Source organism: Aedes aegypti, chromosome 2, assembly GCF_002204515.2.
Source record: "Aedes aegypti strain LVP_AGWG chromosome 2, AaegL5.0 Primary Assembly, whole genome shotgun sequence".
NCBI classification, from domain to species: domain Eukaryota; kingdom Metazoa; phylum Arthropoda; class Insecta; order Diptera; family Culicidae; genus Aedes; species Aedes aegypti.
In genome coordinates this window covers 354,803,514-354,947,692 of record NC_035108.1, presented here as the reverse complement: position 1 = coordinate 354,947,692, position 144,179 = coordinate 354,803,514, and the positions used below count along the sequence as shown (strand labels likewise).

At 38.2% G+C, this 144,179-nt stretch overlaps 2 protein-coding genes and 1 long non-coding RNA gene across 10 annotated transcripts; 2 read left to right on the top strand and 1 right to left on the bottom strand.

Annotated features, from left to right (window-relative positions):
• The first annotated feature begins 24,407 nt into the window (after positions 1-24,407).
• Positions 24,408-117,789, top strand: LOC5563772 (nucleoporin nup124). 8 transcript variants are annotated; one of them, XR_002500788.1, is made up of 12 exons: positions 24,408-24,993; positions 77,579-77,626; positions 77,693-77,915; positions 91,405-91,707; positions 100,766-100,864; positions 100,930-101,232; positions 101,331-103,199; positions 103,292-103,390; positions 107,669-107,767; positions 107,993-108,701; positions 115,890-116,146; positions 117,418-117,789. XR_002500788.1 is itself a non-coding variant. In XM_021846344.1 (11 exons), exons 2-11 carry the CDS (start codon positions 77,624-77,626, stop codon positions 117,520-117,522), a joined length of 3,360 nt encoding a protein of 1,119 aa, XP_021702036.1. In that variant the 5' UTR covers positions 24,408-24,993; positions 77,579-77,623; the 3' UTR covers positions 117,523-117,789. The 8 variants fall into 8 exon arrangements, 2 of the variants coding, with proteins under 2 accessions (XP_021702036.1, XP_021702035.1); XR_002500787.1 differs by having other exon boundaries at positions 107,984-108,701; XR_002500789.1 differs by lacking the exon at positions 77,579-77,626 and having other exon boundaries at positions 107,984-108,701.
• Positions 117,790-134,739: 16,950 nt separating this feature from the next.
• On the bottom strand, positions 134,740-143,769 carry LOC5563773. The gene is made up of 4 exons (XM_001648003.2): positions 143,442-143,769; positions 135,807-136,109; positions 135,631-135,741; positions 134,740-134,948 (listed from the first exon to the last, which is right to left on the bottom strand). Exons 1-4 carry the CDS (start codon positions 143,535-143,537, stop codon positions 134,907-134,909), a joined length of 552 nt encoding a protein of 183 aa, XP_001648053.1. The 5' UTR covers positions 143,538-143,769; the 3' UTR covers positions 134,740-134,906.
• LOC110676869 lies at positions 137,945-138,449 on the top strand. Its single transcript, XR_002500786.1, has 2 exons — positions 137,945-138,176; positions 138,236-138,449. It is a non-coding gene; the product is annotated as an uncharacterized LOC110676869 (long non-coding RNA).
• Positions 143,770-144,179: the final 410 nt, after the last annotated feature.

The window sequence follows — 144,179 nt, the reverse complement described above, 5'->3', positions numbered from 1 at the left end:
AAATACCATATTGAAAAACTATGATGTCATCCCTCTGGCTTTACCAGTCGATCCATCGAGTACTTCTTTTCTGAAGGTATGGGAATGAAGAATTGCCCACCGGCTGGTTGGATGGCCTCATCCACCCTATCTACAAGAAATGGCACAGACTGGAGTGTGGCAATTACAGAGGAACAGTGGTGGAAAGAATCATGGCGTTTACGCAAAATGAACCAATATTGAGCAGGATCCACGCTCACACGCTCAATAATTGGGTGGATTTTTATTATAATAGATATATTACAAACTAATATACGACAGTATTGAGAAAATTGACAAATATATGGTGTAATTCAGTGGTCCTCAGCTTATATGCTTATGCGGGCCACTTAGGAGGCATCCATGTATTACGTAACGCTAAAATTTGAAATTTTCGAGCCCCTCCCCCCCCCTCCGTAACGCTTTTTGTATGGATTTTTTTTTAATTTTGTATGAGTCGTAACGCTCGAGCTTACCCCCTCCCCCCCCTTTGAGCGTTACGTAATTTGTGGATGCCGCCTTAGGTGTTTTCAAAACATAGCGCGGGCCACAACGTATTTGAGATTTTTTTTTAATTTTTAATGAGAATGTTAAAAATATGAATCTTGTTCTATTAACACGGAGATAATTTTTGTGGTCCTTCGGTTATCTTTTGTTGAAGAAGGTCTTGACCGAAACAATACCGAAAATATTGTCCCATAAAATCAAAATCAGACTCCTAATTAATACGGGTTAGAGCTGAGCTCCCTGAAATCCTTCCTTAAATTTGGATGCTTATGAATCTTGAACACTGCTTCAAAGGAATTATAATTTTATCAATAAACCGATGCGAAGATTTTTCGCGAAGCGAAGAAGTTTATAGGCACTCGAAGCTAATTTTAAACCATTGGCTTATTTAGGATTTTTTGACGGTCTCAGATAGATTTCCAGTTATCCCCAGGCTTGATAATACTCCGCAGCATCACCAGAGTTCGAAAGCTTGCTGTCTTTGCCTCTTTGTAAGGTAGCGAAAATATACTGAGTAGAGAGGCAATAAAAAATGAGCGAGGAAGACGCGACACAAAATACAACGGAGGCAAATTTCATAAAAAAGAGTGCAATCACAATTCCGCGAGGTTTTGTTTGGACGATTCACTAAAGAGTTATTTTAAAGTGTCAGTAAGAATGAGCATAGAAGCAAAAGAGAAAGAGTATCAATAAAAATCCTTGCATTTTGATACACTCTCATCGTTTGAGGATTCGTGTTGTGAATTTTGAGTTCAATTTTTACTTCTCAGAAAAACCTCGAAACCATCTCATTTTTGTATCGAATAGGAGCTTCTGTCACTGGTTATTCCTGAGCTGATAAATACGGCCGATATTCCATAAATTCCCACAGAAAAATTTTTCATATAATAATGATCAATTTTCGAAAACATAGTTGCAAAGACAAAAGAATTTAAGCCTCGTCATTTCTTTTATGTAACACGCGGGCCACTTCACATTAACATTCAAAATGTGGCCGCACAAAACCTTTACGAGGGCCACATGCGGCCCGCGGGCCGCAGTTTGGTGACCACTGGTGTAATTGTAGAAATATCACAGGGAATCGGATGCGTGAGTGCATGTCAAAATAAAATGATGCGATTCTCTCTACAGTATATGTGTTCGGGCGATCGTGAGCAAAGAAAGCAAGAACGCAATCGCACAAAAGGAATCACCGTTTTACAGCACTGCAGAGGAATTACCCTGCTAAATTCGGCGTACAAAATTCTGTCGCGCATCCTGTTTAACAGACTGAAACCGCTCGAGGAGTCCTTCGTCGGTGAATACCAAGCTGGTTTTCGTGAGGGCCGTTCGACAATGGACCAGATGTTTAGCTTGCGAACCTTGCGAATGATCCTAGATAAATTCCGGGAGTAGAACTTGCAGACTCACCATCTGTTTATTGATTTCAAGGCGGCGTACGACTCAGTGAAAATAAATGAGCTTTGACAGGTAATGTCTGAAAATGGTTTTCCGGCGAAACTAATTAAGCTGATACGTGCAATGCTGGATGGTTCGAAATCAAGTGTTCGGATCGCAGACGAGGTGTCAACCTCGTTCGTGACGTTAGACGGATTGAAGCAGGGAGACACATTTTCGAATTTACTGTTCAATATTGCACTCGAGAGTGCTATTAGGAGATCTGGCGTGCAGAGAAATGGCACTATTATCATAAGGTCGTACATGCTCCTTGACTTTGCGGACGATGTAGACCTAATTGGAATCGATCGCTGGTCAGTGGAAGAGGCCTTCGTGCCTCTGAAGAGGGAGACAGTGAGGATAGGCCTGACCATTAATTCTAGAGCGGGAAACTCAGGGAATAATATGCTATATGCGTTCTGAATAACTCATAATTCTCTACATGATTATCCCTATTGACATAATGATATTGATAACCACACGCAGACTGCATTCCTATAACATGCATCAGACAGTTGAGATTTAAGAAGGCTTTAACATGACGTAGTGCAGTCTTGAAAGTTATATCTATGTCTTTGTAAGACAATCAAGATGAGGTTTTAGTAGTCACTACACAACTCCTACAAAATGTATCAACAAAGCATTTTAAAATGGGTTTTACCGAGTGTTATATACTGGTTTGAAGTTAAAGGGTTGTAGATCTTTCTCGGTACTGGCAAAATAATAACTGTTTACAGGTCGGTAGCCGAAATAAGAATGACGGCTCAAAGCTTATTTTATTATTTCGAAACCTTCCAATGAGAAGACAATATAAGAGGAGACTATCGATGTCTCTTTCATGCAATGCCATTTGACATATATCTCAACTCTTCCCTCTCTATAAATTTTGCTTGATTGATAACATTTCAGACATTTTAATATAAAAACTTTAAAAACTTTTGAACTACAGGGTGTTTGGTTCCATGTTTTTAATAATTTGAGGGTTGATAGGTCTCCATGAGATATGAAAAAGTGCCCATGGAACATAGGGTCGCAAATCACTGCTAAGTGAGTTATTCACGATTTTACGATTTTCAACTTGGTCATCTTTGAAACCTCATATCTAATTAACTATGCGTCATACATTTAATCTCAGCGCAGGAATCGAAAGCTTATGATCTAATCTATCTTAGTTTCTTGGACGTGAATTTTGTAGAAAATGATTCAAAGGCTCAAATTACGAGAAGTTTGCAAAATGTGACGGAAAAATCAGCATTTTTTGACGTATTTTCATGAATTTTATAAAAATTATCGTAATTAATGTTAAAAAAATTCTTCTACAAAATATGCATTAACTTGTTTGCTACCAAAGTGTCTTTGAGAGCAAAAGTGTATCTCTTGTAGATTCGTCACAATATCATGTTGAAAGTTGTGCTTCAAATAGCAAAAAAAATCAAAAAAATATCGGCTGATAACTCTATTCGTTCGTCCGTTCGTGTGTTGATGCCTCCGCTCCGCGTGTGAATGAAGTGCTCGGAAACGACAGATGTCGGTCGTACCGAAGCGAAGGGAAAATGAAATCGCTTCGCAACTTGCGCCATTTTCTTTTCGCTGTGGCGTTTGGTTTGCAAACAGTCTCATAAATAGATTTAGTGCGGTCGCCGCACGACCATCGCAGCAGCGAAAGTGGGTTCATAAAGACTGATCCTTTTAAATGGATCATTGAAGGTAGTTTTTGCAAGTGCTCACCGCATCAAAACAAAGGCGCCACTGTATATGGGATTTAACATTGTGACAGCATTGCTGTTCTGTCAAACACACAAGGCTACGGTGGCGCTATCTATGCTTTCCATAGCGGCCGTTTTGGCTATTTTAATGATCCATTCTTCGCACTAGTAGCTGAGCTACGGTGCAGAGCAGATGGGGGGTGCACTTGCGCGTGTAGCGAGAACTCAATTTATGCATTTCTCGCCTATGACGTTGAACTTTTGATGCATTTTGAAGGGTTTTAGGTCATCTATTAATTACATAGAGGTGGACAAGGGAGAGTAAAATTTATGACGTGCCATGCACGCCGTTGTAAAAGTACAACACTACCAAGTAAACCTCGCCCGTGATACACAGCACGAGCGGGGTGAATTCTTAGGTTCAATAAAGTAATTTAGGTATCGCACTAATGCTCAGCGTGAACTGTTGGAGCAGCAGGATGAAATATCTCACAAAATTAGTGACCGTTTATCCTACTACAGCTTGGTTTTCTGTAATTCTGTATAAGGTTGCTTACAAATTATGTTCAATAGATCAATAATTTCTCAGTTAACTATTTTTATAAAATCAAATAATAGACATACATGTAATATTTCATATAATTTACAGTGGCGTATGCAAACTAGCTCAGGGGAGACGAACGACGCAAAAAAGAAGATGTTTTTACAAAAATTGGGATGGCTTGAGACGGTTCAACCAAATCATTTTGTTTTTGTTTTATCCAGCAAAAAATAGAATAACTGCATAAAATTAAATTGAGACTTTGGCAGTTTAATAGGTACTTTGTGCAGTCACAACAATTAAAAGTTACAATTTGTAAATCAGTACTTTTCTTAAAAAAAGCCTTGCAATGTTTGTAATACGAAATCAAATATTTTGAAAAAAAAAAATCAAATAATTTATCAAATTCCAACATTTTCACTTCATTTTTAAAAAAATTTATGATAGATTGAACGAAAGCGACACAATTTTATCAAACAAGTTGATGCTGTTCTTGTACAATAATAAAATATTAATAAACCTTTTGTTATGTTCTAAATCAAATAGTAATCAAATCAGTAACCATCCAAATATTTGTAGTTCAAAATTTATTTATTTTTTCTCTCTCTTTTGAGTTACTGAGCCTTATTTATTTAGATTTGAATTAAAAACTAAGAGAAGTGTTAATTTTGAACGATAACATTTGAAATATTTGCAGTTTACTTTAATAGATGGAAAATTAGAAATCAAATTGAATATAATTCAACAATTGAATGTATTTCAATGGTAAAAAATCTGAAATTCACTCTACAGTAACCAAACAAAGCCAATCACAGTCAGCGAAGCCAGTGAATCTCACGCCCATCGCTGCTGTAGGCAAAATGCCTTGAAAATTGCAAAACACCCGTTGCTAAGGCAACCCAAAATTATTGTAGAAAAATGTTCTATTTCCCGCTGCATTTACCGCATTAAGAGCCTTCAATGAAACTCATGATTTAGAAAATTCGTGTACCCAACAGAGGCTACTTGATGAGATTCACGTTTTTGAACTACTGTACTGGGAGAGCCACGTGATTTTCGCGAAAATTCAAGCCTACTACTATTACCATTCCCAGCACTGCTTAAGGTGAAACATCTCGGAATCCAAAGATGGTCGTCACAATGGCCGACTTGTGCCCCTACACACGTTTTCAAACGCACTAAACTGAAGAAATAGATGGCAAACGTTTCTGATCTTCTTATTTTAAGCTTTCTGCTAGTGCACAAAGCCAAAATAAAAAGTTCACTGTTGTTGGATGCGTTTTTTCGTAAGATTTGTGCCTCTGAAGTTTCAGTGCAATCTTTAAAGATGATTCCAAACTGTTTCACCTTAAAACAGTCACAGTCACAATTAGAAATTGAAGCTCTTTCCAAACTTTAGTCAAGTTTTAATCATAAAGTTAACTGTTACTCTAGCAATGGCAAAATCATTTGAAATTTGAACAATTCAAACAAAACTATTTTCATGTTATTTAATGCTCCCGCAGCAATTTACGGATGCCAATGGTCGTCACTGTGACAAGCTTGTAAAATTTCGTTTGGGATGGACAATATTTTATTAATAGTATGTCTCACTATCAAGAACTTTGGTGATCACCAAAGCCTCTCACTAATTTGAATTTCAAATCCAAATGTTTAATTTGAAAAATAAAATTCAATTCACATTTTCAAAACTGATTAAGCCAAACATGCTGTTAAGAAGTTTCAAGTAGTTTCATACCAAAAACTTACTCCAAAATCCACTAAGGTGCAGAGGGAGGGATGGTTGACCCTCAAACACACCCCCTCCCACTGATCACTTGTTTCAGTTTTGTATGATCTTAATTTTTTTCTGGCGTTATGTTCCAACTGAGACAGAGCTCTGCTCCTCAGCTTAGTGTACTTATGAGCACTTACATAGATATTAACTGAAAAGTTTTCTCAGCCAAAGTTTCTATTTTGTATGCGTATATGGGCAAAGGCATATACATTTCAAATGTTTTATATGGAACAAAGTCCACGCTCTGAAATTCTTTAGAAATGAGCATGTAGCAAAAGCCATAAAAGCACTGCAATATTAAATAAATGAAAAACCGAATAAAGTATCTGTCAAATAACACAAACTCTAGTGGAATTAAATGGTATAGTACTAGATTGGAGTTTTCATTTATTTATAGGTATTCCGCTAAACAGCTCGTAAATTTATTACTCAATATTCTTAATTTTTTTCATGATGTTCATCATGTTTCAGTTAATGTTCTCAGGAATTTCCCAGGGATACCTTCAGACTGAGACCACTTGAGGAATCCTTTATCGGCCAATACCAGGCTGGTTTTCGGGAGGGCCGCTCCAGATACATCCTGCAAATGATCTTAGATAAACTCCTGGAGTATAACTAGCAGACTCACCATCTCTTTATTCAATTGTTTGGATTGGAGACGAGGTGTCAATGTCGTTTGTGAATTTAGATGGAAGCAAAGAGACGCACTTTGGAATTCACTGTTCAACATTACACTCCAGGGTGATATTAGGAGATCAGACGTGCAAAAAAATGACACTATCATGAAACGGTCACATCTTCTTCTTCTTCTTCTTTTTGACATTACGTCCTCACTGGGACAGAGCTTGATTCTCAGCTTAGTGTTCTTATGAGCACTTCCACAGTAGTTAACTGAGAGCTTTCTTTGCCAAAGTTGCCATTTTCGCATTCGTATATCGTGTAGCAGGTACGATGATACTTTATGCGCAGAAAAGTAAAGGAAATTTCCATTACGAAAAGATGCTGGACCGACCGGGAATCGAACCGAGACACCTTCAGCATGGCTTTACTTTGTAGCCGCGGACTCTAACCACTCGGCTATGGAAGGCCTACGGTGACATATGGTCCTTGGTCTTGCGGACGATATCGGCCTTATTTAAATCGATCGCAGGTCAGTAGAAGAGGTTTTCGAGGCTCTGAAGAATCTGAATATCCCCAAGAATTCGTTGAGGAATTTCTGCAAAACTTCCTTCAGCAATATTTTAGGGATCACCCCTGATCTTCAAGAATTATTTGATGAATTTCTCCAGGATTTTCTCCAGAAATTGTTTGATAAATTTTGACAAATTTTTTTCAGGGATTTCCCATGAGATACATCAAAGGATTCCTCTAGGAACTTCTCTAAAAAATTTTCAGGGATTTCGCGGATTTCTTCTAGCACTCCTTCTCTAAGGAATGCCACTAGAGATTTGTTCAGAATTTCCTCGAAAGATTTTAACAGGAATTTTTCCAAAGATTCTATCAGGAATACCTACACGCTCAAAAAATAATTCTGGAAAACGTGAACTGTCAAAAATACACCATGAACTACCACAAATGGTCACATAAACATGATCTAGTTCACGGTGTATTTTTGTTGTTGACGAGTTCACGTCTGCTGTTCACGGATACGAGAACGGATTTTTTTCTGTGTATTTGAATGCCTCCAGAAATATTTACAAGGATTTCTCGTGAGATACTTCCAGAGCTTCCTCCAGGAGTTCCTTAAATTACATTCCTTCAGCATTTTATCCAGAAATACCACCAAGAATACCTCCAAGAATTTCTCTAAGGATTCTTCTAAAAATACGTCCAAGGTTTCCTCCACGAACTACACAAGAAATAACTTTAAAAATTCTACTAAGAATAGCTTCAGGGATTATTTAGGGTTAACTTCATGGTTTCTTCCAGGAATACCTTCAGGTAGAGGAATATCTTTCAGGATTTGTCCATAAATTACTGCTTAGATTCCGCTAGCATTAGCTTCTAAGATTCCTCCTGAAATTTCACCATGGGTTCCTCCTGGATAAACTTCAGGATACTTTTATCAATTTCTCCGAGAATTTGTATAGGAGCTGTCTAGTAACTTCCTGTAACTCCTCCAGTGATTCTTTCGGAGATTCCTGCATAAATTCCACCAGAAATACTTTCATTTTTTCCTCCAGGAATATCTCCAATGAATTGTTAGGAAAACCTTCAGGGTTTTCTCTAGCAATCAATAACATATTCATTGATTTTTTTTTCAAGATTACCACTAGGGTTTTCTCTAGGAATACTTCCAAGGATTCCGTCAGTTATAAACCCATGAATCCCTACTGGAAAACGTTCACATTTTTTCAGAAATATTCTACTTCCGTGAATATTTCTAAAGATTGCTCCAAGTAAACTATGAAGATTTCCTTCAGGGAGTCTTTCTGGAATTCTGTTTAATTTTTTCTTCGGTGACTCCTGCAGGCAGTCCTCTAAGGAGTTCCTCCAAGAATTCCTTTAGGGTTTCATCCAACGATTTCCTTCCTTAGGAATCTCTCCGATGATTCCATCCGGAACTTCTCCATTGGTTTCTTCATGAATTCTTGGAGAGTTTCTCCCTGTTTTTAAGAATAACTTCTTAGATTTTCTCTTGGAACTTCAAAGATGCCTTCAGGAGTCCTTCTTAGAATAATTTCAGGACATTTTTCATGATCTTTGATATTCCTCTACCTGAAGGTATTCCTGGAAGAAACCATGAAGTTAACCCTAAATAAGACAATCAATAAAACCTCCATGAATAACATCTAAGATCAAAAAGCACTGATATCGTTACTTGGGTGATGTGGCTGGCCCATTCTAAGTTGCTCTGGAAAATTACGCTCAAGTTGGATATTTTGTCAATACTTCATAGGAACATTCACAGATGCAAATATTTCAATTTCAATGTAGTGTAAACAGAAGAATATAGTAAAAGTAAACCAAATTCATCTATTGTTACAGCATTACGTTTAAATGTCAACTAAAGATGCTTGAATGTTACATGATCGTGTAAATTTAAAGTGCATTCGATTGAAAAATAAGCGATGTGTCGTTGACATTTCAGTTTATTTTGATGCCCCAAATATGTGCATGAAAATAAACTGAAATTAACAACCTATTTTTAGCTGTGTTGTTCAAGAATATGGAGGGTGGTGAAACCGTATTGTTGCAAGATCGAGTCATAATCAGAACTTGTGATTTTTCTGGATTTAAGGGTAAAAGGATACACTCAGACCACTGGTAAATATTTTTCAAATCTAGATTTAACAAGCAATTTCAGATATAGACAATCTGTTGGAGTATAAGTAAGTTTGCACGTCATCCGCAAAAATATACATTTTTCAGAATTTTATTACATCATTTATAAAAAGGAATAAAAATATTCGACTTAAACCGGACCCCTACGGATCTCCTGAGACAATATTAATAAACTCAGAATACTTATCGCCAATAGCAACCGCTTGTTTACGATTTTGGAGATTGGAATGAAACTGCTGGTCGAGAAAAACAAAATTGGTTTGATAATTTCTGCAGCAACTTAGAATGGGATACTCTATCATACGCCTTCGAGAAGTCTAGTAACAACAAACACCCAATTCCATTTATGTCGATTTTTTTATGTATGTTATCATGAACACACTACATAACTTCCAACACTTGCTTTTCCTCTTCGACAAGCTTTTCTACGATTAATTTAAAAAATGGGTCAGAAGATATGAGCAAAACAGTGCAACCAAATCGTCCACGCATTTTAAGGATCAACATTTACATAAAAAACGCAAATTTTACAGATTTTGGATAATTGGTTCAGATATTGAGATAACAATAAAATTTAATCATAAGATGAAAGCAAAGTTTATTTCAAGAACTGTTTCAAGTATCTATCAGAATTTCAATTTTCAAAAGGTTGTTAAATATTAAATAAATCGAACCTTTATTCCTTTAATACATGTGTCAATATTTATTCCTTGATTTTGATATCTTAATCATCAATTTATTCTGCTATGGTTCCAGCTTGAATTGCGTTCATTGTCACCCACGCTTTGTCTATAGCGTTTTTCGAATCATTTTGCGCCAAGAAGCATTTCGTCGATGCATGAAGCGGTGTCACGGCGTTCGACGAAACTCGATTTGCGCCAGCAGAAACCACGGCAACCTCGACGAAACGAACGAACGACGCTAGCAAAATAAACTCTCATCAAAACAGTGCGCTACTGTTTGGGTTTTTATCAACATTCCACCGTTCACGTCCACGCGAGAATAAGCGGAGAGCCATGAATAGAGAACCGGAGCACGAACGCGAAGCGCTGCTTTATTAGACTGAATTAATTTGAGAGTGTAATACGCTTGGATTCGCTGTGATGGAATTTTGAACCCTAATAAAACATGCAGAATCGGAAACAGGGTTTTTCGTTGAGGCTCAAGAATCCGTCATTCAATATCATCAGCAATCATCAAAAATTGAAAACCAGTTTTTTCGTTCAAACTTTAAGAAATCCTCATGGAAATCTATCACTGCGTTACAGATAGCAAGTACAATGCAGTGATAGACGTTCATAAACATTACTTCGAATTTTACCAAAAATACTGGTTTCGAAAATTTGGAAAACGTTGATGATTATTTTTCTCTTAAATTTACATAGATTTTTCATAAGGGCTCAATATTGCAATAATCAATTTCCCTTCATCATTGTTCTATTCTTATCTTATCTAAGCGTTTGCATAGCCAATATTGAAAAACATTCTGGAAATACTTATTTTTTTCATTTTTTTCCTTGTCAGCATTGTTATTTGCAGAATATTAGAGATATGAAACAAATAATGGCCAGACCCACTGTGCAGACTTTGGGGTTGAAGACAATTAAAAAAAATCATGACGAATAACCCAATCGTATGAATAAACTGATAGACACAAAAGCTTCAATTCAACGAAAGAAGAAACGGGGACAACTGTACCAACCGTTTCAATTTAGGGTTTAGGTAAAATCTTTGGGAGTGGCAATGCTAAGAAAGTTATTGCGCACTTCATTGTTGTTTTCCTGAGATGGGACAGAGACGTTTCTTTCCAATGCCCTGGCTCTACAACCTTGGTTAAAGCGCCATTGCTAGCTCTCTGAAACGAGATGAAAACTTATTTTGCCCCTTTACCGCAGAGACCCCATACTGTTTCCCATAATTTTAAACGCATTTGAGCAAAATAATATATATGATATTAAAATCAATAGTATATAAGGTTGAAACAGAAAATAAATTAAGAATGACAGCAATATCAATACATTAAGATTAACAATTTAAATATTGAGTATTAAAACTTTTAGCAGTGTATCAACGTTTAATGTTTTTGTACCTCTGGAATTCCGCTGTTACCGCCAATTATTGCATGTTGTTCTTGAAGCAATCAACGAGACCTTTTCGGTGGTCAGTAAAGACAACATTTTTCGTTTCTTGGAACCTTGGGCTATTGGTGCATTGTTTCGTACTCTATGAATCTCCCAGAATGCCAAAACTGACACTTAATTGAACTCCTTGTTGGTCTTTCCTCAAGCCAAAGCAACTTCCTCTGACTTAACTCGGGCTCACAAATAAACCGAAGTTCACCATTTTTTTAAACAGCAGCAATACTGCGTTTGAAACATCTTCCCAGTAACAACAATTAGAAGGAACCTAGTGGTTTCATAACAGGTCACAGGATCCCCGGATAATTACCAAAATCAAACATTGGACGCTCACCAAATTACGCATTTTTCAAAGCTCTAAAAGTGTTCCATATCCAACTTTGATGAGATATTTGAATTGGAAACGCTAGAGCCAGAAAATCAGTTTTGGTTGGATCACCCAATGTCACCATAGGAAAGATGCTCAAAATCGATCAATTTCAGAGATGCAAAAAACTTTTTTGACAAAGTTGCTTGAAATTCAATAGTCTACAACTTTTCTGAAGCATGTATTCTATAATTTGAACAAATGAGAAAGTTAGTTACACCATTTCTATGAAAATGTGGACCACTCTAGCAGCATAGCATAGCATAGACTGACTGTACATGTCAATGGTTGCTACTCCGTGATTGATCGGAACTGGTAAGAATTGCACTACGATCCAAATGAATAAGGGTAGGGAGTTTCCGCTTACTCTCGAAGTGCAATTTTAGCAGATCTAATATTATTGATCAATAACGGTGCCGGCCAAGTCCTTACAGTCAGTTGGGATGGGGAAGGAATGTTAGGGTGTAATGATTGTTGCTTCTAGAGACCGAGAATACCTCTGCATCTCCACAATCACCACTTGAAGGGTGTTTATTAGTGAGGGAGGAAAAGATCTGGGAGTCACCTCTGGTCGATGATGCGATCCATGGACAAGGGGGAAATATACGACTTGTATTTAAAGCTAGTTTTGTATTTTTGTCTCGAGAAGTTTTTGGTAGAAGCTTTAAAAATACGTCAACATATATAATGTCGAACAATTCAAAAGATGCTTTTATTAATGACGAAAACTGAAAATTACATGTGTATATTTTAAATTATATGAAACAGGAATAATGCCGACACTTGTAGTGACGAACTATACATAGTTTGTTTGAAAATTACATATGAGTATTACTGTGCATTTTGTCTCGATATGGTAGAAGTTTTAAAAAATATATGTCAACATTCACAATGTCGAACAATTCAAAAGATAATGTTTAATAATGTCAAAAAGAGAAAAATATATGTATATTGAAATTGTATAAGAAAAAAGCATAATGCCGACACTTATAGTGACGAACCATACAAAGTTTGTTTTAATATTACTTAAAAGTTACGCTGTCAAGAAAATATGTGTTATCACAAGCATGAAACGAACTCACCAGTTGGTAATCCATCCTCGACTGAACACAAAACTGACACTGACAGCAAAACTTCTTGGCGTCCCGACAACAAACCGTCTTGCTTGTGCCTTCCCAAATACCTACCCAGCAAGACGCTCCAAAACAGAAAAAAAAAACTTCGGAGACGAAAACACGCGTGAAATTGTGAGCAAACTCTATCGGACGACGCAAAACCGAACAGTCCTGCTTGGGCTTCACGATGCACTACCCAGCAAGACGCTCCAAAACAGGAAAAAAATTTCCAGCGACGAAAACACGCGCGAAACCGTGAGCCATATCTATCGGACGACTCAAAACCGAACTGTCCTGCTTGGGCTTCACGTAGCACTCTCTATGAAAATGTGGATCACCCTAGTTTCCAATAACTCCAAACAAAGGGCCTAACTAATACAAACAACTTTGTAGAAGACCATTTTCGTCTAATGTTTCTAAAAATATTAATTTTTCTAAAGCTCAAAATTCATTTTTCCACAAACTGCTTTCTGGACCATAGTGCATTGGCCATCTTACGATTCTGGAATAGGCTCCATGATTTCCGAATAAGTAACACATTCATTGATTTGATAGAACTGCAGAAATTTGCAGAGTTCCATAGAGAACTCATCAAAGAAATCTTCAGTTATGTAAAGGAACATTGGCCATCTAGCGGCTCCCTAACAGGTTCCCAAACTCCCAGATAAGTGCCAAATACAAATATAAGATAGAATCAAACCGTAAGACACATAAGAATGTGCTGAATTCAAAAGAGAAGTCATCAGGCATATTTTTATGTTGCCTTAAGTCACATTGGCCATCTAGTGGTTTCGTTAACAGGTTCCGGGAGTTCCGAAAAAAGTGATCATTCCAAATATTTCATAGAACTGATCCGTACGGATTATCAAAATTTTTAGAATCCCGTTTAGAAATAATAAAATATAGCTACAGTTATCTTGGGTATTACTGACCCAAGTGGCCAATACAAATAGTCGATGAGTTTGAGGTGCTATCATAAATACCTGCCGTTGTCTCATACAACATTTGGTGTATGTGCTAAGGTCAATATCAAAATGTACATGACTGATTAAAAATTAACCATCTAACATGTCTGAAAGAATATTGGTCACCTGGTGCTCCATGAACTGTTTGCAAAAGATCGGAAAAATAGCAATACTTGACAGCTCCCATTAAATGCGATCGCCAGTTTTGATGAAAGATGTTGTTTCCAAAGCAGTTACGTCTTTTTAAAAAGTTGTTATCGATTTGGAAACACGTGAAACGAACAAAAAAATAAATGTGATCAATGTTGAGATTGTGAGCTCCCATAAGTCAAGGGAATCTGCTGTCACCAACTGTCACTGGAAAACCAACACATTCAGAGAGCAGAACGTGAAAAAGCGTCAAAATTCAAGTAAATGTATTTAAAATTTCTAGGTGTTTTTCGATGATTTCACATTTTAAAAAGTAGAATACCTAAATATAGTTGTGTGTTGGCCATTGCTTTAAATTTTTTGAACAACATGAAGTAAATATGATTTTGACCAAAATAAGTTCATCTGATCGTCGTGCACGACTCAATAATTGAAAAAGGAAGTCAAAAAAGGCTAGAAAACATGCCAGCTGTCAGTGAGCTGTCTCCTCTCTCTCAGGTTCACACTAGTGAAGAGCCTGCCTTGTTGATTTTTATGCCAAGGATTCTATCATTGAATAAAACATTATGATCATAATATGCTGGTAGTACATGAAAAACAGCTGTGGTAGATTTCTTTTAAACCATACAATGGAGAGTTATCTTCTGAATAGCAACATATCGAAGAATTTCACAGCAAAATAGATATTGTTCTGTGGTTCTCTGAGCAGGTTGGTACACCATCAATTTATAGTTTTCATTTCGAAATGTCTGCGAAAATTTTTTATTGAAATTCTATAAACCACTAGGTACATCTCTCTTTGAAGACCAACCAAAATTCTAAAAAGTCAGGTTCCATCAAATTTTTGAATTGGTCATTTAACCAATCCTCTCGAAGCAACTAAGCGACCTTAGATAACTGTGGACGTCTCTGATGAATTCTCTATAAAATATTGATTTTATACACCACTGAGTGATTAATAGTAGTTTACGGCACAAGTTGCAGAATGATGATTTTTACAGCACGAGCCGTAAATTTATCCTACGAGGCTTGCCGAGTAGGATAATTACGACGAATGCTGTAAAAATCGAGTTCTGCAACGAGTTACGTACAACATTTTTTGCAATTTCGCATAAGACCACTTGAAGGTATCAGAAAATATATCGGAATACATTCACCATAATTTTACAAATTCTGAGGAATAGTTGTGTTATGATTCATTACGCAACTAAAAACAGTTGCGTAATAAGAAAGCGTTGCGTAATGAATCATTACAGCACTGGTTTCAGTTAGGTAATGACTATTCCCGCACTGCGTATTTCAGTGCAGAAAAGTAGGCCGTTTCATGCCAGATTGGCGTGATGGTTGTGACAGACCAAGCTGTAAGGTTGCGTTCAGCATGTTGCGTCTGATGAGGGCTGAAGTGAAGTAAGCCGAAACGCGTAACGCAAAATATGCTGTTTTTGTCTGTTGTCACCGAGAAAAGCCAATATATATTATCAAATAGAAGTTCACGGTGATCAATTCAACCAATAGTGATGGAAAACAGCCTATTACGATGAGAAATTGCAAAAAGTTATTTAAAACAACTGGAGACATCCTTGATAATTAATCTATGAAATATTGATGGGCAGCACATAGTCTTATATTTGAATTGATTATTTATTCGCGACTCCTGGAAATTGTTACGAAGCCACTTGGTTTACAATTTTATTTGAGATAACTGCCAAGAATATGGCCATTCGTAGCACCTATTTCCAGCACTGCCTCCCGTATCGGTACACCTGGAGATCACCTCAGCAGACAGAATCGCAAATCGACCACGTTTTGATCGATGGACCGACGTCAGAACCTGTCGTGGCGCTAACATTGACTCCGACCACTACCTGGTGATGGTGAAACTGCGCCCAAAACTATCCGTCATCAATGATGTACGGTGCCGACGCCCGCCCCGGTACAATCTCGAACGGCTGAAACAACCGGACGCCGCCAATGCGTACGCGCAGCATCTTGAGGCAGCGTTGCCGGATGAGGGCGAGCTCGATAGGGCCCCTCTTGAGGACTGCTGGAGGACAGTCAAAGCAGCCATTAACGACGCTGCCGAAAGCATTGTCGGATATGTGGAACGGAGCTCAAGAAACGATTGGTTCGACGAGGAGTGCCAGGAGGTTTCAGAGGAGAAGAATGCAGCGTGGGCTGCAATGCTGCAGCATGGTACGCGGCAAAACGTGGAACGATACAGACTGAAGCGGAAACAGCAAACCCGCCTATTCCGGGACAAAAAGCGCCGCCTGGAAGAGGTAGAATGGCAAGAGATGGAGTTGCTGTACCGTTCTCAAGAAACGCGGAAGTTCTATCAGAAGCTCAACACATCCCGCAAAGGCTTCGTGCCGCGAGCTGAGATGTGCCGGGATAAGGATGGGAGCATCTTGACGGACGGACGCGAGGTGATTGAAAGGTGGAAGCAGCACTACGATGAACACCTGAATGGCGCAGAGACACAGGCACAGAAGGTCAGGACAACGAAGGCGATGGCTACGTCAGCACAGCGGACAGCGGAAACCAACCAGCTCCCACGATGGGGGAAGTTAAGGATGCCATTCAACAGCTCAAGAACAACAAGGCCGCTGGCAAGGATGGTTTCGGAGCCGAACTCATCAAGATGGGCCCGGACAGGTTGACCGCTTGTCTGCAACGGCTGATAGTCAGAATCTGGGAAACGGAACAACTACCGAAGGAGTGGAAGCAAGGCGTTATATGCCCTATCTACAAAAAGGGCGACAAACTGGAGTGTGAAAATTATCGTGCAATCACCATTCTAAACGCCGCCTACAAAGTGCTATCCCAGATTCTCTTCCGTCGTCTATCAGGTACCAGGTACCAGGTACCAGGTCCCTACGCACCATCTGTTCATCGATTTCAAGGCGGCATACGATAGTATCGACCGCGTAGAGCTACACACTTAAAATAAATCGCAGTATCCTGTGAAATGAATCACCGAATTTGAACTGTAAACAACTAAAACACAGATTTTCCTGTGAAATCTACTATTTTACCGACAAAATCCGTAAAATCAACGAATTGACCGGAGAAAATCCGTGAAATATCTTATTTTACCGGAAAAAATCCGTGAAACAAACAATTTTACTGTAACCCTGTGAAATACTAACGAATAGTTCGGTAACAGCATTATTTTCACCAAACTGCTGTGAAATCGTGTGACAGCCGCTCTAGCACATCACTAACAAGCAGTGAAAGTTGGCTTAGTGGTAGCAAGCCTGCTTCCTGATCGATAGGTCGGGAGTTCGAATCCCGGTCAAACCATTTTCTTGTTTTTCTTCATGATTTCGTTCAAAGATTTTACGGATTGTTCGGTGATTTTTCACCGAACCTTCAGCTGTTGAGATTACGGTGAAATTTCACCGTAATCCGTATTTTTTTTTAAGTTTGTATGGAAAATCATGGTCGAGAGCAGCTTTTCCGGGAAGCTCACAAGATTGATCAGTGCAACGATGAACGGTGTGCAAAACTGCGTGAAGATCTCGGGCGAACACTCCAGTTCGTTCGAGTCTCGGCGGGGACTACAACAGGGCGATGGATTTTCGTGCCTGTTGTTCAATATTGCGCTTGAAGGTGTTATGCGGAGAGCCGGACTTAACAGTCGAGGCACGATTTTCACGAGATCCGGACGACATGGATATTATTGGGAGAAAATTTGAAACGGTGGCAGATTTGTTCACCCGCTTAAAACGCGAAGCAACAAGAGTCGGGCTAATGGTGAATGCGTCGAAAACAAAGTACCGTAAAACGGGGTAACTTTGATAATGCGGGTAACTTTGATAGTGCGAGACTCCCAACATACTAAATGAAATAACGAAGTTTCTGTCACTTAGTTAAGAAAAACGAATGCTATAGTAAAGAGTATTAATATGACACTTCATGTCAAAGCTATTTTCGTTGGAATCGAGTACATTTGAGGATTTTTATGCAAATATTAAAAATTTACAAGATTTTAGCATTTTTGCAACGCTTACAAACAATCTGTTCTACGACCACTATTTGATAAAGTCATAATGAGTTCGTCACTTACCCATGATAGCCTAGTTATAGTAGAACAAGAATTTGGTCTCAAATCTCTTTGCGAAAACCATTTGTACAAACTGGGATCATTTTTGTAATCTAAGTCAGAAATTTCCATATAGCGTTAAACGCCTAGAGGTATGCAACGCCCTATAAATGTTCCGTAATTCATTTAATCTTGTTCGATTTATACTCCATTATCAAAGTTACCCCAACACAGAAAACCGACTTTCGATTATATGAAAAATTATATATCCATTCAAAATAAATCTTTTGGCAATCTATCAACTACAATCGATAGCTAGGATGTCAGTACTTGTTTTAAAAATATAAATTGTAATTCTTTGAAACAGCATGCATAGATATTGAAGTTTTCTTCGAAAAAACTATCAAAGTTACCCCGTTTTACGGTACATGCTGGTTGGCGGAACTGAGCGCGACAGGACCCGCCTAGGAAGCAGTGTTACGATAGACGGAGATACCTTCGAGGTGGTGGACGAGCTCGTCTACCTCGGATCCTTGTTGACGGCTGACAACAATGTTAGTCGGGAAATACGAAGGCGCATCATCAGCGAAAGTCGTGCCTACTATGGGCTCCAGAAGAAACTGCGGTCAAGAAAGATTCACCCCCGCACCAAATGTACGATGTACAAAACGCTCATAAGACCGGTAGTCCTCTACGGGCATGAGGCGTGGACTATGCTCGAGGAGGACTTGCAAGCTCTTGGGGTTTTCAAACGCCGAGTGCTAAGGACGATCTTCGGCGGCGTACAGGAGAACGGCGTGTGGCGGCGAAGGATGAACCACGAGCTCGCTCAACTCTACGGCGAACCCAGTAGAGTAAGGTGGGGCAAAAGTTCGACCTTAGTGGTATAATCATAGTTTCCAAGAAAACAATAGCAGTTAAAACAAAACAAATACCATACAGTGAACCTTCAACATATTGGCTATAATTTTGCTGAACAAACATGTGTCCAAATATTTACCCATTTTTAGTTATAATAGTTTCAAAATTTATTGTCCTATTCGAACTTTTGCCCCACCGGTGGGGCAAGAGTTCGAATCTAGTGTGGGGCAAAAGTTCGCTGGCTAAAACACTAAATATCGATCCCTTTATGACAGGCATATTTTACACCAGCCGTAAACTTAAGTTTGCCGAAAAATACACACTAAATTTTCATCAAAAAATTGCCCAAAACCGGGTTAATTGTAATATACTCAAAAATAGCAGTTTTTCGCAAAACTAAGTGGAAATGTAAAATTTTGGTGACAGTTTTCACACGATCAGACAAATTTACCTAAATTTAAAGATAATATGTGGATTTTAGGCAATTCGAAAATTTTTCCGTGATTTTATACATGGGTCGAACTTTTGCCCCGCTGATTCGAACTTTTGCCCCACTATGAGCCAAAAATTGTTTTCAAGTATTTATGCAAAAACAAATACACGTCAAAGCAACCTTATGATAGGCCTAGAAATGCCCTTACATAAAATATTGAAAAAGATTTTATCTTCAATTGTTTCCATGCAACGAAAGTTTGACCAAAAATTACAATATTCACGTCGAAAAACAACAAATAGCCGTAACTTTTCCAAATCTCAATCGATTTTTATGATAATTGGAGTAAAAGCCTCTTACTTAAATAGCATTCGAACCACAATGACATTTATAAGATTTGTTTTGAATTGAGCTAAAAATCTTAAAAAGAAACTCTTACCCCACTCGAACTTTTGCCCCACTTTACTCTATCGTGAAGGTAGCTAAAGCTGGAAGGATACGCTGGGCAGGGCATGTTGCAAGAATGCCGGACAACAACCCTGTAAAGATGGTGTTCGCTACGAATCCGGTCGAAACAAGAAGGCGTGGGGCGCAGCGAGCTAGGTGGATTGAACAGGTGCACCAGGACCTGGAGAGCGTGGGTCACAGTCGAGGATGGAGAGAAGCGGCCATGAACCGAGTAATTATTGTTGGCGAGGCTTTATCAAGATAATTGATGCAAAGCCAAATAAGTAAGTAAGTAAGTAACTGCAGACATTTAGGTGCTCATGAGAATTAATGAGATAGGTTGTGCCACGAGGCTCAGTTCCATCAACTATTGAAATTGGCCTTTTTTACGGAACTCCCGGAACCTGTTACGGAACCAATTAGTAGGCGACCAATTTTATTTTACGTGACTGAAGATTTTTTTCATCAATTCTGTATGAAATGCTGATAATTTCTACAGTTCTATTATATGTTTCAATTGGCCACATTTTCGGGAATCTCGGAACCTGTTATGGAACCGCTAGGTGGCCAATGTTACTGAAGATATCTCCGATGAATTTTCTGTGGAATTCTGTGATTTTTTATGCACCACATGGCTCAGTTCTATCAATCTGATGAATTGGCCACTAGATAAACATGGAACTTGATACGAAATCACTTGGTGGCCAATATTACCTTAAATTACTTACTTACTTGATACTTGATGGGTTACAATTCGCTAAGATGAATCTGCGCCGAATGGATGAGTCTTCTCCACTGGGCTCGGTCCTGGGCCAATCGCTTCCAGTCGCCCTGAACGTTAAGTGCCCTTAAGTCCTCCTCAACCGCAAAAAGCCATCGTGTGCGCGGCCTGCCACGAAGTTTGCGGCCTCGTCCGGGTTCTCTGTTGAATATTATCTTTGCTTGTCGTTCTTCCGGCATACGGGCAACGTGACCAGCCCAACGCAGCCTGCCGTGTTTTATGCGCTTGACAATATCCACCTCTTTATACACTTGGTACAACTCGTGATTCATGCGACGCCGCCAGATGCCGTTTTCTAGTTTACCGCCGAGTATTGTTCGCAGCACTTTACGTTCAAACACCCCGAAAGCTCTCCGGTCGACTTCCTTCAATGTCCATGATTCATGGCCATATAGGACAACCGGAATGATCAGTGTTTTGTATAACGCGAGTTTTGTTTTCGTTTGCAGGCTACGGGACTTCAGCTGGTTACGGAGCCCGTAGAAAGCCCGACTCGCAGCTGCAATACGTCTTTTCACCTCGCGGGTAATATCATTATCGCATGTCACTAGTGTTCCAAGATACACGAATTCTTCCACCACTTCAAACTTTTCACCACCTAGCACCATTTCGTTACCACTAACACGTCCGGACCCACGTTGACCACCAGCTATCATGTACTTCGTTTTTGTGGTGTTGATCGTGAGCCCAATCCTCGCTGTCTCCCTTTTGAAAGGCACGAACGCCTCTTCCACTGCCCGACGGTCAATCCCGATGATGTCGATATCGTCCGCAAAGCCAAGGAGCATATGAAAACGTGTGATAATGGTACCGCTTCTCTGCACACCGGCACTCCTGATAGCACCTTCGAGCGCTATGTTAAACAGCAAGTTAGAAAGAGCGTCACCCTGTTTCAATCCATCTAAGGTTACGAACGATGACGAAATCTCGTCCACCACCCGCACACTTGATTTCGATCCATCAAGCGTTGCACGAATCAGTCTAATCAGCTTCGCCGGAAAGCCATGTTCGGACATAATTTGCCACAACTCGTTTCTCTTCACTGAATCGTACGCTGCTTTGAAATCTACAAACAGATGATGAGTCTGCAAGTTGTACTCCCGGAATTTATCTAGAATTTGACGCAGGGTGAACATTTGATCCGTCGTTGATCGGCCCTCTCGAAAACCAGCTTGGTATTCGCCGACAAAGGACTCCTCATACGGTCTCAATCTGTTGAACAGAATTCCAGACATGATTTTGTACGCCGAATTAAGGAGTGTTATTCCTCGGTAATTGGCGCACTCCAGTCGATGCCCTTTCTAGTACAGAGGGGAAATGAGACCTTCCAACCAACTAGTAGGCATTTGTTCTTCCTCCCATATCCTCAATATGATAGGGTGAAGGAGTTCGTGCAGCTGCTCACTTCCGTGTTTGAGAAGTTCTGCCGGGAGCTCGTCCTTCCCAGCAGCCTTGTTGTTCTTCAGCCCATTGATAGCTTTTTTCACCTCATCTAGCGTGGGAGGTTCCACAGCCTGTCCATCGTCATCGATTTGAATTCCACTTCCATTATCTCCGTTTAACAATGACTCGAAGTAATCTTTCCACCTGGCGGCCACCATTGTTTTGAATTACTGAAAACATTTTTGATGGGTTCTGTATTTATAAAAGAATATTTATAAAAAAATATTTTGATACCCATCAATATCAAAATATTTTTTTTTGTTTTTTATAAGGGGAAAATCTGCAAACAGACTTCCTGAGAAGGTAACACAGGGAGTGCGGGGAAGACGCACCATCGTCGATCCGCTAAAGCCAGGCCATGCACTGTACTTGAGCAATTCTTTTTGAACTGCTCAAGTTGTGTACAGTGCATCGACATTACCCTTGGACACTTATCTCCCCGGAACCACCTTACAGTATTTCTTCTGGGAGGGGCCAGTGCATACAGCACAACACGTATAGCAGAAGAAGCCTAGGCAAACTGTTTCTCCTAGCCGACTTATACAATGTTATAAGGGACCAGCCACAGCAGGGCTAATCCTCTGTCCGCAGTCTCAAAATATGGTTAAAATAACGAATCGACTCCTTATCCTGGAATCCCGGAACCACTAGGATGCCAATGTTGCTTTTGATACTTGAATGTATCTTAGATGAATTCTTTATGAAATTCAACAAGTTTTGATGTACTGCACAGCTCACCTCTGCCAAATATTTCACTAATATATATTATTTCTGAACCTTATAAGGAAACAATATTACTTTGGGTAACTGAAAATGTGTGATGAGTTTTCTATTCAGTTTTGCATATTTCACGGCTCAATTCTATAAAATGTTTAAATTGGCCGCTTATCCGCGAATCCCGGAACCTGTTACTGAACCAATAGGTGGGCGATGTTGCTTTGGGTAACTGAAATTATCTCTGATGATTTTCCTATGGAATCCTCCAAATTTTGATGTGTTACACGGCTCAGTTCTATCAAATGTTTGAATTCACCACTTCTCCGGAAATCCCAGAACCTGTTACATAGTGGTTCCTATGTTGACCAATATTGACTTAGATAGCTATGTGAATATCTCATGAATTATGTATGAAATTCTGAAAAGTTTGATTTGTCGCATGATATGGTTGCATCAAATGAATTATTTGACCACAGTTCCCCGAATATCCCGTTTCCCCGAATAACCTACTTCCCCGAAAAGCTATTAAAACTCATGATTGTCGTATATACATTTTAGGGTGGTGAAAGTACTGGTCATCTGATATGCACCCTTTTTTATTTTATTAGCGATTCTTACGAGTTTTACCGCCCTCAGTATTTTTGGCAACATGTGTATAGCCAAAAATGGCCAAATACCTCCTTCTTTTGATTGTTTATCGTTCTTTCTAATTCACTATCCTGCCACTGAAAACTATTATTGCGCCTATTTGAACTGTTTCACTTTTCGGGGAAACGGATCGTTCGGGGAACTGGCATACGGGGAAACGACATTCGGGGAAACGACATTCGGGGAAAAGTTGCACAATCATAAATTTTAATGCATTTTATTCCAAATAATATGTTTCACAATTCACAAATAATGCATTTTGCTCTTACAAATGCTCTTGCAAAAATGACCAAACCTTGGTCCCTTAGGCACCGGTTCTGAGCGGCCATTTCCAACCAAGCCAAAATTGTTAGCTATATTCACAAAATATAAGCCTTTGCCTTTGCAGGGCAAATCCATGTCAATTTGACCCGAACACCTTAAACGTAACTTATTTAAGGTTAAGGTTTAAGGTTATATTTAAGTTAGAATGATTTTAATTTAATAATAATTCTTTCTTCCAAAGATTATAGAAAACTCATTTTTCGAAAAAGAGAGAACAGTTTGTCCACAATCTATGAAGAAGGTTATGATAGTTCAATTGAATTCTAATTCAGTGAATTTTGCAACACTTCAAAAAAAATTTGTAGTTGCGCTTCAAAGCTAGTGAGAATGGTAATATTTGTAATAGTTGTCATGTCATCAGAACTTTATATTATTACTTATCCCTCTTGATTACTGGTTATCAGATAGGTATGCTCATTTATAACTTCAACTTATTCCACATGCATGACACCCCTACTAGAATCGTCACCTGCCAGTGAGGAGGCGGCAAACAAACACTACCGTTGATGTCGCTGAACACCAAACCGATCGGTGGTTGATGACGCCAACTACAGTGCCAATGGAGGCAACTCCGCACAATTCGCAAAAAACAACTCACTGCTCCCATACAGCAGAACAACCCCAAAGCGGCAATCCAGAGCACACGAGACTGTGTGTTTGCTGTGGTGGAGCCAGAGCGAATTAAATAACAGCGAATTGGTTGGGCAACGTTTCATTAGTACACGAACCGTCAATCCGAAAACAAGTGCCATTCTTCTACTCCTTTGAAACGCGCGGCGCGATTTCCTCCGTATCCTTTCTCGGTTGTTGAAGCTCTTCTGGGTTTAAACCCCCCTCTCTCCCCGTTTTCGGTTTTTGATTTTAAACTGTGCAGTTAAAGTTAGTGCGTTTCACGAACCTACTTGGGCACTAGTTATTAGTCCTTGTGCGTGCGAGTGTTGTGCGAATCAAGTGTGGAACTTGCTTTTGCACCAGTTTGAGTTTTGTGTTTCAGTGCACAGGTTTTTGAGAGAGGAATATCACTGCGAACTGTGAATATCGAACCGAATTATTTGTTAGTGAAAATCGACCTCATTGAAGGATTTATTTATTTGAAGTGCATTACACGTTGTTATAGACGATTCTGTAGTTGTAGCTGAAAAAGTTTTCTTGATAATCAGTGTTTCTCATCAGTAAATTTACTGGTTCTTCAGGTTATCAACCAACGACGATTATTGGAATTTGCAGAATTATAACTTTCTGAAAGTTTTGGACGAGTTAAATTTGATATCCCGTTTACAACTGGACGGTAAGTGGCCTAATGGAGACGCCTCATTCATTGTTAACAGATTTAACCGTTTCTGCATTTTACCACTCGCTACCATTACTAAGGATTCTAACGAGAACAAACCACATTATTAAAACATAGAATCCATCTGCGAATCATCAAAAACCCATTTAAAATCCCATTTTCGTCCATCATAGGAATGCGAAAAAAACAGACGAGTCGTTGCTATTGATTTATTTAGCAACCGAATGTCTAGGATACCCACCTGAATGGGAAAAATAATAAAAGAATGAAACAATGTTTGGGGGCTCGACTGGAATGCGAATTCCCCAACGTGTTTATTGAGTTCTGCTGCACGGTGTGCTGGAACGTACTTATTATCAAACTTGCATGAGCTTCAGAAATTTTCTCCCTCAAGGTTGGCCTTGGTCGCCAAGAAAAGCATGCTGCATATCAAAAACTGTTCTATTGTTGAAAATAAAAAATAATCAGATTTACTATTGTATGGACTCAAACAGAAATGATGGAGTCATACTTCTTTCATTATTTCTCACCCGATCAACGATCAATTTGATAAAACTAAATCAATAAATATGTTTCAAAATATGGACAATTTCTTTCTACACTTCTTCTAAATTATCAACTCAGAGTAGTAAAACACATTTTATTAGCTTTACATTTTACATGAAAGGAAAGGTGTACTAGTATTCGCCACCTGAAGTATTTTTTTTTATAAATCAATCAAAATACTTTTGAATCTTGTCCACAAGTTAAAAAAAGGTTGCAATCCATGTTAGCAGGGGAAATATAAGAACTGAACAGAAACTTTATTTTTGTATTGAAAATTAGGGTGACGAATACTGTATTACCTGCACCTGTATTCTCTCATTTTTTAATTAAGGTTCCTGAATTTGCCACCTATGTTTATTTCTTATGGGTGGCAAACTCAGGAACACCATGGTGAAATGGGGTGCAAAGGAGCCAAAATTTTAAGAAAATTGATTTTTTCTCTTATTTTCCCAGAAAAGGTTTAGACTTTTAAAAATATAGTTGAATCGTATAATAATAATTTAATAAACGCTAAATTATTACATCGCAAAACGACATATATAGTGGTTTCACTATTACGGATTACCCGCTATTATGGATCATTTCCATTTGAATTGCATGCAGAACAGAGTGAGTAATAATCGTGACTAAGTGAAATAGTGTGATCAGTGTACTCTGGGCTGGTGAATACTGGTACTATGGCGAATATCAATACACCTACCCTAGAATATTTTTTCAGACTTTCGGGCTTTAAGTGATAGTTTTCAGCATTTTACCAATTTATAGCATACAAACTGCAAGCACCGACAAACAGACGTAGCACTAAGATTGTGCTCACCATCTAGCAAAATAGCGCTAATTATAACATTTGCTAGAGTGCTAGTATCTCACTTGTGGCGCTCATATTGTTATTGTTCGAGCTTATGCACTACTGCCACAAGGCTGCCGGATGGACACAGTACTTCAAGATTAGCAAATATTTCTGATATTTTCCTAGTCAGAGATATTCACAATCAAAGTAAGCGTGTACCGTGTGGGACCGAAATCCATGCATCTAAGCACTAAGGCAAATAAAATCATCTGTTAAAAATATCTGGACATAAACCAGGTGACCAATTAGCATAAGCATAGATGACCATACAATTCGTAGTTGACCAGAACAATCGAAGTTGCACAGAGTTAATGAATGGGGCTTGGAATTAGCTTAAAGCTTAGGCCACGTCCTTACGGTCATCGGGGAAGGGAAGGAATGTTAGTGTGACTACCCAGTAAACACATCATCGTAAATGATGAGATATAAGAGTACAAATGTGGAGGCGATATACGCACATCTTGCATGCAGCCTTATGGCGCATGTACGTATATCGCCTCCACATTTGTACTCTTATGCGCTATCTTATACGATTTTGTGTTTACTGGGTACCGGTGTTATTAGAGACCGAGATCACCTCTGCATCTCCACGGTTGTCATGGAAAGGATATTGGGTTAGTGGGATAAGATAGAAATCTGGGAGACACCAATTTTTGGTGATGCGATCCATGATATAATCACGCCTAACCGCATTCGCGAAATAATTCGATAGCCGCATTGTACGCCGGACAAGTGTTCATTGCTCGTCCACGCAAGAGCAAGCGTCGCGATCAATAGATCAAACACTACTAAGGGATCGCGGCACATTTTCGCTAGGACTCGAACACGACACGTGACATGTTTGATCCTGCACTCATCGCCCGCCCCGCAGGAGCAAGCGTCAAGGTCGAAGGATCAAACACTACTCGATATAAAACAAGCGATCAATTAGTTATTTTCCTAGAGCTTTCACATCTTTTGATATATAATCGATCACAACATGACTCAAAAGTTGAGTATAAAGCTTAAATAATGAGTTTGAAAATCACTTGCCTTGAATCGAAATCCGTACACCCTGATGAGGTCGAATCAAAATCCGTACAGCCTCCCGATATTCCAATTGCCCGATATTGCCAAAGAAGATATTTTTATCTTTTTATTGTTCTTCTTGACATTACTTATGTAGAATTCTGCGAAAAACTAAATGTAGGCACAATTGAAGCGGAAAACCTTCTTTTATCAATATTGTTATTTTTATTATTATCATTTTGGGCATTTCAATATGTACTCGTTTATTATCGGATTAACAATCTGTTACTGCTGCTATGTCTTTATCATCACGCGGGCTGACATTGGGCCATAGAGATTAGTTTGACCCACTATTTTTAAACAGCAAACGAAAACCAAAATCAGATAGATTAGCTTTTTGATGTTCATACTAGCCGTGAGATACATTGCAAAGGGCGTTCAAAATCACTCCTAGGCCTAATGTCATCCCGAACGGCAGTACTTATAACCATACTTATATAAGATATATTCAATAGATAAGGGAAACAAACTTAAATATCTTATATAGTGAAGATGGTATTTTTTATGGAATGTAATATTGACAAACTGTTCAAATTAGTTGTGATTGGATCTTTGTTAAATGTATCATCATGAGCTTCTATTTGGGTTAAATTTTATGAACACAGTTGTGATTTTGCTTGCACAGAGAGATAAATAGAGTTTGTAAAGCCAATGACAGATAAAAATCAAACTTCTTGAGACATTAATAGAAAAATGATCAAATAAACACGTTGTATAAATTTGGAGACTTTTTTCCCACATTGTCAGAGTAATAAATAAACAAGGGGGTGGTCACTCCGCACAAAGCTGGCGCATCAATTTGCGCCAACGTTTTTTTTACTGTGCCTTTAGGCGTGCCGATGTGCCCAGATGAAAAATTTCACCATAAACTTAGGAGCTATAAAAAACACTGAACTGAAGTTTATAGTAGCAGTCATAGCATTCCATGTATTTGCTGTCAACAAAAATATTAATATGGAAAAAAGCCAAACATTTTTTTCTGGATGTGTCCTTTTAAATTCAGAACATTTGGTGCACGGAGAACACGGCAATCATATCATATTCAAAAATTACGTCAATCATTTGGGAAAAAAGTGGGGGTTCATAAAAGCATGGTAGTGCTAGGCATTGGAAAAAGCGAGACAGCTGGGGGAGGGCCTAGAAATCCTAAAAAACAATAGGCGTCAGTTTTAAATCATCCCTAGATTGAAATTTTGTTATTTTCACCATTTTGCCCTTAACCCTCGTAGGCTGGCAAATATTTGAATGCCGTTGTTTCCCGGAATTGGCTATAATATGGCTACAAAGAACTGTCAGAAAAATGCCTTCAATATGAACTAAGGCAACGGTCATAAACGACGTAGCATTTTTTGGCCATTTTTCGACTCCCCCACAAAATCAAATCGTCACAAAATCTTAGACTCACCCTCCCCCTAAAATGGTACGTCGCATGAACCGTCCCTAATATGATTTTTCTGGTTCCCCAGGGCACCTAAAATTTCAAAAAATGTGTATAATTTGTTTTCAGACGAGTTCGAGTGTGCTTAGTTAGTGTCCTTCAAGGCTGTAGCTGATTCTTCCGGGGATCAAGTCCGGGAAGCCACATCCTTGCTATGTGTGGGGCACTTAACACCCAAACCTTCTCTCTCTCTCATAAAAGAGAACGTGTCTACGTTTAACCACCTGAGTTGAGAACTGCATCGATCTGAACTATCATTTTCAAACTCCTTCATTGTTTCAGCCATTTTTCCGCTTAAGAAATTTCGTATGAGTTCCAGAGCTTCGATATAAAATAAAAATAAATTGTTGAATGGGAAAATATCATAAAACCAGTGCGTGTTTTTGCTGTAGCCCATATCAGTTTTTCCATCAGATGACAGAACGCAAACAACTTAAAATTATCAATGGTTGCTGAGCATGAAATTTCAGTTCATTGTGATTTTTATAGCAACCCATAATGAGCCTATGCATGCCATAAAACGTTTGACTTTTACTGTGCGCCCTGTTTTCAAGTTACCCGTAAGAGAGAGCGAGACAGCACCAAAACATGGCGCACAGTAAAAGTCAAAAGAACAAAAAAATTTATGGCACGTACAAAGGCTCATGGAAAATAGAGCCAGTCAGTGTGCCGAGATGTGCCCAAGCTGTGCAAGGCACACTGTGTAGAGTGACCACCCCCTTGTAAATAAATAAATAATAATAATCCATCACTATATATTCTACTACCCAGCTGCACTGTTCATAAAATATACCAGTCCATAACAACATAACAGCTACATTCATCTTTTGATATACACTTTAAGGGCGCATATAAAAATGCACACACTTCGTATGAAAATGTTGTAGAAAAATATGAAGTAAGTGTAGTCCCATATTGAAAAATAAAAGAATAACAGACTATATATTTACAGAAGCAAAATGGATAATCTGTGCGATATATGACATGCAGAAATGTACTAAAAAGTCTACATATTTGTATAAAAGACAAATAACAAACTTTAAAGTCTATTTTTCTAATGTCTACTTTTTATTGTGTAACAGTTAAGCTTTTATAGAAAGTACCGTTTTGATTCATATTACGGACACTTAAGGCCTCAGTGAAGTATAACCCAGCTTGGACCATACAAAATAAATCATTCTGTATGAATTTTTAGCGTTATCGAGCGTCGGAAGCCCTTAACTTTCGGATGGTGGGTAAAGAATACACGTTCGCAACTTAAATAATTTTAAATAAATCAAAACGTGTGGCCTTTTCATGATTCTTATTCCGGACGCTCCCTCACTTCTGCCTCATATTCCGGACGCTTTGATTCGAATTACGGACAACTCATGATAATCATTAATGGAACAGTCAAATCATCAATTGAAATCGTTTAACCACTTCAGAGACGTCTAAGGTAGTTGGGCATTATAAATTTGCAATGATATTTATGGAAAAAACTTAATGAAACGAGCCTCGAAAATGAGAACTTTTGGACGGCGAAAATTGAAACATTTCGTGTGAAATTTTTCCCATACAAACGAGAGTGTCCGGAATATGAAGCTGTCCGTAATATGAATCAAAACGGTACATTGCAGTGAACAAAATTTCCATTGTAAATTACTCAAATAGAAACTAAACAACTGGTTTCTAATATCCGATAGTAGCTCAAAGATCGGTGCTTTTATGAATACCAAAAGTATCCGCAGCTTTCTGGAAAGATTGGCTATTGTACACTAGCATCTGCAGCATACATTTAATCGGTTTTGTCTGAAACATGATGGAACATGTCAAAGTTTTGTCATGTTCGGATTAAGATTCGAATTCAAATTTTGAATCAAAATCCGTATAGCACAACAATCTTCCCAAGCTGTAATTGTGGTGTTTAGAAGCAGCATTTTCTCCCTCTGAAATTCAAATACCGTAATCCGGGGGCAAATTGATCACTGGGGTTAATTTGATCAGGTCGGTACCAAATAGCATTTCCTTTCAAGGATGCTTGATACTTCGTTGCCATCACAGACATTCCATGTTTTCTAGTTTATAGATGTCTAATGATGATTTTAAACTATTTCATTTTTATTAAGGTCAGTTTTGCATAGAAATATTCACAGTTTTTGAAGGTGTTAGCAATACTGTTGCAGATGTCGGTACTAAACAATCCGCTGGTTCTAAGCCTGAATGTAAACTTTGAGTGTTAAAAATGCTGTGTTAGCTTCAGTGGGAACTGCTGAACTCATTTTTGAAATCGTACAGCATTACAAGAATAGTTGTTTGCTCGTAAAACCGTTTATTGTTGAATAACGTGCTTATTTCAAGGGAAATTGCATACATTTAGGCGTATTATTCAGATTTACAATATTTTATTTTGCAATAAAATGATGATATACACGAGTTGTAAGAATTTTGACATCATTTTCAGATTCAGGAGACCCAAATTTAGTTGATAGGGAAATTTTACATTCTAAAATATGCTTTATTATATAGTGATCAATTTCGCCTCAATGTGCCATTTTCAATTTTTGATATTAAAACTAATTTTATGAAATGTTAAATTTTATTTCATAAAAAATTGATTACATAAACTGATAAAGATCAATGAAGTACTGATTTTACCGAAATAAATTTGACAATTTTTGAATTCCAAAGGAAATCATGACAAAAAGTTGTAAAAAAGTGATCAATTTGCCCCCGGATTACGGTACTTACTATCCGAGGAAATCTGGGTAACAGCTGGTTTGAATATATGTGCAAATGTCACTATTAATATGTTAAAAACTATATCCTGTCTTGTTAGCAAATTACTAAGATGGCACACAAACCAAACCTCACAAAGACAGGCAATCACATTTTGATGTTTTCAATTTTCAAATCATGGCCAACCTATATTTTGTTAGCATTAAGGCGAAGTAGGCCGTCATTGATATTTGTACTGGCCATCGATAATTGTGAATAGTTCGTCTCACGATGGCGAATCACTTGGTTTTGCACTGACATTACTCAAAAAGTATCAGCATACTTGCTACATGTAAGCGCAAACGGTGATACGTTTTGGAATCAATATTACTTATTTTGACTGAGTTCTATCACTTTGAAATTGTGAGCTGTAAAATCAACATGACTGCCAAAACGAATGACGGGCTACTTAACCTTAACAACTATTTACAACTTATTGTAATTAGATGTGAAGTTTTAAGACTGCATATTTATTCATTTTAATATTGAAATAATCAAAAAATAACCAAGTGTATAGATTTCGGCCCACACGGTACTTGCAAGAAAAAAAGAAACCATAACTTCCAAACGGAAAGATAAAGAGAGTTATTTCGCTCACAAATAATTTATTTGTATGGTTCTTAGACTACTTTGATGAGATATTAGAATAGAAAACGCTGGAGTCAAACACCAATTTTCTGTGAACCACCCTATGCCAAAATAGGAGAAAAGATCTAAGTCGGTCAATTGAAATGCTATAAAACAGCTTATTTGGCAAAGTTGTATGAAATTGAATGGCCTACAACTTTGCTGTAGCATGTGTACCCTAATTTTTACAAATAAGGTAGTTGACTATTTCATTTCTTTGCTATCAAACAAAGGATCTAACTAGTACCCATAATTTCGTACAAGACAGTTTTAGTCTAAAGTTCCATTCTTAAGCATTAAATGCAAGTTTCCGCGTAACTCGGCTCTCTAGACCTCTGTGAAATGCCTTATATTCCACAGGTCTATTTTTGTAAACCTTTAGAGGCGAATTCTGGAGAATAATTTCTTCGAAGAAAAGGATTTTTTTTTTCATTACTCATTAGCAACAAAATTTTAAATTAACGCTTATATTGAGCTGTTCGGTAATCCAATCCGCATGGTTATTAATTAAATTAATTAACTCATTACGCGTGGTAAAGATGGACAAATTATGGGTGAAGTTATGAAAAAAATCCACGTGCTCGGTTGGGATTTGAACCCAGGACTCTTGTATGCTAGACGAGCGCTTTACTAACTAAGCTACCGAGCCACTTGGTGACCCAATAACTGAGTTGGTTACAAGTTTAGAATTCAAATCCCTACAGACCACGCGGACCCCTTTCATAACCCATATCCATCCATCTCATTTTACTACACACGCGGAAAGAGCGAGTGCGATTTATTTAGTGTTGAAACTGTTTGCCTATCGCTTACTTAAATCGATATATTCAATTCTAGCGATAGATAGAACTGATGATGTTTGCGTCATAATGACGCAGAGAGAATGAGAAAGACAACTATTATGAAGAATGTTACAAATAAATGAAAGGGACGGGCCTGGGATTGAACCCACGACCTGCAAAGCAGAAGCGATAGCCATTAGACCACCAACCCCGTCTTACTTTCAAATACTCTTCCATATTCGAAGAAATCCTAACAATTAACTGGAGGCATCTCAGGAAAAAATACTGGTTAAATTATTAAAGATGTTCAAAATGGGAATCTTAAAGGAACTTCTAGAGATGAATTCCTTGGGAGTGTAGCCCTTTTTTTTTTTGGAAATTTTCGAAAGCGTATTTGAATGGACTCCTTATAGTAGTTTAAAAAAAATCAGGTTGCATTTTTGAAGGTACAGTATCGGACATACAGTTGTGTCCAGAATAATAGCAGTGAATGTTGATTTTCATATATGTTCAGCTTTGGCATACTGTAACTTTGTTTCCCTATGAGCAATCAGCGTGAAATTTTGGCAAAGAACTACGAATATACTCAATTTTATTAACATAAAATATGAAATTTTTCACACCACCGGTTAAAAAGTTAAGCATCAGGAGAAATCACTCAAAATAAGTGGTTTTTGTTTTGTAAATATTTTATTCAACAACAGTTTTGTACACAATAGGTTTCTTTATACATTTATAGCTTGAGTGGAAATTATTGGAATGATGAGTAACGAGAAATTCAAAAACTCAAAGAACAGAAGATATTTCACTGATTAAAACTACTATTATTTTGATCGATTTCACCAGGTGCTTATCTTTTTAACCGGTAGTGGGTAATATTTTCATAATTTGTGCAAATGAAATAGAGCATATTTGTAGTTCTCTGCCAAAATTTCATGCCGATTGCTCATAGGGAAAGTTACAACATGTCAAAGTTGAGCATTTTGCATGCTTTCACTATTTTTATTCACTATTATTCTGAACACATGTTGCAACTGTAGCTCATTGTATGGGAAAATGGCTTTGATGCGTTTTATATGTCAGATACTGTATATTAATTCTAAGATGAAGTCCACAGAACAATCATTATACGAACATCTTAGAATTCTTCGGAGCAGCAGAAAAAGAAATCTGGAAGAAGATTCGGAGTAATAGCATAACTAATTTATAATGAAATTCCTGGTGAAAATCATGAAAAAATACACAAGTGACATGTATTGACCCAGTTCTATGAAAACTTTTGACTCAAAAGTTACAGATAGGTTGAATTTTGACAAAATTTATGTACCAAAACAAAAAATGTTGTAACAAATAAACTTCATGTCGTATTATTTAAGTGTTTTTAGCACATTCGTTCATTGAGCGACATAATCCATATTTGCCGAAGACACCAAAATGATACGACGTATAGCTTGGCTGCTACATCGCTTTTTGTCTTGGTGCATTTTTTTTGTAGAGATCCAACCTTTCTGTAACTTTTGAATCAATACTTTTCACAGAACTTTTTGAATAGTTATCAAAAATTGAGATAAAATATAGTTCGTTACAGCAAAAATGAAAAGTATCGGTTGAGAAACGGTGGACCCATAGTTCACTAAAGTTAAGTAGCCCGTCATTCGATTTGGCAGCCATGTTGACATTGCAGTTCACAATCTCAAATTGATAAAACTCAGTCCTTGTAGTTCATATTGATCCGGAAAAGTATCACCATATGAACCGACATACAGAAAGTATGCTGATACTTTTTTTTCAGATGCGTCAGTACAATGCCAATTGATTTTCTTTGATTCGAATTTGTGACATAATTAAGCAAAAATCACCAACGACGCGTACAAATTTCAATGATGGCCTGCTTTGCCTGAAGTTGACTATTTTGTATGGGAAAACGGCTTTGGTACATTTTATACGTCAGAACTGTATACTTATTCTAAGATGAAGTCCGTAAAAAATCATTATATGAACATCTTAGATTTCTTCGGAGAAGCAGAAAAAAAAATCAGGAAGAGCCTTTGGAGTAATAATTTATAATGAAATTATAAAACAAAACTTAGAAATATCATAAGAGAAATGTCTGGTCGGTTACTTGAGGAACCCTTAATAAAAGTCATATCCCCTGATTCCTTTTTAGTTTCTAGGTTCCTGTTTGATCTTGAATCTCACCAAAAAGACACCAGACATGGTTCCTGTTTGAAATATTTTTTTTAATATATAAAACGAGTTTATTTATTCTCTAACTCATCTACTTTCCAAGCAATTATCAGTTCTCAAACAGAATTAAACTTGATCTGTACACAGTATATATGCTTCTGATTAACTTTTTGTGTTTCTTTGCTCATACTGATGAAAAATTTTGTTTTTTTTTTTTGAGATATTATTCAAATAAGTACAGTCAACACTCTCTTACTTAATACTTCCCCTTACTCGATGGAATGCGCGGTTTCTTCAATCTAGCATGCTTTGATACTTCTGTAAGTCGATACTTAACCTTTCTAACGCAATGTTCCCTAACTTGATGCTAATTTCACATGTGAGATTATCTCTCTAACTCTATATTTTCATAACAAGTTTCAAATGTTTAAAAATTTCATAAATTTGAAAATTATGAATAAATTGATAGTAAAATTAACCCTCTAATACCCAAATTTTTATTTTCGATTTAAGTATTATTTTTCGTTATCTAAAATCGTTCTAAACACGTTTTGGGCATTTATTTTTTTTCGCAAATTTTTAAATTTTGGTTTTTTATTTTTATAATTTTTATTTTTGAACACCCCTAGCTTTTTTCATTTTTTCTTGAAGCCTTTTCTAGTTGTTGATTTTTGGAAATAATAAAAATTTAAATAGTTACGATATTTTTAAAAATATTAAATTTTTAATGTTTTTTCGAAGCGTATTTTATTTTCCGTGTAACTAACGGAAAAAAAGGTTTGAAATGCTTTTAATACCACCCGGCTCTTCTTTTGTGATAGGCTAATCGTAGAAAAATATAAAAGGTATGATTTTTTATATAACACGTTAAATGAAGCCCAGGCATTTGTAGGTTATATAAGAATGCAATTTTTCAAACAATTTCTAAAAATACAAAAAAGTTTCAAAAATCATAAAAAACTTTTCTTATATGCGTCAAGGTATAAGCCAAAAATAAAATCATTTTGATTTCCGAGCTACGAAAAAATACAGAAAATTCCAAAGTGTACCCCGTCTAAAGGCGGGGTTGGGTATTAGAGGGTTAAGGTTTACTGCCCATTTCTGGGTGATACAATTTTCAAATTTTTGCAGAACGTTGAGTGTCACAAAGACAAACGTGGTAAAAATGTCATATTGTTCACGTTAAAATTACAATTTCGAATGTGTTTTGGTGAATTATGAAAAGTTTAAAATTTGAAAAATATGTGGTCTGTATCTCGATACCTCTGGGCCCCACCTGGGGCCCAGATAGCCGTAGCGGTAAACGCGCAGCTATTCAGCAGACCAAGCTGAGGGTCGTGGGTTCGAATCCCACCGGTCGAGGATCTTTCCGAGTTGGAAATTTTCTCGACTTCCCAGGGCATAGAGTATCTTCGTACCTGCCACACGATATACGCATGCAAAAATGGTCATTGGCATAGTAAGCTCTCAGTTAATAACTGTGGAAGTGCTCATAAGAACACTAAGCTGAGAAGCAGGCTCTGTCTCAGTGGGGACGTAACGCCAGAAAGAAGAAGAAGAAGATCTCGATACCTCTCTAACTCTACACACTCCGAAAAAAACATGCGATTTTACGTCTTTTGGATGCACATAAAAGAAGCGAGCCAAGTTACGTGAATTTATCTCACATTTAAATACTATGGTGTCAGATTCGAGAAATTTCAATCATACCGGCATCGTTTTCATGTCCCTCATCATGTAAAATTACATTTTTCTTACAATACATCTTTCAGAACCCATTTTTACGCTATTTCATCACTTACATCATGTGTCATTCAGTCATAATGTGAATTACGTCCGGAGTGATTTTCATTATTTTTCAGAGTGATAAGGGAGTAAGTGAGGGTTGACTGTAATACCTGAAATAATCCAGATTCAATAAAAATTTTTTCGGAAAAATGTTAATGAAAATCTCATATGCAATAGCATAAAATTGAAGCCGATTTACTAGAACTAGGGAAGACAAATTTTGAAGGTAAATCTAGCAATCGAACGTATATTCAATCTCCTTCGAAATTTTATTTTTATAACTTATAAAATTGAACTCAATAAATACTAGCGTTTTACTTAACAATATTATTGACCAGAATTTGAGGTCATTTATCGATATCACGTTTAACCTAAATCTTTCGAATAAACTAAAGAGAGATATCATTGAAAAAAGAACATAGTTATGTGAAAACCGACTTTTAATTAGAGTAAATACATATTTCAAATAAATCTTCCAATCAATCAATCTAACAAGCACTGTAAAATCTATTGAAGAACAACTTTGTATTTACTTCTGATACAAAATTGATTAGATTAGCGGTCAAAAATGTAAATTTTCCATTAAATTATGATGTAGAAATTATAACTTTTTTGACCTATCTAAAATGGAAAAGTTAAACGATTTTTTTTATAGATGAAATTCTAAAAAGAACGCTGTTTCTCAGAAATCACAAAATGAGCTTCTAGACGTGCCAAATATGTACAATGAACTCTCCCTTACTCGATATTGAAGGGACCTGAGAGAGAGGAGACAGCTGGCTTAGATGGCGAGCTCCGAAAAGTCAAGGGAACCTGTCATCAACTGTCACTGGAAAACCGCACATTCGAAGAGCAGAGCGTGAAAAACCGACAAAATTTGGTCAAACTTAAACTGGATGTGATTGAATATTCAGGTTGTTTTTCTGTGCTCTCGCATATAGAATCGTTGATTATTTAAATATTGTCGATTGGACTCAAATTGCTATTGAAATTGTTTAATTTTATGATCTTTTTGATAACAAATAGGATATGAAAATGGTTTTGGCCCAGTTTGTGCTCTCCGAACCATTGTGCGCAACCCAAACATGAGAAGAAGAAATCAAAGAAGCCAAAAAACAAGCCAGTTGTCAGTGAGCTGTCTCCTCTCTCTCTCAGGAAGGGACCATCGAGTTAGGGAGGTATCGAGTTACAGAACACAAAACCAATGCAACTGCGATCCAAGGGACCATCGAGTTAGCCATAAAAACCAACTTTTACTATGGTTCTCTAACTCGATATCGAGATACGGAATATCGAGTAAGGGAGAGTTAACTGTATTTCGACAATTGGGTTTTATGGAAAGTGGTGTAACTCTATCATTTTTCGATAACAATAGAATAATCGCCTCTCCAAATGTTCGCCGATGTAAGATCTTTTAATATATGTACCGTAAAACGGGGTAACTTTGATAGTTTTTTCGAAGAAAACTTGAATATTTTTGCATGCTGTTTCAAAGATTTACAATTTATATTTTTAAAACAAGTACTGGCATCCTAGCTATCGATTACAGTCGATAAATTGGCAAAAGATTAATTTTGAATGGATGTATAATTTTTCGTATAATCGAAAGTTGGTTTTCTGTTTTGGGGTAACTTTGATAATGGAGTATGATTCGAACAAAATTGAATGAACAACGAACATTTGTAGGGCATTGCATACCTCTAGGCGTTTAACGTTATATGGAAATTTCTGACTTAGATTACAAAAATGGTCCCAGTTTGTGAAAATGCTTTCCGCTAAGAGATTTGAGACCGTATTCAAGTTCTATGATAACTAGGCTGTCAAAGATAAGTGGCCAACTATTCAAAACTACATCAAATAGTGATCGTAGAACAGATTGTTTGTAAGCGTTTCGAAAATGCTAAAATTGTGTAAATTTTTTAAATTCGTATAAAAAGCCTAAAATGTTCTTGATTCAAATGAAAACCGCTCTTACATGAAGTGTCATACTAATATTCTTTAGTTTTGCATTCGTTTTGCTTAACTGATTAACAGAAATTATGATATTTCGTTTAGTATGTGGTGGGTTACGCACTATCAAAGTTACCCGCATTATCAAAGTTACCCCGTTTTACGGTACAGCGAATATTTCTTGGCTGATCAAGGCTAATCTTGAATGAAAAAAAATCTATAGATTCAAGTAAGTTCTATAATAAGTGAGTTTCAGCACACCGTGCCCCCATGCTGGGGCAGACGAGGCACACAATCGCAAGGATTCCCCGCTCGTGAAATCAAACATAACAACAAACACAGCGGAACACGGATGGAGGATTTCCTGATTTTTCACATGGTTGGATGCCTTATTCCGTGGCGTTTGTGTCGGAGTTGGGAGGGGACGATTCTGATTTCCGAACAGCGAGTTTGTTGTCTATGCGGGGAGTTATGTGTTGGTATTTTTCTGAAAAGTGTGATTGTTTTTCCTTGACATAACGGCACGGGTTAATGGCAAGGTTTGGCCATGTAGTGTCGTAATTTAGTGGATCGCTATAGGTTTCGAATCCTTGGAATCGTGTGTAATTTTAGCACATGGTGTTCTTCGACTATTTTTGACGTGTAACTGTTCGGCGTACATGTATTGATTTTTGAAAATTATCAGCTGTGTTAACAATCACGTTGAAGCTGTGGCTGGTGGATTTTATTCCTGTTGAATTATTATTCTTTTGTTTTTACAATGTTCTCCCAGATCCTAGAGTACTTCGTGCTTGCCATAACAATGGTCTTCTTCTTCTTCTTCTTCTTGGTATTACGCCCCCCTGGGACAGAGCCTGCTTTTCAGCTTTCCACAGTTATTAACTAGAGCTTTCTTCGCCAAAATAGCCATTTTCTCATTCGTATATCGTGGACCGTATATCCTGGACCAAGCGGGAATTGAACCCAGACACCTGCAGCAGAGTATTCCGTTGTAGATATTTTTGATTACATGAATCAACTCGCAACGCTATAGCAACAACTGTGTTAGTAGTATAGAATTCAATTTCACTTTTGACGTTCCGTGATCAGATAATATCAAATTGGTGTTGCAAAATCGTACAACACCGCACAATCCATCCACCAATCTCTGGACACCAAACCCGCTGAAGTATGCTACGTGACTAATCCTTGTAAGTTTCATTGAAATAAAAACCTACTTCGCAATCGTAAATGAGAAAAGTTGTGATTAGTTTGTTTGTTTGGCTGCATAATTGCGAATTGTTTCTGTGTCAGATTTGGACACCAGATAGAATGAACTGGTTCAAAGTGTTGCAACATGCAAGTCGTTCGAGATATTTGCGAGGAGCGAAAACTAGAACGTTGTCTTGAATGATTTGTGCAACTATCAGGCAGTGGCGAGTCAAGTGGGCTTTTGCAATATATGTATTGCCCGCCTTCCCAGACTTGCATTGCATATTTATTTCGAATATTTCTTAGAATCCGTACAAACCATAACGTAAGATTGCAAACGGAATCAAGCCTACCACATATACCGAAAGTTTTCGTTAGAAAATAACGCAACATTCCTTGGACTCTCAACAAATCTACGAAGTATTCTCACGCCATCAAACGGCATCCCAGTTTCCGCCGTTCGCCTGCAATATGCAAATAAGTTTGCGACTTGTCGGTAAAAGGCATTCCGACATCCGTCCATCCAGTTGTTACACATTATTTGCGCGTCGTTCAATGCCAATGTCAAACGCATGAAACCGTGGAATTAAATCAACTCCAGCTGACCACCCACTCTTAAATATCTGGTGACTGGCTGGGATTGTTTCGTACGCAGTCGGTTGCGTGACGTTCCACCCCCGCCAACCGGAAAGTGTCGTTCCATGTTTGCAAAAAAAAAAAGCTGTGTTCTGATTTATGCAGAACATCAGCAAATAGTTAACCCATTGTGGAAGTACTAAGATAATCAAGTACATCGACAGTAGGGCGGATCAAATTACAGAAAAGTTAAAAAATCTCATCTTCTAAATAGATAAATTGATTACAATCGAGCCCTGAAGAAGATTCCAACAAATCTTAAAAAATCAACGCTTCTTACCTGACTGGAAACCAAAAATACATTCATCTTAATTAAATTCAGTCTAATCCTCTAAAACCATATCTTGCAGGGGATAGGCAAAATGATTGAAATAGGCATAATTATACCTTATATAAAATACTTATAACTTTATGAAATACAGATGAAATTGGATCCGGGAGCAGTCGATGGCAAATTTGGTCTACTTTCAGGAACTTGCTTGGCCATGCATATTGGCTATCGGACACCGGATATGTTCAAGTGGCATTTTTTCTATCGCTTGTATTTTTGTACGGTGTTAAGTGTTTTTTTCTAGAATCTAAAACTTCAGAAATATAGCCATTTCAGTAAAACTGGTTCCAGAAAATATGGTCAGTCATGTTTGTATTTCCAATCATGTAAATATTATCCGGAGCAATACCCAAGTGAGCATCAAACTTCAAGATGATGCTTCCAACAGCATGTTCAGAACCATTAGACGCACTGACTACTCTTTAGTAGGATCCAGGTGCCCTGGGGGAATTGGTCAATTAGGAACATGTTCGGAACCATATCAATATGAGCATCAAACCTCAAGATTTTCTGATGTGCTAGTATTCATCGTATTAAGCTTTGATCAGTGAGAACCTGTAATTTTTCAGTGAATGATGATAATACAAACCGATGCCAAACAATTCTTTCCCGAAACGGCTTTAGCACTGAACAATAAATTTTGATAAATATTGATCTTTTTTTTAAATAATGCAAAAAAATTGCATCTTGATGTACCGTAAAACGGGGTAACTTTGATAATGCGGGTAACTTTGATAGTGCGTAACCCACCACATACTAAACGAAATATCATAATTTCTGTTAATCAGTTAAGCAAAACGAATGCAAAACTAAAGAATATTAGTATGACACTTCATGTAAGAGCGGTTTTCATTTGAATCAAGAACATTTTAGGCTTTTTATACGAATTTAAAAAATTTACACAATTTTAGCATTTTCGAAACGCTTACAAACAATCTGTTCTACGATCACTATTTGATGTAGTTTTGAATAGTTGGCCACTTATCTTTGACAGCCTAGTTATCATAGAACTTGAATACGGTCTCAAATCTCTTAGCGGAAAGCATTTTCACAAACTGGGACCATTTTTGTAATCTAAGTCAGAAATTTCCATATAACGTTAAACGCCTAGAGGTATGCAATGCCCTACAAATGTTCGTTGTTCATTCAATTTTGTTCGAATCATACTCCATTATCAAAGTTACCCCAAAACAGAAAACCAACTTTCGATTATACGAAAAATTATACATCCATTCAAAATTAATCTTTTGCCAATTTATCGACTGTAATCGATAGCTAGGATGCCAGTACTTGTTTTAAAAATATAAATTGTAAATCTTTGAAACAGCATGCAAAAATATTCAAGTTTTCTTCGAAAAAACTATCAAAGTTACCCCGTTTTACGGTATTCTCAATTCGTCGTATCGTTTTCATTTAAGTCGCAATCAGTTTTCAGATTCGTCTCACAACTTACGACTCACTGTGATAAAGTGAGTGGTCAAAATACAACATATCAACGTTCTTATAAAATGTTTTACTAGAATATATAGATCAACGGTAATTTCCATTACGGTAATTTCCTCTTTCCATTACTTCAGCATGATGAAATATATTTATTTCCTATAACATTCATTGTTCGTCATCAAAATTCAGCTCAAACATATAAACACAAGTCCTTCTGACCAAACAATCATGACAGCTGCTGACAGTTCAACGAAAATAACACAATCAAAGGAGCCATTGTTTACGCCGAGCATTGGGCACACATTGATGCGCACAAGCTTTTTTTTCTCGTTATGTCGGATTGAACTTTGTCGTACGTGGTCGTTGATGAAATTTCATAAAATCTCGTGAACTATAGAACTTTTATGGCGTGTGATTGGAATGAAATCCTTCAGAGGAAAAGTACGAAGGTTTTCCATAGTGAAAATAAGTGACCGCTGAAGTCAGTCACACAGGGGGGCGGGAAGAAACTTGTATCGTAAAGTAAAGTCGAGTCGATCGCTAAGCATTTCTCTCAAATCGTATTCGTCCATGCGATTTCTGTGAAAAAATGCAAAGTGGCTAATTGAACTGAAATTATTTATCGAAATACAGTAGTTTTATTGAATTTTTGGCTTACAAGTGTACGAACCATAACAGCTTTTACAAAATTACACTTGGAAAATTAATCTATGTTGCAGGTAAGTTGGCATATCCGCCGAAGTGGAATATTGAATGTTTGATACGATGAATAATAGCGCTTACAACGAAGTAGAACGAAACACTACTAATTGAAACAGACTTTAGAAACAAACTTGATTATTCTCCGTTGAAATAGATTTTTATTATCTTACAAGAGCAAAGCAGTGTTGTCAGATAATTAAGTCTGAAATCATCATATTTCTTGATAAACATTTACAAAATTTGTATAATTTTATTCTTATTGGTAGAGAATTGTCTAAGGAAACATGTTCCTATCTCGTTGAATAACTAGTCTAGAGTTTATGATACGATTATTCAACGAGATAGGAATGTGTTTAAATATGTTTGAAATATAAATATTAATATAAACAAAAATTTTTTTTACAAGTTTTCGATGTTTTTTTTATATTATATGCTATTGAACTTTAATCTATGGAAAGGACTCACGTTGTTCGAATCGATATAATCAATATTGGACAGGTATACGTGAAGTATTTACTTAGAATAGATACAAGAATCATCAATATCTTTATTTCACTCGGACAACATTCACAGAAATATTTGTATTTCAAAATATATAACATAGAGTGCAACAACTTAAATGCAATGAAAGCACAGAATGAACGGTAAGTTTAAAACGTTCAAATCGCTTCTGATGAGCAGTGTTGCATTTGAACGCGTTCAGTTTGCGTTCCAGTTCAAACTTTTGAACGAGGGATCAAGTAGGCTTGAACATTGAGCTGTTCAAAAATTTGAACCCATGCGAGCTGAAAATTGAACGCGGAATGAAAACTGTCGTCATGGCAGTCACACGACTTATTTCAATGTTGCAAAGTTTTGCAAAGATGTTAGGAAACATTTAAGGTGCCATATATTTGTAATGATTGGAATTCAATATGTTATGATGTAGTGTTTTTCGTGTTTTCAGCTTCATTGTGCATTTTGAAGTGAACGGGTCGCTCTTGAGCAGATGCAGAATCTTGCACGAGAGTTCAATGCTTACTAGGTTCTCGTGGAAAATTAGAACGCGTTCAGTTCACTTTTGGCTCGCGTTCAGTTCAAAATGCATCACTGCTGATGAGTCTATTAACACTCACATACTATACCTGTGTTCGCAACGTCGAAAAGAATTTTTTGGCATTACGTCCCAAAAGAAACACAGGCTATTTGTCGACCCTTCCCCAAACTGCAGTTGATTTTTCTTGTCATAGTGTTTTATCTTTTAGTTTTGTACATTTAATCCATTTGTAATGACCTTTTTACATTAATGTGTCAAATTGAACCATTTAAAAGTATTTTGATTGTTTGCTTTGAAAATCTAATGCGAGATTTTTCCCCACGGCGCCTGCGAATCTTTGCCCCAAAGCCGTGATAACAACAAAAACGTCTCATACTAAAAATACTTAAATTTGTACGTCAAATCAAATGCACTGTACAATCAATTATGATAGTAAAACTGAATATTATTAATATGACGACGATAAAGAAATTCAATTTGTGCAGGCCTGTCGAACCTTTTTGGCTTTTTTTCGACATAAATGGTTGGTGCGTTCGCAATAATAGACCGATATGAACAAAATTAGTGTCAAATGAAAGCTTGGTAGTATATTTGTCTAATCCATGCTGAAAATTTTTAAATTTGTATCAACTTCTTTGCTACCGATGCAATTAAGTTCAAAACCTTTCTAGCATCGCCAGCGAAGAGTTTGATATAAATTTAAAATTTTCCGCATGGATTAGACATATATACTACCAAGCTTTCATTTGAGACTAATTTTGTTGATATCGGTCTATTCTGGCGAACGCATCAACCATTTATGTCGAAAAAAAGCCAAAAAGGTTGGGCAGTCCTGAATTAGTGTATTATTGAAATTTCTGTTAATATGATGCTTTTAAAATCATATACAGTAGGCATTGCAAAATAATTTCAAATTTTAACGCTTTCACCTTGCCATTCATCATGCCTTTGATGAGATGAAAAATAAATCTTTGCTTGACCATAACTTCATGAATACTCATCCAATTCCAGATTTTTTTAATTGCTTATTTACTTGTTTTCAAAAAGTGCATATAACGATTTTAACTTAAAAATTGTTTTGACTTATAAGCGGTTTCTTCACCACCGTTTAAGCCTTAAACCTGGTTTGATCGTATGGGTAAACGTGGTTTACGGCTTAAGCGAAGGTGAAGAAATCGGCACTTAGTCATTAAAAAAAAATAGCCAACATCATGATTTCTAATGAAAAAAAAAAAACTAATTCATTAGAATTTTTGATTTTTTTTTCGCTGGAAATTACATTTTTACTGTTAAATTGAAGTTGATATAGTAGAGTAAGGTGGGGCAAAAGTTTGACCTTAGTGATATAATCAAAGTTTCCAGGAAAACAATAGTAGTTAAAACAAAACAAATACCATACAGTGAACCTTCAGCATATTGGCTATAATTTTGCTGAACAAATTTGTGTCAAAATATTTACTCATTATTAGTTATAACAGTTTCAAAATTGATTGTCTTATTCGAACTTTTGCCCCACCAGTGGGGCAAGAGTTCGAATCTAGTGTGGGGCAAAAGTTCGCTGGCTAAAATACAAAATATCGATCCTTTTATGACAGGCATACTTTACACCAGCCGTAAACTTAAGTTTAACGAAAAATACACACTAAATTTTCATCAAAAAATTGCCCAAAACCGAGTTAATTGTAATATACTCAAAAATAGCAGTTTTTCGCAAAACTATGTGGAAATGTAAAATTTTGGTGACAATTTTCACACGATCAGACAAATTTAACTAAATTTGAGGATAATATGTGTATTTCAGGCAATTTGCAAATTTTTCCGTGATTTTATACATGGGTCGAACTTTTGCCCCGCTGATTCGAACTATTGCCCCACTATGGGCCAAAAATTGTTATCAAGCGTTTATGCAAAAACTAATACACCTCAAAGCAACCTTATGATAGCCCTAGAAACGCCCTTACATAAAATATTGAAAAAGATTTTATCTTCAATTGGTTCCATGCAACGAAAGTTTGACAAAAAATTACAATATTCACGTCGAAAAACAAGAAATAGCCATAACTTTTCTAAATCTCAATTGATTTTTATGATATTTGGAGTGAAAGTCTCTTACTTGAATAGCACTCGAACCAGCATGACATCTATATGATTTGTTTTGAATTGAGCTAGAAATCTTAAAAAGAAACTCTTACCCCACTCGAACTTTTGCCCCACTTTACTCTATCTTGTCATAACTACAAGTTGAATAATGCAAACATTTTTTTTTTTAATTTCAAAAATATTTTTATTATGAAATTTATAACAATTTGCTTCTAAGACCATTTTGAAGGTTGAACAAATGAGAAAAAACAGTTTCAGCTTAGGTATTAACTTTTGAAATACAGTATTTTTCGTTGAAAATTCATGTATTTGTGAAAATTTTGTTAAATAACTAAGTCAAAACTATTTTTTAAATTGATTTATTGCATGCAGAGTATAAAATCTACTTGAGTCGCATCAAAATTATGGTCCAACAGAGATGATTTTTTTTAGTAAAGAGAGGTCAAATTTGGAGAAAACTACTTTCAACTAAGATTTGTTTTAATTTTGAACAAATTTGATATTCTTCAAACTTTCAAATTTTGAAGAGAATGATTCAAAGTTGGCTGAAAAATTACAGTTATGAAGACTTCACTGAAGGTCATAGTTCGAAACTTGAAAAATTTCCCTTCAAGTCGGTAGAGATTGGGATCAGGGTTCTCTGCTGCCCATCCGGGAATTATATCGTGGTAGCTCGATTATCGTATCATGGCGTTGGTACCAATTTATTGCCGGTATTCGTCTGCCAGATGGCTAGAATCCTCAATCCAACACAAAGGGGACAAAAAAAACTAGAGAAGAAAGAGAATTAAACTTTTATACAAGACAGGCGAGGAAAGTCGTAAATTGCGACCATATAAATGAAATCGCGGGTGCCCAACACATCTCTAACTGAAACATAGGGTTGTCTACCTCGGGCCGCAAGGATATCCAAAAGTTGCGCTCTGGAGGCGTCCATATCCGGGCACTGCCAAACTATGTGATCGATGTCGTCATAACTGGAACCCCACCTATTACAAATATTGTTCAGCGTGAGGTTAATCCTGTGCAGATGTGCATCAAGCGAGTAATGGTTGGACATAAGTCTTGACATCACGCGAATTAAATCTCGACTTACGTCCAAACCTTTCCACCAGGCTCGCAAGGAAACTCTAAGAATTATGGAATGTAACCACCGTCCCAGTTTTCCATTTTGCAAATCGCTTTGCCAACAGTGAAGCGACCTTTGACGTACTAAATGAAAAAAATCATCGTGTGAAATTCGTCTATCACCTTGCTCAGTGCCCACCTTTGCGAGAGAGTCCGCCTTCTCATTGCTATAAATTAAGCAATATGAGGGGACCTCTACAAAGGTAATCTTATATGATCTTTCGATCAGTGCACACATCTGCTCTCTTATTTTTTGTAAGAAAGTAAGATGCATGCTTTACAGGTTTCATCGACCGAAGTGCTTCAATTGGTCTGAGGCTATCCGAGAAGATGACGAAGTGGTCTGCGGGCTTGTTTGAGATCATCCCCAAAGCGATTTCAAAAAGTTGAAAAACTCACGCATGAACGAAGCTGAATTTTTACAAAAATCAGAAACATATAAAAGACCATGCATGTATTGAAAAAAATAATCATTCGCTAAGTGATGATTCGAACTTCTTACTAGTTGTGGTCTTGTAACTTGGTCAAATTCATTATACTCTAGCTCATGATCCTGACCACCTAGAAAGTTCGTGTCTTCAGCAAAGTTGTTCAGAAGCTGGAGCGTGACGTAATTTGTGCATGATCCCTGAGCTAGAACTTGACCAAATTACATTCCATTTGGCCGAACGCCGTTTGGCAGAACGCCATTTGGCTTGGCGGAATCACCGCCACGTAGCGGCAAAATTGCTAACTACACTGAAAACATCTCTACAATTCGTAGATGTGCGTTATCGTGTTGTTCGTATTCCGAATGGTTTAGTATTACGAAACTGATCGTTTTATGTACGAAATCATTCGTTGTTTTCTGCAACGAAAGGTTTCGTAGACACATTTCGTAAAATACAACATGACACGACCGCAGCCGAGGGAGGTAAGAAGAAGCGCGTATAAATGTTCGTACTGAATACGAAACAAACGAATTTCGATTACGAAATGTTTAGTACATTATAACAATCATTGTTTGTTTTGATTTCGAGCTTGAATCATATTACGAAGCTGGTTGCATACATTTTACAAAACTGTTTCATTGCAGAAAACAACGAATAATTTCGTAGTTCAAACGAACGATTTCGTAGAATAAATCAATATATATTTTCAGTGTAAACAATGCTGCCTCAAATTGCTTTCGAGTTTCTAAACAGCTTTGCCGAAGACATGAACTTTCTAGGTGGTCAGGATCATCAGCTAGAGTCTACTGGAATATGACCAAATTACATGCAGACTAGTCCCACGTAGTGGCAAAATTCCGCATTCAAAATTTCACCAGATCAACGCCATAAAGCTGCTGAACAACTTTTCCGAAGACCGTAACTTTGCAGAAAGTCAGGATTCCGGGATACTGCGTCATAAATATTATTGTTATTAGGTGATGCTAAACTTTTCGGGGTGCTGCAATATTCAACTGGGATGTTGCAATACTAGATTCCATACTTATGGTTAGTAGTATATATTCCAGGAAGCTTTTATATGACTCCGAACATCTCGTAAATGCAACACAACCATACAATAACAAAATCAAAGCGATATATTGCTCTGAACTTCCTTGCATACACACTCTCAAAAAATCATGTGATTTTATGTCTTTTGGATGCACATAAAAGAAGCGAACCAAATGACGTAAATTTGTGTTGAATTTCAAATACGCTAGTGTCTGTTTTGGTGAATGTCGATCACAGTGCCATCGTTTTCGTGTCCTTTATCATGTAAAATTACATTTTTTGTTTAATACATCTTCAAGAACACGTTTTTGTGTCGTTCCATCACTTACATCATGCGTCATTCAGTGAATTACGTTCACAGAAATTTTCATTATTTTTAAGAGTGCATGCAAACATTTCAAAGGTTTGTAGAACACGCGTGTAGATCCGATAACTATATTTCAGAGTATTCTGAAATTTATGGCAGGTGTGACGAATAATTACATTATAATTCATTAGTTTCATTTGAATTCATAGGTTAAACGTGTCTGAACTAAATTACAAAGCACAAGTTGAAAAAAAAATCAGATTATTTCCGCAAAACTTATCATTCTAATGCATAATTCCCAATGTAATTATCTCAACTTATTTTACGAACTTCATGAAAAAAAGTTCCATAAATTGGATAAAAAAACTTCGTAAAGTGAGGTTTTAGTGTGTAATTGATTCAAAATGAATTTGTTTACAGGGTCACTTTCTACAATAAAAATTTGTGATAAATTTTAGCATCAATGTGGATATGACAGTGTTGGAGTTGGAAGTGTCATTTGATGTTTTTATTGAAATTTCCATATAGACCATTCATCGTTATTGGGACACCTTTCAATTGTCACCAAAATGGCTGAAAATTTGAAAGGTAGTAGGAAAGGTACGGACGATGTTATTTTTGAATTTTTCTTTTATTTGAACTACTCTAATCGATAGCCAGTTGTTAACCAGATGTGTTCGGCATGTCTCACGAGGATGGCAAGCCATGTCGGATACCCACACTTTGACGGAGAGTTTAATTAGATGCTAATGAAGCATAACCGTTTAATGCGAATAAAAACGCGATGAATTCTCCACGGAGAAGTTAAACCGTTGCATTGAATCCGATAAGGAGAAGACGAATGTTGAAATTCTTAGAGGAATGCGACGAAGGGGAGATTCCTTTTTGTTTTGCGGTAATTAACAAGCATCACGCTAGTCGGGGGATGATTTATCGGCGACACTGATTTGTGATGATGTATAGAGCTAATTTTGATAGAGTTATGATTGAGTTAACAGTTATGATTCCAATCCAACAAGTCAATGCAGTACCTCAACCATGAACTCACGTGAAATGTGTTGCGTGAGGGCGATGATGGTGACCTCAGTCAGTAGGGACCACGCAAATCACAGTGCACCTACTTCCTAAATCGCAAACAGGTAACAGTAAATATGTTTCTTTGCGTGGAATCAAGCTACTGTCGCTGCAATGACTGGTAACTAAGCAAACATTAAAATTTCAAGCTGCAGCCATGTTCGCAAATCCCAACCAGTTAGTTCTATTGCATAGTGAAACAAAACTTAGGCCTTTGCGTGTTCCAAGGAGCGAAGCATACGTATAATTTTGTATGCTAGATTTTAGTGAAGCGGCACTGAATTGTTACAATGACAACGTTTCAGTTATAATCACAGTTCTATTCAATTGTGAGAATCACCATTGAAATGTGTTATCAATAAATGTTGAATCGAATTACATACTAGGTGGGAAATTCCGGTCAAAGTTACCCCGTTGATCACAGCTCTCGCCAAAGAGTTTAGCTCTCAGATCAAAATCTACGCATTTGGGGGAATCAGAGGAAAAATGGACGAATATTTTTTTCAAAACCGTAAAATGGCAATACCTATGAGCTACCCTCCTCTCTCAGTTAAATAACTTCCATGTTTTATATAAGCGGTACTAGCATTCATTCTGGACTGCAATCTTGGCAGGCTAAACATTCACATGATGAGTGCTAACAATGTGAAAAACTTATTCTATTGCTTCCAGAATCACGATGGTCGGCAGATTGTTTATTTCAAATAATAGCCATAAGTATTCTTTACTCAACACAAAAAAAAAGTCAACAAAAAATCGCTCATTTCGTAGGGTAAATGACATTGTTCACCTAGTTTTTTTTTGTAGCTGCTCTAACTCATTTTGTTTATTTTGCTCCCAATCCCCCTACGCGTAGTTATAATAATTCATCATTAGCTCCGGTCGTCAGGAGATATCCATCATGTTTGGTGGTGTTGCTTGATCATCGTTTGTGATTGGATCACACCAATCAAAATCGCATAATCAAAACAGTGCAGAGCCCAATATCAATCGTTTCTTATCGCCTACTCCGGAGGCCTATTTCGCTTATGGTGAGATTGTTCATTAACTCTTAAAAGCGACTCTGTTTCGAGTTTCGCATCATATTGGATAAATGTTTCGTTATAAATTCAAGCATAATTAAACTATTTTCCTCAATTATTATGATGTCTTGGCCTAAAAAATATAATAAAACTTACATGGTTTCTAGTATTATTTTATGCAGTAATAATTTTAAGATAAATACAGATGTTTCGTATGAAGACGAGCATGTACACAAACACAAACAGTGATCTTTCCATTCAAGGGTTAAGAAGATTTGTGGCGATCAATTTGGACGTTTATTACAACCTACCTGTCTACTTACCTTGGATGCCATTGAGCCCATATTTATCGACCTGAGACATATCGACATATTTTACACGATCACCATCGATCACGTCGTTGTGGGTCACAGCTTTTTACCGATCCAAAACCAATCTGCCCTGCATCGATTCTTGGCGCCAAAGTTCGAGCCGTTAGTCGACGGAACGATTGCCTCCCTTGTTAACGCCCACTCTCCACCCCATACAAAGCCTTATAATCAGATCAACATGGAGCATGTATCATTCTGATCTGCGACCACGGTCACGGAAATGACTCAACTCAATGACTCCGACGCAATTGTTCTCGGCAGAAACAGTTTGGTTGGACGCACACTTCGTTCTCAAAATGTCGGTTTACATTAAAAACGCAGCCACTCGGATTGGGAAGTGAATGACAATCGGAAATGCGATGCAGTCATCGCACAGTCGTAGATTGCACTATGGGTCAGAAATCAAAATTTTGCGACAAAATTATAAATATGACAATAGTTAACCTAAAAGTAATATATACTTAAATATACATGAAAAAGTCGTGTCTGGAATGATTGAAATGTATTTTGAAATGAATTGGAAACAATGGCTTGGATTGGGATTGCTAGGGAACAAATGTTATTTTGAGAATTTTTCATTTAAAATGGAAAGCAAATTTTGATGAAAAATACTTTCAATAACATATTGTTATTACGATTTTCATAGTTAATTTTTTGACAATTCTGTATCTGTATTTCACCGTATTTATGCAATAAATTAATAAGAGTCACTATAAACAAAATATAACGGATTGTTTTTGTTGTAAATCAACTTTGACAAAGTCATAATCGTCATTTTTGTCAAAACATACAATAAATTTACATCAATCACATACTATGTAGTTGAGTTACTATTTTACAAGTGTACAATTTCACATTATTATAATGGTTTCAACCAAGTGGATGAATGGCTAGAAAATGTGATCAGAAATACTTTTGCTGAAGTGGAGTCATTACTTGATGTGCTAAAACATTAGAGGTTTTTTGGATTACATTATATCAACGGGTGTTCAATTGAAAATGAGAATGTTTTCAGTCATGCAATGAAAAAATATTGTTTTCCCTGGGACAGAGCCTGTTTCTCAGCTTTGTGTTCAATGAGCACTTCCACAGTTATTAACTGAAAGCTTTCTTGCCAAAGCTGCAATTTTCGCATTCGTAAATCGTGTAGCAGGTCCGATGATGCTCTATGTCCAAGGAGGCCAAAGAAATTCTCATTACGAAAAGATTGGATTGGATCGACCGGGAATCAAACCCATACACCTTCAGCATGGCTTTGGTTTGAAGCCGTGGACTCACATCACTCGGCTAAGGAAAACCCCTATTCTTTAAAAAACGGCAATGAATATATGATCAGCCGTACAACGCAGTTTAATCGCGATGTTCTCACAAGAAACCTGGACAGCACTGAAGTCCATCTTCCGGATACAATTCCGGATTCAATTACACAATTTCTCCCTGTTTTTCTTCAAAGCATCATTGGTTTTGAATGTTTTTCTGTTTTTATTCAACTTCTTTATTATTATCGCCCAAAACTTTTCGATCGGACGAAGTTCTAGTGTATTTGGCGGGTTCGCCTCCTTCGGGACCACATAAACACCAATCCATTACAGGCTGGACGTAATGGCACGAAGCAAGATCTGGCCAGAACATCGTGGGATCACGGTGAGAGCGGAGGAAGGGCAGCAAGCGCTTCTGCAAGCATTCCTCTCGATAAATTTGCCGGTTCATGGTGCCGATTGTAACGAACGGCTTGCTGTACCGTCCGCACTCGAAGATCGCCTGCCACAACAGGTACTTTTTCGCGAATTTGTCCATCTTTCTCTTCCGGAACCTCCATGCTGGACGTATCGACAAAAAACTCGAGGCCAGGGATATGCTTGTTGTCCGCCTTAATGTATGTCTCGCAGGCATTGAAGATATGAGTGAGCATTATGAGCGCGATCCTGCAATGATCATAGATACCCTGAGACGAGACTCGCGAAGACGGTCTTCTTTTTCTGTGATTGCTGAGTTTTTTTCTTATTACACTTTGTGTTTATACCAATCCCAAGACAAGACCAGCCAGGTCAAAGTGCAAAAATGAAACCAATTGCCTGTCAAAAAAGACCACTTCTCATTGGTCGTTTTGGCAAAGGCCTATTTCCACATCGTTGAGTTGAGTTGCAACCGGGCACTTTTTTGGTATCACAGCAGTGTTGCTAGTTTAAAAACTATAGTTTTTACAAAAGGTTTTGAAATTTTTCATGTAATCTTTTCATTCCAAATCTACTTGTATTTGATGTTGCTTGGCCTAACTAGTCCTAAAAATACTGAAATAAATAAATGAACTCAATTAAGAGCATTACAATTAAAATTGTGTCCACTGAAAAAAAAAAATTGCTAATTTTGAACATAAATCTTTGCTTGCATCTTTTAGTGTACTAATTGAATGATGCGTGATCAACAAACACCAATGATGAGCCTTTGAATTTAAATTTGTTCATAAGATTGTTCCTACTAAAGGTATTGTTAGCACTATATTCTATGTCGTTAGGGTAAACGAGTGAAAAACAACAGGGCAGCCGCAGCTGAGCTGTCACGTCATGTCCTAGTACCAATCATGCGCAAGCCGTTCAAACCCTCGCATGAACCTCTCAGCAAAAAATGATTGCGTTTGCATCACACCGAATCATATACAACCTTTTGAGTGAAATTTCATGCCAGCAAACGTAACAGACATTAGAAATAACCAATCTTGTGTTTAGTTTTATCAGCAACTTTGGAAAAAACTGCTCATCCGACTGAGGTATTTAATAACAGTTTATTGTGAATACAATACTTTGCACTTTTGCAGCCATAAAAAATGGCAGGCTGCATTTGACGTTTCGTGACAGCGGAATCTGGGCTGCCTATGACGTTGATATTTTTCCTCTTCGCGAGTCTCTCTCAGGGTATACCCACCCTTCGTGAGCGAACTGTGTTGCTCAGTCAGACTTCAATCAGTGATCACGAGAAATTGTTGCCAAGATAAACATGGAGCAGGAGTTTTGGCCATAAACAAATCAAAGTGTGTACCTTCGAATAATAATGACACCAGACGCATACAAAAACAGCGTTCTTTGAAAATATCACACAAATCCGTGCGTTGTTCGAGAGAAGTGATGTTGAAAACTGCAACTGAAGATGTTCTGGAATAATTTATTTGCTTTTACATGCAACTATGAGGAAAAATGTCGAATTTGTACGCCATTTCTAGGCCTTACACAACATCATGAACTCAACTCTCAATACGTTAACGGTCCCAAGTTTTGTTTCTTATACTGATTTATTTATTTTGAATCTAATCTTTTTATACTCAGGCGTCTTCAAAACAGGGCAGTGCAATTGTTATTAAGACGATTGGTATCGAAATATTAACGGCCAGTTCGGAACATCAATAATCCTAAAGCCGGATGACCCACTCCACCGTTGAAATTCAGGATCGTTCTTCTCATTGCTCGCATAATACACTGACGTCTGTCCTATCGAATACAAAAAATAACTCCTCAGCCACAGCCATCAGCCAGTCCGTATTGTTTTTTTTACCCAAATGATTTAAGCAATCCTGGCAAATAAATTGTAGATACCGGTTTCACACCTCTTTCTACTATTATCCTAATTCGTTTTGGGGCCATCCCACGTTACTGAATAATTTCCGTTTACTTCCTTTTGGAGTAGGAGATGGAAGATAAGCAATTAGTCTAAGAGAGGTGCTGCGTTATTTTACTCTACAATACAAATACTTCTTAATTTTATTGATGAGCGACAACGATCACGTACCGTTGTGTAGATGATCGTCAAAGATCACCGAGTTGTGTTGCTCACGGCCTACCTTTATAATGAGCATCAAGTTAGCATAAAATCAGCTGATTTTTGCTCATGATCTGAGCTTTTTCAATGCCTGATTTCTCGTCGTCCATGACGAGACAGCCTGGCTTGACCAGCCACTCACGGTACAGCTTCCGCGCACGCAATTTGGCCACCTGGTTTTGCTTGTCAGTCCTGTTTGGCACCTTCCTGACCTTAAAACCACGTAGCCCAGCACGCTTCATGGTCTGCTGGACGAACCACTTCGATGAATTGTCCTTTTTGGTAACGTCTCGGGTGGAAAGGTTCGGGATATTCTTAAAGTACTGCCTTATCATACGCGCCCAGAGAGGGTAATCCGTTTTCGGGTTTCGGCCCCTTCCAGCGCCAAATTTTGTCTCCTGAAGATGGTCCTTCAAAACACGGGACACGATGGAATGGAGGATTCCAAGCCTGTTGCTTATCCATCTGTGCGACTGACCAGGATTATCGATCACCGCACCCAAGATTTGCTGGCCTAGCTATTCTTGTTTCGAATGCATCTTGAAAACAACTTGACAGATCGCAATTTTGCACACATAAACATAACACTCTAAACTAATGTTACCCAAAATTGCATTAATTTTTACCCACGCAATAAAAATTTACCATTAAAAAAAGTGTCACCTTTTTACCGAGTCCAGTTTTAATCTTTGGCCCACCAATTATTTTGGTACCGTAAAACGAAGTATCTTTGATAATGCGGGTAACTTCGATAGTGCGTAACCATATACTAAACGAAATATCATAATTCCTGTTAATCAGTTAAGCAAAACGAAAGCAAAACTAAAGTATATTAGTATGACATTTCATGTAAGAGAGATTTTCATTTTAATCAAGAACATTTCATGCTTTTTATACGAATATTCAAAATTGACACAATTTTAGCATTTTCGAAACGCTTACAAACAATCTGTTCTACGATCACTATTCGATGCAGTTTTGAATAGTCGGTCACTTATCTTTGACAGCCTAGTTATCATAGAACTTGAATATGGTCTCAAATCTCTTAGCGAATAGCATTTTCACAAACTAGGACCATTTTGTAATCTAAGTCAGAAATTAATATATAAAGTTAAACGCCTTGAGCACAGTCTCTCAACCTTGGTAACGGTGAAAAAACGGCTCGTTATGAGGTGTTCGTTTCAGCGTGCTTTTTACATGGTCGGGGGTCCGCGGACCCCCTGTTGAGAAACGTGGGCCTAGAGGTATGCAATGCCCTACAAATGTTCGTTATTCATTCAATTTTGTTCGATTTATACTCCATTATCAAAGTTACCCCATAACAGAAAACCAACTTTCGATTATATGAAAAATTATATATCCATTCAAAATAAATCTTTTGGCGATCTATCGTTTTTGAAACAGCATGGCGATTCTATAAGTTTTTGAAACAGCATGCATAAATATTCAAGTTTTCTTCGAAAAAAAAAAACTATCAAAATTACCCCGTTTTACGGTACACTCAAGGTGTACATCAAATGCATTTTTTCTCCATTCACATCAACTTAGCCACTGTACCTAAGACGAGACTCGCGAAGACGGTCTTCTTTTTCTGCGATTGCTGGGTTTTATTTTTATTCCACTCAGTGTTTATATCAACCATGCGCAAACCGTTCAAACTTGCATATAAACATCTCAGCAAAAAACTATTGCGTTTGCATCACACCGAATCATAAACGGGCTTTTGAGTGAAATTTCATGCCAGCAAACTTATCAGACATTATCAATAATTAGTCTTGTGTTCAGATTTATTAGCATCTTTGCTTCGCTAACTGAGGTTTTTAATAATAGTTTATTTCGAATACAATACTTGACACTTTTTCAGCCATAAAATCGACGGGCTGCATTTGACGTTTCGTGACAGCGGAATCTGGGCTGTATATGACGTTGATATTTTTCCTCTTCGCGAGTCTCTCTCAGCACTGTACCATCATAGCAACACAACATTGTTTGTTTTGTAAAAATATGAAAGTTTATCGTGGTTTAAAATTTTGGTCAGCTACAAACTTTATTGATCAATTAATAAATAATAATAACCGTTATTTTACGTAATCATTATTCGTTCCAGGTGATCAAGTTTAAGGAATATCGGATATACAGGGTGATTATTATATCCTGTCAGTAAAATAAGTTATCATACAAAAAAGATGGTTGTATAAATTCAATTAGCAGTATGTATCCATTTTTGGACATCTATAACATTTGTGTTCGCTATGCATAGATAACATATTAATTTTTTTACCTCAATTTCCAGCCACAAGCGTTGTTTCAGAAGCATTATTGTTAACACGCACATTGTTCAGAAATCTATATTGTAACCAAAAAAAGACATATTTTTTTCGCTAAAATTTTCCATAATCAGTCTTATGCTATTCCCTAGTAAGTCTAGAAGATTGTGATACCATGCTGTTTCAATCAGGCTTTTTTTTTCAGCGGAGTTTAGTCTAAAATACATATCTGTGGAAAACGTGCGTGCCAGGTGCAATGCCTTTAAAACAACACATATGACTAAAAACTAAGGTAAATGAAAAAATATTTAATCTTTACTTTGTCAAAACAATCTTTATAGATTTGCTAAACAGGATGTATACCGGAAATTCAAATTCATACATACATCTTTTATCTACGATCATTTACTTTACTGACAGGAATTAGTAATCACCTGTATTATCTGGTATTTTCGGGAGAATTATGTAGGTGAACACTTGTCGAGTTGATAGTTACAAAACTTCTGAAGCTCATGTATTTCTCATGCTCATTTTATACACAAACTAGAACTCACTCATCTCTGGTAAGCTACTCTCATTCCACTCAGTTCCATAATTCATTGTTTTGGGGATTCCACTCTGTGGTCGAAAGTCTCGACTAAACGAAAGCGATATTACAACTCCTTACCCCTTTAAGCCAAAAATATCACTGATTAAAAACTCGAAAGCAATTTCTTTATGCTACAATTCAGATGGAACATACAATTCATTATTTAAACACAAATTAGGAATCATTAATAATATACATAAATTTCTTTTCGATATTTCTTCAATCTCCTTCCTGATCTTCGAATGGAATCATTTCCGATATGTGTTAAAAACTCTGGATCTTGATGAGTGCCAAAAATAAATGAATCAGCCGCAAACCCATAAAAGTCAGATTCTGAATCAGAGCTAATAACACCAACGCAAACTCCTTCATCGTCTTCTCTTCTTCTCTTGTTCGATCTCTTGGTTGTATCAGCCATGTCGGCTTGATGTGGATGACTCGGTACAATGTTTCTGTCGCTAGTACTTGGTTGTTCTAGTGGTATCGATGCAACGCTCTCTCCGTGGAAAACAAACCGATTTGACGTTTTCCGGCGAGAGTCTGTCAACTTCAACTGACGCTTATGCGCTTGGACCACCCTTCCACCAAGAGAAACCTGTAGAATATTTGAAGAAGTCTTTTTTATAAATTTTACAGGTAACCATTTCCTTATGTCAGTCTTGTTATTATTTCTATAGTATAACAGATCTCCAACTCTTAAACAAGCAAAAGGATCGAGTGCGTCATCCTTTCTTTTATCATTTCTTTGAGATTCATTCACTGAATTAGTCAATTTTTTCTTATAATTATTATTCGGATGAATCAGGTCTAATAAAACTTTTGGTTTATATGAAAGAAGCTTTTCAGATGGAAATTTGCCATTTGCGCCAAGGCACGTATTTCTGTAATTGACGGTCGTATGTTCCTATTACTAACACGTCCCTAATCGCCCTATCTTTAAAATCACCGAAGTTACACTGCTCTGCCAAATTCTTTACATCGAGAACAAAATCAACCGCCTTTTCGTGTTGGCTCTGCCTGCGCGTCCAAAATTTGAAGCTATGAATGACATCAGAATCTGTTTTGTCGTAATGCTTCTTTAAACTCTCGGTGATTTCATTATATGTAAGGTCTTTGAAATCACGACCTGGAAACAGTAGTTTCAAACGGGAAAAAACTTCCGTTCCGCAAACCGCCAAAAATGATGATTTATAATCATCAGGCGTGAATTTGTTATGTTGAAACATCCATTCAAGTTGCTCTAAATATTGAGCGAAAGGAATGGTTCCTGGCAAAAACGGTTCGGTATTGGTAGATAAAGGCATCTTTCGACCAATGTAATCCAAATAGATCGATCACTCGAACAACAGCGTCAATCAGCGGTGCAAAATATCCACAACAGCAGCAATGGCATCAGCAGCACAGCAACAACAGCGTATTCTTAACAGCAGCAACGTTTCCTCCACAGTAATAGCGTATTTTTCACAGCAACAGCCCAATAGAGCAATGTAGTAGGTGCAAAGGTCAACGTACGATCTTCTGACCAAAATACAAGCGGGTCAATGACCTTTCTACACTAAATAACCTTTTTTCAAAACAAACAGAGTGATATTTGCTTCCAAAAATAGCTCTCACTGAAGATCTACTGAGGTGAAAGATCTCTCACTATTGGCTTACTCACTGAATAGCAGATAAATAAAAGATCAGCAACTCGAAATAACCAACTGCAAATATTACTTCACAAAATGGCGTTACTGGTGGCGCGAATGCTAGATTTCTCTATAAAAACTTTTTACAAATGTGCTCAAAACTTCACGGCAAAACAAAATCACAGGTTTTAGCTGGAATATCGATTTTCACAGAAGCTGACAAACGTTCTGCAAAAAGGCTTGAAAACCACTAGCAGAAACAAAAGCGCTTCAATATATGCTTCAGCTAATAATGATTTCTTACTTTTGATCAATTTTTTTTACGTACTGTGGCCTTTCAACTTTCGTCAAACGGACAAATCTTAAATCCGAACAAACTCCGGCGCACTTGACGGTTCACAAAAACCCGAAAACTTTGATCTGCACTGAAATTTTCACTTTCACACGCGGTTAAAAAAAATCCAGTTCAATCCTTGTCGCCACTGTATTATCTGGTATTTTCGGGAGAATTATGTAGGTGAACACTTGTCGAGTTGATAGTTACAAAACTTCTGAAGCTCATGTATTTCTCATGCTCATTTTATACACAAACTAGAACTCACTCATCTCTGGTAAGCTACTCTCATTCCACTCAGTTCCATAATACATTGTTTTGGGGATTCCACTCTGTGGTCGAAAGTCTCGACTAAACGAAAGCGATATTACATCACCCTGTAACGCAGCATTGAGGCATGTCAATTATGAAATTTTTCAAGCTGGCTAGTGGTCTATTTCCTTCCAAGTTTTGTTGTATACATTTATGTGGTTTATTCAACAGTTATTAAGACGACAAAATCAATTGTAAAATTAATTCCTAGAGCAAAAAAGAAATAAATGAATAATTAACCCTCAAAAGCCCGGGACGAGACTTGTGTACTTCAAATGGCTCGTTCTCAGAAACAAGCCAACCGAATTCCAAACTTTTTGAAGCTGCTTCAAGGGGAAGAGTGGGGCTAAAAGATTATCGGCTCTTTGAAGTTTTACCGTGCTCGGCCTTTTTGGCAATGTGTATTTAGCAGAGAATATCCATATATCTCCTTCTCTAGATAGATCTTTCATGGCATTTCACCAACTTGTCACTGAAGATTATTCAGCTTCATGCATGAACTGCATCACTTCTGGGGAAAACGTCTCATTGGGGAAATGTGTCATTTGAGGAACTGGTGTTCGAGAAAATGACATTTGGAGAAACGACAGGAAACGAGAAAGTCTCCGGAATATGCCAGTAGGTGGCCATTGTTGCCAGAAGTAATTGGAATGTCTTCCATTGAACTTGTTTTGCGAAACCATGAAGTTTGGTGTGTCGCAGGGAAGGTTTCAGAATTATTCTAAAAGTGGCCACTTCTCTGGAAATGCCGCCCCCTCTATCAGGGATTCCTGGCTATCCAGGAGCAATTGTGTGCCCTCTAGATGTTTAGAATCAGTCTGAAATTATGGTTGACCAATATTAGATCAGCCAGAAAATCAAATAAAGGTCAAGGTACAATCCCGGACATACCATCTTTTAGCCCCGCTCTTCCCCTTGAAGTAGCCCCACTCTTCACTTTGAAGTCAAAAAGTTTGGAATTCGGTTGGCTAGTTTCTGAGAACGAGCCATTTGAAGTACACAAGTTTCGTCCCGGGCTTTTGAAATAAGATTGCTATAAGGATGACGGTTTTTATTATGTCTAGAACATTGCCGGTAACTCCTGTAAGGTTACATGTGGAAGGAGTTGTTCTAAATCATAGGGACTTTTTGCATGGCAAATGCCTGTCGAGATCTTTGCCATATTTGAACAAAAAAAAAAAAAGGATGGCGTGAAAATCCTAGAGTTTGTTGTACTATGGAAATGTCTTTCGTGACGGCCTTATTCCAAAGATCGTTATTCGCTGTACATTGGTTTAGGAAATTTTTAATGATGTCTTGTGTTAAAGATTTGTATTAATCAGTTGCAACAAAGAACAGAATTAACTCATAAGTGACGAGAGCAACCCTCGCCAACTTTTGCGTTTATAAATTGACGCTTATATTGAGCTGTTCGGTAATCCAATCCGCATGGTTATTAGATTAATTAATTCATTACGCATGGTAAAGATGGACAAATTATCGGTGAAATTATGAAAAAATCCACGTGTTCGGCCAGGATTTGAACCCAGGACGCTTGTATACTAGACGAGCGCTTAACCAACTAAGCTACCGAGCCACTTGGTGACCCAATAACTGATTTAGAATTAAAATCCCCACAGACCACGCAGACCCGTTTTACAACCCATATTCATCACTCTCATGTTACTACACACGCGGGCAGAGCGAGTGCGATTTGTTTAGTGTTGAAACTGTTTGCCTATCATCATCGCTTCCTCAACAACTGTATTGTGGAAGAGTAAAGATGCGGGAAGGCTATCAACGTGTCGTTCTCACTCAAGTGAATTCTAAGCTTGTAATCAAATCAGTTTTTGGGGCACCAAGTGGCTCGGTAGCTTAGTTGGTAAAGCGCTCGTCGAGCATACAAGAGTCCTAGGTTCAAATCCCAGCCGAGCACGTGGATTTTTTTTTTCATAATTTCACCTTTAATTTGTCCATCATTACCACGCGTAATGAGTTAATTAATTTTGCGTTTATTTTCATCTTATAATCAAGGATTCTATCAGTCCTACTTCACTCAACAAAAGAATCTTCATTAAAATTGATCCATACATCCACTACAAAAATATTATCTTCTCAGAACAGTGCACAGAATCGTTCCTATTTGATAATGAAACTTCGAGCTGTTTAGTAGAATACCTATAAGCGAAGATCCAAATATGACGTCCATCGTTTTTCGAGACTTCTAGAACCCCCCTCCCCCCTCTGTCACGCTTTTTCCAATACCTAATACATGCATTGTCACACTTTCGTAGACTCCCCCCCTCACCTAAATGATGGACATCATTTTTGGATGACCACTAAATAGATGAAAAAAAAAACGAATTTAGTACTATAGCATTTGATTCTACTAGAGTTTGTATGCTTTGACAGATACGCGTATTTCGACCTCAACTGTAAGGCCGTCTTCAATGTCGTGTACTAGACTCGACGAATCATGTAAAAGGAGTTGCAACTGAACATTCAACGATAATAAATGTAAACTGTCTCATTGCATTCGAAAATGCTTGCGCTCTTGAGTGAAACTGAAACATTTCATGATCTTACATCCAACATTCGTCAATATTGCATGCTTTCTTGCATCTTGAAAGTGAAATTGCAAACAAGAATGCTCGGTTTACAAGATTCTACGCTGAATATTCTCTAAAAAATAAGGCACATGGATGGATCGACGGCTTGTCATGTCATGTGCATTATTTATGATTGAATTTTCAGCGTGAAAATCATGTAGACCGAGCCGTTTTGCATGCAATATTCTTCGAGAGAAGAAGTTTTGCGTTCAATATTAAGGAGTTTGGTAACAATGTTGTGTATAATAGTTGTGTTTATGGGTTTTATCATCGAATAATACATGATAAATGGCTTTGCGTGGTTGAGGCTAAAATTACGCTACGTGTAAATCTAAGATTTTTTTTTGGTGTGTATGTTTGCAACCAAAGTGGTGTACGATGATCCGATAGATTATAAATAAGTTGTTTAAGGTTGCATTACCAGAATATATGAAAAGCAAATGAAAGCAAATTTCTTGAACGCTCTCACGCCATGTACCGAGAGAGTGAATATCAACATTCATAGGGCTCTCCGATTGTAATGTGCCACGAACTGTTATGGCTCATGAACTGTAACACTCTGAATATTGTTCGATTGGCTTATTCGGATCGGAATCCAATCAGTGCTCGGAGGAAAAAAAATACGTTCTTCATTTTAATTACAGGAATGTATTGGAATTATTCTCACTTCTACTAAACACCCGTTAGAATCAAAAAGTTTTTGGGACTTTTGTCACCGAATTTTTTATTTTGGACCCATAGTGGATCGGTCGGCGTGCTCCTGGATCAGTTCACGGGATAGTTTACTTTGCAATGGATCCCACCGACAGCATGGGCTGCGTATGCAGGTAGATTGAATTTCGCGACCTCGGATACAGAGATCCGTCGGTTGTTGGCGTGTGCGCCTTAAAAGGAAATCCCGCTTTCTTGTTTGTGGCGGGCTGCTCTTGATTGCGAAAATGTGAATCCGGTGATGGAGGAATAGCTGGTTGGGCGGAGTGGCGGTATTATACAATTTATTACATTGCTTGTTGAATGTACTTACTTATATGTAGAGACCCATCTCAGGTACAGTACAAGATGAGGTGCGAGACGCTCTCCTATCTCAATGGGTTGATTGTTCTAGAGAGACAGAAGGTAACCGGCGACGACTGAACCGGGAATACGGTGGCAATTGGATTCATTTAACTTTAAGATTGAGGGCAATAAACAGCGGTCGTCCTTGTCGGCAGGCATTTCATGGGTTGAGTTATAGTGAATGGAATGGATGTTTGCATGCTGGGAGACATGAATCGTTGGTCAATAACAGATCGTCGCAAGTTGGGGAAAAAAGTACATATGTACATAATAACAATAATAATAATAAAAAAGTTCTTTTAACACGTTAATTTACACCTTATCACAAGAGCATACAAGATCAATAATATCCAGTCTTAATAACCCAAAACCAGTTACATTGTGTACTAAGGAATCCCATAATGAAAAATATTCACATGTTATTCACAGCATGGGCGAACTGTAGTTCCCTTCTATGATTATAAGAACTCCAAGTTTGAAAGACTTCTTGTAAGAGCTGATGTTCCCCAAGGCAGCATTTTGGGATCTTGATTATACAATATAATCACGTATGACTTACCCGAGTTACCTCAGGGATTTCAAAAATCTTTGTTTGCGGATGGCACAGTACGAAGCCTGCGTGTTCTCTGTAGGAGATTGCAAAAAAAAAAAGTTTGAATATTTTTACTTCATACTTGCAAAAATGAAAGATTTATACTAATGCCAGCAAACTCAACTTCCCACATAAACTCATAGCTCTTTATCTGAAATCTTCAAGTAGACATGTTGTCACGATGGAGTTGTTCCAATAAATTTGTTAGTTGAAGTATCTAAAGTTCATGCAAGATAAAAAGATAACTTTCATAAATCACATTTAGGGCATTCAAGCTAAATGTTACAAATGTATAAATTGTCTGTGCTTATCAACTAGTTATTAGTAAATCGTAACTTGTCAAGTGTTCGATCTTAAAAAGTTGTATTGATACATGCAAGGATAACTGTAATTTCCCTTCGTTGCAATCTCATTATTATTTCAAGATATGACCTTTATTTATTACAGTTAAAAACAAGAGAAAACCAAATCAAATCTGAAACTGTTTTCGATCAATGACTGAATTGGTCGATCTCTGTTTTACAAATTCAGCCAATCAGTACCTGAACGTTAACGACACCACCAAGGATTCTATATTTCGACTTCTCACCTAGTTTGGCTGGCACTCATCAACGGTTTTGTAACGATATTACCAATGACGTGCCAATTAAAATCGATAATGAAACAAAATTGTTTTCCCATAAAAGTTTCCATTTGTTCTCAGCCGCCACGTCGCCGTTAGGTTGACAATTAGGATGGATTAGATTCGATAGGAATCAAAATAGCTTCATACACTTGTATCGATGGCGCTAAGTACCGTTTTGATTCATATTACGGACACTTAAGCCTCTTTGAAGTGTTAGCCACCTAAAAGCATATAAATTAAATCCATGTTTACGATTCCTCAGCGTTATCATGCTATCAGGACACTTACCTTTCGAATGGTAGGTAAAGATTTTCATTCCACAACTCCAATAAATTTAAATAAATAGAAACGTTTGTTCTCTTCTCGATTCTTATTCCGGACACCACCTCACTTTTGCCTCTTATTCCGGACGCATTGATTCAAATTCCGGACAGCTCGTGAAAAGCAAAGTTAGAAATGTTAAATTGTTAAATAAACACTACCAGTCATTAGAAAAACGTCAAACCTAGTTGAGCATTGTAAATTTTCATGGATTGCTATGGAAAAATCATATCAAAACGAGTCTCCAAATTGGGAACTTTCGAACGGCAAATTTTGAAACATTTCAATTGAAACCTTTCCCATACAAAATTGAGTGTCCGGAATATGAAGCTGTCCGGAATTTGAATCAGAACGGTATCTCGTCAAGCGATCCATTCAAAAGAATAATTTTAACAAACTAGGACATGGACGTAGACAGGATTTCTGTAAGGTGGCATCCACAAATTACGTAACGCTCTAGGGGAAGGGGGGAGGAGACTCAAGCGTTACGACTCATATATAAAAAAAAATTTTTTCATACAGAAAACGTTATGGAGGAGGGGGGTGGGAGGTGCTCAAAAATTTCCAATTTTAGCGTTACGTAATAAATGGACGCTGCCTAAGGGGGAGGCAAACGACCAAGGTGACTCTGAAGCGTAGTTGTATATTTAGACTGTGTTCCAGGTAACGCCTTGGACCATTTCTGATTGGGAAAAGTTTTTTTATTTAATTATTCGGCTTGTTAGGTACCGTTTGTCTCAAATATTGAACAAACTCATGTTTCAAACACTCGGTTTTTGTATGGATATTGGTTGAAATGTTTCGATGAAATTTGTCATCTTATTACCAGGAAATGGTAATTAAGTTTTGACGTCTTCAAATCTATTTTATACCTCAGGAGTAGTGATGATTCTCTAGTTTGAGTTCAGTAAAACCAGCTGAGATGGATTTGTTTGCATGTTCGTGCTGTTCGGATTTTGAATCAAGGTGTTCGGAACATGAGACAGAATGAACACAATGCTCGTTATTTAAATCAAAATGTTGTTCAATTCTTTTACGTAAACACAAAACTAATAAAGTAAAGCTAAGTATGCTGTTCAGCTCAAGAAAAGTAAAAAATTCTGCTCAAGAAATGGTAAAGAAATTTTCTACTGTGAGCTCCATTTGAATTGACATTTCTTTTCAACTGCGTACTGCGATCAAAGAAAAATGCCTTTCTTGAGCATTTCTTGAAAGAAATTTCCCATTGAGATAGGCGATTACTTTTCTGTCGAAGTGCATACTTCGCTTTAAAATAAACATTTCTATCGGTACACCTAAAAGCTAATGTGTGGTACTGAATGAACATTGTCATAGATCTTGTCTTCCAACCCTGTTATGATGACTGACAATCAAAAGCCTGTTGAAAGATATCCGAGAATGTAGCAGCGGATCGAACATCAAACGATCTAGTAGGCATGGCACAACTTTGACGCCTTACTCCTATAGTAACGTCAGAATGGAATGAAAGGTTTTTCGTGGGGCTCCCGCTTGCCAACATCGATTCTGAGCTTCACATTTGGCGAACCTGCCAGAATTTTAAATAATATTTCGTGTTCCTGGAGTGCCTGGATTCGTTAACAAGCGGGAGTGTCCACTAGAAAATGTGTTTGTGCCGAGTGCTTCTTAAACCGTGTGTGAAAATATGTGTTCAGAGTGATTGTGGAGTGAAGTTTGAATCTGATAAAAAAGGCATATATCTGTAAGTAAACAGCAATGTGGTATTTTTCTATGAACAAGAGAAAACTGATTGAAGAGGAAATATGACATGAATATGTATTGGCCGCTTCACTACTCGTTGAAGCAGTAATGTTTCTCTCTGTGCTTGTTGTTGTTCTTATTGAACACCAGCATCACCTCAACTATTTGAGTTGCGCGATGCAGGCTTTGAAGTGAATATTTTGTTTTGCTTTTGGATTCAAACAGATTACTTCGATGAAAATATTTGAATGTAAAAAAATGTAGAAAGTGTAGAATCTGTTTTATCCGATTCAAAGATTATGTTATTTCGAGCTGATTCATCTAAGTTATGAAGTGCGCATTCTGCTTTTATCAAGGACCTACTTTCTGCATAAGTTGAACGGAAGAAGAATAACGTTAGGAACTGAACTATTTTTTTTGCAGAAGTCAGTTGAACATATCCGTGCAAAATGTATAATAATATGTATAATAAGTATAATTTGTATAATAATGCAAAAGAGAAGTGAAGTGTTAAAGTTCTATTAGTGGTTTTCTTGAATGTTAATAAATTTGTATAACTTATCATTTAGTTATATCAATCGTACAAAAAAAAACGCCCGTAACATTTATCAACTCTGCAAATTTCTATATAAACTATAATAAAATTTCGCTTTGTTTTATCGTTTCTTCTGTGGTAATACGCACATTTCTATATTTTATCTCTCCTGCTTTCAAATGAAAATAAAATAGTTTTAATCAAGTAAGATAGAGTGAAAAATGAATGTTAGTGTGTGCAAATTTTCCTAGCCGTGGGCGATTTTGAATTGATGTTCAAAAAGTAGATTTTTCGTTCCAATTAATCGATTTTTTTTATGTTGGCACTACATGAAATCCTAATTCAAGGGATTTGGTCTTGATTTGAGCCGTTGTTCTTGTAAATTTGCTTACGATTGGAAAAATCGAATCGATTTAAAAAAAAATGGATACAAAGGATTCGATTGAATAAAGAAACGATTCGACGTATCGAATTTGAATCGATTCAGTATTATCGATGTTTTGGTCAAATTTGCCCAATAGTGCACATGATTGTTTTCTTTCCTATTTGCTTCAGTACATTGTGTATCCAGTAATGTATACAAGTTAAGTGTGAAGCATACTGAATCGGTATTTTTTTTGTGAACAACTGGTGTTTGCAATGCAAAAAAAATATCCTTAACGTGACAGGTGGTTGCAATAAAAATAAATATTCTTGCCACGATTGGAGTTTGCAATAAAAAAATGTCCCTAAAAGTGACTGGTGGTTGCAATATAAAAGTAATGTCTAACGCGACAAATGATTGCAAAATATGTCCTTAACGCGACTGTTGGTCGCAAACATGCTCCTATCAATCAATGTTATTGATATTGCTAGCGCGACTGGTGGTCGCATATTTTTTCTAAGCAATGGTGGTGTACACTTGCCTCCGCGACTGGTGGTCACATGGTTGTTTCTATGAAGTGCTATTGATGTTGTTAACTCGACTGGTGGTCGCATACTTGTTCCATTGTGGTGTACACTTGCTACCGTGACTGGTGGTCGCGTATTTGTTCTTAGTAACTGCTATTAATGTTGTTAACTCGACTGGTGGTCGTATACTTGTTCTTAGTAACTGTTGTTGTTAACTCGACTGGTGGTCGCATACATATTCTTAGCAATAGTGGTGTGTACTTGCTACCGCAACTGGTGGTCGTATACTTGTTCCTAGCAATTATTATAATTGATGTTGTTAGCTCGACTAGTGGTCGTATATTTGTTCTAAGCAATTGTGGTGTACACTTGCTACCTCGACTGGTGGTCGCATACTTGTTCTTAGTAACTGCTATTGATGTTGTTAACTCGACTGGTGGTCGTATGCTTGTTCTTAGCAAGTATTATTAATGTTGTAAGCTCGACTGGTGGTCGTATATTTGTTCTAAGCAATGGTGGTGTACACTTGCTACCGCGACTGATGGTCGCATACTTGTTCTTAGTAACTGCTATTGATGTTGTTAACTCGACTGGTGGTCGTATGCTTGTTCTTAGCAAGTATTATTGATGTTGTAAGCTCGACTGGTGGTCGTATATTTGTTCTAAGCAATTGTGGTGTACACTTGCTACCGCGACTGGTGGTCACGTATTTGTTCTTAATAACTGCTATTGATGTTGTTAACTCGACTGGTGGTCGTATACTTGTTCTTAGCAAGTATAATTGATGTTGTAAGCTCGACTGGTGGTCGTATATTTGTTCTAAGCAATTGTGGTGTACACTTGCTACCGCGACTGGTAGTCGCATGCTTGTTCTTAGTAACTGCTATTAATGTTGTTAACTCGACTGGTGGTCGTATACTTGTTCTTAGTAACTGCTATTGATGTTGTTAACTCGACTGGTGGTCGCATACATATTCCTAGCAATAGTGGTGTGTACTTGCTACCGCAACTGGTGGTCGTATACTTGTTCCTAGCAATTATTATAATTGATGTTGTTAGCTCGACTAGTGGTCGTATATTTGTTCTAAGCAATTGTGGTGTACACTTGCTACCTCGACTGGTGGTCGCATACTTGTTCTTAGTAACTGCTATTGATGTTGTTAACTCGACTGGTGGTCGTATGCTTGTTCTTAGCAAGTATTATTGATGTTGTAAGCTCGACTGGTGGTCGTATATTTGTTCTAAGCAATGGTGGTGTACACTTGCTACCGCGACTGATGGTCGCATACTTGTTCTTAGTAACTGCTATTAATGTTGTTAACTCGACTGGTGGTCGTATACTTGTTCTTAGTAACTGCTATTGATGTTGTTAACTCGACTGGTGGTCGCATACTTGTTCCTATCAAGTATTATTGATGTTTTAAGCTCGACTAGTGGCCAATGATGTCTAGTAACTTAGTAGATCAAGGTATATTACATCAAAACAAGTAACAACAGCCAAACAAGTCTTCGAGTGAGTATTTCCGTAAAAGTACGGTGGTTTGAATGTACAACAAGATGAGAGTCAAACCAAAGACAAATTAAAGACCTCCATGTCCCTTGCAGTTGCCCAAAATTTTATGGCTCATAAGGTAATCTACACGGAGAAAACGAAGTACTCAAAAATAAGTTTTTTTATACTCAAAATTGAGTAAAGACAGTCGAACTGGATAATTGAGTGATTTTCATTCTGCCAAATACGTACATTAAACTCAACCTTTAAGTTGTTTAATGAGAACCCAAATTTGAGTAAAAAAAAACTTATGCAATTTATTAAGTTTCCTAATCATAAAATTTCATTATTAGAGTTTGAGTTGATAAAAATAATCAAATACTTAGATTATTTTGTTTATACATATTACTGCAGGTATTTAACGTATTTAAAACTGTCCCAACGTTTCATTCTAACCGATGAATCACACAAGTGTATTTAAATTGATCATTTATTTTCAAACACTTTAAAAACAGTAAGTTGCGTAAAAATAACTCAACGTGTGGCATTTAGACTGCGTTCTAGCCGTTGAGTAGTTTAAACTCAAATTTGGTTGAAAAAATGAGCCAGCCATTTTGAAATGTCAACGCTGTGATCATTCTGAAACCGTCATCGTCCGCATACGGCATAAAACTTAACAGTAGAAAAAAAGTGAGTTTCTTTTTTAAAAAAAATCCCAAGGATGGTGAAATAATTGTTTCTGATGTCATTTTATACTGAATTTCGGAAGCTGGCCAGAAAATGTAACGAATTGATTAAAGGTAAAGTCCACCAGAGTTCGGTGCGATGAAAAAACAATTGAATTATTCCTTTCTCTTTCAGGAGTTCAATTTTCCTGGGACCTTGATCTTTGCGCAAGATAGCTGGAATTTATAAGAAGTACCAGTTCCCGACTAAAAAACTACTTCTCGATAGCTGCCAAATTATTGTTTGTCGTTCCTGCCATCCGCCATGAACGATGGAAAAACGAGAAGGCCGTTCCGATTGTTGTTGCTGCGTTCTAGCCACCCATCCACCATCAGCAAATGTTTCCGGATAAAGGTTGGTGTTTTCTTCCGATCCTGTTTGCAGCGGTCTGATGTTCGTAGGTGTTCCCGGTGAGCGATTTCCGGAACCGATAGCCGATTACAGTGAATGTGATTTAATTGTGATTAATTGAATAAATTAATATGTGATAATGCCAAGAAAAAAATAAAATATATGGTTGGATTTTGTTATTTTTTTCATTAATTTCAAAACGGTGGCTATGAATATAGTATATTCTGCTAATTTTTTGTTTGAACTTTACTTCGATTAATAAACTACCTATTTTTGAGTTTTTTCACCCGAGGTAGCATTGGGTAAAAACTACCCAATTGATATGATTTAATGCAGCTACTCAAATTTGAGTACTAGGCCATTTACTCAAATTTGGGGTAACGCACGAACGTGCCGAGTTGGGTCAAATGAACTCAAATTTGAGTATTTCGTTTTCTCCGTGTAGAATGCCGTGAAAAGTGTACTGCGATCTGTCAAGCTTGGGTACCTTTTGTACTACCGAGGGACGAAATGCAGTACTAGAAGTGGTACCCAATCTGAGCTCGAGTGTGACGGACCTGGTCAAACGCTGATGCTACTCTGTTCAACAGGTATATGTCAGTTTATTAATAGCAATATTTTGTCCAAAATTGGTTCGTCTTAGCGATGTCATTGCATAGAATTAGCTTGCCGTTTCTAATGAATGGAACGACATTCAACCGATCAATAAGTTCAACACCGTATCCTACAGCGAAAAAATGTTTCCAAGTCGCATGTACAAGTGAACAGTTGAGATATGAGACAGTATACATCGGGGAAGTTCTTAGCGATGTGAAAGATATATCCTGAATTCCTAAAAGCTTTCGTGATGACGAAAACGATGTGAAAACTCATCACTTAAAACTTTTTTTTTCTTTCGTACTCCGAGTTCAATCTTTAGGTGCTGAGAGTGGGTGGCGGCGTTTAACAGGAGACCTGACTGTATGAGTTTGTTCGCTTTGTTTAAAACAACGAGAGAGAGAGAGAGAGAGAGAGTTTATGAGATTATTTCATAATTCCATAGGAAGTTGTCTACATATAGGAGCTTAGCACAGTATTCTTCTTCTTGGCATTTACGTCCTCACTGGGTCAAAGCCTGCTCTCAGCTCAGTGTTCTTATGAGCACTTCCACAGTTATTATCTGAGAGCTTTCTTTGCCAAAGTTGCCATTTTCGTATTCATTTTCGTGTAAGCCTTTGACAAAAAAAAAAATATTTGGTGGACGCCAAGGGTAGGGTAAGTGTTCCCTTAGTTGTGGGTGTTCCTATAGTTGCGGTAGACTTCACTGACTTCATTACTTTAACTTAGACGGTTTTCACTGACTTCATTACTTTAACCACAGAAACGACACTGCCAATCGACGTATTGGCTTGTTGATACACGGAATAGTTGAAAAGAGCGTTCAAATTGCTTTAAAACTGCTGAAATATCACTAAAATTGCTAAAACTTTTCTTACTTGTCCTAATAGTTGCGGTAAAGTGTTCCTATTGTGGAGGATCCCATAAGAAAACAACGGATACCGCAACTAACTATAGGAACACAAATTTAAAATATACCGCAACTAAAGGAACAGTGTACCAATAGTTGAGGTATTATTTTTACTGACATGCCGTGGATGAAATGATTTTTCTCAATAAGTCAATGGTCGTTACTTCCCGTTACAACATTAACATGTACATTAATTGCGCTTTTTGAATGTAGGCGGTTAAATGAAGTTCAATCGTGCTTAGTACCTCCACTATTGGTACATTTAACCTATTCCAATATGTTATCATGACGCAATATGAGCTGAGACTAGACTCGCGAAGACGGTCTTCTTATTCTGTGATTGCTGAGTTTTTTCGAGTGAAATTTCATACCAGCAAACGTAGCAGACATTAGAAATAACAAATCTTGTGTTTAGATTTATCAGCAACTTTGGAAAAAACTGCTCTGCCGACTGAGGTTATTAATAACAGTTTATTTTGAATAGGGGGAAGTCCTCTATGCCCGGACACTTTTTGTTTTTTGGTATCACCGGTTTTGGCCATACGCCAGTTGTAGCCATAGGGGATTATACACCGTTTTACACAGCCAATCAGCATGAAACCTTTTGTGATCAGTAGATCACATTCACATGATAAAGCTACATTCATTTACTTGTCCAAATTGATTCAAAACATAAGAAAAACAATTAACTTTCCTTATAATTTTAACTCCCATACACCTAACTTGGCCAGGGCACTCCTAATTTGGCCACTCTCATGAGAAATCAATGCGATTGGCCAATTTGGGAACTGAAGTTAAATCTCTGGCCGAAACTGGTTCCGTTGGCCTATATTGACCAACGAGATTTTCAAAGCGAAAAAATGGTTATAGCTCAGTTTTGATATTTTATACACATAACATGGATTGATTGATGGATGGTGCTTTTACCCTAATATTTCAAAATCTAACTTAGTTTTACCGTTAATTTTTGTACAGTATAAAAAATTCACATTATTTTAAGTAAAAACTCACATGATAACAAAAATAAACCTTTACAATTAATTTTCATGATCGATTACATTATGTTCCAAAAAAGGTGTGCTGGAATGTGTCCTCTATGCTCGGAGACTATGATTTTCGCCATTAAAGTTTACACCAAGCCCACAAAAAGGCCAAGGGGTGCTTCGTATATCAGCATATGCCTTGTGGGTTAGATCTTTGCATGATGTACAGCGTATGAAGCATATTAGCGAGATCATAGGTCAGTTTCATAAACTCCTTCTTGATCAGCGCCATAGATCGATTCGCCATATGTCCCCGTCTATGTTGCATTAGCGGTTGCTCGTATTCAGATGAAAATGTCTTCGAGAATTCAACGCGTTTATAGTTCTTCACAATTTCTTTATCAACTCGAAGGTTGAAGTGTGCTCTTAGGTACAGTCAACTCTCCTTTACTCGACCTTCGTATCTCAATATCTTTTTAGAGAACCATAGTAAAATTTGGTGTTCATGGCTACCTCCAAGGTCCCCGCATATTTGCACTGGTTTAGTATTTTTTCTGTAACACGATATCTCCCTAACTCGATGGTCCCTTCATTATCGAGTTATGGATAGATGACTGTACATCATATTTTGTGGCTGCTCATTTGCATTTAAAGCATCATATTTTCAGCACTTTATAAGGCCTCCAAGGACCGAAAGTTTTGTTGTTTATGCTCTATTTTTGTTGCTGTTTGTTTTTTGTACCATACATTTATGAAAAAAAGCGAATTATGAATTAGATCCCAGTTATTAGCTTAACATTTTTACTGTCCGGCCAGAGAGGACTTGCGATGGTTTACAAAAAAGTTTGCTTTTCTTTGAAATTCGACATTTTTTAATAAATTTTGCTTTAACTGGTTTGTAGCAAAAACAAACATTAGATAAGTTTTTGTTACAAACCAGTTGATTTCGTTCTGCTTAGAAAAGAAAGAAAATGGACTTAGCTGGACAACCCTCTTATTAGTGGTTGCAAAATGACCATGCAATATTTTTCTAATGACTTTCTGCTCCGCAAAAGAAAGGTCTTCTCCTTCCATAATAATGTTTCCACAAGGTGCGGTCAATTCAGAACAGCCGACCCCAAATTACATAACGCGGGTTACTCTTTCTTGTCATGCAAGAATAAATCAAACCAAGCAACAAAAAATTGAAAAGCCTTTCAGCGAATCCTTCCTTCCCTAAAAGGATATAGCGTGAGGAAAATTGCATCGAATCTCCATGAAAGTTGACCTTCACCCTGGGACCAGAGTACGACTTTCTCCGGCCATTCCAAACTTCATAGGCTGGGCTGTGGATATTTGCGCTCCTCACGTGCCTTGAGGTGTTTATTTATGCAAATTTAATGACATTGGATTGGCGTTCTGGTATGGAAAGTGGATTTAAAGCCCCGAAGAAACGTGGTGGCAAAAAAACTATCAAACAATTGACGAGAAGAAATGGAAAACGGAACTTTTGGAGGAGGCAGGGGTTTCTTGTGCTTCATACGAAAAAGCTTGCGTGAATGGAACTCTACGGTCAGCGAATAATTTTGCTTGTTATTGTTTGACGATAATTAGCGGTTGGAGATCTGGGTTATATTCGTGTTTTAGAAATCTAAACCAGAAAGTATTAAACATTAAAATGTTTAAAAAAAAGTTTTAAACATTAACTCAATAGTCATGCAATGCAGTTTCTACTCAGTCATAGTCATTAGCACAGTTTTTGTAATCGAGAAAGTATAAACCAAGGTACAGGCAATAATCAGCTCAACACTTGCCACTAGGTTAAGATTTATTTCCATAGAGTTGGAGAATGTTCAGGCGTTCAAGGAAAAGTGGTGGAAAAGCACATGGCAAAGCGGAAACAATAAAGTTCCGGTCGTTTCCTGCCCACTGTTTCCCCTAATTATGACTTAATAAATATGCTATGTAAATGCTTCTAGTGAGTAAGGAAAGTTAGACAGTGGCATGTCCTTCCAAAAGGAGGAAGTCCTACTGTTGGTGTAGGATCTCCTATTCACAGGAATTACACTTTCATTGAAACATAGCCACAGATAAAGACACATGTATGAATTTTATTCAAATAATTCAATTTTTGCATTCGTACATCGACAGGGGCCTAAGCCGAGTGGTTAGAGACAGCGGCTACAAAGCAAAGCCATGGTGAAGATGTCTGGGTTCGATTCCCGGTCGCAGCGAGCAAGAAAGGTGAAATGAAAGAGTAAGAACTTCGTTTCATTTGATTTCATTGAAATCTATCAAAATGTTTCAAATTGGATTTTACCTATTTTTTGCAATCGTAATGTATGTAACTTGTTAGGTAATAAATTAAGATAGATTAACTATGTGGGCCACCATGTCATTCATTTGAATTGACCAGCTCCTAAAATTAAAGACTGCCGATTGAAAGACCAGCTCGCTGTGGTGAGGCTCTGATTTATGATGCGCGATGCACAAGCAGCAAGAAAGATATGAAAGACTACGTTTGCTGCGATGAAAGAAAAGGATTGTCGCATTGAAACGAAACAGTAGAGTTTCATTTGAAAGGGAAGCTTGAGTCTGTCAGTTGGGGACTGAAAATGCTTTCATTGAATTGAAAATGGACGGCCCTGATTATAAGTACTTTCATAGCTATTAACTGAGAGCTTTCTTTGTCAACTGACCATTTTTACATTCGTTTATCATGCGGTAGTGGGCCTTCCTTAGCCGAGTGGTTAGAGTCCGCGGCTACTAAGCAAAGCCATGTTGAAGGTGTCTGGGTTCGATTCCCGGTCGGTCCAGGATCTTTTCGTAATGGAAATTTCCTTGACATCCCTGGGCGTAGAGTATCAAAGTATCTGCCACACGATATACGAATGCAAAAATGGCAACTTTGGCAAAGAAAGCTCTCAGTTATTAACTGTGGAAGTGCTCATAAGAACACTGAGAAGCAGGCTCTGTCCCTGTGAGGACGTAACGCCAAAAAGAAGAAGAAGAAGAAGAAGAAGAAGGTAATATGATATTTTATACCTTAGGAAAGCGAAATTTCCATTACGAAAAGATACTCGACTGGCAGGATTCAAACCTACGATCCTCAGTTTGGTCTTGCTGAATACGCGTTTACCGCTTTGATTAAATGAGCGCTAACAAAAAAAAAGCTTACTGAAATTTTAACAAATCACTCTCATATATGTACCAGCTGAATAAACTGCCACTTTTTTCGAACATTTTTGTTCTGTTTTGTTATTTTGTCTTTGGTTTTGTTGATTTGAGCGAAAAGACAACATACTTAACATTTTCAGCTTAACATATGCGCTATGAATCTAAGTCACCTGTTCATATCAGACGTCTACCACGCTAACAAACATCCGTCACACCAGTAATCTCGTAAATCTTCGTGACGATTGTTGACAATTTCGAATTTTGTTTTTTTGTTCTCGTTTTCAGTTCCTTGGTTTCCGTTTCTCTTGAGTTCAAATTATCCGTTCCGGAATGGTAAATGCAATAACGGTATCAACCCGCAAAACGCTTTCTAACAATTCAAGCACTCTCTTCCCACAGGTCACCCTCAAAACCACCCACAAGAGCAGCCGCTCGACGTCATCGATTAGCTCGGTGAGCCGCAAGGGCAAAAGCACCAGCGTCGTCCGGAAGAAGTACAAGGAATCCTACCACGTGATGGGTGGCTTCGAGCAGCGACCCTGGACCCCCACAAAGCGGCGAGGACCCATCGCGGCGGAACACCGTGGTCCGGGACCGCAGTATCTGCTGCCACAGCTGCTAGGTGAGTCACACAGTCTGTCAAATGATGGTATAATCCGCAACACGGTGTGTCTAAAACCGATATTAGCGTAACAAATGACCATTAATTTGGAACCCATCATTCAAAAGATATTAGGTATATCCTAGCATCATCGCAATAAATTTGAAAATACTTCATTGAAGGAAATGACAATTATAGTGATTTGAAGACTTAGGGTCATATGTTTGAAAAAAAAAATCCAGTATACTGCCCATAAAAGCGTAACTGTCCCAAATGAATTTTCAAACCAGCCCCGTTCTTCATTGCAACAATTATGTTTTTCATATGATTTACTAAGCATTATGTATGTACGAAATTTGAATTCAATTAAATAAAGAAACTATTAGTCAATCTTGGACTGCAAATCTCTTAAATAAAAATATCTATCTATGTATCTATATAAATATACAAACCACTGTAACTTATGATTTTTTCAACGAAATGTCTTCAAATTCACATCTTTTGAATGTTGAATATGAGCACCTGATGATTATCTGATTTATTTTGGAATCGTAAATTATGCGGCATTCAGAAATGTATTCATACGTGTGAAAGATTGTGCAGAATTGATCTATTTTTTTCAATTTTTATATTTTTGTACACACCGTGGTGAATAGTGCGGCTATAAAGTGAGACATAGGAAATTGACATCGGTGCGTGGGTTGGGAAGCACTCTTCAGTATACCGGCGGATGCGGTGCCGATCGTTTGCCGCTGCGGTACAATCCTTGTAAGGTAAAATCGCTTTCGAACATCGGGTGGAGAACGGACGATCCAAGTCAAACAGATCCCATAAATAGTAGAAATAAATTATTCAAATTAGAACCATTAGCAAATTTTCAAGAGCAGACGATTGGCTTAAGTAGTTTTTAATATTAGGAAAACAAATGGTGCACCGTAAGTCGAGCTGTGTTTTACCACCTACATGGAACTGGTCTAACCCACGCAGTAGGAGGAATAAGCTTGATATTTAGTGTTGTTAGTTTTACTCTAACGGTTATTTTATTTTGTAAGCTTTAAGGGATTATGATTCTCTTTATTTTTGATCTATTTATCAAATCAATTCAGTGATCACATTTTCACAAGAGACTGTTTGACTGCTAGAAAGATTAATCTAAATATGTTTAAATGTGTCTGGAAATATGGAGATCGAAGTTCGTTTACACTGAATGTTGAATCAGCTGAGAATTTGCGCATAGACAGGATGTCCATAAGGTGAAGATGCATAGTAGCCAAGCTTCAAATTTTCAAGAGCACTTATTTAGAGAACTATACAGTGGTTGTTCAATATTGCGCTTGAAGGTGTCATGCGGAGAGCCGGACTTAACAGTCGAGGCACGATTTTCACGAGATCCGGACAATTTGTTTGCTTCGCGGACGACATGGATATTATTGGGAGAAAATTTGAAACGGTGGCAGATTTGTTCACCCGCCTGAATCGCGAAGCAACAAGAGTCAGGCTAATGGTGAATGCGTCGAAAACAAAGTACATGCTGGTTGGCGGAACTGAGCGCGACAGGGCCCGCCTAGGAAGCAGTATTACGATAGACGGGGATACCTTCGAGGACTTGCAAGCTCTTGGGGTTTTCGAACGCCGAGTGCTAAGGACGATCTTCGGCGGCGTGCAGGAGAACGGCGTGTGGCGGCGAAGGATGAACCACGAGCTTGCTCAACTCTACGGCGAACCCAGTATCGTGAAGGTAGCTAAAGCTGGAAGGATACGCTGGGCAGGGCATGTTGCAAGAATGCCGGACAACAACCCTGTAAAGATGGTGTTCGCCACGAATCCGGTCGGAACAATCATCCCTATCTTTTGTCTCATTCTAACAATTATCATCAAAACTTTGCAGAAGCAAATCTCGAGTGTTAATGAACCAATGAAGCTGCAAATTTAATAGGTTGTGTCGTACATTATAGAATTAAAGTGATACATTTTTCGATATATGGAGTGGTAAAAGAGATTTGTTTCTTCAAATTTGAAAATTTGAGGTTTGGCTTTTATGCATTTTCACCATAAGGGGCGCAGCAAACGACACCAAATGTGGATTTCAGTGCCTAAGTAAATTTTTGAATTTTTTGATGTTCATTCGAAAAGTTTAAAAAGTTTACATGGAACAAAACACTACGTAGAAGAATTCATTGTTTAGGATTTTTTTATTTCCGTACGGGTTTGGGCCGAAAGGTCTCAGTTTTTCATGAAACTTTTTCAACAGGCAGGGCTCATCAATATATGAATAAAAAAAATGGGAAAAATTCAGGGTCGCCTATTTTCCCGGAAAACTCAGTTGGAATTTTTTTTTGTTTTCCCCTGACACTACTTACTTTGAAAAATCATAACTGAAGAACGAAGCATAACAGAAACAAAGTTTTTTTTATGAAAATGAAAGCAAATTTTCTCAGATATAAAAAAAAATAACTGGAAAAAGTTTTCCACAAAATTTTCCACTTTTGAGAAAATTCGTAAAGAAAAGCTGCAAAAACTATGCTCCAACTCGAGGAAAATGTTCAAAAATATATTTTTGAGAAAGTAATTTCATAAGCTTTAATCGCTGAAATTTTTGAAATGGTATTTTTTTTTCGTTTTTGAGTTATGGCCAATTTTGTAAAAATAAATGTGCAAATGTGCCATTTTGAGCCTTTTCTTTAAAAATCATAGCTCAAGAAAGAAGCATCGTAGAAACAAAGTTTTTTTTAATGAAAATGAAAGCAAATTTTCTAAGGAATAGAAAAAAATGTTAACTGGAAAAAGTTTTCCACAAAATTTTGCACCGTTGAGAAAATTCGTGAAGAAAAGCCGGGAAAACCATGTTCCAACTCGTGTAAGATTTTCAAAGAAATATTTTTGAGAACAGAATTTTATAAATTTAAATCACTGAAATTTTTAAGATGTAAGTCTTTTCGTTCGAAAGTCATAACTGAAAATAAAATCGTCACAGAAACATTTTTTTTTGTCAAATCGGAATCAAATTTTCTCAAAACTTTGAAATTTTTTGAAATGGAATAAGTTTACCAGGACATTTTTCACCGTTAAGGAAAATAAATAATGATAACCCGATTAGCTATTCCAGCTATCAAACAAAGTATATTTGAAAAGAGCGATCAATAAGGTCCAATCCTAAACATTTTTTAAATACACTCATTTTTCGTTCCTAAAACATGATCAAATATTGCCAAGATGAGCTGTTTACAAATTTATACATTTATAAGTTTATAAAGCTTATTTTCAAATTTATAAGTTTATAAACAAAACTACTTAAGAACGAAACAGCATAGAAACAAAGATTTCTTCAATCATAATGTAGGCAATTTTTCCAGCTACCTGTTAGGTAACTACAAAATTGACAGTTAAATCAATGGGTAGACAATATGGCAATTAGGTATTTACCAATTCTGGTTTAAAGCGTTGAAATGGCTTGAGAATCATTAGTTTACCAACAAACTAACAAAGAGCAGTGAGGAAGGGCAAGTGTTGTCAGCTGTATATTACACGTTATTACCGAAGCTGTTGAAATGGACAAAGTTCAATACTACGAATACTATTCGCTATGCTGTAACCCCTTCGGACTGGACGGCCACAAATCAGTAAGGACAAATTTACGCTCGATTAGCCATGGTCTCATGACCATTCGGATTCGAATGGAGTTCGGTGGATTACGGAAAAGATGAAAATCTGCATGAAGTGCATGATTATGATTAACCAGATATGTAAGTTATATACTGAATAATGGAATAAATAAAATTAAATAAAATAAAATAATAATAATCTTATTTGTAAGGAGGATATCGAGATATGGACAGTGTAAATGTATGCACACTGAAGGGACTTATGAAATCATCGACATAGGGAGAGATATCGAGATGTAGAACATTGAGATGTGAAGAGTCGACTGTATTTTGGCCTGTTGAAAATAAATCATGGACAATAACAACTATGATTGTTGCGACAGGTGATGAATTTTCGGACAATCCAAAGAGCGAACTCGTATTTTGGGTTGTGGAGTTGCTTTTAGCTGCAAAATTTATTAATTTCATTAGTTTTAAGCATAAAAATAGTTCATAAGTTCAATTTTGGATGAATAGGAAATTTTACAATTTAGTTCATAGTTTGCATGATTTAGATATAAGTAGAATAACAAATTTAATGTTTAGCTTACATTTTTAGTCCCTTTTTTGTGTGAATCCTGTCCAACAATCTGTAAATTATTTCACTGTTATTCACTGACCGTCTCAAACTGTGTTTCTCGTGTGTGTCTAGTAGGCTATCTGTTTCTTACTGTTTTGTGTTTTTCAAACGATCGGCTGCGAAGTCATCGATGGAGTTTTTTCTTCGTTTCTCACAGTTGGCAGCAGGTACACGGTGAGAAATTATTCGGACGATAGGGCGCCGTCCTGAACATTCCCCGACCCGTATTGCTCCGTGTCCTCTCGAGCATTACCACCAACATCTAGGACGGCTAGTTTTGCCACCGGTCGCCGTAGTACACCAGTTGCTGTCTGTACGTTTGCACTGCGACATCTGCCATCTCGTCCAGGGAACACGCGTAGAACTTGTCCCCTTATCCATCCGTTGCGGACTCTATCATCCACGATGACCACCAGATCACCGGCAGAGATCGGTCTGGTGTCTACGAACCATTTGGTTCGTCTGGTGATAGTGGGCAGATACTCCTTCACCCAGCGCGTCCAGAATTGGTCCAGCAAGCGCTGGCACAGGAACCAGCTGGTGCGTAGAGCCTGTCTATCGTCCACAAGTTGGGTTGAAGGCTGGTTCACCCCGCTAGTACTCAGCATGAGGAAGCAGTTCGGAGTAAGTGCCGGGTGCTCCGAAGTCTGGAGCGGCATGTAGGTCAACGGCCTCGAATTCACCATCGACTCAGCTTCCACCAGCAACGTGACCAAGACTTCCTCGCTAGGTTTGCGCTCGACCGATAGCGAAGCCAATGCACACTCACCGACCGAACCATGCGCTCCCAAGACCCCCCCATATGTGGTGCAGCTGGAGGATTGAAGCGCCATTGAGTGACCGTATTAGTGAATGTCGATGCCAGCTCTTGGTTGATTGCTCTTACTTGCTTACTTAATTCGCCGCTGACTCCAACAAAGTTTGTCCCCCGATCACTGTAGATCTCCGAAGGTGCCCCCCTCCGTGCTATGAATCGTCGTAATGCCATCTTGCAGCACTCCGTCGACAAACTGGTGACGACTTCGAGATGGATCGCCCTGATTGTCAGACAGGTAAAGAGTGCGATCCATCGCTTCACTTCACGACGACCTTGGACGACCAACAGCGGGCCGAAGTAATCCACTCCAACGAAGCTGAACGGCCTGATGCGGGGAGTGACTCTTGCCTCCGGTAGTGGTGCCATTCTAGGAACTGCGGGTGTCGCCTTGTAGATCTTGCACCACATGCAAGATTTGCCGATCTTCCGAAATGCTGCTCTCATCTCCGACAAGTGGTATTTCTGCCGCATTTCATTCACTGCTGTTTCTCCGTTGGAATGTTTGTACCGTCGATGGTACGAGTCAATGATGAGCTGGGTAACGTAGTGGTCCTTCGGTAGCACAGTGGGGTATTTGAAGTCGAAGGTAGCATCAGAGAACCCATCGATTCGTCCTTCCATTCGAACTACGCCTTGGTTGTCCAAAAAAGGAGACAGTTTATACAGTTTGCTTGAACTTTCGAGGCGCTGCTGTTGATCCACTGGTAGAGACTGGTTGTTCTGCATCGTCACCACCTCATCTCCAAAAACTTCAAACTGTGCCAGCTTGATGATCGTCTGCTCCGCTCGCTGAAGTTCTTCTCGAGTAAGGATGGCAGTTACATCGGATTCTTCTTTATTCCGCTTCCGCTTCAGCTGGTCAATGAATCGGTGAACATAGGCGACTGATCGTAGACAACGCTCCTACTTAGAAAAGCGACAGAACTGTACCACTTGTTCTTTCCGGACTTCACGATGTACGTGGATTGATCTCAGTTCCTCCGTAGTTGAGGTAGATTGCGCCTCCTGTTTTGGCCAAAGGTTCTGAGGCTCGTATAGGAAGTCTGGTCCACAGAACCAGCGATGACTGTTGCTGATCTGGAGTCGTTCTTTCCACTTAGTGGCGTCATCTGCCACGTTTAGGTGCGAGGGAACGTAGTGCCATTCGTCGACCTTCGAAGTGTCCAAGATCTCCGATACGCGGTACGCTACAAACTGTCGATATCTTCGATGGTCCGAGCGTAGCCAAGAAAGGACAGTGGAGGAATCACCCCAGAAGAAGCGTTGTTTGATTCGCAGTGTGTGGTTTTCCGCCACGGACTTCGCCAATCTGGCTCCTAGTAACGCAGCCTGGAGCTCAAGACGGGGAATCGATAGTAATTTCAGTGGGGCAACTTTGGTCTTTGAAGCTACCAGAGCGCAGCGAACTTGGGACTGGTCAACGATCCTGAAGAAGGCGGTTGCCACGTACGCCTCTTCGCTCGCATCTACAAAAATATGTAGCTGCAAAGATTCGTAGCTTTCCGGAAGGTACCCAGGGAAGTAGCACCGTGGTATGCGAACTGTGTCGAGCTGCCCCAGTAGTTCTGTCCACCGACGCCACAGTTTGAGTAGATCTTCGTCGATTTTATCGTCCCACCCGATGTTTGCTCGCCACGATTTTTGAACGAGGATTTTTCCGTGAACCACGATAAGCGACACCAGACCTAGTGGATCAAAAATACTCATGACCACTTGGAGAAGCTGGCGTTTTGTTGGGACAACATCTCCGTGAAGCAGGGGTATTATTTGTTCGCGGAAAAACCCACGGAATCCAAACTCGTCTGATTCTGGAAACCAGCTCATCCCGAGTACACGTTCCGAAACTGTAGCTGCATGCGTTTTGAAGTTCTTCGCAGATCCTTCAGCTGAATCCCCGACCCGTAAAAGCACCTCTCTGGAGTTGGACATCCAGTTCCGAATGTGAAATCCGGCCTTAGCATGGACCGTTCTCACTTGCAGCGCCATGTCTGCTGCTTCATCAACGGTATCCCGACTATCCAAATAGTCGTCCACATAGTGATTGTGGACGATTGCTGCGGCGGCCTCGGGAAATTCGGACTCAAACTCCTTGGCATTTTTATTTTTGATGAACTGCGCAGCAGAGGGAGAACAAGTTACACCAAAAGTGGCCACGTCCATCACGTAGATGTCAGGTGCTTTTGAAGGGTCACTTCTAAACAGGAACCGTTGTGCCTGTCGATCCTCGGGTCTGATCTGGAACTGGTGAAACATCTCCCTTATATCGCCACAGATCGCCACCTGGCGTTGACGGTATTTGGAGAGCACCGACGGGAGGGAGGACAACAGATCTGGTCCCGGAAGCAAGGCGGAATTAAGGGATTGGCCTTGGACGGTCGCTGCTGCATCCCAAACTATGCGAACTTTCCCAGGCTTTTTGGGATGAACAACTACTCCCAATGGAAGATACCACACTTTCTGGGGATCCGAGCTGACAATCTCCTCCTGTGTAATTTTGTGCGCGTACCCTTTTTCCACGTACTCGATTATCTGCTGCTTCAGGTTCTCGAACAGTTCAGGTTTGCGCCACAAACGACCCTCCAGCGATTTGAGCCGACTCTCTGCCATCGGCTTACTGTCTGGAAAGTTGATGCGATCATATCTCCAAAGCAGCCCTGTCTGGAATCGTCCGGATGGCAGCCGTGAAGTCGTTTCTTCGAGAATCTTTCTGGATCGCATTTCGTCGGAACCTTCCAGCAAAGGTGCTACAGCGACGCCAACATGCTCCATCGAGAAAAACTCCTTCACTAGGTCGTGCAACACATCATCAGGGTTTCGAGCATCTTTGTACAGATGAAACTGACACTTCTGAGTAGAGGAACATTCACCAGGAATGGGGCCGTATACCGTCCAACCCAGCCTTGTTTTCGCCGCTGCTGGTTGACCGACTTTGCCTTCCTGGACCTTGAGGGGAATCTTCAGGCGCGTGTTGTCCAAACCTATCAGGATTGTTGGAGTGGCGTTGCAGTATCCTCGAATGGGTAGACCACGGAGGTGCGGAAACTGTTGAGCGAGTTGATCGAACGGCAAACTTTGTTGAGGAAGAGACAGTTTTTCCACGGTGTGAGCTGCTGCAACGACGTACCGTTTCTTGGCTCCACGACCCGAGATTTCGAGTCGAATTAGCTGAGAATTGTCCTCACAACGTTCAACATCACTGGTCCATTGCAAGTAAAGCGGGTGGACTTCACCTTTCAACCCCAACTCCCTGGCGATACGGACGTCGAGCAATGTAGACGAGGACCCCTCATCCAAAAACGCAAACGTGTGGACGGATCTATCGGTACCGTACAGCGTCACGGGTACTATACGAAAGAGCGTGGATACCTTCAGAGCGGTGTGAACGTTAACGGTTTCGGTCGCTGTGGGCTGTTTTGCTGGAACTACCGACTGTGGCTTGCCAGGATGCAATAGCTTGTGGTGTCGCTCTTCACATCCTTCCATTCCGCACGATGTTGCTTTGCACGGGAACTTTCCGTGTGCTATCAGGCACCGTCTACACAGGTAATGCTCTTGAATACGCTTCCAACGTTCCTCCAGATTGCACTTTTTGAAATCGTCGCAGTCTCGCACCTTGTGTCCTTGTTTTCCACAAATTGGGCACGGTTTTGGTTGGTTCTGCTTACCTCCAGGATTGCTTGGAGGATTCCGTCTACCAACGTTGTCCACCGTATTGCCAGATGCGTGGGTGTTCAAATACAGCTTCTCCTTTCCCTTTACTTTTCCCGAACTAGAACGAGCTTCTTCAGTCGGTTGATAGGGAGCGACGTCACTTGCAGCTACCACCAGTTGCGCCATGTAATCACCAAATGTGCCGAGGTCAACCGCTGGACACTTTTGTTTGAAAAGCGCCCAATCCAGTTTGATGTTCGCTGGTAATTTGCTGACTAGCTCCTGCAGCAATGCCGGATTGGAGAAGTGAGCCTGTTGTCCAGCTGCGCGCAGATGACCGCAGAGGTTTTGGCAGGCTAGCCCGAACGATATCAGAGACTCCAACTTGTCCGGTTTTGGGGCTGGAGTAGAACGTACCTTCTGCAGTAGAGAGTTGATGACCAGATCGGGACGCCCGTACAGCGTCTGAAGTGTTGAGAGGATCATAGGAACCGATGATGGCTCCAGAAGTAAACTTCTCACTGCTTCCAGGGCGTTTCCTTTAAGGCTCCGTTGCAGACGCATCAAGTTCTCTCCATGGGAAAACCCACATAATTGGGTGGTGTTCTGGAAACAACTCAGGAACAGCGGCCATTCAACGGGATCGCCCGAAAAGAAAGGAAGCTCCTTGGGAACGATGTGCCTAGCAGCGAGCTGTTGAGATGTCGGAGAACTGATCCATGGTTGAAGGACTGGCGCAGGTGCAGAGGTAGAGTCGAAAGGAAGAAACGCTTGTGGAAACACGTTGGGCACCACTGGATCACTGTTGGCAGCAACCGACGACGCTATAGGCACCGTATTGCTTTGAACTGTTTGCACTCCAGTAGACAATGGCAAACTGGACGACGAAACGGGCGGAAAGTCAGCAAATCGCACGGAGGGGGCAGTCGCGGGGCGGACATGAGGAGTGCTTCTATGTGCTGGATTGAAGGTAAACGCATTGTTTTGGCTGATTTGGGGGGGTTTACATGGTTCGGTCAAGGGGAAGGGAGTGTGAGAAATAAATGACGACAATTTTGGTACGTCAAATGTCACATTGCTTTGTAATGGTCTAATTTGTATCGGATTAATATTAGAGCACGTTTGACTCACCAAAGTAATCGTCGCCGACGACTCCTGTCCAGTTGGTGCTGATTCGAGGCCGGATGTCTGCTGGTACTGGGTTGTGATGGGCTGCAACACCGCTTGGACTTGTCCGGCGCCACTGGCCGACACTGGGCTTGTGGCCGGCGTTTCATGCTGCTGTGTGGGAATCCCGTGGATGACATTATGCTGGGCTTCACGTTGTACTGGATCACTGACCAGTGGCGGACGACTTATAGGATGCTGGCTTGAATTAGGTGGACGTAACTGTACTCCACAGAACTTTCGCTGGATCTCCTCCAAGTCCACGGCGATTCGTCGCTTTGGAATGGGCATCGGTTCCTCAGGGAATTCCCAAGTCAAACTCCAATCCAACGGGTTTTGCGTTTGATTTTCTGGTGGAGCGTGGGCGACTTGTTGCTCACCCATCGTGCCCGAGAACTGACACTGAGACGCATCTTGGCTGAGTGGCTGGCTCGGATTGAGCCCAAAGGAGAGCTGCGCATGCTGCCCTGACTTAGGAGTTGAAACTGCAGCGACTGTCGTTGGTACTGTCGGGATCGGCTTGTAGACCGTGCCTGTCCGAGACGATACACCGGCGGGGATTTCACTTTGCCCGATGCCGGACTCTACGTTGTCGGTGGGCTTGTCCAGAAGCCAATGCTGAACCTTCTCGATGCTGGACACCGATCGACGACTGCTTGTTGTACTTTGCTCTAGCAGCTCAGCCTGCATGAGCTCATATTTCTTCGCGAGATATTCCCTTTCACGTCTCACTTTTTCTTCGGCAGCCTTTTCCTGCAAGCACTTTTCTTCTTCGAGCCGTTGTAAATCGAGCAACAGCTTGGCTCGAGTAGAAGAACTTGTCGACCGCCTTGTAGTCGAAGGGGGAGGTGGAGGGTCTCGCCGATAACAACGCGCACACACGACGCGATCGCCACCGATAGATCGACCGATCATTGCACACGCGGGATGAATGGGACGTACGCACTCACTACACTGAGCCATCTTCTCTTCACCGACGATCGGTTCGCCGCACGTACAATTGTATCTGGCCGCCGCCATCGCACTTTGTGGCTCCTCGTGGCGTCGTTGAAAACGGTCGCGGATAAAAATCTAAAAGATTTGTTGCGACAGGTGATGAATTTTCGGACAATCCAAAGAGCGAACTCGTATTTTGGGTTGTGGAGTTGCTTTTAGCTGCAAAATTTATTAATTTCATTAGTTTTAAGCATAAAAATAGTTCATAAGTTCAATTTTGGATGAATAGGAAATTTTACAATTTAGTTCATAGTTTGCATGATTTAGATATAAGTAGAATAACAAATTTAATGTTTAGCTTACATTTTTAGTCCCTTTTTTGTGTGAATCCTGTCCAACAATCTGTAAATTATTTCACTGTTATTCACTGACCGTCTCAAACTGTGTTTCTCGTGTGTGTCTAGTAGGCTATCTGTTTCTTACTGTTTTGTGTTTTTCAAACGATCGGCTGCGAAGTCATCGATGGAGTTTTTTCTTCGTTTCTCACAGTTGGCAGCAGGTACACGGTGAGAAATTATTCGGACGATAGGGCGCCGTCCTGAACAATGATCTTTCCAATCTATTTATAAAATGAATATCTTTATTTGTATATATCCGTATAGAAAAAATGTGATGGTGCGTGTATGTCATGAGCCGGCTTTAGAACTGGTCAACGGAATTACATCCCAAGCAGCACAGTTTGTTGCAACTCAAGAATAAAATTCTCTCTTGAAACTAATCAGAGTTGTCAATTGGTGAAAATATGACTTACAATTGCACTGAATAGCAACGCAAAAAGCGCAAGAGGTGGAGTCTGTTTGCAACATATTTAAGTAATATCAATTTGCAACAAAATACTTAAAAGAAAAAAAAAATGAAAACAAAAACATGAACGAGAATCGAACTTCCGACCTTAAGATCACCAATCTTCACCTCTACTCACTACTCCACCAGCTCTTCAAACAATTGCTTCGCCAATGCACTATAAAAGCGACCACATGGCCCATTGATCGAAGCTTGTTACTTATAACTTGACTGCACCCTTCGGAATACAAGTTCATTCCCGGCGAAATATTTCGCCTAATATTAGGCCACGCCTGAAATAATCTAAACTTTTCGCAAAAACTTCCGCGCAACACTTGAGAAAGACCTTTTAAAGAAACAAACTGTTGCTAGACCATGTTTTCTTTGTTAGATGATACGTAAGGTACAACCTAACCATATTGCAACTGGATTGAAACAAACAAACTTCTAGCTGTCATACACGAAGTTTAGTGTAACTTTCTCGTAACTGAGATGAATCTTCTATGGGAACGAAAATTGAATTCAAGTTGCGGATGCTTTGATTGAAAGTAATGTGAAACATAACATTAAAACCAGCATTTTGGGAGAAGTTTCAAGAGTTTGTTTGAAATGTTGCTGAAAACATCTTGATAAATTTGACTTTATTGCTATTTGCAAGGGATATTTGCACCAAATCTTGTCATTTCAAATATGTTGAACGTCAAACAAGGAGTGAAATGCATGTTCATTGGAACGGGAATGAAACTTTATGAGCCTTGATATTGATATGGAACTGAACTAGAACCAGATAAGTTACAGATGCTCTTATTGATACGCGATTGAAACCATTGAAAAGCATTTCTTTGGAAGATGTTTCGCGTGCTACTTGGGGTAATACCTAAACTAATGTAATTGTCCATGATTCCGACGTGTTCGCGTGAAAAGAAAAATGAAAATCTCCAGTGTAATTGGAAAAACGGAAGAGTTCTGGCAAGACAAGGTTTGCCGGGTTCACTAGATTGTAAAGATTAGAGTTGTTAGAGTTCTTGATTTATTTTTACAAGGCCAAGACATTATCTGCAGAAAATCATGGGGAAAACTTGTTAAGATTTGTGAAATTATTGTACAGATAAGTGAAGGAAAATTAACGAATTTTGCGATTCATTATTGAAACAAATTGTCAAGTGTTTTAGAAATATTCCGGTAGTACCTTAACGGGAGCTGGAATAAACGTCAGAAAAATCCTTACAAATCCTCCAAAGATTACTGACAGGAACCTTGATGGACTTTTAATTGATTTTTGTAAGACTCGTTGCGAATACTAAACGTAACCTTTGGGGTACGGACATGGTGCCGTGGTTAGAATACACTCCTCTCACGCCGAGGACCTGGTATCGAATCCCATCACCGATATAGTCACTTATAACTTTAAAAAAAGTTGTAGTGACAACTTCAATTTTACGGGAAGTAAAGCCGTTGGTCTCGAGATGAACTAACCCAGGGTTAAAAATCTCGTTAATAAAGATAAAAAACTAACGCAACCTGAATTCTGTTCAGACTACGTCCATTGCAGAATGTACGGTGACATACGCTAACCGTCAACTATTGTCTTCAGGTTTGAACACTCGCAGCCATAAAAGGAGATGAAGGGTTGCGATGTTTTGAGCTTGAGACAAACGGTTAATTCCTGTTACAGCTTGTAGATTAATAAATATGTATGTCCACTGAACCTTAAAGATCAGTAATGCCCCCGGTAGTCGCGACCACCCACGTCTCAAACGTGTCTCACTAAATAACAGCAGCTAGACACGAATGCAAATGACTTCATCTTATACTTCCCTTCGGCTGTAATAAAAACTTAAAAACACTAATTCAACCACCCTCGGTCCATTTTAGGTACGCGAGTAGTCGATTCCAAGCGGGCGGCCGCACCCGCATACAGTTTCGGTCAACGCCACAGACCCCGGACAGAGTCCTTCAGCCCCGGTCCCCTGTACAACATCACCGGACTCGGATGCAAGGGCAAAGACACACCGCCGGCTTACTGTTTGCAGAGTCGACCCAAAGAAATCCCCAAGTACCTCACACCGGCTCCCGGCGAATACAACGTGGAGAAGTCGGACAAAATGCTCGTCAAATCAGCCCCACGGTACACCTTTGGCGTCAAGAAGCCACCAAAGTCCACTAGCGAAACTCCAGGTATTTGAGTCCAGCTGATTTATGCATTTGGTTTTGTTGCATCCATCATTGTTCGTGCATCATACTTAATAACCCCCTTTTGCCGATGATCACTCAAAATTTTGACTTTTGGTCCATGCATAAATGCGCTCAAGCTAGGACCACTACGCAATACTAATCACCCCCTCCATATAATATAACACCCCCCAGACAAGGAAGCTGGTTTAAATGAATCTGGTTCGATTCTCATGCAAATCTTGTCTCGCGATTAGGTATTATTGAGAACTAGATAGCTGGATTGATTTAATGCGGTTGTACTCGCCCTTTCCCTTTCCAAGGGGTTTCTATGGGTAACTGCGGCACCAATACATACTTTGAAATTCACTTGAACAAAACAGAAGCAACAGGTGATGGCGCGTGATTTTTTTCTTTTGCCACTTGTTTGGTTTAGTTGGTTTGGCAATGTTTGATTTTTTCTGTTTGGTTTTGTAGATGTAGTTGAAGTAATAGTATTAGTACGAATAGAAACTTGTTGTGATAAATTGAGGTTATGCTTGGCCAAGAAGTCAGAATATTCTAATGATGTAGAGAAGAAATTCAAAATCTTCATAATTCTGGTGATATGATAATATAGATAATGTTATCCTCAAACCAGTGATGCTAGATGTCTACTAACTTACAGTAGTAAATGAAGAGATACATGAAAATATTGCTCGCATTCTAGTTTACAGCGTATCCAACGTGGGGCCCAGATAGTTGTAGCGGCAGTGAATCAAATTGTCATCAAAACAAACGAAAAACAAACAACAAAGCAGGCGCGCTCACAATCGTTTGTCCCGTTCTTTGCGGATTATGATAAAATCAAGAGAAAATTTGTCATGATAATCACAGGAGGCTACATTGTTGCAACCTTTTCAACTGATTAATCAGTTATTTTAAACAAAAAATCAAATTTATTTTATGGATGCTATTAGATAATGTGGGCATGTTTACCAAAACGGATAAAATTCTCGAAAAATGCAAGGCAAAGCCTAGAAAATCGCTGGGCACGCGGTGAGCGTTCATTGTCATATTCTGTTCAAGTTGTGATAAACTGTTATTGCGGATTAGAATGAATGCAACAAGAATAGGAGAGGACAATGTCTTTGTTGCTGGATGTTGGTTGACAATTGATTCACTGCGTAGCGGTAAACGTGCAACTATTCAGCAAGCTGAAGATCGTGAGTCGAGAATCCCTGTGTAGTGGAAATTTAATCGACTTCTCAGGGCATAGAGTACCGTCGTACCTGCCACACGATATATAAATACAAAATTTCTCTCAGTCAATAACTGTATAAGGGCTCATCAAAACCTCACGCTGAGAAGCCGGTTCTGTCCTATTTGGGACGTTACGTAAGCAAAAAGGAAAATAGAAACGAGCGTTAAAAATAGGGATAGACTTCACTAGAAGAGAGATATACACTCAAAAGTAAAATAGTTACCGAATTAAAAAAGTTTATTCACTTTTGAGTATTTCCTATCTGGCTATCTTTCATTCTGCTGTGGATCTTCACGCTAACTGTTGATTCGATTGAGTTCATCCATAACAATGCTTCAACCCAGACGAAATGACAAATGAGTAAGGAAATGTCCAGAGCCATAGCGTGGCTTCGTGGAGTCCTTGGCGAACCTCCATTTCAGCGCCCTTTGGAAGAAGCTTATCAAAACATATAATTATAACAACGAATTTCTTCAGGGATTGTACTAAGAAATCTTACACCAAGATTTCTGCCAGGTGATGCTGTAGGATATTTTTTAGTAATCTACCAAAAATAACTCCCTGAATTTTACCTCCAATTAAAATCCACCTAGAATTCCTCATGAGACTCTATTAGGGATTCCTTTAGAAATTATTGCAAGGATTCCATTGAAGAACTTCAAAATTTTTCATAAAAAGTTCCTGTAATGAATACTCCAAGAGATTCCACAAGGAACTCCAGCGAAAGTTCCTTCATTGATTTTTTCAGTATTTCGTCTAGGGATTAGAAGTTTCTCTAGTGATTTCATCACGAGTTTCTCAGGAATCTTCAGTGTTGTATTCTTTCAAAATTAAAAACTATTTAGTTAATTTTCGCTCAATCGTCCGTATTTGATATTTTTCTTTTAAAAACAAACCCGACCACAATTGCGTTAAAATTCGTCAATTGACTGAGGATTAGCACCGACAGACATCAATGCGAGAGCGCTGCCGAAAACTTTCCATCTCCTTTCCTCATTCGCTCTTCAGTTTCTCTCGCCACCCCCAGTAGCAACTCTATCGAAGTACCGTTTTGTCTCAAATTCCGAACAGACTCATATTCCGAACACTCGCTTTGAGTATGGCGATATGGCTGAAATGTTTCGCTGAAGTATGTCATCAAATCACAAGGAAATGGCAGTCAATTGCAATACAATTTAAACGTATTCAAATCTATTTTATGACTCTGAATAAGTGATGAGTCTCAAGTTCGAGACCAGAGGAACTAGTTCAGAAAAATTTATTTGCGAAATTATTCATTTGAATACGATTTATTCGTGCTGTTCGGAATTTGAATCAAGGTGTTCGAAATATGAGACAGAATGAACACAGTGTTCGGCATTTGAATCAAAATGTTGTTCCATACTTTTACGTAAAAACAATACTAAACAAGTTGAAATAAACAATTTTATCGGCACACCCATCAGCTAACAGTTAGACTTTGCGAATAAATTAAAATGTTCTCAAATATCAGCTAATTTATGTCTATCAGATGCATTTGAAGTGACTCTTAGCCTCAAGTGTTCGGAATATGAGTCAAAACGGTATTTCTTTACCGCGTCGACTCGGCTCACTCGCTCTGCATCATCGTGTTCATCTTGTATCGCTTGTGCTGTTGTGTGATTCTTAAGATTACACTAAAGGAAATTAACTATCGATTATTATGTGTAAAGTAATATAATGACAAATTAAATTTGTTTGTTCCCATTTTCGTACATCATAAAAAATCTACTATGATTTTTCCATTCGCTCTATAATACTACGTACTTCTAAAGCTTCTATCATGAGTTCCACTGAGAATTCCATCGAGAGTTTTATTTTAAGGATTCCAGCAGGAGTCAGCCCTCTAGGGATTCTATCATAAGTTCTTCCATGGGTTTAATCAGAAGTTCTTCTAGGGATTCCATCTTAAATTCCTCTAAGGAATCCATCAGGAGTTCCTTCAGGGAAGGAAGCTTACACTAGAGTTTTTTTTTAGGTTCTCTCTCAAAAGCTCATCTAGGGATTCCATCAGGAGTTTTCCAAGGGATTTTATGAGTAGTTATTCCATGGATTCCACCAGGGGTTCCTTTAGGAATTCCATCCTCCAGGGGCTTCCTCAGAAATTCAAAAAATCCTATTGGGATTCCATTAGGAGTTCCTCCAGGAATTACATCAAAAGTTCCTTCTGGTATTCGATCAGGCGTACTTCCAGGGATTACATCAGATATTTTTTTTCTAGAGATTACATCGGTAGTTCCCATAGAGATTCCACAAAAGTTCCTTCAGAGAATCCACCTGGCAGCTTAATGTTCTTATGAGCACTTCCACAGTTATTAACTGAGAACTTTTTTTGACAAAGTTGCCATTTTCGCATTCGTATATCGTGTGGCAGATACGACGATTTTCTATGCCCAGGAAAGTCAAAGAAATTTCCATTACGAAGAGATCGACCGGGAATCGAACCCAGACACATTCAGCATGGCTTTGCTTTGTAGCCGCGGACTCTAATCACTTACATCAAGGTATTTGCTACGAATTCCTTCTAGAATTTATTAACGAATTATACTTGATTTTTTCCAGGGGTTCCTTCTTAAAAATTCTAGGGATTTCACCAAAAATTCTTTCAGAGATCCCACCAGGAATTTCTCCAACAATTCCATCAGAAATCCTTTCAAGGACTCTTGCAGTGATTCCTGCAGGTTTTTCCTATAAATTTATGCCAGAATTTCTGCTGGGGCTCATCCCGACATTCCTCAAGAGTTTCTCCCAGGATTTCTCAAGGGATTCGTCCGGAATTCCTCAAGGAATTATTACTGCAATTTCTCAAGGGATTTGTCTTGGGATATCTTTTTAACCCTCTAATACCCAACCCCGCCTTTAGACGGGGTACACTTTGGAATTTTGTGTATTTTTTCGTAGCTCGGAAATTTAAATTATTTTATTTTTGGCCTAAACCTTGACTCATAACACGCATATAAGAAAAGTTTTTTTTTCGAATTTTGAAACTTTCTTGTATTATTGAAAATTGTTTGAAAAGTTGTATTCTTATTTAACCTACAAATGCCTGGGATTCATTTAACGTGTATCATAAAAAATCGTACCTTTTGTATTTTTCTACGATCAACCTATCACAGAAGAAGAGCCTGATGGTATTGAAATGATTTCAAATCTGTTTTCCGTTAATTCACGGAAAATAAAAAATGTTCCCGAAAAAATTAAAAAATTCATATTTTCAAGAGTACAGTAAAAACTCAAATTTTTATTATTGTCAAAAATCAGTAACCAGAAGAGGCTTCAAGAAAAAATTGAAAAGGATAGGGATGTTCAAAAATAAAAATAATAAAAATCAAAAACCAAAATTCATAAATTTGCGAAGAAAAATAAATCATTGCCCAAACCATGTTAAGAATGATTTTAGATAACGAAAAATAATATTTAGATCGAAAACAAAAATTTGGGTATTAGAGGGTTAAGGATTTTTTTTTTCGCTCAGGGATTCCTTCAGCGATTTTACCAAACAAAATCTTATAGGATTTTCACCACCCTCTGGAGAATCCACCTGGTTTTTCTTCCAGTGACTCTACCAGGAATTGCTCTAGGAGTTCATGGATCCTACTGGATATAAATTAAAATTCCCTCACATAATTCCTCTAAGTATTCCACCAGATGATCCATAGATTTCATTTGGAATTTGCCTAGACAATTCTCCAAGATTCCAATCAGGAATGACTCCAGGGAATTCAGCTGAAATTCTTATAGTGATTCCACTTGAAATTGTTTCAAAGACTCCACCAATATTTTTGCGGTAATTTTATCAGAAATAAAAAAAAAACCTTCAACTTCTGAATAAGAAAATAGTAAGAAAATTCTCTGGGCATTGTAGCAAAAAGTATTCCACAAGGAATTTTTCCAGAGATTCGATAACAATTTTCTTCAAAGATCCACCATTAGTTCTTTTGAAGGCTTCACAAATATTTCTCAAGAGGGGAGTTCCTTATAAAATTTTAACCTTATAGAATGATAACCTCACCAAAGTTTCACCAGAAGTTCCACCAGAAAACCTTCAAAGGTTTTACCAGGATTTCATTCTTAGTTATTGAGGGATATAAGAAAGTCCTCCAGGAAACTAACCAAAAGCTTTTCAAAGGAGTCCATTTTTTTTTAAAGAGATAACCAATATTTTCACAAAAGAACCTATCAAAAATTCCGCGAATGATTCAACAAAAAATTCTTCCACTCTCTACTCTAGATATTCTATCAGAAAGGTATTTCCTCAGAGGATTTAACAAATCATTTCTGAAGATACCATCAGGTGGGAGCCCTAAAATAGCACCAAGAAGAATTTTTGGAAAAATTTCTCCGAAAATCCATGAAGCGACTTCTCGAGAAATCCTTGGAGGAATCATCAAAGAAATCGCTGGAGAAATTCCTAGAGAATTCCCTGCAGAAATTTCAAAATATTTCTCTGAAAGAGCTTTTGAAAGAGCTTTCTTGGTGGCTTCCCAGGTAACCAAAAGCACTAATAATAAGGCCTTAATCAGCATCACAGATGCATACATGCTTTATAATAGCACTACAAATGCTTACAAGCCCAATAACAGCACTTATACTGCATAGAAACCCTATTACTGCATCATTAATGCTTCTAAGCCTGAAGCATACAGGCATTAAATAAGCACTATATTGGCTCTATATTCGCATATAAGGCATGTTTAAATGTTCTCCAGTGTTTTGACAAATATACCACGTGCTTTGTATTTGCATATAGTGGTAAGAGGGAGTCAAAAATGAATCTTCTCACTACTAAAATCGCAGGTTTTATGACGGGATGAAGTGATGGTTTAAATTGGTCACTTTTCTTCCCAATAATATTCATCTTATGTGGCCGAAGGAGCAAAGGAGCAGGACTTCAACAACTCAACAATACGAGTGTCGCAGGTTCGAGACGCAAAATGAGGAATTTTCTTCATCATGAAACCAGGATCAAAATGTGGCAATGGTAAACCCTCAAAAGGATAAAAATCACCAAAATGAATAAGTCTGATACAGAGAAGTACTTTCTGAATCATTTTAATAAATTTTTGCATACTATTCCATTCATTAATTTATTTACCTCGTGTACCAGCTGCTTGGCCGCATACGCAAAAGCTCTCTGGCTGCGTACGCGAAAGCACAAGCCCTGAAAAGTTGGCGAAAACAACTGACTATTCTCACGTGGTCTTATATTAGCATTAGTGGTGCAGAGAGGCACGGTTATATCTTGGCATTATAGTGGCACGCTATTTCGCCTTTTCCGGCATTATAACAGCATTATATGCGAATATAAAACTAACAGGCATCAAATGATTACCCTATATGCGCATATAATACTGTTACCGTGCCGCATTGTCGTGCTTAATGGTTACTTGGGTTCCGTGCAGAAATTCGTGCAAGTAATACTGCAAGATATTCCTAGAAGAATTGATGATCAAACTCCTTTAGGAATCCTCGGAGGAATTTCTGTTAGAATCTTGAAGTAATTCCTGAAGAAAATCCAAGAGGAATGCCTTGTAGGGTCCCTGCAGGGATATGTGGAGGAATCTTTGGAGGAAATACTGGAAGAATTTCAGGAAAAACTTGTTAAGAGAGAATCCTTTTTGCACTTCCTGCAGTAATCCCTCAAAAAACTGCCAGTAGAATTTCTAAAGGAAATTCTTCCCTAGATTCCGAGGAGGAAGTTTTGGTGAATTCCCTTGCAGAATTTCTTGTGGATTTTTCTTGGTGGTGACTTTTTGAAGAAATCCCTAGAGAAGCATCTGGATGATTTCATTGTGTAAATTCTGGAGAAATTCTTGGTGAAGACCGTGAAACTAACTCATCGGGAATTTTTTTAAGAAATTGTTATAGGAATTGCTGGAGGAATTTTTGGAAGTAGCCTGAGAGTAAGTCCTGAAGAAATCCCTCAAGGATTTTTTTATTGATCTTTTAAGGAATCAGTGGAGAAAATACTGAATAATTTGTAAAAAAAACCTTTCAAGGAATCTCTGGGACATTTTTCAAAAAATACATGGAAAAACATGTCTATTTTTTCAGCATTGAATCGACCAAAATTTAAAACAAAACCAGGTTTAAAACCTTAATATCTTAATATTTAAGGAGCACTTGCAAAATGTTGCCGGAAAAAATTGGAAACTATTAAAAATCAATAAAACAGTCATTCGAGCCAAGTTTGGGGTCTTTAGGTTTTAGTAAGTTTAGCAAAAGTTTGAGCTAGATAGAGCTCACTTGAAACATGAAAGTGCTGTGAAAACTTATACTTTTTACGTACGCCTTAATTTTTGCATTCAAACTTCTCATAGTATGTTAAATTAAATGTCATAAAGCAGGCTTAGTGTAAACTCCTCTGCGATGCAAAGATGAGGCGATTTTGCCGTTTTTCTGAGGAGAAAAAACTGAACTCAAAATTTTTAACACAGATCCTCAAGCGATTTGAGTGAGAGTGCAAAAAAAATGCGAGGATTTTTATCGGGTACCGTAAATTCGGGTGTAATTGATCAGTAGGGTGAAATTGATCATCGTGTCACGCGATTTTATTTCTTACTAAAAGTGTTAATTGTTAATTGCAACCTATAGTAAATGAACTTTTTTTGTCTTAAATAATGTCTAATTGTGTATAGTAAAGTTTTTTGTACCACAGAATGTTTATTTCTATGAAAATAATGTAAAATTCTAGAATCAAGTTTGGTGTGAAATTGATAATCATCTATAAACTTCTAGTTCTAAACAAGGATTTGGACATGGAGTAAAACTGAAAGTTTGTGAGGATGCTAAAAATATATCTCCAAAACTGATTTTACCATCGGAACTCTTACCAATTTGCTCGTTTTGTTGAAAACTTCAATTTTTTGCTACAGAGTAGGGAAATTCTTTGGAAATTGCCTACATTTAGGCGTTTTTCGCGGTATTCTTCAAATTTAATTATTGAATATTTTCATAAATATTGTCTCGTTAAGAATTTGGCAAGCATATTTGGATTCAGGAGGCCCAAATTAAGTATGTAAAGTTGATTTCGAAACTAACAATAATAACATTGACAAGTGATCAATTTCACCCCGAAATGGGATTCCCCGATTTTTAATTTTAGAGCAGATTTTTGGCACTAACATCACATTTGTTAAAAAATTTCGGTACATGAGCCAATGAGGTACACCGTCGTACTTGTTTTCCTGTATTTAGTTCTATGGTATTGATAACATTTTAAAAAGCATACCAAGAAAACAGTGAAAAATGATCAATTTCACCCGAAATTACGGTACTTTCTCTCTTTTGTTGCGATGCTCACCTTTACTCACGTTTCAAAGAGGAGTTGTGATGGCACTCTTTTTTGATGGAATTGTACTTTTTTGTCTTTTGTGCTGCATCTTTCTCGACCATTTTTCGTTGTAGTGCGCTCTCTGCTTAGTATTTCTTCGTTAGCTCGAAAAGAGGCAAAGGCAGCAAGCTGCTCTAGAGTATATCACCGAACTCTGATGATTTTGAGGAACATTATCAAGCCTCAAGGGTTCCGCTTTATAAAATAACGCCAAAAATCGTGGTAGCCGTAATTAAATAACCTAATTTATGTGAGTTCTTGGTCTTAATGTAATCATTTGGCTTTACTTTCACTGTATGACATTTGTTTTCCATGTTTGCCTATTCTAGCTTAAATACATAGCTTAATTGTATAGCTTCTAAATGTACTTTGTCACGTTCATAAAATCAACAAATATCATTTGTAGAATGTAGTTTTAAAGTAGTCATAACGAAAAACAAAATCTCAGTTTAAAATCGATTCACTTTTAGCGCCCTGTGATTACAAACCCGAAAAAGTAGTATTAGATAGCACCCCAAAGTTTTCATTTGGAATCAGGCCGGAAGTAAAAATTCGTAGCGAAACTCCAGGTAGGGCATATCAGTTAGATTAGTTTCAAATCTCGATCACTGTACTAACATACCGATAATTCCAGCTCCCGGTACATACTCTCCAGAAAAAGTATTACATGACAAATCACCAAAGTACAGCTTTGGCCTTAAAGTTATTCCCGAAAGGCACGAAGAAACCCCTGCACCCGGAGCGTACCAACCGGAAAAGGCCAGTCTTGCATTAGATAGGAAACCTGCTTTTACATTTGGCATGAAAACAATCATTGAAAAACCTAACAATACCCCAGCTCCTGGAGCCTACGAACCGGAGAAGGCCAAACTCGATAACACCCCTGCCTACAGTTTTGGCATCCGGCCTAACCTGGACAAACCAAACACTAATCCCGGTGAGTTCAATCACCCATCTTCATAGCCCATTATCACACATACACTGTAGAAAACCATCCAACGACATTAAATACCGTTGTTTCACCTCCATCCGCAGCACCGTGTCAGTACGAGCCCGAGAAGGCCAAGAAACTCGATCACTCACCTGCATACCCATTCGGCATGCGTATCAATCACGATAAGCCTAGCAATACGCCTGCCCCCACGGCTTACGCAGTAGAGAAAGTAAACCTAGATCATCACCCCGCTTACAGTTTCGGACAGCGAACGAAAACCGACAAACCGAACACCAATCCAGCCCCGGGAGCGTACGCGCCGGAAAAGGCCAACCTGGACGGGGCACCGAAGTACAGCTTCGGCATTCGACCGACAATCGACAAGGTGGACTCTGTCCCAGCTCCTGGGGCGTATTCTCCCGAAAAGGCCAAACTAGATAGCACTCCAGCGTATAGTTTCGGAGCGCGAACCAATCTCGAGAAACCAAGTGCCATTCCCGGACCGGGAGCGTACGATGCCGATAAGGTGTTGGACAAGAACTCGCCGGCTTACAGCTTCGGAGCGAGAACCAACGTGGACAAGAAAAGCGACATTCCTGGTCCGGGAGCATACGATACAGATAAGGTAGTAGATAAAACGCCAGCTTACAGTTTCGGATTAAGAACAAATGTTGAAAAACCAAGCGTTGTCCCAGGGCCTGGAGCCTATGATGCGGATAAAGTAGTGGACAAAAGTACGCCGGCGTACAGTTTCGGTCTTAGGACAAATGTTGGAAAGCACGACAATATTCCCGGCCCCGGTGCTTATGATTCCGATAAAGTAGATAAAATAACTCCAGCTTATAGCTTTGGAGTTAAGACCAACCTTGATAAGCCCAATAATGTTCCTGGGCCAGGAGCTTACGATTCTGACAAAGTGGATAAGGGAACACCAGCGTATAGTTTCGGAGTCAAAACGAATAATCAAAAGCCAAACAACGTTCCTGGTCCGGGTGCGTATGACTCGGATAAGGTCGTCGATAAAGGCACTGCATATAGCTTCGGAATCAGGTCTAATGTATCAAAGCCTAACACGGTTCCAGGACCGGGGGCATACGATGCGGGCAAGGTCATTGACAAAGGCACTCCGGCGTACAGTTTCGGAGTCAAGCCGAATCTCGACAAACCAAATACCCTTCCAGGGCCAGGCGCGTATGATGCGGATAAACTATTAGACAAAAGTACCCCAGCTTACAGTTTCGGTGTTAAGACCAATGTGGAGAAGCCTAATATTGTACCCGGTCCAGGTGCTTACGATGCAGACAAGGTCATAGATAAGTCAACCCCGGCTTACAGTTTCGGTCTTAAGACAAACGTGGAAAAGAAAGATACCATTCCAGGCCCAGGCACCTACAACAACGAAAAAGTTGTAGATAAGGTAACCCCGGCCTATAGTTTCGGTGTGAAAACTAACACAACCAAGGTCAACAACACACCAGCCCCAGGATCTTACTCACCGGAAAAATGTAAACTCGATAACACCCCTCAGTACAGCTTCGGCGTAAAAACCAATGTGGAAAAGAAGGACACAATCCCAGGTCCGGGAGCGTACAAACCCGAATCAGTCAATCCAGACACAACCCCGGCCTACACCTTCGGAGTTCGTCCCAACATCGATAAGGTCGATGCCACTCCCGCTCCCGGCAGCTATTCCCCCGAGAAGCATAAGATCCATAATCCGGCGTTCACGTTTGGAGTTAGGCCCAACATTGACAAAATCCAGCCAACTCCGGCACCCGGAGCGTACAACACGGAAACGGTAAAACTGGACAGCACCCCGGCGTACACGTTCGGAGTGAGGCCCAATTTGGACAAAATCCAGATGACCCCAGCTCCCGGGGCCTACGAGGTCGAAAAGGTTAAACTCGATCATGCACCCGCCTATCACTTCGGTATCAAGGTGAACCGCGAGAAAGTGAACGATGTGCCAGGTAAATTGAAAGTTTAATTGCGATCATAGCACTAGTTTCATAGTTGGGATGCTTAATATGATGATATACTGACTGGTTGCTTTCCATTTTAGCTCCTGGAGCGTACAACCCCGACAAGCTGAAACTGGAGCATGCTCCTGCGTACTCCTTCGGAATTAAGCACAAAGGTGAAAAGCTGAAAGATACTCCAGGTATGAACTACTTTAAATATGTATTAAAATATATAAAGCTGATATTTATGTTCTAAATGGTTCCAAAATATTGCATAAGGTTAGTTTTTAATAATTTTAACGAATACTATTGGAACAAACCCTTTTAAAAGTTAGTTTGACAAGTTGACGGTTTTGATGCTCATGCAAATCACTTCGCAAGACTCGCTAGACAAAACTAACACTCGTAAGCTCAGAGAATGTGAAGATTATGCACCATCAGCGTTGCGGACTCCTGTAGTACCTTTTTGGTAGAATCATTGGACTTCTTTGATGATAAGCCCGTTGAACGTAATCCCAGCTATGATGCACACGTTCTCATTAGAAACCGTTCAGTATGCACTTGCTACTCTTAAGGCTAAGTAGCCCGTCATTCGTTTTGGCAACAATGATGACTCTTCAGCTTGCATTTCAAAGTGATAAAACTCAGGCTTTATAGTTTATATTGAGTTGAAAAAGTATCACTGTACGCGCTAACATGCTTAAAGTGTGCTGACACTTTTTCAGCTGTGTCAGTGCAAAACCAACTGATTTTCTTTGAATCGAAATCGTGAGATAAATTAGCAACAATCATCAACGACACGTACAAATTTCAATGACGGCCTACTTCGCCTTAAGCACGTGATCCTATACGTGCTTTCCAACCGCCTTAGATTTCTGCTCGTTCTAAGCGCCCAAGACCAGATTGGTTCTCCATACCTTAGTACAGATAGCGCCGCGCTTGCCAGGAGCTTGCGGTTGCTAGCAATTACAACAGAACTGTTAGAGATCATCCTCAAAATAGCCGCTATAACCGTAGATGTCCTTTTACAGGCATATTCAACGTGGCTAAAGAAGCTAAGCCGATCGATCATTACCCCAAGATGCCTAAGGCATCGCTTGGACTCTATGGTGCAATCACCTACTGAGATAAGCGCCCGTTGCTAGGACTTGCGATTGTTGACCACCACCACCTCAATCTTGTTGACCACCACCACCTCAATCTGACGGGCCATTCCTAGTTTCCTAGACCACTTCCATTTCTCAACTATGGAGATAGAGTGCGCTGCTTCATCCATCTATTCACTTTAGATCACTAGGGTGATGTCGTCTTTGAAGCCAACAATCCCAACACCCGTCGGAAGGTGCAGCCTCAATACGTCATCGTACATCGCATTCAATAACATCGGGCCCAGGATTGAACCTTGAGGTACTCCCGCGGTAATTTGAACGCTATTATGCCCCTCCTCTGTGTCGTACAGTAGAATCCCATCATCAAAATAGCTTTCTAGAAGCTTGCACAACTACACCGGTACCTTGAGGCGGTGAAGCACGTGTGCTATTGCTTCCCAGCTTGCACTGTTAAACGCATTCTCCACATCGAGTGTGACAACCGCGCATTAAAGAATGCCGCTCTTTTTATGCTCGATTGCCACCTCAGCTATATGAATGACCGACTGGATAGCGTCCAGAGTAGATTTCCTGAATCCAAACTGCTTGTTCGACAGACCGTCCGCACCTTCAGTATACGGTACTAGCCTTTTGAGGATCAACCTCTCCAATAATTTGCCCGTCGTATCTAGTGTACAGATAGGTCTATTCGCCGACAGGTCACCTGGTGGTTTCCCGCCTTTGGTAGTAGCACCAATTTCTGTCGCTTCCATTCATCCGGGAAATTTCCTTGATCTATGCAACGTTACATCGCGGTTCTGAACATGTTAGGATCCTCCATCTGCCGCATTCGGCGCTGGAGGTCATGGGCTTGTGGGGTGATGTGGGAAGAGTATATCGATTACCGATCCCAGCAGCTCGGGCGACTTCGATTGCACTGGGCTCGTCATTTGGAGCATCTATATCGAAATCTTCATCGTCATTTTTAGTTATATTTACTTGATCTTCTTTCAAAAGTTCTACTGCTTTCACAAAATTGGCGCCGTTATCGGTGGTTACTGAGTAAACTTGATCTAATCCGATTTCATAATCAGAAACTTTGATGTCCACCATGCCGAGCGTCCTTACCGTTATTTTCAAATCCTTCAAATATTGTACATTGACACCCAAAATGCTCCATCCTTTTCTTGTTGCTGAGTCCAACTTCAAACAAACAAATCTGTTTTTCAAATCTTCAGTTATGCGTTTCTTGAATTGGTCAGCTGTGTACTTAACCTTAGACGGTATGTTGTTGCGATTGAGTTTTACCTTGAGAGCATCTTGAATTTTTGTCAGAATTTCACAAATAGCTCTAGAAACCATTTCGGATGCATATCTTTTAAGTGACGCTTCAAATTACTTTTTTTCGTGGACAAAAGATGTTTTTGGCATAGCTTGCATTTCGCCGGAGGGGTTTCAATATCTGTGAATTGACTTGCTATAATAGCAGCAGATTCCTTGGCAGGTAGTTTTCGTTTCGATGATGTTAGTTTAGTTTTCGAATACTAAAACATGAATTTAGTTATGTAAAGTAACATTGTAGAGCAATGAAACAAAGATACATACCATTATTGAGAAACGTGTGAAATTCAACCAAAAGCCGGAATAATAATTTTCACTTAACAACTGATCAATCAAATTACGCCACGAAAATGAACTTTGTTCGTTGAGCGAGAAATCAAAGCCTGCTTAAGGTGATTATAAAACGAAGCCAAACTTCGAATTTTCAAGTGCACAAGCTCAATCTGACAACAGTTTGCGTTGAAAACCAATCAAATTGCTTGCTTCCTGGTGGTGACCAATGGGATAGATTTCCAACACAGAGCGCTGTTTTGTTCTCAAGTCTTGTGCTCTTGTATATTCGAGGTGTTGCCTCGTTCTATAATCACCTTAAAGTTCAATTTTCTGAACAGAACGCGCGTTCTGTTCAAGAGCTCGCCAAGTTCAGTTCATTTTTTTGGAACGCAAATTGAACGCGTTCAAATGCATCACTGGCTGTAGCCTTAGATGCAGAAGGCTTCATTGCTTTCAAGCACACGGACGCGCTGTACATTGTGAGACCTTTTTTGGTGCGCCTCATTTTTCTGGAGATGTGTCTCACTGCGGTCTCATGTGCTGTTTAAAATTCAGCGCAATAATTAAAGTGATTACTAAAGTTTTCAACGTGAATTGAAATTGTAACTCTTGGATCGCGAGTCTTCGACCATATGATGTAGGCCATCTAGACACCTGCATAATGAGGCGAAAATAGTTGTAGAGGCTTTTCGTAAGCAGTTGTTTCACAACTTGGATACCGATGATGAGCCGTAGCGCTAAGCAGCGCATGAGACGAGTTTCCCCGAGAGCACATCACCTAGCGCGCGCTTTTAGAATTTTCGTGAGCCTCCGGCTAGCGAAGCACACTAGGATTCCGATGAGCTGAGAGACAGTTTGTAGGAGGCTCGTCAGTACATTTATGTGCTCCTGAGAATTATGTAACTCTAGTTGACAGGAGTTACATAATTCTCAGAAGCACACTGCCTCAACTATCACATGACAAATATTCAGCGTGCTGACTCATTTGTGTGTGAAAGTTATGATTCCGATTATGGAACTTCGTATCATCTGTCCAGTTACTTGGTAAACATTTAATAAGTGAAACTGATTTTAGAAGCCTTAATCTTCTGGACATTCTGTTATTCTCAACCCACTGTGGTAATGAGGTATAGGCTCTCTTTGCGCTCATGCGTTTTACAGTGTCCATTTTTGGGCGCTGGATCTGTTTGAACCTATTTGTGGTGGGAATCTACATGCTCTGGGGCCCAGATAGCCGTAGCGGTAAACGCGCAGCTATTCAGCAAGGCCAAGCTGAGGGTCGTGGGTTCGAATCCCACAGATCGAGGATCTTTTTATGAAGGAAATTTTCTCGACTTCACAGGGTATAGATTATCATCGTACCTGCCACACGATATACACATGCAAAAAAGGTCAATTGGTACAGAAAGCTTCTCAGTTAATAACTGTGTAAGTGCCCATAAGAACAAGTTGGGACGTAACGCCAGGAAGAAGAAGAAGAAGCTACATGCTCTTTTATGCGATTTTCCTTTTTCAAGGGAGCTCACCCCTATTTCACTCCAACTCGTAAATGACCAAAGTGGGACCGTAAAAACGGGCCTAACATTAAAAGAGCATTAATATTAATGAACCTTGTTAATTAGTTTTAACTATAATCGATTTGAAATTACACCCCAAAAAAAACAATGAAGGTGCAAAAGCTAGACTTCTGATGCATTTTTTTTTTTACACGAATGAATCTTTGATCCTCCAAAAACTCAAACTAATTATCTTCCATATGGTGCTACTTCATTTCAGCCCCCTCGGCCTACCAACCGGAAAAGTGCAACCTGGACATTGCCCCAGCATTCACGTTCGGCGTGAAGGTAAATTCCGAAAAGTTCACTGATAGCCCAGGTAAACGTTACTTTTTAATTTGCCCGTAATCCGAACCGAACTGCCACTTAGAGCATGTAAAAAAAACTTCAAACTCGTTCTCACCATTTTGTTTTTTTTTTTCGTTTTACGTTTCCTGTTTTCCGTCGAACAAAATTTTATGTTTTGCTCGCAACACACCTCACCTCGCTAAAACGAACAATTCGAAAATGGGAACGATTTCGTACCGCGATTTAGTGGGTTTAGTGGCCACGATGAGCAATGGCATGAACGGCGGCACCACCACCACCACTTCTACCTTAATCACCTCTGCTGCTGCTGCCACACAAGCCACAAAAACCGCTGCAAATGCAGTCCTTGAAAACGGTAACACAACCGTTGCACTGCAGCAAACAAGCAGCAAGAACAGTAGTGTACAGCAACAACAACAGCATCAGAGCACCCACCAATCGGAGCGGGTTTTGAGCAATGGGGGCGCCATCACGACCACCACCACAACCAGCGGCAGCATGAAGATGACCCGCGAAAGGAAAACCGTTTGCGAAGAGCACGTGACGTCGACGACCGGCACCACCACCGGAAACGGAAGCACCAGCGTGGTGACCAGCGAGACCCTGGTCCCGAACTGCATCGCCGGTGTCAAATCGCTGCAGAACGTGCAACACCAGCGAATGGTTTGCACCGGACATTTCCGAGCTTGAGAGCATGTGATAGGTTTTTGATTGTGGTGTTGTTAGAAAGTTGTGCATGTGTTGATTTGTTTTGTAAGAAAGTGTGTTTCTTTTATCAATTTGTTAAATGTTTGATAGCTTCCTAGATGTAGCTTGTCTGAAATGGCTTATTATTTGATCTGTTATTTCTGTTTGCACTGTTTTCCAAGTAGAGTTACAAGTAGTTGTTAGAAAGTAAATTTATTGCTGTTGATTTCGTCGCTAAGCCGTCTCCATAATTGAAGGTAAGTTTCAGATGTATGTTATAGTTAAAGCACGACCACTATCTAGTTCTCAATGAAAGCGTGTATATATCTAGAGTAAATTCTCTATACAATCTAAAAAATTCAAAGAAAGTTACACAAAACATTAGGCGATTAATATAAATGATTGCCTTTATTGTATTTGCTCAAGTTTGGATAGGTTAAAAATGAAAGACATCTATTTTTATGCTAACGTTCGAACTTGCAAATGAAGTTAACAGATTCCACTTTCAACAAGATTTTTGCAAATTTCTTGGAAAACTGAATAAAAGATTGAAAAAATTCGTATATGTGTGGTAAAATTTTCAACTATCATCTGCACTGCCCATACTTGCATAACATTCCCATTTATATAGGAAATCCCATATAATATGGGAGTGCGAGTCTGGGCAGGCTGCAGTGAGCGTAGTCAGGATTTTCGTCAGAGTGGGGCAAGCGAACTTAAAAGTTCATTCACATTTTTTTTTTAAAAAACTTATACACAACTTCTTTTATAATCCACAGCTTGAAATTCTATTGATATTTCTTAAGATATTCTTTTTGACATACTTTCAAGGATTATTTCAGAAATAAATCTAATAACTACTCCAAGAATCAAAAGATAATCCTCAATCATCAAAATCCATACAGAGCTTCATAAAAGAGCTTCTTGCAGGTTTCTTCTATGAGCATAAGTTAAAACTTTCCTCCAGAATTTTATCCAGAGATTTGTACATAAATTTGCCCAAGATTTCCCGAACGATTCTTCACGGAGTTTCTTTAGGAATTTCGTCTAAAATACTTCCGGAATGCTACATAAAGTCTTCCAACGATCTATCCAGGTTTTTTTACGAATATCCCTTGCAATAAATACATTTGAGAATTTTCCGTTGGATTTTGCATATTAGTTTTTGGTAGTGTTCTTAAAGATTTTCATTGAGATTAAAAACTTGAAGGAAGTATTAAATGAAATCCTGAAAAAATCTCCTTTTCCATACCTTCAAGAGTTTCTGTTTTATTTGGAGGAATTCTGTGAAAAAAAATCTTTGAGAGTCGCAGGATTCATTTCTGGAGAAATCAACGCGAATTATTTTCCACCTAGTGTTCCTGAAAAAATCATGCGATAGTTTTTTTTAGGATTTTTTTGGAGGAATTGCAGTTTCAATTTTTGGAGCAATTCTAGGAAAACATATTCTTGGGAAGTTACAAGGTCGATTCCAGGACAAACTTTGGTATAGTACCTGAAGGAACAGGTTTAATTCTTGGTAATCTTGGAAATTTCCAAGTTTTTGAAGATATCTTTAAAATAACTCCAAGGAGAACTTCTGAATTAAAATTTTGGAAAAATCTCTGATGAAATCCCAGAGAAAAACCTGGAGAAATTCTTGCATGAATCTTTATAAATTCTTTAATGTGATTTTTCAAATAATCTGAGACGAATGGCTTGGGAAAATTCTTAAACTCATTCCATTTATCTGAAGAATTCTACAAATATCCTTGGAGAAGCTCAATCAGTGTTGTTGTAGAATTTCTAATGATAATATCTTAAAACTACTAAAAACAAATTAATGGGAAAATCGTAGAAGTAATTCTTTAGGGAATCACTGGTTTTTAGGCAACGCTTGGAAATCCCAGATTTGGTGTAAATTTTAGTTCATTCCAAAAGGAAATTAAATATCTGAAAGAATTTTCAAAAGAATCCTTAGCCTGTGAACCGTTTCACCAGTTCGTTTAACAATTAGTTGAAATTTGACATTTCGGTAGTATTTCCCCTCAAATGGTTAAATTGAACATCGCGGTCGACCCATTTCAGCTTTGACAGTCGAGTAGATATTTTAGAACAAAGTTGACAGAGGGTTAGTTATTCTCAAATTCACGGGAGCAGAAAATAACTTTAGAACTGTCAAGTTTAACCATGCTTCTGAGCAAGGTTATTTCTAACCGGAGGGGAAATAACTATCGAGCTGTCAAATTTTAACTAAAAGTAAAACGAACTGGTGAAACAGCTCACAGCCTTAGAGGAATTCTCAGAGGTTTCTCCGGACAAACTTTTTGATTAGTCACAAGTTGTATTTTATCAAGGATCTCTAGAGAAAATTAAAAAAAAATTGAGTTTTAAAGGGCTTTATGGAGTCATTTAATGCAATATCCCAAGCAAGTTAACAGGATCAGTTTTGAAAAGGATACAGTCGTGTTCAGAATAATAGTAGTGAAAGCCGATTTTCATACAAAATGCTCAGCTTTGGCATGCTGTAACTTTGTTTCCCAATGAGCAATCGGTATGAAATTTTGACAGTGAACTACAAATATACTAAATTTTATAATCAAAATATATGAAATTTTTCACACTACCGCGGTAAACCGGTGAAAAAGTTAAGCACCAGATGAAATCGCTCAAAATAATAGTAGTTTTTTTTCGTAAATTTTAGTTCAGCAACAATTTTGTTGAAAATTTTCATGTTTATACATTTATAGCTTGAGTAGAAGTTGTTCAAAAAATGAGTGAAGAAACTCAAAATACATCAGCGATTGCACCTGGTGCTTAACTTCTTAACCGGTATTGTGAAAATTTTCTTATTTGTGAAAATAAAATTGAGAATATTTGTAGGTCTCTGCCAAAATTTCATACCGATTGCTCATAAGGAAACAAAGTTACAGCACGCCAAAGCTGAGCATTTTGTATGAAAATCGGATTTTACTACTATTTTTCTGAACACAACTGTACCTTGGGAGATGTCTGAAGATATAAGAAGAAAAAACTGGACTTATTATACAAGGGACGAAAAAATATTCTTGAAGCAATTCTCAAAAATATAATTTCTGAAACATAACTGTGGATCAAATCAACTAAAAATGTAGAACAATTCACGGAGGTAGCGTCTTAGACTAATACTTGGAGGAATGTTTTCAAAATTCCCAGTACTATCTTTGCTAGAATTACTAACTCAATTCATAACGCAATACCTTTCATAATGGAAAAAGGTTTGGTTCAGATTCTTTCGATGATTTGTTGAAGGTGTCTAGAATCTAGACTCTAGATGGAAATATTTTGTAGATATTTTATAGAAGTTCTCAGCTAAAATCAGGTATAAACTTCTAGAAAAAAAAAATAGAGACAGAAAAATATCTTAAGATATTGATGAGGTTTCAATGGATAAAATTCAAACTACTCCCAAGAAAGATTTTTGGATTAAATTATAGCAATGGTTATTAAAGAAATTCCTTGATGAATCTGAAGACAAATATATAGTGAAATATAACAGAAGGAATTACAGGCAAATATGTGCCGTTACCTCTCATCACGATTTTTTCGAAGAATTCCTGGATGAACTTCAAGTAAACTCAACAGATGCTTGCCAGAAAAAAAAAAAAACATTTTGAGTTTCATAACAAATTTTTGCTGGATTCCTCACAAGATCTATTGCAGATTGTACATAAAACCTTCGAATGGTTTCTGGTAAGATCTTTTTCAGAAGTCTTAATTTTGGTTGAACTCCATGAACTTTTCAAAAAGATCATCCAGACGTAATTTAACAAAAACATTTTGTTAATTCAATTAAAATATTCGCTTTCGTAGCTAACCAGCAGAATTTTTTTTCTTGTAGGCCAGGGGTTGCGCAACGGGTCTCCCTGACCCCTCTGGATACGCCCATGGTGGGCTTAGATGTTTCTTTACTAACATAATACCGGCGATGGTTTTTGAAGAGTTCTCGTTCAATATTTTAGTTATTCCTCCTGAAAATTGTTAGATGCAGCTGAATTGATTCAATTAAATACGAACAAATCAAACTCGATACTTTTGATTCAATACCAAGAAACATTGTATTCGATACTTTTCAGTGCATTACCGAGTAGGTATCGAACGATTCTACTAGAATCGGATGAATACTTGGCCAACCTAAAAGAAATCGCATTACAAAGAATCCTGTTTTTCCACAAACATATATAAATAAATTAGGGTTAAATGAATTTCAATTTTTGAAATCATTAAACAGTATGATCAAAAGTAAGAAGAGATTAATTAAATCGTTCTCGTTCTAGGTTTTCTCAACAATAGCAAGCCGAATTCTATTAATGGCACTTTTGATTCACTTCGGAGAGTTTTCAAAAGCTACTAAATTCAAACTTGGACACAATATGCGTCGTATAAAAATGCTTCGTATATAGACAATTCAGCCGAATTAAAAGCCAAAGTGAATCATGGAGGTGACCAATTGGTGCTTTATCTTACTCGTATGATTCAAGTAGGTATCGATACATTTGATACGTTATTTAATTTGTACGATATCATTTACAAGTAAAAGTATCGATACCTTAATGGTATCGTTTATTAAAATATTCATGGCAACTTGTAGAGGCGATGTTTGATGCTACCAGTGAAAAATTTCTTGATGAAAACTTGACGGATTTATAGTACTCCGAGCAGTGGTTGAATTGTTCGCATAACGAAGCATCTCACGAGTAAAAACCAATGCGAAGCAAACGCGACAGACACGCGAACAGACTTGATGTGGATTACCGGACAAGGTGTGCTTTATTACGGTTTTGACATACAAGGGAATTGTATTCACATCAAACCGACAGTTTGTAGTCAAACACCCTTAAAAATAAGAATCTCGGTGGAGAATTGGCTTATTTACCAAAAGCGCAATTGATGCTGAGCAGCTCCGAACACGTTCATGAATCACTTTAGGTTCATTTACTCGCGAGCACGACTGAATAAATCAGCACTCTGATAATCGCGAGCACTTTGTTTTGTTTTTGTTCCGGTTTAACAGACATGTTTGTCACTATCCTGGAAACTCTTTTAAAAAATGGCTGACGAGAGTTTTTTGTTTTGGCTTTGACATTATATTTTTAAAAAGTTCCGTCTTGGACTCTTGGAAAGTTTTTTGGTAGACTACTGAAAATATTGTTATAAGGGGTTTCTTCACCACCGCTTAGCCCTCAACCTGGTTTAGCCATATAGGTAAACGTGGTTTACGGTTTAAGCGAAGGTGAAGAAATTGTCCATTAGTGGATTCAATTGACTCCAGGTAATATTAGTAAAACTCTCGTATATTTTATGGTGGAGTGACCATTGGATATGTCTCTCAGGCATAGCTGGTTAATTAGATCTTTGGATGGCTTCCATGAACTTTCATTTCTACAACAAACATTTTAAGGGATTCGAGTGGTGTTTATGAACTACAAAGAGGTCGCAGCTTTAAAAGGCTCGGAACCACTGACTTAAACATTTCTGATCTAATTTTTCATTCGAGTTTTGTTAATCGATTCTAAAAGTGTGACCTTTGAGTGGCCCCCAAATCACTTGTTATGTTCATAACCCGAATTTTTACACAATTTCTTGAACATTATAATGAGCTCTTTTGATGAGTTGGATATTTGAAAACTAATCTCGGTAAACGGATTGTCGAATACTCTCAAATAGATATCTTGGTTATTATTTGCCGAATCTTGGTAAAACTTTTACTAGACTACGGCAAATCGTTTTTCTGGGGTTGATGAAATAGTTTAAGTTTGTAGAAGAGGAAATGTAACGTTTTTTTGCTGAACATTACATGTTTATAATTTTAGTTACTCAAAGGAAAAAATCAAAAATATGTTTAAAAAAATCGAATCTATAAATATTTTTAAGTCTCAAAGATCCGGTCCGAAAAAAAATCTTTTGGAAATATTTTGAATTCTGTAGCTGAGACAGCCTTCACTGCTGAAACCGCGAGAATGGAATTTCGTTAAATTAATTAGAACCGCTACCTACAAAAGTTCAAAATTCATTTGTAGTTCACAAAGTTTAAAACATATTGCCATTCGTCTTCTGTAAAACTATAGATTTTCACTACATCCACAACTTTTTGCTGAGATGTGAATCAATGTGAGTTTTTTTTTTTTAATTTCGAATCACAAAAAATGGGACAAACAGAAAAAAAACTTGGAAACAATTTAGTTTTGAAAAACTAGATTCGAAAGATCAAAGAGATGCAAAGCCATAGTTGATTCCATTAATTTTTGACACTTCCAAAAATCTTATACTTACTCAGTAGTGACCACCACTACAACATCTAGCCGTTCAGGCCCAGGACGTTAGGCAACCATTTGTCGTTTCGATTTTGTTGTTGATACATATGGCTCTCTGTTAATTTTCATCTTCTATTCATTTCTCTCGTCGCTCGCTTGCGATTGTATCCAAGGTATCTAGAAGGGTGGTAGTTCAATATGTGAAATTTTCAACTAATCTATATTAACATCTCACTCTCTTCTACTCTTACTCTCACACCGAGCAGGTAGGAGAGTGCTCTGCTGTTAGTCCAATCTATTTCCATATAGGGTAACTCGGTGTAATACACCCCAACGGGGCAATACGCCCTTCTTTATTTTCACGAGATTGATGCTTCTTTTACACGTAAATAGAACATTCGCGAAAAAATGATGTTGCGCATATATGTTCTTTGAGACGTATAAACAATCAATAGAAATTCTAAAAATATCGAAAATCTGATTTTTGGTTTAAAATTTTGCTTCTGATAAGCAAGCCTCAGGGTGAATGAAACCCATTCTTTACTATTGTACTTATCACAAAAACTTTTACCGGAAGACGAATGCTAATGGACCCGCGTATTACATCTTTTAACCTTAATCCATAGTCCATTGCTCTAGCGGTGGTTCACTTTGCCGTGTTCGTGAGTCGTTTCAGGCTATCTGCCTTCGAAGAGGGTAAGTTTGTCTCAGTCACCATTTGATACTCACGGAGGATGGATGTGCTCCCCAAAGCACGCCTCCGTGCGGCGTCTTCTGATGGCTGGACGGTTTTTTTGTAGAGGGGCTCGAACCCATGACCTTCCACTTATTAAGCGAAAGCATAACCTCAAGGCTACGGACCCCCCCAATCTCAGTTTTTATCCAAATGAGCTCTAATTTTTTGGAGGACACTCAGAATTTAACCTAGAATAAAATAAGCATAAACGATTTATGATCCACCCTAATAAAGCTATTATGGAATTAAAATGCTACATATAATCTGTAGCCTATTAAGCAAGTGTTTCAATAGTACCCGATATATGGACATATAAACTGCTGGATCTCTTATATTTATTGACTATTTATGGTTGTAGCCAACCAGTAATGGCTCACAAACATCCAACATCTTCAATCACATCAACTCCCATCCCCGTATCCTTTTTCCATCCGCAGCCCCGAATGAGTATCACATCCCAGACGTGCTCGGTTCAAGCAAAGAAGGCCCGATCCGATCGGCACCCGCCTACACAATCACGGGCCGCCAGAAACCGCGACTTCCACAGTGTATCACTTTCCCTGGGCCCGGTCATTACGATGCCAAAATCGATCCACTGGTAAAGAAGGCCCCCATGTTCTCGATGGCCACCCGCTTCCGGATGCCAACGGACGAAGCGATGAAACCGGGCCCGGCAGCACACCATCCGGAGAAGGTAATTTTGTGGTTCCTCTTTAGTTTTCAACTCTACACTGAAACCTCCATTTACGTAACTTCTACTTACGTAATATAACATAGCACGCATACACATGAAAGCTTTGTAAATTCGGAACATTGGAGCTTATGCTCAATCAAAGGAACATCTTGAAAGTAACTACATATATGCTTCGTTTTGTATGGAAAACAGCTTCGGTGCATTGTATATGTCTTATCTGTAGCTTAGATAGGGAGACTTACGGCTTCGGCACCATTCGACTATTATCGGCAACCAAATTTCAAACGCCAAATATACAGTATTTTTCTATCAAAACACATCAGTGAAAACATTCAGATGATTCTTTGTTCTGTCCGCTTCCCGCTGGCGAGATTTCCAAGACTAAACAAACGATATTGCCGGAGATGTCATCAATTCAAATGAGCACGCCTCAAAATGCAACTGATTTGGAGCTGCCGAAGAGATTCACCAGCAGTTGTTATGGGAAAGTTGCCGAAGAGATTGAGGCTGCCGACAATAGTCACACTGACAAGAGATGTTCGCAGCGTTGTAAAAACGTTTCCAAAAGCATTTTGACAATTCTGTCGGTGTGAATCGGTAGAGGATTGAGCAACGCATAAATGTAAATAGACAATCACGGAATTTGTCTGCTGATGTCCGAGAAAATGACAAAAGAAGCACGGCATCGGCTTAAGCTGCCGAGAATACGTAAGTTCCCCTACATAATTTTTGTCAAAGAAGACTTAGTCTTGTCGCGCAAGTTTTATTTTTAGTCTACTTGAATCAATTGCGCAAAATTCTATTTCTGTAACTCCGACTCATTGTGTAAATGGAGGTTTCAGTGCAATCCTATGTTCAATTGCCAATCACTTTACTAACCTATCGTTGCTTTCTCCCGAAATTAACGCTTTAATTGCCAACCCACTCACAAATGATCCCCCACCTTTCGGACGATCCGAATCCCCATCCAGGGTTACTACATCCACCGAAGCGTTCCTGCACCGTCCTTTTCCATTCGCCACTCGCAGCACCTAGCGCACAAAACTCCCCGATTGGCAGATGACATTAAAACTACTTACTGGGATTGAATAAATCCGCATTTGAAATTCTCATTTCGTGCCATATTATAATTTATCTCTGTTTTGTATCTCTTTTTTTCCTACGCGTATGTGTATGTTTGTATCGTCTCCCCCTTTGCATGTGTGTTCGACCCCCATGGTGTCACTCATCATTCATTATATCGCACGTTAATTCCTCCGACGAATAACCAGGTGAACCTAGGACACGTGCCGTCGTACAGCTTTGGGATCAAGCATTCGGAGTATCTTGGACAGTTTCCGGAACCGTCACGCTACCGTAATCAACTAATCTTTTGAGTATTCTATCAGTTTTTATTTGGAAAATGTTTCTGCTTCGTATCGTTTCAATTTTGTTTCACCCCTTCATCAAGGTGCTACGCGATATAATTTTATTTTATTTAACAATGCAGAACATGGGTATACAAAATACATCTAGGGAAGAGTGCAAACAGTACGGTATCATTTTCTGGCAAAATGATGCTTAAAGAATCGGTGAGATTTGAGCTTTACGTTTAATAATGGTTTCGTTTTGATTTCAACGAATAAAATTACTTACAATCCATATCGAATATTGCTAATATTATTCAGTGAAAGAAATCCGGCAAGGGCAATGATATACAGTTCCTGTCAAAAGTATGGGATATGTTTTGAATACAGGGTGATTACTATTTCCTGTCAGTAAAATAAGTAATAATAGAAAAAATATGGTTGAATGAATTTTAACTACCAGTGCATATCCAGTTTTGGACATCTATAACATTTGTCTTCACTGTACATAGATAATATATTTATTTTTTAACCTTAATTTCCAGCCACATGCGTTGTTTCAGAAGCATTACAGCTAACACGCACGTTATTGAGAAGCATATATTTTTACCAAAAAAGACACATTTTTTTCGCTAAAATTTTCCATAATCAGCCTTATGCTATTCCCTAGTAAGTCTGGAAGATTTTGGTAACATACTGTTTAAATCAGGCAAATTTTTCAACGGGGTTTAGTCAAAAATACATATCTGTAGAAAACGTGCGTGCTAGGTGCAATGCCTTTTAAACTACACATATGACTAAAAACTAAGGTAAATGAAAAAATATCTAAACTTTACTTTGTCAAAACAAACTTTATAGATGTACAAAACAAGATGTACACTGGAAATTAAAATTCATAAATACATCTTTTATCTACGATCATTTACTTTACTGACAGGAATTGATAATCACCCTGTACATGGTAATTTTCATACTAGATTTTAATCAAATTGTGATCGGTTTTGCGCTCAAAGCGCAGCTTTTCATCAAGATTAAACTGAGAGTCGTGGGTTCGAATCCCGTATCTCCGTACCTGTCACATGATATTAAAATGCAAAAATAATCAATGGAATTTTTATATAACATCCTGTTTCATTGAATAATGCGATAGAGCTAGCGAAAGAGCGAGTTCTTGCTACTACTCTGCAACTACTTTTAACCCCCATACCAGTAGCTTCATTTTTACAGCAAAAAAAAAAATAAATCGTGATAACTTTTTTGTTTTTCAATATTTTTGCACCATTTTTTTTACAAGTTCTCCAAAAAACTCTTCCAATTTAGGAACCTGCGTCGATATTAATCATTGAAGACCAGGTTTTGAAGATTTACCGATGTCCCTAGGGGGCACAACATTCTACATATAAATTTAGGTTAATTTATCAAACAGTAAAATGTGGACTATACAATGCTACGTAATAAGAAGCTTATCTGAAAAAAAAAAATATACGAATCGGTTGAGTATTCTTGGAGACATCTGAAAAATACGATATGATGTTTTCATAATATTTATTTGGCCAGCATGGTATCAGAAAACTAAATGCTCATTACTCATAGATGGCTATACCAAATTGCTTCATGTTTTCACAACATACTCTCGTGGATTTATTGTTCCGAATAGTAAATACCTGAATACATTTTTGTAGTATTAGCATGAGAAATTTATGTGGGTTATGGCTACGTGTCGGTTCCCCAAGAAATTTTGGAATATCTCCGGATGAACAATGATCAATATCGACACAGGTTCTAAAAATAGAATATGTTTTTGATAAATTTTGAAAAAAATGGTGTCAAAATATCAAGGAACAAAAACGTCATCGCGATTTGATTTTTTTTTTCGGTAAAAAAAATGAAGCTACTAGTAGAGGGGCTAATCATGTTTGACGTTCACTTAGTCGACAAATATACTACCGGGGTTTTAACTTTTGAAAACTGGGGATGTTTCTATATGACATTTCAGAAGGGAAACAGAAAACAAAATACACCCAAAATTTCAGGTAAAACCAATGGGTGTGACGAAATCTCAAAACACTGTAAAAAATTGTTTATTGTTCATTAACGAAAACTTTTAAAAATTGAGAAAACTTGTGTTTTCTGGCCGAAACCTAAGTCTTTAGTACCGTAATTCGGGGTGTAGTTGATCAGCGGGGAGAAGTTGATCATTCCTGTACCCACATGTATAGACTGTTATAACAGCTATGACCCGAATTCAATTATCACAATTTCTGAGTTGTGGCATTACCTGATAGCTACTCTTGATTTTCATAAATTCGGTTTGGCATTCAGGGTAATTATTTCATGGAAAAACAGATTTTTTAAGAAATGTTTGATGAACTGTTGAAGGGTTCTTCTCCAAACAATCGATTATTTCCACGACTATACAAAGCTAAAATTTTAATAAACTGTTTCATACATTCCAGATATATTCTGTGTACCCAGTTTTGAATTTGTATTGAGGATACAAATTCTTTTTTTAGAGAAAAAATGATCTTTTTGCAAGAGGGTTGCTAATTTCAAAGAAAATTGCCTACCTTTAGGCGTTTAATGTGGTGTAATCTGTAATCCCCAACTTTTAATTAAAAAATTAACCGATTTATCAATAAGTTGTAAGAATTTTGAGTCTTGATTCAGATTCAGAGACCCCAAATTTTGTGAATAGCATATATCTTTATTTTAGGAAACCTATCGCAGTAATTGATCAACTTCACCCCGGATTCAAAAACACCACTTTTTGATATTTAAAAAATGTTTTCGTTATTATGATAATAATTCGTCAAAATTTCGTTTGTATAATTCGTTAAACATTCAACCAGTACAGGTTTTAAAAATATTTAGATGATAATACATACATCCTGTTAGGAATTATAGCACAGAATCGCTCAAAAGTGATCAACTTGCCCCCAGTTTACGGTACCTAAATTTGTACAGGGCCTTAGGACCCTGTTGGCAAAGATATCGCATTGATATTTGTACGCGTCGTTGATGATTGTTGCTAATTCAACTCACAATTTCAAATCAAAAGAAATCAGTTGGTTTTGCACTCACACAGCTGAAGAAGTATCAGCATACAATATACATGTTAGTGCGTACAGTTATACTTTTTCAAGTCAATATAAACTATCAAGACTGAGTTTTATCACTTTAAAATGCAAGCTTAAAAGTCATCATTGTTGCCAAAACGAATGACAGGCTACTTAGCCTTAATTCAAATGCTTATAACTTTATAAAAAATTGACCCAATTGAATGCATCAGGAAGCAGTCAACAGCAAATTCGGTCTAATTTCAGGAACTTGCTTATATTGGTCACTGGACACCGGAGATGTTCCGGATTTTCCAATGTCATGACCGAATGGCATTTCTTCTGTCGCTTGTATTCTTGTGCGGTGTGAAGTTGTACAGATATTTACAATTTTCCTAGAAACTATAACTAATAGGAAGTTGAATGCCGGTAGACGTATTGAGATTCGTTGAAAATCTTCAGAAATATGACCATTAGCGTGAAACTTGTTTCGGAAAATATGACCAATCATGTAAATATTATTCGGAGTTATATGCAAATGGCATCAATCTTCTAAATAATGCTTCCAGCAGCATATTCAGATTCATTAGATGCACTGACCACTCTTTAGTAGGTTTCAGGTGCCCTGGGGTATGTGGCCAATTAGAAACATATCTAAAACCATATCAATATGGGCATCTAACTTCAATATTTTTAAATATGATGGTTCTAGAAGCATTTTCAGCTCCATTGGCTACCAAGACCACTCTATAGTTGTTTCTAGATGCCCCGAGAAATGTGGCCAATTCAAAACATGTCCGGAATTACATCAATATGGGTATCAAATATCCAGATTTTAGAACGTGATGCCTCCAAATCGGGCACATGCTCCCGGGAGCATTAATACGAAAATCTTGAAGTTTTATACCCATACTGATATGGTTCCAGACATGTTCCTAATTGGTCACTTCCCACAGGGCACCTGGATCCTACTATACAGTGGTCATAGAACAAAGTTGTTCTGTAAATGCATCCAGAAACATCACCTTCAAACATCTTGATGTTTTATACCCAAATTGATGTGCGTCCGGCCAAGTTTTGAATTGGACGCATACCCCAGGGCACCTGGAACCTACTATAGAGTGGTCATGGCAGCCGATGGTGCTGAAAAAGCTTCCAGAAGCATCATATTTGTATAAAGTGAAGTTTGATGCCCATATTGATATGGTTCCAGATATGTTCCTGATTGGCCACTTCCCATAGGGTATCTGGAACCTACTATAGAGTGATTAGTTCATCTAATGGTTCTGAATATGCTGCTGGAATCATCATTTTTAAGATTGATGCCACTTGGATATACTTAGCTACGAATAATATTGGCATGATTGGTAATACTAACAAGACTGACCATATTTTCCGGAACCAGTTTCACGGAAATGGTCATATTTCTGAAGATTTTCAACGAAACTCAATGCGTCCACCGGCATTTAACTTCCTATTAGTTCTAGTTTCTAGGAAAATTGTAAACATCTATACAACTTCACACCGCACAAGAATACAAGCGACAAAAAAAAATACCGGAAAACCCGGTGCTTCCTGATGCATCCAATTTCATCAATTTTTCATAAAGTTATAAGCATTTGAATTTAGGCAAAATTTTTCTTATCTCCATCATTTTACCTACCCCCTGTATCTTAATCATTGCCATTATAAGTGTAATGGATCTTGATATTATCGTTTTAAGCTCACTTTAAATCATCTAATGTTTTCGCTTTTCTTTAAGATATGGAGTTCAAATCGATCCTGAGGTATCTTGTAAATGCTGTAGGGTTTATTCGATAACAAGATTTTTTATAATTGTCAAGATGACAATACTAAGAATGTTTCTATCAGACATCATGTATACGCGCTTCATATCAAGAGCTTGAGATCAGCTTGCCATGAGCGCACAAAAATAATCGCGCGCTTGAGCACGTGCTATGGTGAGACACATTTTTTTAGATCTCATGTAGCAATGTACCGTTTTGATTCATATTACGGACACTTAAGGCCTCAGTGAAGTATAACCCAGCTTGGACCATACAAAATAAATCATTCTGTATGATTTTTTAGCGTTATCGAGCGTCGGAAGCCCTTGACTTTCGGATGGTGGGTAAAGAATACGCGTCCGCAACTTGAATAATTTTAAATAAATCAAAACGTGTGGCCTTTTCATGATTCTTATTCCGGACGCTCCCTCACTTTTGCCTCATATTCCGGACGCTTTGATTCGAATTACGGACAGCTCATGATAATCATTAATGGAACAGTTAAATCATCAATTGAAATCATTCAACCACTTAAGAGACGTCTAAGGTAGTTGGGCATTATAAATTTGCAATGATATTTATGGAAAAAACCTAATAAAACGAACCTCGAAAATGAGAACTTTTGGACGGCGAAAATTGAAACATTTCGTGTGAAATGTTTCCCATACAAACGAGAGTGTCCGGAATTTGAAGCTGTCCGTAATATGAATCAAAACGGTACTAGCTCAAACGATCACATATGCACTGGCTCATGCGCCGTCTCATGAGAAAATCTCAATGTGACAGTACATTTGAGCCTCGCAGGCGAAGGTTTCAGAAGCAAGGAAAAGGGATTAAACTATGGATTAAACTGCCCGTAGGCAGTTTCAAAGGACTGATGTGGTTCAACGCGGTTGAGATTCTAGAATTTGAATCGAAAAACTTGGGCTGGCCAACGAAGAAGCATAGGTATAGACCGAAGTCGTATGCTTCCGTGGAGTTATTGTACTTGGCAAACATAACTGCATAAAAGTACTCCTAGTAAGCGCATGTGACGAGCCTCACGAGATGTCTCATGAGACTCGCTCACTAAGATATATTTTGTACGTATCCGCATCTCGTGTCTCACATAATCTGTGAGCTGCGATATGAAATATCGCATGGCACACTAGCTCATTTAGGTATACATGAGAAACACGACACTCTGGTTTCTATCAGAGATGTGAGTTCATTACGAAGTAATAAATTGGTCTGTTTTTTTTTTAAACTCATGTATTTCGGAAACAAGATTGTCTACGTTAAAATTAAACAAAACGAATCGCAAAATATCTGTCTTTTAACCAACTGTCTTGAAATTTTTGAAGCATAGCATTTTTGCTAAGATTGCCATGCCACTTTATTCAACTAGAGATCCAAATTCAAACGCCATTACCTATCTCTTAAGACACCCCCATGATATTTTGTACAACATTTGAACCGACCACGCTTTCTTAAGTTCTTGGTTTGCTTCGACTATCTAGGGACGTTTGCGTAATTCCTTCTTCATAATAGCCCATTATTTTTCGATTGACATCAACTCTGGAGTGTTTGGAGATTTAAGGTATGGAGCAACACCATTCCTGCACTTATTTTAAGTAATAGCAGGACGTTAAGTTTGGCCAAAAAAAAATATTGGACTTTTATGCGACCGCAGCAACGGAAGGAGATATTGTTTGTAAACACTATTTTTTGCAATTTCTCATTGTAATAGGCTGATTTTCATCACGCCAATCTGTCATGAAACGGCATACATTTCTGCACTGAAGTATGCAGTGCAGGAATAGTCATTACCTGGGAGGGAGGCACCGATACTACACACGAAATATAGAACAAAGTTTGTTTGAACTGCAAGATAACTCCAGCTTGCCAACAACAATCAAGGCAGGCTTGGGGAAAACCGCTAGTTTTCTTTTGTTGTGTAATTTCGATCTTTCCTGACAAACATGGAAAATGGGCCACAGTTTTCTATGCACTAAATATTAATTTTCATTGGAAAAAGTAAAATGATGCGTTTTTCAATGCTTCATATTCAATCAGTTGAAAGGTGCTCACGTGACATTACTTGCATTAAATGCTTGAAATGATTTTCATTCATTTTTTGTCACTTTTGATGAAATGCGAAAATGTGTTTTAATCAGTTACGCGCTTTTTCCATGTTAGTCCAATGTTTGAGATCTGGGCTCACAGTGACAGTTCGTGACAGCGGAATCCCGGCTCACTATGACGTACATAAATTTTATATTGGTTTCTCCCTCCCAGGTCATTATCTGAGACGAGACTCGCAAAGACGGTCTTCTTCTTCTGTGATTGCTGAGTTTTTTCTTATTCCACTCTGTGTTTTCATAAATCATGCGCAAGCCGTTCAAACCCTCACATGAACATCGCAGCAAAAAATCATTGAAAAGCATTTATTCGAGATTCTTTGCTCCTGTTGATGCTCTAAGACACAGAACTTATCTCTTGCAGTGTATATCTGATGATCTGCAATCTGCTGAAAGCCTTTATGCATTACACAACAGAAGTTTTTCATCATCTTTTGCGTATAAAACTTGCGTGCCCGCGATTTTGCTGTCACATTCTGCTGGCCGTTGTGATTTGGTGCATTCTGGACTATGAACGTGCGTAGTCCAGTCTAATTTTTGAACTTTTGGTCAAGCTAAGCTTTTTTTTAAATATCCCGGACAGAAGCGTGTGGTTGGCGCCTGAAAGCTTCAACAACTCTTCTGTCATCTTTAGCACACCTACTGGGAGGATTTTGTCCACTTCGATGTTTCCGATTGGTACACTGATAAAAATAATACATAGTACAGTCAACCTCCAAGGCATATTTGACAAAAAATTTAACTGATGATCCCTATTTTGACAAAATTGTATTTGAACTCAAACTGAACACGGCATCGTAATTACAACAGAATCAGAACGAGGTAGGTACTTTCACGATACGTTAAATTTTGAATAGAAAATAATGATTTTATTTTAGTTAGAACGGAGGACGAAAACTGCAGTAGAATCTATAATCTGAGTAGAGCTCCTGTACATGAAATTCCAAAATGCCATGCGCATTGAAGGCACAACGATTACAACGCATCAACAGTTCAACGGCCAACATCGCGAAATATTCTGACCATGGCATGAACTATAACAGAGCTAGAGCCCCATCAGCAGGAATACTTTTGCTTCAGAGTAGCGCCCTATCAGCAGTTGGAGAAGCGGATCCAGAGTGAAGACATAACTTGATGGTAGCTAAGCTCAATTGTACAGAAGGTCAGCATGTTCTTGTGTGACTTCCCGGAAGCTGGTTTTGTGTGGAGACCTTGGTTATCAGCTCACCGCGCAAATGTTAAAACTGATACAGTCACGAAAAATTGACCACGAATGGATTTGTTCCGGTAGACATTTCCAGCAAATGTAGCATGATATGCTCATATTTTTGATGAGGCATAATGCAAAAAAATTGATTTTCAAAATGTACGTACACAATTTCATGTCAAACCTTTCAACCAACCATTTCAGAAAGTTTTCAACGAAGCTTGCAGGATTTAAACAATACATACAAAGCTTGAATTTCTTAAAATTTCAAACAGTTTACTATAAAGGAGAAAACCACAATAGATCAACTTAATGGTCGCAGTGGTTTAAAAAAAAAATAAAGGAGAAAGAAGTTACAGATATAAAGGAGTATTTCAATTTTAACGTGAACAACTTTTATAGGGGATAATAGAAAAAAGCAATCACAGACAAGATAGTACTTAATCTGGTCGGCAGTCAACAACAATTAATGATCCTTTCAACGAAACGCATATAGTGGTTTTTGTAATATGTTGCAGAATGATGATTTTTAAAGCATTAAGTACATTTATTCAACGAAGCTTGCCGAGTGCTGTAAAAATGGGATTCTGTTACGAGTCGCGTTCAACATTTTTTTGCAATTTCGTAGACGACCACTTGAGGTTATCAGATATCATATCGGGATACATTCACCATAATTGTAGCAATTTTTGAAAGTTGTTGTGTAATCAATCGTTGTGTAATATATATTACGCAACTGATACAGTGAGAAATTGTAAAATAGTTATTTTTGCAACAAATGTTTTCAATTAGCATATTTTCTGACAAATGGAAAATGCCAAGGTTGTTCCATTTTTTTTTTCGGATTCTGCCATGGACATTCGTCCACTCATCAACTTTTAAGTGTAACAAATTTGATCCTTTCCAACAAATCTGAAGGCTATTCTACTGGTCTCTCTTCTAGACATTGAAGAAGCATTCGACAGTGTTTGGCATGGAGGTTTGATCGTAAAATTAAAAAACTTTAATTTTCCAACATACATTGTTAGAATAATTCAAAGTTATCTGTCAAATCGTACACTTCAGGTTAATTATCAGAACTCCAGATCTGAAAGACTTCCTGTAAAAGCTGGTGTTCCTCAAGGCAGCATTTTGGGATCAATATTAGACAATATTTTCACATCTGACTTACCTGAGTTACCTCAGGGATGTCAAAAATCCTTGTTTGCGGATGACACAGGCCACTCCACCAAGTCTGCGTGTCATCTGTAGTTGATTGCAAAATAGTTTGGATATTTTTCTTCATACTTGCAAAAATGGAAGATTTCTCCTAATGCTTCCAAAACTCAACTAATATTATTCCTACATAAACCAAAAGCTCTTTATTTGAAATCTTCAAGTAGACATGTTGTCACGATGAAAGGGATTCCAATAAATTGGTCAGATGAAATTAAGTATCTAAGGCTCATGTTAGTTAAGAATTTAACTTTTGAAAATCATTGAGGGAATTCAAGCCAAATGTAATAAATATGTCTCTATCCTCTTATTAATAGAAAATCAAAACTTTGTCTTAAGAGCAAGCTTTTGATATTCAAGCAAATTTTCAGGCCAGCCATGTTGTATGCTGTACCAATATGGACTAGCTGTTGTAATACCACACACTCAAACAGAGTATGCGAGTTCGGTAATTAAAATTACCGAAACACATCGGTAATTCACACAAATACCGATGATTCGGTAATTTAACAGTTTTTGACAGCGCATCATGTTCAAAATTACAAACCTACGGTGAATTCGGGATGACCTGTCAAAAACATTACCGAATAATCGGTGAATCGTTTGTATTACCGATGATGGTAAAATATTTAACTGAAGTTTTGGTAAACGGGCTGGTAGATTACCGAATTCAGTAATTTGGACGAATGACAACGTCAATTCATTGTCAATGTTTATCTTTCGGGCGTTGTAGTGAAGCTGTTCGGGGAATTTCTCCAATTGCAAATGTAATGTACAGTAACCCTACATTTTTTCTTTAAACAGGTGAGTTTACGGTAGTACACGTACGTTTCATCCATAAGCCAACGTATTATTGATCTTTGCAGCCCGGCCGATTCGCTGATTTTACTCATTTTCCTGTGCGCAACTGCTCTATACTTCACACTACAAATAAGGCATCGATCCCAACCTCATTTTCAACATCGGTGATGTCCCACACCATATATTGTTGATTCCTGACCTTCCAACTGCGATACATTTGTGATTATATCATTATGTGTAAATGTACGATTTACTTATAAAATAAAAAAAGTATGATTTGAGAAAATGTTCACGTTTTTGTATTAAAGAAAATAGTACTCCAAGGAAAGCATTCTTTACGCCGAATTTACAGTTCTTCGGTAAACGATTACCGACTGCTCGGTTGTTTTGACAGCTGAGCTCGAAAATGCGAATCACCGAACAATCTGTAATTTATTCGTTTACCGAACTGATTACCGATCAATCAGCTGTTGAGATTTCGGTGAATGGATTACCGAACTCGGTGATTTGATCTAAGTGTGCAGGAAGAAAGCTCTGCAGAGAATTCAAAATCAAATTTTGAAAATGATTCTGAAGCTTCCTCCCTGGTATAGTACCAATGAGTTACATAGAATATCCAATGTTGAAACATTGGGACAAATGTCAAATAAAATCATTACAGTCGACTCTCCATAACTCGATATTCAAGGGACCATGGACTTATAGAATTATCGAGTTATAGGATATACCGACGCAAAAATCCAAAAATCTAAGGAACAATTTGTTGTATTTCCAATACATATATGATCACTTCTGTAAGAAAGCAATATTATTATGTCAATAGTTTCTTACCAACTATTTTTTGGTAACTTTTTTCGAAATGCTCCCCCCATAGTAAGATTTTTTGTATGAAAATTATAAATTATTTATATGGCGCGTAAGAAATCTCAACCCTTGGTCAACACACGGTGGCTCGGAAGCCAAGATGCCTAAGGACTGTTCATTTTATAAAGTGGACACTTTGTTTTTGCTATATCTTTTTTATTTATTGATAAAATCACAATCGGTTTTTTGTGTATCGTTCAACTATTATTCCACAATGTTATGAAAAAATAAAAACTTTCAAAATGCTTTTGGTTGAAGAACTAAAAAGTTTTTCCAAAAACTCCTAAGAAAAACTGTTCGTCAAAGTTAAGCATTATTTTTCGCATAATAAGGGGCCTATTTTGTAAATCGAGCAGATTCATGTGACTCGTCTGTATTCATTGTCGATCAAAGCAAGCATGCATATTTCAGATGTCACCCGTCGACTCTCATAGTAATCCAGTCACATAGAGTGACAACTGTCGAAAAACTCGAGTGACAGAGCCAAGACGAGCGAATTTTTCGGTCGACAGTGACTCCAGTCGAGTCATTTTGATCGACTCGACTTATAAAATAGACCCCTAAAAATCCTAATTTTTATGAACAAATTATATGCTGGTATCCTTTATCACTCTTCTAAATATAGCGCTTTAAAACATATGAATAATATTCCATCGTTCCCTGACACTAGGTCATACTAGTGATTGATCTTTTATGGTCAAATTTGCTTAAACACCATCCTTTTATTCCCAGCAACAAAGTAAAGTAAAAATCGTGTTAAAAATTGGTTTATGTTACTAAAGAAACTTTGTTTGTATAGAGCAATATCGCGAGTCTTAACCGCATTCTTCGGTATAAATTTATCGCCTTATGATCGTTTTATTAAAAAATCTCATACTTTTAAAATCTTGTACGCCTATTTATCGATCTACTGCATATTGTAATCGTTTTTCTCCAAATATTTTGATAAGTAATCTCAGAATAACACATTATGAAAACAGTACATGAAAAATAAATTCGATTTCATTATAGCAGTGTTCCCAACTTTGATGATTGACATTGTGCTTTGGAGGATCTTCAGGAAATAAAGCATTTGTTTTTCTGTTGTGCTTTTAATGTGACGTGGGGACCAGAGTAGCAACTCTATGAAAGCATAGATTATTTTCCGTAGTAATACTATATTAGTACTTCCATCAGGATGTTCTTTAAACCTAAAAAATTACCCATATCAGTTTCATTGACATCTAAAATATAATGAATAAATATTTTATAATATTTGAAAAATTGTTGCTACATAAATAACCAAATATTTTTCTGCAGGTTTCTTATTGATGGTGCTTTCGAAGTACAAGCCTTTCTTGAAAATAGAAAATATAGATTGTTGAATTTTCCCTGTCAATTTCTAATAATAATTGTTTTTGGTAAACTCCAAAAATCGACTGTTCTAAACGTTTTGGCTTATTAGTTGGAAATTTAATCATTTTCGTGGCTTTTTTATTATCACAATATTGTACAATATTAGTCGATCGATGTGCAGAAATTTGATTCCGATTTCATTGATAAATTAAAAAGAGGTTGCATGTACAAGGTGTCCACTTTATAAAATGACCAGTCCTTAAAAGCAAAGGACTTGCCCTCGTCCGCCATCCGACGAATCCCTCAGGCCTTCGGCCTTAACCGCAAAGGAGGTTCCCTTCTCGGCACGGTCATTCCGGTCTCGCTCTGCGCCGTGCCGATCTCGTCCATGAAGGAAGACGCCTGTCCGCCGAAAGATCCCATCTCACCAACCCCGTGCAGCCTCGTTGCGAGTTTTTGGCCGTGTGGGCCAACACGAAGAAGGAATTAATATTCGGTAGCTGCAACAGTGAGTACAGCAATTCCCCAACAAGTCTCGCTTATGCGCCACACAAAATGTACAACCACACAAGGGCCAATAAAATGTTTAGAAATGTGAATATTCTGGTTTTCATACTTCGTTCGCAAAGCTCCTCCGATTACCCAGTAACATGCCGACCCTGAGACACAGTACAGGAGTCTCATGTTACTGAGCTAGTTACCCGGGAGTGGTTGGAAGCCACTGTAGCTTTCCAGGGGTTCTCAAGGGAACTTCTGGGAGTTATAAGATTTTGCTAATGACCCTTCCAACAATCCATCAAAATACTTGTTCCTGTGTGGATTAGCAAGCTCTCGAACATAAGCTTCCAAAAATTCTTAGCCTAACTTATTTTTTGTTTATCTTCTTGTGAGATCAATAACCTATTTGATTCAGTTATACCTAGTGTCCCATGAAGTTTCATTTTCTTCTTCTTTTTGGTGTTTCGTCCAGGGCTGCCATATAGACAGATTTATCTGTATTACATAGATTTTTTTTATTCTGACACAGATTCAATTTGTATGAAACATAGATTTTCTTTCATCAGTTTTGATATGGAAACAGATTTTTTTGTATGGGACACATATTTTTAACCTGGTGGATACAGATCATTTTTCAAAACATCTGGCAGCTCTGGTTATGTCCCAACTTGGACAGAACCTAGTTCTAAGCTTTGTATTTTTATCGGAACTTTCAAAGTTATTAACAGAGAGCTTTCCATGCAAATCAATTATTTTTTTAATTCGAATACCATGTGGCAAGTACGGATATAATCTTTGTCATGGGTAGGCAAGGTCTTTTACGAAAAGATCCTCAACTGACGGGATTCAAACCTGCAACCTACAATGTAGCTCAATAGCTGCGCGTTCACCAACACGACTAACTGGGCCCCATGCAGTTTCATTCTCATTTCGATTAGACAACTTTGTAATGAAACACGTCATCGAACAACTGATAATAGTAAAATAGACATTACACCCCTTCTATCTATAGCCATACCTTAGCGTAATTCTATGTTTATTTCGGATAAAGTCTACCACAACGTCACAAACAACAGGTCATCGTAATGTTATTTTTCCCAAACAACTAAGATTTGAACGGGCCGACTTATGGTTCCCACCATTGTTCCGCTATATCAAACTGACCCCTCGTGCCACCGTTAAATCGACTATTGGCGCACCCCGCTTGTCTAGTGATTCACCTATTGATACATTGAAGCATGTCGATTCCAGAATACATAGATTTTGATCGTAATCTTCAACATGAATGGTAGAAATTACGCGATTCGTCACCTGACATGTTTAAGGTATTCCCCTATGAAACGGATTCATTGCGTGTTCGAACACGGTGTCTCTGGTAGAACAACATTAATATAAAAAAATCAGTATCGCTAAAACATCCACCAAATGAAAGCTTAGGCTTTCCCCTTTCATTTGAAACCTGTTTGGAAATGTTCTATCGGGGGGTCCAGAACATTTTTTTTCAAAACAGTACAATGCCGGTTTTTCAGTACTGATTTCTTAATTATGGTTTACACAGTCATTTTCTTTCATGCTTATCTAGGTAGCCATGAGAAACTGTACTACGAATAGTTAACCAATTAATAAAAAGGATTTAGATTTAGCATTATACCATTCTATTTAAACCAAATATACACACGACATATCGATAAAGTAAATACGGATAATACGGCTTACAAATGCTCACTATTGTACATTACTACAGCTCAAAGAAGCTGTCGATCATATACTTCGGAGTTCTCCGAAACCTTAACATGATTGCAAGCAACTTGAAAATCGAAATGCACGGTTTCACTGGCTTGTTTCCCGTATTTGCTCAAAAGACTTCCTGTGATTTCACAAAACTCCGGGGTATGATAGCGGAAATATGGAACTTCGAGCTATTGGGTAAGCAATCCACGTTTTTGAAAAGTTCTTAACTTTTCTGCAAAATCATCATCCAGACTCGTTTGAAAACAACTTTTATGTACCTGATCAGAATGATCAAGCGCCTGAAACACATTTTTTTCATTTAAAAGAGATAATTTACAGAACAGTACGATAAACTACAATTGCTAGCAAACTTAGATCCCATTACACTTCCAAAACATGCCGATTTTTCAAAAGCTTCTGACAGTTTCATCTAGTGAATCCACTTTTGTTGTGGCGTTGGCAACTGATGATCCTCACCTGTGATAAAAGAATTATTTTAAAGTCATCTTTATGAATCACACAATCAAACTGCTGATGCTTACCCATTCCTCGACAGTATTTGGATCAATTTGGAGCAGTGGATAGTAAATACAATTGAAGATCTGCTTCGCCAGTTTATGGTCCGAGCCGAGACTTTTTCATTTCGCGGACGCGTATGTGACAAAGTATTCGTGGATGACCAGCTAAATTGGATAAATCTTTTTTGTGTGGTACAGTATGGGCAAGGAAATGTTGAACTACCTCCCATTATTACGAAAAAGAGATTGACGATTTTCAAATCTCCAGCAATGGAGCACCTAAAATTATTCAAAAGCAACAGTGTCTTCCACATTTTCTCAATATTGCCATATTTTTCTGGAACGCCAGAAGCAACAGCAAACAGAAACAGTATTTTTACGCCAGTATCCTTATATCGGCCTTGAGTCCCGATGACGTCAGAATTATGCTCGATAATCGACAGGGTAAATGATTAAAGGACCCTTCTCCATCGCTTGCAGATCGAACTACCCAGGCCAACTCCCCTTTTTGGACGTCACATAATCAACTAACCCCTGAACGTTCTTCTTCTTGGCATTAACGTCCTTACTGGGACAGAGCCTGTTTCTCAGCTTAGTGTTCTTAAGAGCACTTCCACAGTTATTAACTGAGAGCTTTTTTTGTCAATGTTGCCATTTTCGCATTCGTATCTCGTGTGGCAGGTACGATGATACTCAATGCCTAGGGAAGTCAAGGAACTTTCCTTTACGAAAAGATCCTGGACCGACCGGGAATCGAACCCAGACACCTTCAGCATGGCTTTGCTTTGTAGCCACGGACTCCAACCACTAAGGCTAAGGAAGGCCCCTGTGCTGTTCAATAATATCAACCACTATTGCTGATAACGGTTGCAGACACAAATTCTTTAAACACAATACGCAAAACTTCGAACGATTGTCTTCATGGCTTTTCGGTTTCATGTTTCAGGTCTCCTGACAGAGTGTAGTGTAAATATATATATTTATTATTAGGTGTGAAATTGGGATATATTTATTGTAATTATTAACAGGCATACCTCTAATCAGCAAACCAAAATGTTGACCCAAAATAATGAATTTATAAACTTATTACGCGACACAAGCACCAATTTTTCGCTATACCACCTTAGAACGTGACAACTTAAGCAATGAAGCGTTATAACGCAGCGCCGATTTCCCTACCATTGATGCCAATTTAGTTGTTTTTTGCAATCTGTGAAACCATTGGTAATGTAATGATCCATGAGGAAATGTTTTCAAATGCTATGGTTATTACTAATCGTAAAAAGCAATATCTTATGAAAATATATTTGAATTTTAAGACGGTAGCATACGACTGAATCTAAATAATGGTTATTTATTGGAATTCTTTCAAATCTCTAAACATTTTTTTATTCAAATGAATGAATTTTGATTAAAGATGTACAATTTTACTATTTATTGAATTTAAAATCAACTGAACAGCAACATTGGCAAAACAAAAACAAGCTTGTTTTATGGAAATCTGAACAAACATTTAAAAAGGGCACATCGACATAGGTAAACAATGTTTTTGTAAGACGCTGTTGAGCCCAATTCAACTCGATCACGCTTACCAATACTACTATCAGAAGAGCTAACACTAATCTTTCTGATAGTGGTGTTAGTTTGCATGGGCGAGCTAAAAAGGGCTCAACAGCAACGTTTCTGAAAAAAGGCTCAAGACGTCTCCAGCCCTTTTCAAATGTTTGTCCAGAAATATTTGTCATGGCCTTCTGCGGTTCTATTGAGTTGTCATCATTTGGTTCAAGCGATTCATTATATCATTGGTGGAAGAAGATCACCTATGGTACGTATCTCTTACTAAAATAAAAAAAAATGTTCAGGACCCCCCGATAGAACATTTTCAAACCGGTCTCAAATGAAAGGGGAAAGCCTAAGCTTTCATTTGGTGGGTGTTTCAGCGATACTGATTTTTTTATATTAATGTTTCCTACCAGAGACACCGTGCGAAACATACGTTGAACACGTTTTCGCTAGGGAAATCGATGTATTTATCCTTAGAATATCGAATCAATGGAAGTTTTATCAATCAGCAAGGAGAAACTTTCCTCTGGAAATAAATTACAGTCAATTAAGTCGGTGAATTCCCCGCCAATCTATTCAAGACGGAGTTGCAATGAGGTAACAGTTTGTATTTATTGTATCTAATTAAACCTGTTTCACTGGAAGCGCAATCGAGATATACCTATTATAAAAATAAACGTCAATCCTATCGGAATCATCTCCGGTCACAACTCGTCCGATCACTTTGTGACATCAATCTGCAGTCGGAAGCAACTTTTGCCCTGTTTGGGGATGGGATCCAGGAGGAAGAAATCAAACGTGAGGTTAATTTACGTTAGATATTGCACGGTGCTCCTCAGGATGTTATTATCAGTAACATAGATCAAATCTGAACTTACTAGTCGTATTCTAGGATTTAACTGCATGTCTTGACAAAATTCATAGGGCTCATATTGAAGTAGCTCCCTCTAAATGGAATATTTCCACCAAATCAAACGAAATCAGCGATAATGGAACATATCTCAATTCGTTATTATTATCAGAGGAAATATACTTTCATAACTTGATTGAAAGTTGGTTTGTTTAGGTTTTTGTGATTTCTAAGCAGAGTTTTGAATAATATGATTGCAAAATTTTTAATTACTCCCTTTACCCAGTGTGCACAGTAAAAAGAGTGTAACTCAAAATTTGGTTGATCTTCTTTTACAAAACTCCACCCAGAAGTTGAAAATAGCTAAACAATATAACTTTGGTCCAAATTTTGATGGTATATTTCGAACAAACACGGTAAATGAAAACTCGGTTCAATATCCCTGTTCCCCTTCAATTTGCGTGCTTAAACCAATGATCACATATTTGATGGAGGTATTTTTTCTAATAACAATGGTCTGGGGAGCACCGTGTCCACATTATACGGCTTGGTGCTGAATTGATCAGGCACTACGAGAAATGAGCAATACCCACCGTGTCGTGTTGAATCTCCGATTCTATTTCGAGTGAGCCTCGTGCCAAAGGGAGGAACTGCTTGTACTGCTCAATGTTCACCACTTGCGTTGGATCAGTGCACAGAGTTCCCTGGAATAATACCATAATTTAGTTGCACTTCGTGTTGCATCAAAGCTTCGCAGCGCTATATTTACGGCCTCCACTGGACACTTGTTGGGAAGGTTGAGGGTGCGCATCATCGGTCCGATGGTAGGATCGCGATTTCCGCTCGCAATCTGATCGCACAGATCCATTCGACCCTGCACGAGCTGGACGCCGTTCTTCTTGACCTTGTAGTTGACGACACCGGACTTGAAGGCCTTGTACGTGACGCAACCCCGGGACTTGATTTCGCAGTTCTTGGTCAGCACTGCGGTGTAGTTTTCCTGCGCTACGATCACCGCATCCTGGCCGGCACAGTTGTGCACCCTTCGAACCTTGATCCGGTAGCCGCCGTTCTGGGGGAATGGTAGAAATGGAAGAAGTTGTTACATTCGAGCAGGAGAAACTTGTTCGAAGTTTATGTGGAGACGCATGGTTTGTCAGAACAACTTGAACACTGAAACATCCATTCACGTAAAGGACTCGACTGCCCAGGTCATAGTGCATCATCTTACCTGCTACACGTATTCATATGCAAAAATGATAAATCGGCAAAGAAAGCTCTCAGCTGTGGAAGTACTCATAAGAACACAAAGCTGAGAAGTAGGCTCTGTCCCAGTTGGGACGTAAGGCTAGAAAGAAGGTGGTTCAACTTCCACCCGTTTCGATGAGAGATTGTGTTTACTTGCTTCATTATTGCATAATATCAAATAATCTTCATCGTATATCTAAGAAGATACTCAACCGTCTCCAATTTCCCAAGCCAACAGGCTTCACTTCAAAACCGCTTCCCACAATTGCGTTGTATGTTGCTCGGAAAACCAGTGTTGACAGTTGTAGCACGTGGTTCGTCGAAAATAAGCTGTCAATCCACTACCGGAAGACGTGCAGTTCGTCTGACCTTAATCTGAAGAATCTATCAAATAGTGATTGTAAGCAGGAACGAATTAGTAGGAGTACAAACTAGAAAAAGATTGTACCGCAGTGCAGCGTCACAAGCATACTTAAATCAAGATTTTGCTGTTTAATTTTGTTTACATAGTGACGCTTTTCGAAAGCAAATCATTTTGGAGTTGAAATTGCGTAAGCAGCAGACTATCCAATTGATAGAGTGAAGATCGTCTTTAAAATTTGATGGTTTCCTGATTAATTGCACGCCTGGTACCTGAGGCATTACATTTCTCTGTAATAAGGAATCAATTACTGGCGTACATCCCCTGAAAAGTATGGTCCATGCGGAACCGGTCCCTGGAATCGTGGAAGGTGGCCAATCTGGACAGTTCGATGAAATTACTCGGATTTATGTCCCAAAACCAAATGAACTGTGTCCAATCCTATAAGATTTTTTATGTTTGGATGTATTTTGCCAAAAGGATGAATGGATGGTTGTTCTGGATCTTTTGGAGCACCGGCATGGCCACCGGGAAACCCATAATATGAGACCACTTAGGTGTAGCACCAAAACTAGGCATTCATTTTTCATTTATTTAGTTGACATCTAAGCAGAAAACACTGAATCAAAAATTTCACGCCACAATACTCAGTTCGTGGCCGCATCTCTCCATCTTCGGTTCTGCCCCAAGCTAGCCAAATTGATACGATCCAAGCCTTCTTGTACCAACCGGATCCGTAGCGAACACCATCTTTGCAGGGTTGCTGTCCGGTATTCTTGAAACATGCCCTGCCCATCGTATCCTTCCAGCTTTGGTCACCTTCAGAATACTGGATTCGCCGTAGAGTTGGGCGAGCTCGTGGTTTATCCTTCGCCGCCACACACCGTCTTCCTGCACACCGCCAAAGATCGTCGTTCGAAGACTCCAAGTGCTTGCAAGTCTTCCTCGAGCATCGTCCACGCTTCATGCCCGTAGAGGACTACCGGTCCTATGAGCGTTAAACACATGTTACATTTGATGCAGATGTGAATCTTTTTTAACCGCAGCTTCTTGTGGATGCCTTAGTAGGCCCGAATTCCACTGATGATGCGCCTCCGTATTTCACGGATAACGTTATTGTCAGCCGTCAACAAGGATACAAGGTAGACGAACTCGTCGACCACCTCGAGCGTATCCCCGTCTATCGTAACACTGGTACCGTAATCCGGGGTAACATTGATCAGCGGGGTAAAATTGATCGCACTGACCCTCTTTGTAAAAAGCTCGAATCAACATTTATTGATTAAATATTTTCAATGCATGAATGGTGATTCTCTTTCTTCTATTCATGAGCTAATAAATAATAGGGGTATTCACTTAAAGCTGCGTATAATGCGTATATGCGTAACATTTGTAAAGAAATATTTCAAATTGAAAAGTTTCTCTTCGGATTGTAATGTCATGTCATATGAGCAAATTATGATCTAGTTGTCCGCTGTAAACGTGAACTTCAAAATTTTGCTGTTCCAGCTAAATGGATTGTTTTATGGGGTATGTTCTATTTCGATTTTAAATTTACAATTCATATTAAGGCTAATCCGTATATTAAGTTTCAGGAGCAGCAATAAACGATGTAAAATAAGGCTTGGTTGATGTTCGATATGACTCCTTCCAACGGGATGTGCAAAGCTGGTTCCAGATCATATCTATCATTTTTAATCTGAGATGAAATGTAAAAATGTCTACCTCTCACTCCCAGTCGTCGCTCATAAGGTTTAAAATAAAAACAGGTTCATCTTGTTAACAAATCATATGTGATTTAAAGATGCATGGTTTTATTCTGTTTAATATTTAAGAAAATGTCCCATTTCGTAAAGATGCAATGAAGAAAATACTAGTTTATCCATAATCCTCATACAAGACGGAATGCACATTAGTTGCAACCAATAGCTTACGGTACCATGCTATTTTTTATGTTTGTGCTGTATAATGCACATCATTCCCTGAATATGTGGCTTTCATGTAGTTTCAAGAGCGTCATAAATGGAACCAGCGTCTATTGAGAGCTTTCAATTAGGTGTAGATTGATGGTATACCTTATCCGCAGCTCTTTTTTCGATGATTTTTCAATTGGATCCATTTGTTTATTTGTAATCTTGACGGTTGCCAAGATCACCAAAGGGTTCTTGGATGGATAATCGGCCAACTTTTGACAACCTGAAATGTTTCATTTGCAGTTTAAGCAATTGCTTGAAATATTTGAGATACTCAACATACGCACCAATTTACGCTATTAAGTGAATCCCCTTAATAATATTTTTGCGAAAATTAAGTTGTGTTCATGCGTAAATTTGTCAACTTTTGGAAACAATGATTTTCATGATTATGCATGACACCATCAAACAATCACGTCTCACATGAGTTCTGAAAACGATATGAGCAAGAGAAATGCGGTTGTTACTAATAATGTCATAGCCAAAAACGATTCCGTTGTCAAAACTTTCATAAATATGTTCAAAAAAGCATAATTCACAAATTACTATAAAGCGTACAAAATTTCCTTAGGAAATTGCCTACCTTTAGACGTATTCCACAATCCAAGGTGTTTTTAATTTTAAAATAACTCAAAAAGTAAATGACTTGTAAGAGTTTGGCCTTCATATTCGGCTTCAGGGACCATGATTTTAGTAAAAAATGACATTTTCAATAGTACCGAACGATGTTTTCATGGGTGATCAATGTTACCCCATATCAGCTAAATAAAAAAATCACTTGAAACATTTTTTTAAACATGCTTTAAACTTTCAGAAAACAAAATACAGTACATAGACACGAGCAATGGGTGCCAGTACTTGTTTTAAAAATATAAAATTACCAACACTTGCATTTTCAAATCAAATGTTTAAAAAACATTCAAAAAAAATGATCAATGTTACCCCGGATTACGGTACCTAGGCGAGCCCCACCAGCTAGCATGTAGGGTCAAATGGTCGAAAATGCCACTTCAAGGAGTTGTGTCGTTTTCTCCTAATGAGATCCTCTCCCTATTTACGCCAATGACCATATACCGTGTGGCACCGAAATCCGTACATCTAAGCACTAAGCCAAATAAAATCCTCTGTTTAAAATATTTGGATTTGTAAAAGGCAATTGATCACTCATTTTCTATGACTTTCACATCTTTTAAGACACAATTAATCCCAAAATAAGCCTGAAGATGAGTAAAAACCTTAGAAAAACAGGAATTAAAATCACTTGTATTGAATTGAAATCCGTACACTGTAATAAGGTTGAATAAAAATCCGTACATCTGTGATTCGAAATCCGTACAGCTGCCCAAAAATTAAAACTTAAATGCCAAAGACATTAATTTTATCCTTATCTTTTTATTCCAAATGAGCATCAATGATGCTTCCAGCAGTATATTCAGAACCATTAGTCGCAATGACCACTCTATAGTAGGTTTCAGGTGCCCTGGGGGAAGTGGCCAAATAGGAACATATTGGAAACCATATTAATATGGGCATCAAACTTCAAGATTTTAGAAAGTGATAATTCCGGAAGCATTTCCAGAACCACCGACTGCCATGACAACTGTATACCAGGTTCTTGGTGCATCCCCCGATGTGGCCAATTCAAAACATGTCCGGAGTTACTTCAATATGGGTATCAAATATTATGATTTCGAATGCGATGCTTCTGAAAACACTTCCAGAACCACCGGCTGCCATGACCACTGTATAGTAGGTTCGAGGTACTCCGATGGAAGTGGCCAATTTCACACATGTACGAAATCATATCAATTTGGGTAACAAAGTTCAATATTTATAAAATTCATGCTTCCGGAAGCAGTTTTAGCATCACTGTCTACCATGGACAGTAGGTTCCATGTGCCTTGGATGATGTTGAGCATTTTCAGAACCACAAGTTGGTTATTACACCATCCTATAGTAGATTCCAGGGCCCCCTAGAGAAGTGGCCAATTCGGAACATGATCACATCTCTCGGGGCAGTTGTAACCTGCTATACAGTGGTCTAGCAGCCGCTGGTCATGAAAATGCTCCCGGGAGCTTTACCTTCAAAAATCTTGAAGTTTGACACCCATAGTTCCAGACATGCTCGTAATGGGCCACTTGCCCCAGGGAATCTGGAACCTACTATACAGTGGTTCGTGCATCTAATGGTGCTGCCGAAAGCATAATTTTGATGCCCACTTGGATATAGCTCCGGATAATATTTACATGATTGGAAATACAAACCTAAGTGACCATATTTTCCGGAACCAGTTTTACAGAAATGATCAATGCATTCACTGGTATTCAACTTCCAATTAGTTAAAGTTTCAAGAAAAATTGTAAACATCTATACCACTTCACATTGCACAAAAATACAAGCGACGGAAAAAATGTCATGTGGACATGATCTCGGAACATTCGGAACATCTCCGGTGTCTGAAGACCAAATTTCATGGCAGAGTAAGTTCCTGAAACTAGACCAAATTTGCCATCGACTGCTTCTGGACGCATCCAATTTTATCCATGTTGCATAAAGTTATAAGCATTTGAGCTTAGGCAAAATTGTGCCTACCTCATTCATTTTGCCTATCCCCTGAATTAGCGCATCTCTGACGGCGATTTTCAAAATACCTAAGGCATTCGCAGCTTTCGGGAATTATTGGCCATTGAACACTGCTTCAACGCCTTTTCTTAAATCATGAGCGTTATGTTTCGGCTTCGTACTATCACATTTATTGACTAAAACTTGATGAAATATGTTAAAGTTTTGCACTGTACGGATTGAGATTCAATTTGGAATTATGAATCAAAATCCGTATACAACAAAAATCCTCCCAAACAGTTATTATGCTGTTCAGAAATAATCTTTACTCCTGCGGAATTACAAATGCTCACTATAAGAAGTCATCATGATCAACAGTTGGTTCAGAAAATGTGAGAATTTTACTAATAAAACGTTGGAAGCTATTCGCATCATTCTTAGCAAATCACTAAAAAGGCACACAAACCAATCATCGTTATGATGAGCGGTCAAATTTTGTTTTTAACAATTTCAAAATCATGGCCTACTTGTATCAAATTAGCATGAGCAACCACTTATAACTTATTGTAAATAAATGTGTAATTTTAAAACTGCATATTTATTCATTTTATTAATAAAATAATTAAAATTCAATCAAGTGTGCGGATTTCGGTGCTGTACGGATTTCGGTCCCACACGGTAATCTTGATAGGAAACAGATGTTTTGAACAAAGATTCATGATGGAGAAATTAAAAAAAAGTTTTTCTTAGAACAAATTACGGTCGATTTGCAAAATTTTGTTTGTTTTTTTTTTTGTTTATCAAACCACATACGTTTTGATAATACAATAAGCATATTGCAATTTTTCTTAAACATAATGATTCTCACGCCATTTTAAAGTGAAGATGAATCGAAGCCAAACTTCAAATTTTCAAGAGCACAAATCTGGAGTACCGAACACCCGTTTGAGCTGAAATTTGTATCGATTAGTCACCACTAGTGATCCTTTATAAGAGTGATTCGTGGAAGCTGACATTTCTGTCAAAGTGTGAGCCAATCGAACAGCAAGAGCTGTCAAAGCGTGAGCCAAACGAACATGCGTTATGTTTGTTTTGAACTTTTCTTGAGAAGTAATGTAATCCGCTTGAAATTATTTCGGTAAAAGTTGTTTTGCAAAAATATGAAATATTTTCCTTTTTTAAATTTTTGTCAATGCGATTTTTGGTTGTTGATTTTTTTCTGTCGCTTATTAGTTTGAAAATGTAGCTCAGAGATCTATAACAAAGCAAAAAAACACTTTTTATCAATGAGGAAGTCATGTCCGTGTTACAATATTATTGCCGAGCGAAATCAGCACTGCTGGTATGTTGCCAAATCATTCCATTTTGCTTCCGCTTATCTCTCTATAAAGGATCACTAGTCACCACCAGCTAGTGACCAATCGATTTAGTTCTCGGCTCAAACTGATGCTTTGTTCCCCAGATTTGTGCTTTTGAAAATTTGAGGTTTGGCTTTGATTCATCTTCAACTTAATGCAAGAATGTATTACTTGAATACTAAAGTAGGCCATTTTCGTTAGTTATTCACGGTTCTTTATCAATAAAATTAAGTCAGTACTGAGAGATATGGTCTATGCTCTCAAAACCTATTGCTCTTGATGGAGAATCGCGAATAACCAATGAAAATGGTCCATTTTACTGTTTAATTGATACATTTTAGCATTTAACTTGAAAAAATCTATTAGAAAGATAGATAAAGCAGTTCCGATTTAGTACCAAAGGAATGGAGAAGACAAGGGCATAGCTAGGGGACAGAGGGGTCGATTTTCCTCTCTGGCCAAACATCAAAATAAGGTGGCTACTGTACAAAGATTAATATTTTATTAGTAGTTATCAAAATTGTCAAAATTTTTAAGAAATTGGTCCTTATAAGTCCCTCGGGATTATGCCATGCATTACTCCATAAGCTCCTTTAAATATAGCTGCAAATATCTCTTTTCGTAAAGTTTTCTCTATTATTCTCGATAAAATGCAGGACAAACAAAAAAACGTTCAGGAAAACTTCTACGAACTCCTTCAAAAACTTTTTTCAGAAACTACACTTATTTTCATGTATATTTTTTGCAGAATTTACACCTAACACTGTTTATATTATGTACGTTTTAACACGAGTAAAAAACCGTTAAAAGCACCATGCGTTCATATTATCCACTCATATAGCTTGTTTTCCTTGGTTTTAACGAACGTGTCTCTCCAATAGTCAAATTGTTGCATACTCACACAAGCCATTGCCACACCGATGATAGCCATTAGCAGGACAATCGTCACCTTCCGCCCGAATCCATTTTGCAGAAAACCTCTTTGCATTCGAACCATTTTCCCACAATATAACGTGCCGATATATTCACCAACGATCAATCACACCGGGCGTTCAATTTCCGGAAAATGACCACACTTCTTATCAATGATGAACTTGGGTAGAACACAAAAAAACGCTCCAATCGCGACTTCACGGGCGGCCGACCAACGTAACAGCGAAGGGCACAGAATCCGTACCGTACCGAACAGTTGCGATGCGCGCGAAAGATTCCCATTCACCTCTAAACGGCCACCGCTTTTAAAAACCACCTGGAAAGCGTCCCCCCATTAGTGATTAGTTCTATATACATGTGTACAACCCTAGTGTTCTGTATTCTGTGTGCAACTACACATATATGAAGTACAAGTACGCACGGTGTGTCTGGAGCCGTTAGTACCAAAAAAATGATCATTTTGCACTCACTATACGAAGGATATGGTGTTCAAGAAATCTATAACAAAAAGCCGAAAGACGAAAGATCGAAAGGAAAGAAGCTCGAAAGACAAAAAGTCGAAAGAACGAAAGGTCGAAGCATAAAAGGAGAAAAGACGAAAGGTCCAAAGGACAAAAGATCGAAGAACAAATAAGAAGGCATTTGAAAGTTTTTTTAAAGAAGGAAAAACTTCCCAAAATCATTGCACAGTGATCCAGAAAGCAGT

Excerpts from the sequence above, each read along its gene's own strand:
- LOC5563772 (XM_021846343.1), top strand. Across the intron at positions 77,916-91,404 it reads TCTGCTGCCACAGCTGCTAG|GTACGCGAGTAGTCGATTCC; the intron begins GTGAGTCACACA and ends GGTCCATTTTAG. Across the intron at positions 91,708-100,765 it reads GTCCACTAGCGAAACTCCAG|CGCCCTGTGATTACAAACCC; the intron begins GTATTTGAGTCC and ends ATTCACTTTTAG.
- LOC5563773 (XM_001648003.2), bottom strand. The coding sequence starts at position 143,537 with ATGGTTCGAATGCAAAGAGGTTTTCTGCAAAATGGATTCGGGCGGAAG. Across the intron at positions 136,110-143,441 it reads TCGGTGTGGCAATGGCTTGT|AACGGCGGCTACCGGATCAA; the intron begins GTGAGTATGCAA and ends CCATTCCCCCAG. Across the intron at positions 134,949-135,630 it reads CGGAGATTCAACACGACACG|GGCAAAAGTTGCTTCCGACT; the intron begins GTGGGTATTGCT and ends ATCCCCAAACAG.